Source organism: Callithrix jacchus, chromosome 2, assembly GCF_049354715.1.
Source record: "Callithrix jacchus isolate 240 chromosome 2, calJac240_pri, whole genome shotgun sequence".
NCBI lineage: Eukaryota > Metazoa > Chordata > Mammalia > Primates > Cebidae > Callithrix > Callithrix jacchus.
This window is the reverse complement of record NC_133503.1, coordinates 82,549,865-82,672,913: the sequence shown is the minus strand read 5'-3', so window position 1 is coordinate 82,672,913 and position 123,049 is coordinate 82,549,865. Positions and strand designations below refer to the sequence as shown.

General features: G+C 43.6%; 2 protein-coding genes, 1 non-coding gene and 2 pseudogenes across 14 annotated transcripts; 1 reads left to right on the top strand and 4 right to left on the bottom strand.

Moving 5' to 3' along the window:
* Positions 1-16,173: 16,173 nt before the first annotated feature.
* LOC100401828 (alpha-aminoadipic semialdehyde dehydrogenase) lies at positions 16,174-53,748 on the bottom strand. 10 transcript variants are annotated; one of them, XM_078364964.1, is made up of 12 exons: positions 53,385-53,748; positions 53,088-53,220; positions 51,531-51,575; positions 46,845-46,922; positions 43,726-43,823; positions 37,213-37,254; positions 34,537-34,631; positions 29,691-29,797; positions 27,040-27,156; positions 24,629-24,726; positions 24,362-24,435; positions 16,174-17,906 (listed from the first exon to the last, which is right to left on the bottom strand). In XM_078364964.1, exons 1-8 carry the CDS (start codon positions 53,437-53,439, stop codon positions 29,756-29,758), a joined length of 588 nt encoding a protein of 195 aa, XP_078221090.1. In that variant the 5' UTR covers positions 53,440-53,748; the 3' UTR covers positions 16,174-17,906; positions 24,362-24,435; positions 24,629-24,726; positions 27,040-27,156; positions 29,691-29,755. The 10 variants fall into 10 exon arrangements, with proteins under 10 accessions (XP_078221090.1, XP_078221094.1, XP_078221093.1 ...); XM_078364968.1 differs by lacking the exon at positions 37,213-37,254; XM_078364969.1 differs by lacking the exons at positions 16,174-17,906; positions 24,362-24,435; positions 24,629-24,726; positions 27,040-27,156 and adding an exon at positions 40,696-40,742.
* LOC118151848 (U6 spliceosomal RNA) lies at positions 28,505-28,613 on the bottom strand. The gene has a single exon (XR_004740253.2). It is a non-coding gene; the product is annotated as a U6 spliceosomal RNA (small nuclear RNA).
* A 1,169-nt stretch (positions 53,749-54,917) lies between the features above and the next one.
* On the top strand, positions 54,918-121,662 carry LOC100407491 (interferon regulatory factor 2-binding protein 2-like; annotated as a pseudogene). The gene is made up of 16 exons (XR_013532095.1): positions 54,918-55,127; positions 57,077-57,150; positions 74,011-74,132; positions 77,301-77,392; positions 79,857-80,036; positions 82,282-82,458; positions 82,579-82,836; positions 84,713-84,787; positions 87,771-87,922; positions 88,625-88,671; positions 90,090-90,195; positions 109,004-109,320; positions 109,787-109,927; positions 110,587-110,739; positions 117,268-119,946; positions 121,328-121,662. The product of XR_013532095.1 is annotated as an interferon regulatory factor 2-binding protein 2-like (transcript).
* Positions 61,665-70,289, bottom strand: LOC100391963 (NUT family member 2G-like). The gene is made up of 7 exons (XM_035290972.3): positions 70,168-70,289; positions 67,694-68,378; positions 65,966-66,094; positions 64,855-64,994; positions 64,088-64,422; positions 63,578-63,703; positions 61,665-63,220 (listed from the first exon to the last, which is right to left on the bottom strand). The coding sequence occupies exons 1-7, from the start codon at positions 70,181-70,183 to the stop codon at positions 61,922-61,924; spliced, it is 2,730 nt and encodes a 909-aa protein (XP_035146863.2). The 5' UTR covers positions 70,184-70,289; the 3' UTR covers positions 61,665-61,921.
* LOC103791927 (large ribosomal subunit protein eL6 pseudogene) lies at positions 94,552-100,053 on the bottom strand (annotated as a pseudogene). Its single transcript, XR_013532096.1, has one exon. The product of XR_013532096.1 is annotated as a large ribosomal subunit protein eL6 pseudogene (transcript).
* Positions 121,663-123,049: the final 1,387 nt, after the last annotated feature.

The following is a 123,049-nucleotide window of genomic DNA, read 5'->3' as shown; positions in this document are numbered from 1 at the left end:
AGCCTCAGGGAGCTTAGAATCATGGCTGAAGGTGAAGAGGGAAGAAGTACATGGGGAGAGACGGAGCAAGAGGAGGTGGGGGAAGTACCGCACACTTTTAAACAACCACATCTCACATGAACTCAGAGCCAGAACTCACTCAATACCAACAGGATAGCACCAAGCCATTCATGAGGATCCGCCCCCAAGACCGAACACCTCCCACGAGGCCCCACACCCAGCACCTGGGATCACACTTCAACATGAAATTTGGAGGGGACACACATCCAAACCATATCGAAGTGTTATGAGAAAATGACCCAAGGGTCTTTTTTAGGAGGAGAGTTGGTGGCTTTTGAATACTAGGCTTCATAGCACTAATTTCCAGAGTTCAAAGATCTTTTCTGGTAACTTTCAGTTTCTAACCATGTTTCTAAATATTCCAGACTGCTGTAATTCTACCCTCTAACAAATAGTGTATCTACATACATACCCTCAAACATCTTACATGTTCCATACGTCTTTTTTTTTTTGGAGACGGAATTTTACTCTTGTTACCCAGGCTGGAGTGCAATGGCATGATCTCGACTCACCGCAACCTCCACCTTCAGGGTTCAGGCAATTCTCCTGCCTCATCCTCCTGAGTAGCTGGGATTACAAGGCACGAACCACCATGCCCAGCTAATTTTTTTTGTATTTTTAGTAGAGACGGGGTTTCACCATGTTGACCAGAATGGTCTCGATCTCTTGACCTCGTGATCCACCCGCCTCGGCCTTCCAAAGTGCTGGGATTACAGCTTTGAGCCACCACGCCCGGCCATACGTCTTTTTTTTATTTATATTTTGGGATGGAGTCTCGTTCTGACTCCTAGGCTGGATACAGTGGTGCAATCTCGGCTCACTGCAACCTCCACTTCCCAGGTTCAAGCAATTCTCCTGCCTCAGCCTCCTGAGGAGCTGGGATGACAGACATGCACCACCATGCCAGGCTAATTTTTGTATTTTTAGTAGAAATGAGGTTTTGTCATGTTGGCCAGGCTGATCTAGAACTCCTAGTCTCATGTGATCTGCCTGCCTCGGCCTCCCAAAGTGTTGGGATTACAGGCATGAGCCACCGCGCCCCCAGCCTCCATGCATCTTGCCCATAGATTGTCCTTTCCCCGAAGCAACCTTAAATAACAAAGCGCCATACAGCAGAAATGCAGTGAATTTTGTGAGACCTAAGCAGAAAAGGAAATAGGAAGAAGCAACCCACATTATTTTATGCTCGTTTTGAATACCTTTATGCCACCCCAGATTTCTTTTTAGCCCTGAGGACACGGCCTAGGACTATCTTTATGGTTGCACAATATGCTGGTTATGCCTAATTCAAGATTCATTTATTTATGTACCTCCTTATTTATTTTTTGAGATGGAATCTCGCTCTGTTGCCCAGGCTGGAGTGCAATTGTGTGTTCTTGTCTCACCACCACCTCCGCCTCCTGGGTTCAAACAATTCTCCTTCCTTAGTCTCCTGAGCAGCTGGGATTATAGGCACCAGCCAACACACTTGGCTAATTTTTGTATTTTTAGCAGAGACAGGGTTTCGCCATGTTGGCCAGGCTGGTCTGGAATGCCTTACCTCAAGGAATCCGCCCATGTCGGCCTCCCAAATTGCTGGGATTACAAGTGTGAGCCACCGCACCTGACCCCTATTCTGGATTTATTAAAAGCAAGAACAGTTTTAAACCATCATTGCTACTGAGAATGAAGAAAAATGTTCAATGATGGATACCAGAGCATATTTTGAACCAGTTTCCTTTGATATAAACTTAGTGGTGTGTGTCTAAAGCAGATCATACACCGAGAGCATCTCTGGAGATTAGGAAATATTTGTGGTCCGAAACCAGAGGCAGAGGTCCTTGAAACCACCATGTTACTGGCTCCTGAAATGGCGAGGTACCCAGGGGACCCAAATCCAGCCCATGGGCACTAGATGATGATCAATTTGCTCCCGTTTGTATTGCTTGTGGTTCTTCTACACCTGTGATGAAATTTAAATTGGCTGCATCCACATCAAAGAAATAAATTTCTTGATAGAATTTAAACGTTAAGTGTCCTGAAATGTGTTTTCTTCTGGATCAGAAATGAGAATGTGCTGGGTGCAGTGGCTTATAACTGTAATCCCAGCACTTTGGGAGGCCGAGGCAGGCTGATTACAAGGTCAAGAGATCGAGACCATCCTGGCCAACATGGTGAAACCCCGTCCCTACTAAAAATACAAAAATCAGCTGGGTATGGTGGCATGCGCCTGTAGTCCCAGCTACTTGGGAGGCTGAGGCAAGATCACACCACTGTACTCCAGCCTGGAGAGAGAGAGAGACTCCATCTCAAAAACAATAAAAAGAAGAGATGTGGCTTTACCAGTGTTTCCTGGCTGAGAGTTGGGAATCAAATGCAGGTCTCCTGACAGCCCTGGTGCCATAGACTAAGAATCCACTGAGCCAGAGCATAGCAAATGGAGAAGAGGCCATGCTGAAGGAAACTCATGCCCTCGGCACCAGCCTCCCGCACCCGTTCCACTTCTCCTTTCTCAGCACTATATTTTCCATCCACTCCTTCCATACTGCCTGTTGGCTCCCCACAGTGTTTCCTATCTTTGCCAGTCCTATCTCTAACTGTCTCATTTGTCCAAATTTACCTCTTCTACCTCCTACTCTTTTCCGAACATTTTTTCTGACTGGTTGCCTTTGGGCACTGATGACTTCTATTTCTTACTAAGGAATCAGGGATGGATAGGTATGAGCTCCCAGGAATGGTGGTGGAAACTAAATGCTTTCCTTTTTTTTTTTTTTTTGAGGCAGAGTCTTACTCTGTCGCCAGGCACCAGGCTGGAATACAGTGGCGAGATCTTGGCTCACTACAACCTCCACCGCCTGGGTTCAAACTATTCTCCTGCCTCAGCCTCCTAAGTAGCTGGGACTATAGGCACAAGCCACCACACCCAGCTAATTTTTGTATTTTTAGTAAAGACGGGGTTTCACCATGTTGGCCAGGATGGTCTCGATCTCTTGACCTCATGATCCACCTGCCTCGGCCTCCCAAAGTGTTGGGATTACCAGCGTGAGCCACTACGCCTAGCCCCCTAAATGAATTCTTAACTGGCAACTCTCCGATAGCATAAGAAGATGAAAATGAATGCAACAGAGGATATTCCAGACAGTGGGTGGAAAGGAATGTTTTCACAAATACTGTGGCAGAGGCTGCTAGTTTCCCCCAGTTTCCATTCTGTCCTCTCTCAACATCATAGAACACCCAATTCTTGACATAGTATGTGGCTCCCAACAATAAATGCTTGCTTCTCAACCTCTCTTTTGGTTGTATTAGCTGTGAGGATAAGTGTTTCCAATGTGGAGTGAGTGGAAGCGACGCACCTCTGGGTCACACCCTGAAATGGAAGGGGTGTCCCACCCCTAATGACCAGCTGACACATGGACAGGGTAATGAGCCATCCTTGACTCAGAACAGCAACATAGAAGGAGCTGAATGCCTAGACACCATGGAGTCAAGCTGCACTCATGTTGTTACCTGGGCTCAGTGATACACTATCTTGTTTATTTTTTATTTGTTGGGGGTCTCTGTTAGGGCAGCTAAAATAATATCCTAAACAATACCAGGGCCCTGCCTGCAAGTCTAAGACTGTTTTGTTCTTCTAGGTAGACAGACTGTCCTTAGCCAAGAAGGGATAGTTGTTGGAGGTGTGCCTAATTCATCAGTACCTAAAGGATAAAGCCATTGAATCCTTGAGCTGGAAGAGGCTTGAAATGTAACTTAGCCGGGAGAGAGAAATGTATGAAGTTGGGAAAGATGGTCTGAGCTGTCACCCACCTGGGGCTAATCGGAGTGGACAGTCTCCAACTAAAGAAATTTAAATTTGATTTTTTTGAAAGTTGTCTCCTGGCCTGGTGTGGTGACTAACGCTTGTAATCCTGAAACGTGATAGTTCCCTGAACCCCTTGCAGATGTGTGACAGTGGGGCTCACCACTTCAGCCACTGTGCATTCAAACCCCTTACAGGAGGAGCATGCAGGAGCTGGGGCAAGTGCTTTTGGGCTCCGACCCCACAGTAGCATCCAGAGGGGGTTGCCTGCAACTCCTGAAGCCCCACTGGGCATATTACAGTGCTCTTTTAGCTCAACCATTGCAGGTGGTTTAAGTGTTAACTAGCTCAGTGCCCTCTTGGTATCTGGGTCCTTATCCAGCATCCAGGAAGAATCAGGTCACATGGAAAAACTGAAGGATGATCAATGAGGGGGATTTTATTGCCTGATGGAGGTATCTCTCAGCAGGATAGATGGGGAGCTGGCGAGGGGATGGAGCGGGAAGATGATCTTTCCTTGGAGTTAGGCAGTCCCACAGCTGATCTCCTCTGCGACCATCCCCAGCCAAACTCCTCTCAAAGTTAGGGTACTCCTTCCCTTCTCTCCTTCTCTGCTGCACTGCTCTCATGCTCCTCTGCTCTTCTGCTCATACATAGAACCTGAGGTTTGTGGGCTGGGTGCGGTGGCTCATGCCTATAATCCGAGCACTTTGGGAGGCCAAGGCAGGTGGATCACGAAGTCAAGAGATCGAGACCATACTGGTCAACAAGGCGAAACCCCGTCTCTACTAAAAATACAAAAATTAGCTGGGCATAGTGGTGTACGCCTGTAGTCCCAGCTACTCAGGAGGCTGTGGCAGGAGAATTGCTTGAACCCAGGAGGCAGAGGTTGTGGTGAGCCAAGATCATGCCATTGCACTCCAGCCTGGGTAACAAAAGTGAAACTCCGTCTCAAAAACAACAATAACAACAACAACAACAAAAAACCCTGAGGTTTGTGGTTTACATGAGTATAGGATGCGGGCATGGTGGGCCAAAATGCAACATTTGGGCACAAAAACAGGAATGCTTGTTCACATTTAGGGCCATGGGATTTCAAGCTTGAGGGTGGGGCCTTTGCTAGGGAACTGCCCTCTTCTGTGAAGTACCGCCCTGTCTCCCATCTGTCACTCCCAGCACTTTGGAGGCTGAGGTGGGGGTATTGCTTGAGCTCAGTATTTTGAGACCAGCAGAGGCAACATGACAAAACCCTATCTTTACAAAAAATATATACATAAATTTGGCAGGCATGGTGGCATGTACCTGTGGTATCAGCTACTTGGGAGGTTGAAGTGGGAGGATTGCTTGAGCCCAGCTCAGGCTTCAGTGAGCTATGATCACCACTGCACTCCAACCTAGGCAACAGTGGAAAACCCTGTCTCAAAAAAAAAAAGGAAGGAAGTTGACTCCCAAACAAAATAAGCACTTAGGCCAATTTTGGCCATGCGGCTTCAGTCTTTGATTTCAATTTGGTCCAATTCATTATTAAAAGAGCTGGGGCACAAAGAGATGAAATTCCTTCTCTAAGGTGATTCGGCCCCTTAGAAACAGAACTGTGCCTGGTATGCAGGTGCTCCACCTCCGGGACCTGTGCCCACCCTGCCTATTCCACTCTTCCAAAAACTTAAGTCCAGGTATCTCTCCTTCCTGCCCCTGAACAAGCACATATGGGGCAGTCAAGTACTATTTTGATTCTGACTCAGATTTCTGCAATTAAGGAAAGTTCAGTTCTTTCCTACCTCTTCTCTTCCCAAACAATTCAGCCCTGAAGACATTAGATGGGTAAGAATGGTGCACCCACCTGGAGGAGCTGTGCATGGGTGTCAGAGCCTGAACTAGGTGGTGAGTAAGCCTGACCTCAGTCATGTGAGGTCAAGTCCAGCATGCCCAGGAGCCGGAAAGAGATGAAGAGGGCGTCCTCCAGGGATGGAGGATAAGCGAAACATAGGGAGTGATCTACAAACAAATGCATCAAGGGTAGTGAGGCAGGTTCCTCATCAGAGAGAAGACTTGCAGATACTGAGAAGGAAAAAAATATAGAGGAATGCCGTGGTGTTGTATAGGATTCAGAAGTTTTTATGTGAATTCATGGTTGCCCATATAAACAGATTTAGAAACAAATGGAGATGTACATGTCTGCCTGCTGCAAGGGCCTGGAAGCAGTGACATTCCCAATCAACAGGGATACCTACACCAGATTCTGGCTTTTAAACACAACACTTTACCAAAAACGACCTGGGCTCCTTGAAGAAATGGCTGATTCCAGGGCTCGGGCAGGAAAAGCACAAACTGAGCCTGGAATATCTTGTGCCCAAAAGGAAGAAAATGCTCAGAGAAGGACAGGAACATGTCAAAAGGGCAGTGAAGCCAGCTTGAAGAGAGTCCTGCTGGCCAAATGAGAAATATAAAAATTTATTTTGAGCATCAAAATAAGTAATGTAAGAAATGGATTATAACTCATTAGAGAAAATAGCAAAATTTAAGTATATACAAGTAAGTGATGAAATGGCAAGTTTGATGGAGAGTAGGACATGTACATCGTTTTAAAGTATCTCCCTTCCCAAAGTCCTATTACTTTACAAAGGATAAAAGAGATACTTCAGAGTGGAGAACGCTGGCAGGCACCACCTTAATCAAGAAATGAAAGCTAACATCATTGGTGTGGACAAATGGAAATCACATCACATACCGCGTGATAGGATGCAGATGAGAACACTGTGTGTTGCTTCTGTGATTGTACTGCTTAAGATGCACAATCTGAATCTAATTATGAGGAAATGTCAAAGTTGAGGGACGATCTATGAAATAAGTGGCCTGTCATTTCAAAAGCATGAAGGTCACGAAAGACAAGAGAAGACTAAAAGAGACTAAAGCGATAGGACAACACGGATCCTTTTGCCATATACAGGACAGTACTGGAACAAGGGGCAAAAGCTGAATGAAATCTGAGGATTAGATGTTAGTAATACATTGATATAACTTGGCTCTCTATCTTCACACATACAGAGATTCTTTTCAAGATCTGGTTATTTAAAAGTGCATAGCTTTTCCCCCCTCACTGTCTTCCTCCTGCTCCAGCCACAAGAAGACCATGCCTGCTTCTCTTCACCTTCCACCGTGATTGTAAGTTTCCCGAGGCCTCCCCAGCCAGGCCTCCTTTACGGCCTGTGAAACTGAGTCAATTAAACCTCTTTTCTCATAAATTACTCAGTCACAGGTAGTTCTTTATAGCAGTGTGAGAATAGACTAAGACACACATCAGTCCTAATTTCCTGATTTTTATGGTTGTGTTGTAGTTATGCAGGAAAATGTCATTGTCTGTGGGAAATATACACTAAAGCATTTGGGAATAACGGAATGTTAATCAGATCAACATTCTCAAATAATTTGAAGAAAAAGGTCTATGTCCTTGCAACTTGATTCTTCAAGTTAGTGATTATGTCACAATAAAAGACACTGTAAGAAAAGAAAAGTCAACAATTAAGAGAGTCAGGCAGGGAAGGCAGGCAAATAAGAGTACTGCTATTTCAGGGACACTATTCACATTCATAAGAATACTAACTCTGAGGCCAGGCTACTTGGATTCAAATCTCAGCCTTATGATTTATCAGCTGAGTGATTTGGAGAAGTTACTTAACCTCTCTATGCCTCAGTTTCCAAATCAATAAACTGAAGATCATAATATTTATTTTCTAGGGTTATGAGGATTCTGTGGGTTTATATTTGCCAAGTGCTTTGAAAAGTGCCTGGAACAGAATAAGCATCAGTTAAGTGTAAATAAAACAAATTACCCATGGAGTTGTTCAAAATGGAAAAACCTCACACATATGCTCACTGCAGGGAAAGAAGAATGATGGAAGTTTAAAAAATAAAAATTTTTTATTTAAAGACAGGGTCTCACTATGTTGCCTAGGCTGGTCTTAAATTTCTGGGCTCAAGCAACCCTCCCTCAGCCTCCCCAGATGTTGGGATTACAGAGATGAGCCATCACCCCAGCCACATTTTTAACTTGAAAGATACAAACCTGCAACTATAGGCAGCAGGAAAGGCAAGTTACCAAAGGTGCTGGAAAAGTAAAGCAACTCATAAATGTGGGACATGGTCTGTTGACTGCAAAAACTTTTCCATGGTGACCTCCTGGATACAGTCAACACAACTCACTTCCCTACTAAACTGAGATGTTTGTTTTGACCAACAGTGACACCTGATACCTACAGGCCAACATTGTAAAGACAGTTTAATTATATCTGAATGTGGGCCAGATTTCCAGAACCCTGGAATTGCCAGGCTGTAAGGATTCTCAACAAGCAAACAGCTAACATTGAGTAGTTGTTGGACCTATGTTTCTTTCTTTTTTTTTTTTTTTCCTTTAGGGAGGGAAGGAGGAAGGGAGGAAGGCAGGAAGGGAGGGAAGGAGGAAGGGAGGGAGGAAGGAAGAAATGAAGGAAGAAAGGGAGGAAGGGGGAAGGGGGGAAGGGAGGGAGGGAGGGAGGGAGGGAGGGAGGGAGGGAGGGAGGGAGAGAAGGGAAGGGAAGGAATAAATTCAAGCAATGAGAGAGACATTGCTGACCTGGATCTAGAGGTTTACAAGTTGATTTCTTTTTTTGAGAGAAGAAAAGAAAAAACAAATGAGTAAAGGAGAGAAAGAAAGAGGGAGAGAGAGAGGGAGGGTGAACAGGAATATTGCTTTATTCTAATAAAAAAATGGGTATTAATAATGGCCAATCAATGTTTCATTTAAACCTATGGGTAGGTGTGATGTGGTATTGACCAGAATGTATATTTTACGTGTTTTAAGTGGAGAGCTCTATAAATATTTATTAAGTTTACTTGTTCCGGATCTGAGTTCGAGTCCTTGATATCCTTATTAATTTTCTGTCTCATTGAGTCTAAGTCTCTATGTATCTGGGTGTTAGGATCGTTAGCTCTTATTGTTGCACTGATCCTTTTACCACTATATCTTTGTTGCTTTAAAATCTATTTTATCCGCTACGAGAATTGCAACTCCTGCTTTTTATTTATTTATTTATTTATTTTTGCTCTTTATTTGGTTGGTAAATCTTTCTCCATTCCTTTGTTTTGAGTCTTTGTGTATCCTTGCATGTGAAACAGGTCTGGATGTAACATGCCGTTGGGTTTTGGCTGTGTCTTTTGATTGGGGATTTAGTCGATTTAAATTTAGGATGACTGCCATTTGATGTTAACTGGCTGTTTGATCCATTCATTGATGAAAATTCTTCTTTATGTTGGTGCTCTTTACTTTTTGGTATATTTTTAGTAAGGCTAATACTGGTTGTTTCTTTCTGTGTGTAATGCCTCTTTCAGAAGCTCTTATAAAGCAGGCCTGGTGGTAATAAAATCTCTGAGTACTTGCTTGTTCATAAAAGATTTTATTTTTCCTTCAGTTGTGAAGCTTAGTTTGGCTGGATATAAAATTCTGGGCTGAAGGTTCTGTTCTTTGAGGATGTTGAATATTGGCCCCCACTCTCTTCTGGCTTGTAGGGTTTCTGCCGAGAGATCTGCTGTAAGTCTGATAGGCTTGCCTTTGTGGGTAACCTGACCTTTCTCTCTGGCTGCCCTTAGTATTTTCTCCTTCGTTTCAACCCTGGTGAATCTAACGATTATGTGCCTTGGGGTTGCTCTTCTTGAGGAATATCTTTGTGGTGTTCTCTGTATTACCTGGGGTTGAATATTGACCTGCTTTGCTAGTTCAGGAAAATTTTCCTGAATAATATCCTGAAGGGTATTTTCCAGCTTGGATTCATTCTCTCGGTCAAATTCAGGTACACCTATCAAACGTCAATTTGGTCTCTTCACATAGTCCAACATTTCTTGGAGACTTTGCTCATTCCTTTTTATCCTTTTTTCTCTAATCTTGTCTTCTTGTTTTATTTCATTAAGTTGGACTTTGACCTCTGTTATCCTTTCTTCTGCTTGAACAATTCGAGTGTTTAAACCTGTGCATACTTCTCAAAGTTCCTGTATTGTATTCTTCAGTTCCATTAATTCACTTATATTCCTCTCTAAGTTGTCTGTTCTCAATAGGATTTCATCAAACCTTTTTTCAAAGTTCCTAGTTTCTTTACGTTGGGCTACAACATGTTCTTTTAACTCACAGAAGTTTGTTATTATCCATTCCCTGAAGTGTGATTCTGTTACTGGGATGCGCTCGTTCTCCATCAAGTCTTGTTCCATTGTTGATGGGGAACTGTGATCCTCTTTAGAGGGAGAGGCGTTCTGATTTTGAGTATTCTCAGCCTTTTTACACTGGTTTCTTCCCTTCATTGTAAATTTATCCTCCTGTCATCTTTGAAATTACCAACTTTCAGATTAGGTCTCTTGATTGGACGTCCAAGTTGTTAGTTCCCAGGGCCAGAACGGCGGCGTTAAGACTGATGGTGCTTTTCTGCCCAGGATTCTACTGTCTGGCTCCCTTCTTGTGTCCGTAATGGGCGACTCTGCCTTCCCCGGGCTCCAAACCTCGGTCAGAGGGGAACCAGTCTCGTTTACTCTGCACTGTGGGCTGCCGCGCTGAGGTGCAGCGATCGATCCAAGATGGCCAATTGATAACAGCTCGGGATTGCAGCTCTCAGTCAAAGCACAGAGAACTAGAGGACTCCACACTTTCAGACAAATTCTGGTCAATCACAGAGCAGAAGATCCCCAGTGGAAGAACCACACGGGTCGCCAGCAGACTCTTGTGGCCGGTGCAGCGGTTTTGCCAGCACCTCAGTGCAGCAGCTCTCGGAGCAGAGTAAACAGGGCCGGCTCCCCTTCTGACCGAGGTTAGGAGGACCCACATGGGTCCCCAGCATGACTCCTGAGACTGGCGAAGCGGCTGTGGATCTATGATTCTTTTCTTTTCTTTTTGAGACAGAGCCTCACTCTGTCCCTAGGCTGGAGTTCAGTGGCATGATCTAGGCTCAGTGTAACCTCCACCACTCTGGTTCAAGTGATTCTCCTATCTCAGCCTCCCAAGTAGCTGGGACTACAGGGACCCACCAGCATGCCCCCCTAATTTTTCTATTTTTAGTAAAGACAGGGTTTCACCATGGTGGCCGGGATGGTATTGATCTCTATCCCTCATGATTGATCCACCCACCTCGGCCTCCCAAAGTGCTGGGATTACAGGTGTGAGCCACCGCATCCAGCTCTATGTTTCTATTTTCAAACCTAATCTACCTTGGGGAGCAAATGGTCTCTGCAATAATTTATGCGTAAAGTGGGGAACCCCCTTCACCAGAACAACTGGGCCGGGCACCGTGGCTCATACCTGTAATCCCAGCGCTTTGGGAAGCCAAGGCAGGTAAATCATTTGAGGCTAGGAGTTCAAAACCAGCCTGGCCAACATAGCAAAACCTCGTCTTTACTAAAAATACAATAATTAACCAGGCATGGTGGTGTGCACCTGTAATCCCCAGATACTTGGGAAGCTGAGGCATGAGAATCACTTGAACCCAGGAGGCAGAGGTTGCAGTGAGCCAAGACAGCACCACTGCACTCAAGCCTAAGTGACAGACTCTTAAAATACACACACACACACACACACACAAACACACACACACACACACAGAGACACTGAAAATTTGATGAGACATTGCTTGAAATAAGCTACAGAATTTTGCTAGGAACCATAAAAATTTGACCAAACTACATATTATTGATGCTTTTAAGACCTGAGTAGTATATATTAGTTCTTCCTAACTTATAAGTTTGAGTCCAATAAAAAATTCCAAAGAAATTTCCTTTTTAAAAACCTGAAGAATGTTTCTAAATTTTATTTAGGAAAATAATTAAAATATAAAAGCTGAAAACAAATGTGGAAAACATCTTAATAACAGTAGCCAACATTTACTGAGCCCTTACCAGGTACCTACCAGGCAGTGTTAACTTTTATAATTTTGCTCTTTAATCCAAATAATGGTGTGAGACAGATGTTATTGCCATCTGCATACAGTGAAAATCTACTGTTTAAGCTTAGCAGTGTCTATGTTTCTTACCTGTGATAACAACTCTAATTTCTTTTAGAAGAATTATCTGTCCTTGATTTCAGCATTAGGACTATTAATACAGGTGTTTTGCTCTTCCCTTGCCAAGGTGCAGGTAAATTACCTTAAAAGTAAATGATCCATTCTAGGTGAATTGCCTGGTCCTTTCCTGCAGTTTTAATTTTGAGAAACAAAAAGCCTAAAACCTATTGACGTTCACTCATTCTAGCAGCGGCATTTCTACAAGACAGTTGATTTTTACCTGCCATCTAGCTAGGTCCCCAAAGGTAAGGAGATAAACCCAGGAAATGTCAGCAGAATTCCATCTCTACTTGCAGACTAAAGGATAAAAACAGGAAGTGATGTTAGCAGAATCCACAGAGCCACAGCAGAGGCACCATCTAACAGGAGACGTAGACACAGAAAAAAGAATAAGCTTTCCGGCGAGATGCCTCTAGCAAAGGGTCTCCTTCATGCCTCTCCAGAAGAGAAAACATGAGAAGCTCCTGGTGATGAGCCGATTTCTTCTTCATGGATGTGAAATGACCAGGATGCTACAAAGTCACCATGCTCTTTCACCATGCCTAAAGTTGTGAGTGTTGGCTGCTCTACTCCATCAGCCCAGCCTACAGGACAAGCAAAGCTTACAGAAGAATGTTCCTTAGAGGAAGCAGCACTAAAAGTACCCGGAATCAGAACGAATAGGAAACCATTCCAATAAACACATTTTGGTTACATTTTCAAAAAAAAAAAAAAAAAAAAAACAGTAACTACCATGGGCTGGCAGGGAAGGAGTGGAAAAATTAATACTCTGACTTTTTCTTTCTGCTCTGATTTTCTATCACTGGCCAAACACAATCAGAAGCCAGAGGATAAAGCAAGCCCAGATGACACAGACCACAGAGATCAGCCCCAAGGACACCCTGCAGGCAAATGTGGGACAGTGGATCTGGAGGGGCAAATTAGATCTGGGCTTTCCCATACATCCCATGTCTGCTAAAAACATAATTGGTTTCCACAGCTTGCAACAAAGAAACCAGACTGATACTCTGCAGCTTTCAGCAAAGAAACCAAATTGATACTCCGCAGCTTGCAACAAGGAAACCACACTGATATAACCCACATTACAGACAAGAAAATGAAGTTCAAAGAGATTAGGTTACTTCCTGCAGGTCACATAGATACTAAATGTAGGAGTCTAAAACAATTTAAATAGAAGATATTTAAAAGATCACAAGAATTAAATGTTGTTTTCCCTGGAGTTAGTAATTGCCCTTTTTATTGTTTAATTTGCTTTATGTTTTTTCTCTGATTGCAAAATACAACATAAAACTCACAGTTTTAACCATTTTAAAATGTGCAATCCAGTAGCATTTAGTTAATTTATAGAGCTGTGCAGTGACCACCACTATCTAACGGAATCCTATAGAGCCACAGAAGAGGGGACACCTGACAGATGTAGTCATAGAAAAAGTAATAAGCTTGCCCTCAGTCTGCATGTGGAAATGGCATTCCATCGATCTATATACACACGTACATATGCCAATTACTGAATCAGGATACACAGCTAGAAACAGATCCTGTTATACATAAGAATGCAGTGTATTATAAAAGAGGCATCAGTGCGGAAACGACAACTCAGTTGTCTAATTGGGGTTGAAGAATTATTTCGATTTTTAAAAGGGAAATTAATATAGACAAATCAAAACATATACCCCAAATCCAAATGGATTAAAGACAAAAATGTCAATTAAACGTGTGTGGATCTTTCCAATAGGATAAAAGGAAACTCTAACTGCCTCTAACATTTTAAATCTAGAATCCTAAATTCAATCAATATAAGGATAAAGTTCTTCCCCCTTGGATAAGAGAGGGTTGGCTTTGTGTTCTTTTAATTTCCTCCAAAACAATCATTGGCAGGAAGCTTCTGCAGGAGAGGCTCCAGCAAAAGAAGAGCATACAGCAATAAAGAGAAAACACAGGATCCAGAGAAGAAAAGGCTATAACATAGAAGAGCAATGGGGAGTCCAAGGAGGACACCTGTGCAGCCACCCTAGAGAGCAGCCACATGGGAACAGGGGGACAAAAGGCCCTTGGAGTGTCAATGCCAGGAAAAACAGCAAGCAAAACAAAAATGAAACTGACACCAAGTAACTGGAAAATATTAATGATAGGCATGTGACACAGATAATCCAACTGTTTGGAAATTACTAATACTCTATTTATATAAAATAACAAGAATAGGCAAATCTATAAGCACAGAAAGCAGATTAATGGTGGCTTGGGGCCTGGATGGGGATGGGAATGGAAAATGACTGCTTAATATGTATAAGATTTTTGGGGGGATGACAATGTTTTGGAACTAGACACTGGTGATAGTTGCACACTAGAAATATGGAGGTAAATAAGAGAATATTAGAAAAGTCAACAGTAGAAAAAGTGGTTGTTCTTGTAACAGAAACAGGAGTTGGGTAGAGTGAGAATGTGAGCTGCTAGTTTTTATTATAAGCATTCTAGCCGAATTTGATTACCCCCTCCCACCCCTGCCCCGAGACAGGGTCTTACTTCTTGCCCAGGCTGGAGTAATGGCATAATCATGGCTCACTGCAGCCTTGACCTCCTGGGCTCAAGCAGTCCTCCCACCTCAGCCTCTCAAATAGCTGAGACTATGGGTGATCACCACGCACTCAGCTAATTTTTGTATTTTTTGTAGACAGGGTTTCGCCATGTTGCCCAAGCTGGTCTCAGACTGCTGGACTCAAGCAATCCACCCACTTCAGCCTCTCAAAGTGCTGGGATTACACGTGTGAGCCACTGTTTCTGGCCCTGTTTGAATGTTTAACTGTATGCAAGTATTACTTTGATGTTTAAAAATACACGTCACAATAAAGAAAAAGCTAAGAGATATATTTACAACCTAACTTTCAAAACTTAAATTGGAAAAATTATGAAAGATCAATATATTTTATTACATGAAAAACCTAAAACTCTGGTACATCAAAATGTACCATTTATGAAACTGAAGATGAATGGCATCCACCTGAACCTAATCTCTTCACACCTCCTCTTTTAAGACTTTAAGACCAACACATAGCACAAATAAAATTAAACATGAGTGGTTACGTAGAAGGGGAGGTAAGTGTGGAGAGGGTAGAAACTTCAAAAATTGGCACCACTGCATGTCTCCAGATACCTAAATAAGGGAATCAGGGTAAGCAAGTGAATCATGCCGAATATTTAAAAAAAAAAAAAAAAAATGTGTTGGAGACAACAGGAATTTCATTAAAATTTTGAAACTGAAAACACTTAAACATGTCCAACCAGATTTCCAATTTGCAACCTTTGTTACAATGAAGACAACAGGAAAATTGTCTGAAAATGCCAGAGAAGAGAGAAAAAAAAGAACGCTGAGGCCTCTTGGTCCCTTTATTATGTTCCAAAGGCAAAATGCCACAGAGAATTTTCCAGAGCTGGGCATGGTGGTGCACTCCTGTAATCCCAACAATTCAAGAGGCTGAGACAGGAGCATTGCTTGAGGCCAAGAGTTCAAGATCAGCATGAGCAATGTAGTAAGACCCAATCTCTCCAAAAAATAAATAATTAGCTGGGCACAGTGGCATGCACCTGTATTCCCAGCTACTGGGGAGCATGAAGTGTGAGAACAGATTAAGCCCACGAGTTGAAGGCTGCAGTGAGCCACTATTGCACCACTGCACTCCCGTGTGGGCAAAACTGACACACCAAAAAAATAAAATAAATTTAAAAAAAAAGTGTTCTGTGGTTGCAGAGCAGGAGAGAGAGGGGGCCCAACAGATTCCCACCCTGAAAGAGAAAGCAGAGTATGTAATAGCACTCGATTTCCTTTGAGAAAACTGCCTCCCCTGCGTTCTAAGAAGTCTTTCTCTGGAGGGCCTGCCTCCACACTGCTGCAGCCAGGAGCCAGGTCTTTACCCACTTCCCAGGGAGTCACAAGAGCCTGGCTGCTAGGCTCAACAGACTGGATGCTCTCTCCAAGCACAGCAAGATCTGAAGCAAGTTAAGCTTTAGTGCCATGGCAGAAGCAAGCACTCTAACCACAATTCCCCACGTCTGCAGTGGAGGCTGGGCATTGTCAGCAGTAGCGGCTGGAACACAGGATTTAGGAGGAGGCAGCAGTTATGAAATGCTCAATATAACCAGTAGTGAGCAACACAAGACCCCTCCTTCCCTCAAATATAAGACCAGCAATAACAGCTACAAATGCACATTTTAACTTGTGTGGTTAAAAATACTAACAAGTGATTTATATCAACAAAGACGAACAAACTGAAGATGTATGTTTTAATGAACCAAAAATATTGAGTACTTGGGCAACATATACAAGAAAAATTATAAATTTGTTTCAAAGAAAGCTTTCAGAATCAGTTTTACCTGAAATCTGTAGCTAAGATTAGCACTCCCACCTACCCTCAATCATGATTTCTTATTGCCAACCTTCTCTCAATAGCTGTATCACTAGTATTTGGCTTGATTCATATTCACGATTGACAACAGCATATCTAGTTAAACGCTGCTTGCAGCTGGCCGTGGGACATATTACGAATGCCTTTGCTTCCCTGATACATTTATAATTGTTTAGTTTTTCATTTGCTAACTTCTCTGGGCCATAATTCAACTCCAAATTTTTTGCCATTTGTCCAAAACTCTCCACATCCTGATGGATCAGGTTGTCTACAAATGTCTTCTTCAAAGGCCTCCGCCCAAGTCCAACCTGGCAGGAGTATACAGATGCCAGGCAAAAGGGGAGCAGAGAGTGCCAGGAAGATAGGAGAATAGGGGCCTCTGGACTGAACCAGCCCAAAGGCTCCTGTGCAGCATCCCATTGAGAAGAAGTGAGACTGTCAGCAAGGAGGGAACTCGCCCAGCTCTCTATGACGACTTGCTGCCACACACACTGAGGATTGTGGATTGAGAACAGATCCAAGGGCAACTGGAGAAGCCTAGTAGCTAAAGAAAATTGTCTAGGGTTCTATAAAAAAAATCCAGATTCCCTTTTTTTTTTTTTTTTGAGACAGGATCTTGATATTGACCAGGCTGGAATGCAGTGGTGCAATCTGAAACCTCGGCCTCCTGGCAATTCTCCTGCTGCACCCTCCTGAGTAGCTGGGATTACAGGCACGTTCCACCACACCTGGCTAATTTTTGTATTTTTTGGTAGAGACAGGGTTTCACCATATCAGCCAAGCTGGTCTCAAACTCCTAGCCTCTAGTGATCCACCCGCTTCAGCCTCTCAAAGTGCTGAGATTATAAGCATGAGCCACTGCACCCAGCCTCCAGATACACTTATAATTCTGCACAGGCAGTTTTGGCCTCAAGACTCCTCCAGTAGGTGGCAGACTTCCGCACAGGAACAAAATCTCTACCCCACAAATCTCTCCCAAGTTGGCACAGTCTTCATGAGCAAAAGCCATGACTGTGATGAATGCCTGTTGTCACTTGAAGCTCTGCAACTTATTCCACATGAATACTGAACTATATCTCAAGCATATAAGGGAACGCATCTCCCTTTCATTCACACGACATCCAATACTTGCCACAGGTGGGTAATGTCAAGCAATACTTACCCCCCCGACCCTCTGCTTGCTCAGGAGACACTTGTATCTCCCGCAAAGTCTTTTGTTTTCTCCTCTGGTCAGTATTTTCCCAAATTCCTACCCTGATATGTACTACGTTTTCTAATTACAAAATAATCATTAACTTTAAAGAAAATGTAATAAAAATCCATCCAACCCATCTTTTAGTAAATATGGCTATGTTGTAACAATTTTATTTTGATTTCTTAAAAATGAGTCTCTTGATTTAATCAGGACTTTGGAGTCATGGGGGATTAGTCAATGTCACAGTCATAATGATGTACTTATTCAGGGAAAATTTTAATTTTCTTTGTCTTCTTCAAAAACAGCTGCCAGAACACCTCAAATTAAGCAATGTTCATCGAAAACATCTTTACTGAAACTTGATTCCTTGGGCCAAAGGAAGGTCCTTACTGTAGTTGATAGTACTAGTGGGAAAAAAATGAACAGATTTAATGATGGTACACACATAACAGAAGAGTTTCATGCCCACTTTTAAAATGCAGTCGATCTGTATATACTAATAAGGTGAGATCTCCAAGTTATAACTTGTTAAAGAAAACTCTTTAAGATAAAAGACAATGTTAGTACGGATCTCATTTAATGAAAGAAAAAAAGAGAGAGAGAAACATAAAAATCTGGAAAGACATATCTCACTATTCTGAGAGCTGGTACCTCACTACCCTGCCTGCTAGTCAGGCCTGCAGGGCCCTGCCTGCCTCTGTTTTCTGCTGCTTCTACAGTCTGCAAGAGTACTGAGTGCATCCAAGAAGAAAATGAAAACAACAGCTTCTTCTACTTTCTCCTACTGTTGACCCCACGTGTCCTGCTCCTGGACAGAAACCACCCATGAGACCATTTCATCGTTGGGTGCTGGGCACTACCTGAAGCAGGGCAAGAAGGCTGGAAAAATAGTATCAAATAGATTCAGAGGAGACAGCTGTGGAATGCTGGAAAAAACAAATCAAAGACAGCACAGAAAACAGGAGAGTGTAAAAGCCCATTCCCAAAGGCTTTAAGCCCAAACCTGTCTTCCCAAAGCCTTTTCTTACCAAGTAGACCTTCTCATGTACTGTTTCCAGGCATCACTGCCAGACTCCCTGCCACCACCAGTGTGCTTTCCTCTCCTAGAGAAATACAAAATACTATAGCTTTTGAGCAGTTTCCTTGTGGACTCCTAGTTGCTACTGCTGAAAAAAAGATACCAAAATGACACCGGAGCTACCCAATTATTTACATTCACCCCACAGTATCTCCACTGCAAAAAATAAATGAAAGACAGCGCAAAACAAACAGAAAAAAGGAATTAAGAGGGAAAATAAAATGTAAGGAATTAAGAGGAAATGGAAACATATCAGAAAGAAACCGTAAAAATTAAAACAAAAAAATCCCATTAGACTAAGGTATTAAGAGTAGAGGCTGGGCATGGTGGCTCACACTTATAACCCCAGCACTTTAGGAGGCTGAGGCAGGCAGATTGCTCAAGCTCAGAAGTTTGAGAGCAGCCTGAACAATATGGTGATACCCTATCTCTACAAAAATTAGCTGGGTGTGGTGGCACACAACTGTAGCCCCAACCACTTGAGAGGCTGAGGTGCATGGATCACATGAGCCTGGGGAGGTCGAGGGTGCACAATCCTGGGCCAGAGTAAGACCTTGTCTCAAAAAAAAAAAGAGTAGAAACCTCTAGACAGTGATGAAAATACAGTTTTATTTTATCATTTATGCTTATCTAAATATTCCAATTTTCTATTATTTATATACTATTTTTATAATAATATTTCAATGCTACATTAATATCATTATAGAGGTTTCAAGAAGATAATGATTCCATAAAACAAGGACACTATTTAAAGCTGTACCATTTAGTAAAAAAACAAACAAAACAACAAAAAAAAGAGAATACTCCAGTTCTCTTTTGATTAGTTGAGAGAGAGAGAGAAAACGCAGAGCGCACTGGCTTGCACCTATAATCCAAGCAATTTGGGAGGCAGAGCAGGTGGCTTGCATCTATAATCCAAGCAATTTGGTCCACCTGCTTCTGCCTCCCAAATTGCTTGGATTATAGGTGCAAGCTGAGGTCGGGAGTTCAAGACCAGCCTGGCCAACATGGTCAAACCCCGTTTCTACTAAAAATACAAAAATTAGCCGGGGGTGGTGTTACACACCTGTGATCCCAGCTACTTGGGAGGCTAAGGCAAAAGAATCACTGTAACCTGGGAGGCAGAGGCTGAGGCTGCAGTGAGCCAAGATCATGTCACTGCACTCCAGCCTGGCAATGGAGGGAGACTCCATCTCAAAAAAAAAAAAGTGTGCCACCAGACACGGCCGGCCCTGTGTGGTGGCTCACACCTGTAATCCCAGTACTTTGGGAGGCCAAGGCAGCTGGATTACCTGAGGTTAGGAATTAGACAACAGCCTGGCCAACATGGTAAAACCTTATGTATACTAAAAATACAAAAATTAGCAGGCATGGTGGTGCATGCCTGTAATCCTAGCTACTCAGGAGGCTGAGGCAGGAGAATCACTTGAGCCTGGGAGGTAGAAGGTACCATGAGCCAAGATCCAGCCTGGGCGAGAGAGCAAGACTCCATCTCAAAAAAACAAAAAAAGAAAAAGAAAAAAAAAGAATAATGAGACAAGATAAAATTAGACAATTCTTCAAGACACTACATTAAAATGACAGGAGTTCTAGAAATTAAAATAGAGAGTATAGAAGGGGAAAATCAAAGAAATACTAACAAAATAAAGAAAGCTAACAAAAACCTTCTATAATTAAAAACTAAGAGTCCTCAAACTCTAACTAGGTCAGTCACTGGCCCACTGATTACCCAGCAAAAAAATTTTTTTTGAGATAGAGTCTTGTTCTGCCTCCCAGGCTGTAGTGCAGTAGTGCAATCTTAGCTCATTGCAACTTCTGCCACCTATTTTCAAGCAATTCTCAAGCCTCAGCCTCCTGAGTAGCTGGGACTACAGGCACGTCCACCACAGCCAGCTAAGTTTTGTATTCTTTGTGGAGATGGATTTTCACCATGTTGGCTAGGCTTCTCTCAAACTCCTGACTTCAACTGATCCACCCGCCTCAACCTCCCAAAATGCTAGGATTACAGGCATGAGCCACTGCACCCAGCCCAACGAAAAGTTTTTAAAACAGATCTCCATTGAGGCATATCATTATGAAATTCCAGAACATCAGACATAAACAGTAGACCCAAATATTTCTGAAATAAGAGAAAAAAAGGATCAGAAATAAAAATGGGTTGGACTTTTCAACTGCAGTACTAGAAACAAAAAGAACGAGTAATGGCTTTAAAATTCTGAGGACAAATGATTACTAACTGTGCAAAAAAATCATAAAAGGTACAGTAAGTCTTTACTTAATTTGAATAATAGATTCTTAGAAACTATGACTTGAAATGTAATGACATATCACGAAACCCATTTTACCATTATAAACTAGTGTCAAATTCCTACCGCACATTTCTGGTCACAAAAACATCACACATCTAAATAAAGACCCAAAAGGCTTCTAATACTAAACATTGAAATAAATGTAATCTGTACTTAAGGAAGATTAATAAAAACAAGAAAAATAACTATTTACCCAATTTTTGATGTATCAGTGAGTGAAGGCACTCAGTGACAGTGGTTGGATTAAATCAAGGAATCTGTTTTCATATCAAAACTGTAAGGAGCACCTCCTCCCACAACACAGTTCAAAAACAAAGATTAACGAATCTAGCAGGCTCACTGAGCACTTTCATACAATGCTTATCATTATGAATTTGTACATTACTGTTTACTTTACACATGTATATTTTACAATTATTTGTATTCATTCATTCATTTCTTTTCCAACCTGCTTATTGAGTTCAGGATCATGGGCAGCTGGAATCCATCCCAGCAGCTCAGGTACAAAGCACACACCTCAACACGGTACACTCACACACACCCCACACTCACTCAGACTGGGACCATTTCAACATGCTGATTGACCAAATGTGCACAGCTTTGAGATGTGGGAGGAAACTGGAATACCCAGACTCACACAGACATAGGGAGAACATGCAACTTCCACACTGATAGTGGCCCTGGCTGAGAATCGGTTGTTTTATTTGTTTTTTTCTCATCATTATATAGAGGACCTGCTGTAGAGCAGGCTGCCTTAAGGGTTGCTGGCATCTGGAAATTTGGCTGGTAAACAGCTCTCTACAATAACATAGAACTTTCCTTAAATGGTAAGGGCAGCCCCCTGAGTCTAAATTGTTTTTGCACAAACAATGTGGCTTTTAAAAAAATACCTGCTTTTCTACTGAGAGTCTGGAATTTCGGTAAGTGCTAGGAAGAGGGTGTCTACATGACCAGCCCCCAAGAAAAGCTGTAGGCCCTGAGTCTAATGAGCTTTGCTGGTAGACAACAATTCACATGTGTTGTCACAACTCATTGCTGGAGGAATTCAGCACATCCTGTGTGACTTCCCTGGGAGAACACTCTTGGAATTTGTGCCTGGCTTCCTATGGACCCCACCCCCATGTAATATCATATAGTGGGAGTATATAGGGAAAGAGAAGAGTTTGCAAAGTTTCATTTATCATAATAAAGGGTCAATACATAATGTCTAAAACTGTCAAGGAGATAGCAGTGAAAGCACACTGTTTAGAGAAACTAACAATTCAAAGGTAAATTTACTTTTTTTTTTCTTTTAGAAAAAAGAATCTGTGTGGCCTCTGAGAAAGGAGGAGAAGTATGGGCAAAACTACTTTTTCCATTATAAGACTTTTTCAAAACTTTTATTTATTCAGAGACAGGATCACGTTTTACTCTGTCACCCAGGTTAGAGTGTAGTGGTGGGATCATGGCTCACTGCAGGCTCACACTCCTGGGATTAAGCAAGCCTCGTACCTCAGACTCACAGGTAGCTGGGACTACAGGTGTGCAACCACACCTGGCTAGTTTTTTTTATTTTTTGTAGAGACAGGTCCCTACTATGTTGCGCAGGTTCATCTCAAACTCCCGGGCTTAAACAGTTACAGGAATGAGCCACCAAGCCCAGCCCAAAACATTTTTTCTAGGAAGACAGGGTCTCCTGTCACCCAGGCTTGAATGCAGTGGCACAATCTTGGCTCACTGCAACCTCTGCCTACCAGACCCAAGAGATCCTCCCACCTCAAGCCTCCCAGGTAGCTGGAACTACAAGCACACACCACCATGCTTAGCTAATTTTTGTATTTTTTTGTAGAGATGGGTTTTTGCCATGTTGTTCAGGCTGGTCTCGAACTCCTGAGCTAAAGCAATCTGCCCACCTCTGCCTCCCAAAGTGCTGGGATTTCAGGCATAAACCACTGTGCCGGGCCACCAAAACTTTTAAAATTAACTATGAAAGTTTAAATGAAGGATAGTCAATTGACTGAGTGAAGTCGTTCATGCCTTTACAGGCTTGAGCCAACACTTTTCCCAACACTTTGGGATGCTGAGCCAGGATGATGGCTTGAGCCCAAGAGTTTAAGGCCTGAGCAGCATACTAAGGGCCCGTTTTTACCAAAAACTAAAAAAAAATTAATTAGCTGGGTGTGGAGGCACATGCCTGTAATCTCAGCTATTCAGGAGGCTGAAGCAAGAGAATTGCTTGAGCCTGGGAGTTGGAGTCTGCAGTGAGCTATGATCACGCCACTGCACACTAGCATGAGCAACAGAGTAAGCCCCCAACTCGAAAAAAAAAAAGGAGTAGTCAATTGGAGAGAGCAAGCATGGGTTGGAAACAGGGATTAAATTAGTGCAAGGAGAAGATAGACACTCATGCATTTAGGCAACTGCACAGTGGAGCACAGGGTTAAGAGGTGACTTGAAAACATAGTCTTTTGTCAAAGTCCGTGCACCAAACAGTAATTGTAGTATATGGTCTAAAAATATAACATAATGCCACTAATGATATAAACTTTTACAAGTATTAATGCATGTTTATTTTGCTTCTACACGTTATTTTCATTTTATTTTATTTTTTGAGACAGAGTTTCACTCTTGTTGCCCAGGCTGGAGTGCAATGGCACGATCTTAGCTCACCACAACCTCTGCCTCCCTGGTTCAAGTGATTCTCCTGCCTCAGCCTCCCAAGTAGCTGGCATTACAGGCATGCTTCACCACACCCAGCTAAATTTTTTTTGTATTTTTAGTAGAGATGATGTTTCTCCATATTGGCCAGGCTGGTCTCAAACTCCCAACCTCAGGTGATCCACCCATCTTGACCTCCCAAAGTGCTAAGATTACAGGCATGAGATACCGTGCCTAGCCTGCTTCTTTATTTAAAAAAAAAAACAACAAGCAATCTATTTTATCTTACTTAGGATTATTTTTAATAAGTGATACTTAATATACAATGGTTAGGGAGAGCTTTTTAGGAAAAACTACTACCAAGTTTCAGCAGTAATAATGCATGGCTTATTAAGAGGAGACAGGAGCAGGTCCAGTGAAAGAAAACAATTTAGTATTCTATCTAGTGAAAAAGAGTACGTTTAACATTTATATGCCTACTTTGCAAATAAAAACCAGAACATTTCATGTAAAATTTTCTGGCTTTGAAGCAGGGATTCTTAACCTTTTTTGGGTCTGGAAACTTCTCCCCAGAAAACAAATGCCACCGTTTCAGGGTTCACACCTTTCAGGTTGAGGCCTCTTCTCCAACCTGATGCTGCCTCTGAGGAGATGATGCAAGACTCTATGTGATAACTTTGAATACAGAATGAAAGCTTTCTCAGCATGTTGGGTCACATAAGGTTATTTCAGACTATAAGGACTGTTTCAGTTTCTTGGTCAAACTTTTCTAAAAGCTGTCACTGGATTTTCTTTGCTGCCCAACATGGAAAAGAAGACACTATTCTCTACGTACCAAAGGCACCTCCAATCTCAGCCCCACTTGTTGGAATGTTGACATTTACAATGCCACAGTCTGATCCTTTAGGTCTGGTAAAAAGAAAGGCATGGTAAGAACAATGAACAGGAAATTAAAAACAAACAAAAATAAATTAAAAATCTAAATCTAAGCTCATAGGCTTTCAATACTGAAAAACTGATTTTCAACTATACTGTTGTTTTTTAAGTCCACTCATCACATAAATCAGACTTATATAAATTTTCAAAACAGTCAAAGTTGTACCCGAGCCAGCGGAAGATTCTGCCCAGATCTTTGGTAAAGATGCTACTTGAAAGTCCCTGTTTTACTTCATTATTCCATGCAAAGACCTCTTCTTCATTCTAAAAGGCGAGACATCGGAAGCTGTTAGATGTTACAGTATTCAGGTCAAAGTTCACTGACATTAATCTCATTTCCTGAGATGTACCAGTATAATTTTAGTGTACAAAAGGAAACCAAAGAGTCAACAGTATACTCTTATAATTCAGATCATTGATAATAAGTCAAACCTTTTGGGATTTTTTTTCCCGTAATTATAATTTGAGAAACAAATATTAGCACATTCTTCCTCTCATTCAATCTATTATATATAATAGCTAATATCTAGTGAGCTCTTAGAGAAAATAACTAAATAACTCATCTAAGCACTTAACATGCATTTAGTTATTTAATCCTCATCCTGTAACACAGGTTTTCTACTATCTCCCAATTTACAGATAGGGCAACTGAGGCCTACTTTGCTCAAGAGCTCACGCAGTCTCATAATGTACACAAACACATTACAAAACACAAAATTATATCCTTTAGTCCCCACATGTGAAACAATGACAAGTCATTCAAAGCAAGAAATAAAGAAATGCAATCATGTAATTGCAACAAGATGCTATTCTCACTATTCTTTAACTGCTCATAATGGCACATTCAAATCTTGATTAAATCTCTATAGCGTCAAAATTAATCCTAAATATTTACTGGCAAGGCTAGGGCCTGTCTCAAGCTAGGGAATAAGATCTTTTTTTTTTTTTTTTGAGACGAAGTTTCGCTCTTGTTACCCAGGCTGGAGCACAATGGCGCGATCTCAGCTCACCGCAACCTTCACCTCTTGGGTCAGGCAATTCTCCTGCCTCAGTCTCCTGAGTAGCTGGGATTACAGGCACGTGCCACCATGCCCAGCTAATTTTTTGTATTTTTAGTAGAGACGGGGTTTCACCATGTTGACCAGGATGGTCTTGATCTCTTGACCTTGTGATCCACCCGTCTCGGCCTCCCAAAGTGCTGGGATTACAGGTTTGAGCCACCGTGCCCGGCCTGGGAATGAGATCTTTTAATTCATTCACCTCTGATGGTGTTTGGAGTTTTATTTGTTTGTTTGTTTTATAGATAGGCTCTCATCCCACCTCAGTCTCTCAAGTAGGTAGGATTACAGGCACACACTATCACAACTGGCTAATTTTTTTTTTTTTTTTAAGACACAGTTTCACTCTTGTTGCCTGGGCTGGAGTACAATGGCGTGATCTCGGTTCACTGCAACCTTCGCCTGCTGGGTTCAATAGATTCTCTTGCCTCAGCCTCCCGAGTAGCTGGGATTACAACCATGTGCCACCATGCTTGGTTAATTTGGTATTTTTAGTACAGAAAGGGTTTCTCCATGTTGGTCAGGCTGGTCTCCAACTCCCGACCACAGGTGATCCGCCTGCCTTGGCCTCCCAAAGTGCTGGGATTACAGGCATGAGCCACTGGGCCCGGCCAATTTTTTCATTCTTTATAGAGACCAGGTCTTACTGTGTTGGCCAGGCTGGTCCTGAGCACTTGGCCTCAAGAGATCCTCCTAAAGCACTGAGATTAGAAGCATGAGCCACTGTGTGTGTCCAGTGTCTTAACCTAGTAAAACCTCTACAGTTTAAGACCAAGGTATGAGAACAGGGAAAATAAAATAAAACTCTGCAGCCTGTCTTCTGATGCAGTTTATAAACACAGGTCTTTTTTTTTTTTTCTGAGATGGAGTCTCGCTCTGTCACCTAGGATGGAGTGCAATGGCGCAATCTCGGCTCACCGTAACCTCCCCCTCCCGGGGTCAAGCAATTCTCCTGCCTTGGCCTCCCAGGTAACTGGGATTACAGGCACCCAGCACCACACCTGGCTCATTTTTGTATTTTTTAGTAGAGACAGGGTTTCACCACATTAGCCAGTCTGGTCTCAAACTCCCAACCTCAGGTGATCTGCCCACCTCAGCTTCCCAAAGTGCTGGGATTACAGGTGTGAGTCACCACACCCAGCCCCCACATCTTCTCATTTTGTCTGCTGACATGTTCACAGCACTCAGGCTATCAAACTATCCAGTACCAGGGTTCAGGAGAAGCTGCCTCTATGGCCCACACAGCTCAGGATTAATACGACATAGGAGATAAGGACCACACACTCCATAAACTCCAGTACTAGTCTACTACCCTATCTGATTTCCCTGGTAGCTAACTTGGCATGGGATAGAGTTTTAAAGTGTGTATCTCATATTTTATCCTGAACCTTCATATAGCTATTATTCAGATTACTTTCTGAAACCCTCTTAAAGGCTCATCAAGTGAAATTTAATCCACCATCAATTTCCTCTTATTATTTATTTCAACATTAGACTAGAGAACAGATTGCATTTTTACCTTGAATTTAAAGACATAGAGAATCGGAGCAAAAGTCTCTGTGTGTGCAATGGATGCATCGTGGCCAAGACCCGTCACCATTGTCGGTTCTACATAATTTCCAGGGCGATCCATAACCTAAAACAGAGAATTGAAATAAAAAGAATGGAGGCATTTCATTTTCTAGTACTTGGGGTCAGAGGACACAATCTTTGCCTACACTCACAAAGAAAAAATTAGCATCATTTATAGGTGAATTATTTCTCCAAAATAATTTCCTGTCATGAATGAAGATTCTTTCTTCTTGGTATTGATTCTAACTTAGTTGGTTAGAGAAAAATGTAAATAAGGAGTCAGGCAGGGATGGAGAGCCATGCCATGTGACACAACCAAGTTATCTTGAACAAACACTGTTGCAAGTGGTTATTTTAATATTTACATAATTTAAATATCTATTGTGTGTTATAGATTGAATTGTATTCCCCCCAAAATTGACATGTGGAAGCCCTAATACTCAGTGTGACTGTATTTGGAGATAGGCCCTTGAAGGAGGAAGGTAAAACAAGGTCATATGGGTGGGGTTCTAATCCAACAGGACTAGTGTCCTTTTGTTTTGTTTTCATTTTTTCTTTTTTTTTGAGATAGAGTCTTGCTCTCACCCAGCCTGGAGTGCAGTGGCTTGATCTCAGCTCACTGCAACCTCCATCTCCCGGGTTCAAGCTATGCTCCCACCTAAGCCTCCCAAGTAGCTGGGACTACAGGCACGCACCACCACGTCCATCTAATTTTTTTCTTTTTTTTGTATTTTTGGTAGAGTCCAGGTTTCACCATTTTGGCCAGGCTGGTCTTGAACTCCTAACCTCAAGTGATCTACCTGTCTCAGCTTTCCAGAGTGCTGTGATTACAGGTGTGAGCCACCATGCCTGGCCACAAACAAATCTTTATATGTGTGGGGTTGTTTTTGATTTGGTTTTTTGATTTTTGAGACAGGGTCTTGCTTTATTGCCCACGTTGCGGTACAATGATGTCATCATGACTCATTGCAGCCTCAAGTGATCCTCCCACCTCAGCCTCACAAGTAGTTAGCACTACACGTGCAAGCAACCCCACTTGGCTTTTTTTTTTTTTTTGGTAGAGACAGGGTCTATGATGTCCAGGAGGGTCTTGAACTCCTGGCCTCAAGCAATTCTCCCACTAGAGCCTCCAAATTGCTGAGATTACAGGTGCAAGCTACTGCACCCAGCAATATGTGTTAATTTGTTTTAATACTTACAGTATGTATTTTTTTATTCCTTGCCTTAATGACTTTTTAAGATTACCAATAAATAGATTCTAATTGCTCTGAATACAAAGTCTCCGACTGTGCTATGAAAAGGAATTCTCCTTTCCATACAAATATTTAGGGACCCAATTCAAAAGCAACCATGACTCAGTTTCTTCTATGTCCTTCCAGAAATGTCCCATGCATTTTTTTTCTGTTGTTTTTTTAAATATGGAATGCTTCATGAATTTGCATATCATCCTTGTGCATAGGCCATCTGCTAATCTTCTCTGTAACATTCCAATTTTAGTATATGTGCTGTCAAAGCAAGCACTGTTGTCATTCTTTAACAAATGTATTTCTGGCCAGGTGTGGTGGCTCACGCCTGTAATCCCAGCACTTTGGGAGGCTAAGGCAGGCAGATCATGAGGTGAGGAGTTCCAGACCAGCCTGGCCAACATGGTGAAACCTTGTCTCTACTGAAAAACAAAAATTAGCTGGGTGCGGTGGCAGGAGCCTGTAATCCCAACTACTCGGGAGCCTGAGACAGGAGAATCACCTGAACCCGGGAGGTGGAAGTTGCAGTGAGCCAGGATCACGCCACTGCACTCCAGTCTCGGCAAGACAGTGAGACTCAGTCACGAGAAAAACAAAAACAAAAACATGTACTTCTGGCCAGTCATGGTGGCTCATGCCTATAATCCCAACACTTTGGGAGGCAGAGGTGGGTGAATCACCCGAGTTCAGGAGTTCAAGACCGGCCTGGGCAACATGGCAAAACCCCATCTCTACCAAAAATACAAATAGTAGTCAGGGGTGGTGATGTCACCTGTAGTCCCAGCTACTCAGGAGGCTGAAGAGGGAGGATTGCTTTAGTCCAGGAGGCAGAGGTTGCAGTGATCCAAAATCAGGCACCACTGCACTCAAGCATGGGTGGCAGAGCAAGACCCTGTCACAAAAACAAACAGGGTCATGTGTGGTGGCTCATGCCTGTAATACCAACACATGGGGAGGGCAAGGTGGGTAGAAGATCACTTAAGGCCAGGAGTTGGAGACCAGCCTGGCTAACATGGGAAACCCAATGTCTACCAAAAAATGCAAAAATTAGCTGGGTATGGGGACGTGCGCCTATAATCCAGCCACTTGGGAGGCTGAAGCAGGAGAATCACTTGAACCCGAGAAGCAGAGGTTGCAGTGAGCTGAGATCATGCCACTGAACTCCAGCCTGGGCGACACAGTAACACTGTCTCAAAAGCAAAAACAAAAAAAAACGTGTATTTCCACTTATAATAAAGACAGGAAAAGAAGGATGTCAAATGGGGTCACTTTCCCAATATGCCCAGAGCCTTGCTTGTGTCTAAGGGAAAAGAAGGTTAAAAAGCTGTTAGATTAATCTCAGATCATCCCTTACCTTGCCCCCATAGACCTCTGTGCCACTTTCTTTCTTTGCTTCTTCCACTGCTCCAAGAAACATGCTCACTGCCTGTTTAGTGTGGAGTGGCCCATAGAGAACATTAGCTGGAGAGAGAAAAGGAAGGCTGGCTGATCATTTTGCTCTTTATGACATCACTTTATTATTAGAACAGATTTCTCAATGAATGGACCAATCCCTTCCTATATGCTCCAATTGAGAACATAAGTCAGCATTCTTTTTCCATAAAGAACCAGATGGTAAATATTTTATGCTTTGGAGGACGTATGTGGTCTTCATCACAATACTCAACTGTGTCATTGTAGTGCAAAAGCAGCCACAAATTACATGCAAATAAGTAGGTATGGCTATGTGCCATGAAACCTGCTTTACAGAAACAGGCAGGACCAAGTCTGTTTGACAACCTCTAGTTTAAAGGAATGGATGTCAATTAATCAAAGCACTGCACTCAAAAATATAGGATCAGTTTACTCATTACAGTGTGACCATTCTCTAAGGAACCATCACAGTCAGCAGTTGGTGCATAATTCAAGGGGGAAGAGAATGATGCTGTCCTATGTTATGGCTGCTGGAGACTAGAGCACTGACAGTGACCCAGTGACAGAGGAAGAAGGAAGCTGTAGGTAGGCCTCTATGAGGAGGAGGCATGTTAGAAAAGCCATTCCCACCCTGGGTGAAGAATGTTTCCAGGAGGCAGCACAGCGCAGCAGGACAGAGCCTGGCACGGCTGGAACACTGAAAGGAGGTTGGAGAGGATGGAACTCTGAAAGCAAGAGGGAAAATGGACACGCTGGTGAGAAGGCAAGCAGGGCAGGAGGCAGACAGCAGACCATCAGGGATGGGGAGCCTGAGAAAAAGAAGGAATCAAGAGGACTCCAGGTTTTCATTTAAAAGCAGGCCTGGCTCAATGGCTCACACCTGTAATCCTAGCACTTTGGGAGGCGGAGGCAGGCAGATCATTTCAGGTCACGAGTCTGAGACCAGCCTGATCAACAAAGTGAAATGCTGTCTCTACTAAAAATACAAAAGTCAGTCGGGCATGGTGACACACACCTGTGATCACAGCTACTCAGGAGGCTGAGGCAAGAGAATTGCTTGAACCCAGGAGACAGAGGTTGCAGTGAGCCGAGATCACACCACTGCATTCCAGCTTGAGCAACAGAGTAAAACCATGTCTCAAAAAAAAGAAAAGAAAAGAAAAGAAAACTAAAAGCAATGAGAAGTATTTTATGCAGGAGAGTGAATTATCTAAAAATCACTCTGTAGGAATACATGCAGAAGGGTCAGTTAGGGGACTCTTAAAGCCATCCACAAGAGGGATAGGGTTGGCTTGGACAAGGGTAATAGTAATGAGAGAGAAGCTCACTAAATCTCATCCCATCTAAATAACCTCTCCTAGTCTCACCCACCAGCCCACATCAAGCACCCAGGGTCAATACCTAGGAGCAGACACGATACCCCAAAGCCTAATAATCTGCTCCATGTGCCTTCAGGCCTCTCAGGGAAGGGAAAGAAACTCCAAAACTCAGATCAGAAACATTTGTAAACAACAGCTATCAAAAACGGATCCTTGGAAAACAGAAGGAGATACTCATAGTCCCACGGGTTCCCAACTCGGATCTGTGTACAGGCCTTTTTAAGTCTGTTTCGACCTCATCATGGATGCTTTCATGCACAAACTAAGCAAAAAAAGAGGTATTTGAGGGCATAGTACGATGAATGTACACAATTTTAAACAATGAATAATATTATTGAAAGTTATTGAAATATGGTAATCTCTAAAAACATAAGCAAATCAAAGCACATTTTATTTATAATTGTATTATTTCTCATTTTAATATTAACTATATGAAGTTTAAAATTTCCTTTTAGGTAGATGTTAGAATAAAATCATAAGCCATGTTTTGTTTTTGTGTATTTTTTTTGAGACAGAGTCTCATTCTGTCACCCAAGCTAAAGAAGTGCAGCGGTGCAATCTCACCTCATTGCAACCTCCACCTCCCAGGTTCAAGTGATTCTCATACCTCAGCCTCCCAAGTGGCTGGGATTACAGGCACCCACTACCATGCCTGGCTAATTTTTTGTATTTTTAGTAGAGATGGGCTTTCGCCATGTCGGCCAGGTTGGTCTGGAACTCCTGACCTCAGTGATCCACCCACCTCGGCCTCCCAAAGTGCTGGGATTATAGGCATAAGCCACTGCACCCTGTCCACAGCCATGTCTTTATCAAGTTTCCAAGGATGTATTTGGCTAAACTTCGCAAATACATTAAAGAAGGCCTCAAGTACATCTGTCCCATACTGTAACTCTAAGTCTCAGTGAATGCAGAGCACAGTGGTAACTAACTGTGCTTGGCAACTATAAACACTTAGCTCCAGGCCACAAAGGTCTCTAGAAGAGGCCTTAATTAGGTGAGGATAACCCTTGCACCCTCTGGGTAGTTGTGAGGTCCATGCTATGCTCCTAGTGGCAGAGTTGAACTTGCCAAACCATCTATTCTCTGAGATAGTCTCCATGTGATGAATGAATTGACATTTCGAGAACTAGTCATGAAGCAGCCGATGTATTGGAATTTTTATATATATGTATACACACACACACACACACACACACGCTGCTAACTCTAAGGAAATCTATTTGAACAATGGCTAGTATTATCTATTAATATTTAACACTAATATAAAGGATATCTATGAATATTTGCTCCAAAACACACAAAAATAATAAAAATTGGCTGAAAAGTGAAATATTTGGCTTTCATGTCCTTTCATATTTTACCATGTAATGAAGGGTATAACCATCTGGAGTACATCGTTTTCTCTTAGCTTTAATGTAATCTTTAATGGCAATTTAATGTGTATGATGAACAAATTTAATAAACTGTAACGTTACAAATATAGTATCAGATTTTTTGAGAATGTCAGCTACATAAAAATAAAGATTTATTTTCATTTGTGCAAAACACCTGAAAAAAGTATAAAAACTGTGAGAGGCTGGGCACGGTGGCTGACACCTATAATCCCAGCACTTTGGGAGGCCAAGGCAGGCAGATTACCTGGGGTCAGGAGTTTGAGACCAGCCTGGTAAACATGGCAAAACCCTGTCTCTTCTAAAAATACACAAATTAGCTAGGCATGGTGGTGGGCACCTGGAGTCCCAGCTACGTGGGAGGCTGAGGCAGGAGAATCACTTGAACCTGGGAGGTGGAGGTTTTGGTGAGCTGAGATCATGCCATTGCACTGTACCCTTGCCAACAGAGCAAGATTCCATCTCGTGAAAAAAGAAAAAAGTGTGAGAAAGGTAATCTTAAATTTCATATATCTTTTAGCTTATTCTAATTAATTTAGATGTCAGTCTTATAAAGAATTTGTTCACACTCATTGTGAATCAGAGCAAAAGCCCAAAGCCAATTTCTTAATAATTCAACTGAAGGCCTTTTTTATTACAAAAGGAAAATTCAACAATAAAAAATGGCTCAAGTTCAAAAGAGCTAAAAGTAATTTTTTTTAAATGGTAAATGCAGCCAAATTTCGTACCTAACTAAAACTTGCTCAGAACGGGATATGGCAGCTCCTGCCTATAATCCCAGCACTCTGGGAGGCCAAGGTGGGTTGAAAGATGAGGTGGTGAAACCTCATCTCTGCTAAAAATACAAAAATTAGCCAGGCATGGTGGTACACACCTATTATCCCAGCTACTCAGGAGACTGAGGCAGGAGAATTACTTGAACCCAGGAGGTGGAGGTTACAGTGAGCAATATCGCACCACTACACTCCAGCCTGGTGATAGAGCAAAACTCTGTCTCAAAAAACAAAAAAAAACTTGCTCAGTTATTGTATAGTCTTTTCGTACCATAAAGTCATGAAAATCAAAGTTGTAACACATACTAAACTGAAATCCAGCTCAATCTTAAGTATAGAGATTAAACTTCCCAAATCCCACACTGAAGCTAAACCATATCTCCCCTTATATACACTGAATGTTAATCTGTCGTCTCTATATATATGTATGCAGACTACATATGTATATAGAGAAGTCTCGGGTATACAGAATCATATGCTTTTCAATGAATCATGTCATTTCAAGTCAAAGCTAAGACTAGACTTCAGGCTAAAAATTAAAATGTTTATTGATTGATTGGTTGAGACAGGATGTTGGCCTGTTTCCAGGGCTGGAGAACAGTGGTGCAGTCACGGCTCATTGCAGCCTCCTTGTCCGGGGTCTACCAGTCCCCCTGCCTCAGCCTCCCAAGTATATGTGGCTGGGACTACAAGCATAAGCCATCATGCCTGGCTAATGTTTTTTAACTTTTTGTAGAGACAGGGTATCGCTATGTTGCCCAAGCTGGTCTCGAACTACTGGGCTCAAGCAATCATCCTGCCTTGGCCTCCCAAAATGCTGGAATTATGTGTTTGAGCCACCGTGCCCAGCCTAAAATGCTTTACTACTTAAAATGTTTTTACAAAAGAGCAAGACTCTATTTTTAGCTAATAGTTTAATAATTTTTAACATTTTTACCTTGTTTTATTCTCTAAGTTACATTGGACTTTTTCCACATTGTTCTAGGAATAGGACTGAAAATAGTTCTCATCTCCTAGTCCAACTCCAATCAACTGGTGGTGGAACCCCTATTAGCTTGGGGTAGAAAAAAGCCAAAGTCCCTGATTGACTAACAACATCTGCCAACTGGGCCACATATTTGTCAGCCGCATCTAGAGAGCACGTTGTTATAGCAGTATTGCTGACACCTCCCTAACAGCAGACCTCATTAACAAGTAGTGTTTAAGAGCAAGACAAGCTCACGGGCCTATGCAGACATACTCACCAGTCGCCTCGCAGTGGTACACCTCTGGCCAGCTGTTCCCACAGCAGCGAAGAGAGCTGATGGAACAACTAAGTTGAGGTCTGCATCTTCAAAGGCTTAGAAAAGCACAAACACATCCATCAGTGAAGTAAAACAGGTAGACAGGTATTTGTTAGCTGGTATAAAACAATGTGGGTTTGCTTTCTTTTTTTTTTAAGATCGAGTTTCACTCTTGTCACCCAGGCTGGAGTGCAATGGTGTGATCTTAGCTCACCACAACCTCCCACTCCCAGATGCAAGCAATTCTCCTGCTTCAGCCTCCTGAGTGGCTAAGAATACAGGCATGTGCCACTATGCTCAGCTAATTTTTGTAATTTTAGTAGAAATGGGGTTTCACCATGTTGGTCAGGTCAGTCTCAAACTCCTGACCCCAAGCGATCTACCCACGTTGGCCTCCCAACGTGCTGGGATTACAGGCATGAGCCACAACGCCCAGCCAACAATGTTTCTATAAAGTGCAGTAAGAGAACGTCAAAACTATGGTTGTACAGTAAGCATATTAATGTCACAGAGACATATACACACATCAGGGGGAAAGGCACACTCTTTTTCCAAGGAAGACTATGAGCTCTGTAATCTTTACCCAGCTATAGAGGGGTAAATTGAGGTTCCCACTCCTTTGGCCTCTTCATCTTTTATTTCTCAGGGGGGTTTATGTCTATTCTTTTTTTCTTTTTTTTTTTTGAGATGGGGTCTCATTCTGTCACCCAGGCAGATGGGGTCTCACTCTGTCGCCCAGGCTGGAGAGAGTGGCACTGCAGCCTTGACCTTGTGGGCTCAGTCAATCTTCCCACGTCAGCCTCCCAGTGGCTAGGACTATAGGTGCGCACCACCACACCCAGGTAATTTTTGTATTTTTTCTAGGGATTGGGTTTCACCATGTTGTCCAGGCTGGTCTCAAATTCATTCTCCTTGGCCTTCCAAAGTGCTGGGATTACAGGTGTGAGCCACCACACCCAGCCTATTTTAACTTTTGAAGTCTCGGTTTCCTCATCTAAAAAATGGGCAATAATGCCTAGGGTCATAATGGATGGTAGTAGGCAGTTAAGGAAGAGCTGTGCTCTGAGGTCTGGCTGCCGAGATACAAGTAGTAGCATTTGTCATTTGCTATCCTGTTACTTCAGGTATGTAATCATTTTAAGTCTCAGAATACAACCTTCAAATTAGATTAACAGCAGTATTTACTTCATAGGATTGTTGTAGGGATTAAATAAAATAATGCATATAAAACAGCTGAACACAGTACCTGGCAGACACTAGTGCTCACTAAATGCAAACTTTGTTTTTTACTGAAGTCTCTCTTTAAAAGTTCATCCAGAGGCTGGGCACAGTGGCTCACACCTGTAATCCAAGCACTTTGGGAGGCCAAGGCAGGTGGATCACCTAAGGTCAGGAGTTCGAGACCAGCCTGGTCAGCTTGGTGAAACACCATCTCTACTAAAAATACAAAAATTACCCAGGTGTGGTGGCGTGTGCCTGTAATCCAAGCTACTTGGGAGGCTGAGGCAGGAGAATAACTTGAACCTGGGAGGTAGAGGTTGCAGTGAGCCGAGATCATGCCATTGCACTTCAGCCTGGGTGATAGAGTCAGACTCCAACTCAAAAAAAAAAAAAGTTTATTCAGAACAAACCCTTCACCATCTATTTCTTTTTTTTTTTTTTGAGGCAGAGTCTTGCTCTGTCAACAGGCACCAGGCTGGAGTGCAGTGGTGCAGTCTCGGCTCACTGCAACCTCTGCCTCCCGCGTTCAAGCAATTCACCTGCCTCAGCCTCCCGAGCAGCTGGGACTACAGGCATGCACCACCACGCCCAGCTAATTTTTTTGTATTTTTAGTAAAGATGGGGTTTCACTATGTTGGCCAGGATGGTCTCAATCTCTTGACCTCGTGATCCACCCATCTTGGCCTCCCAAAGTGCTGGGATTACAGGCGTGAGCCACTGCGCCCAGCCCACCATCTACTTCTTATATCTTACAAATACTTCTTATGTGTGTCATCTACAAATATCTAAGCATTTTCGTGACAAATTCAGACAGCTGAAAAAGAGCATTAAGTAATCTCTAAGCCTATAGGTGATTTTTAAAAAATGCCTTAAGGACATGTTTCTTCCCAATATAAAAGCACTCAGTATTACACTAAGGACAAAATAATGTTTGGAAATCTAAAGAAATGATCAAGTCACATATAGGTGATGGGGAGGAAGGCAGCAAATCACACTGCCACATGTGTACCTATGCAACTATCTTGCATGTTCTTCACATGTACCCCAAAACCTAAAATGCAATTTAAAAAAAAGAATTACTTAAGTTATTCTACAGAAATATAGCCAGTTTTCAGCCAATAGAAGAAAAAACAAGAAATAATGCCACACTCCAATGGCAATGGAAGCCTTATTCACAGGTTCTAGATCCCAGGTAACATGTTCTAAACATAATACCTTTCCTTCCTAGTTACCTCTGCCTTCAAACAAAGCTTGTATCCTATCTCCCCAGTAAAATTCCTAAACACAGGACCTAGGTCTCAGGCATAAACAACATGGAAGAAATGAGATCCTAAATGAGACAAGTTCCACATATTCAGGATGGCGATTGTAGAAACTATGAACAGAAAACAAACAAAAACGAAAGGGCAGCCTTACCAATAATAGCATTATTTCCTCCAACTTCCAACAAACTTCTCCCTTTAAAAAAATTACACATACAAATGAATGGCTCGTTCTGTATTTACTACACACTGCTGTATAGCCTAATCCCAACTGTTAAATTATACAGCCTGTCCAATTAATATTTTATAGAGCCTATCCCAATCATAAAGCTATCTCAATTACACCCTATCCCAATTATTTTTCAACTTATTTTCTCACTTTAAAGTAGCATTTCTATTGTATCAATATCAAATGTCCTGATTTTGGTAACTACTGTGGTTATGCAAGAGAAAGTGCACAATCTTAGGAAATACACCAAAATATTTAGTAATAAAGGGAAGCAACATCTTCAACTTACTCTAAACAGTTCAACAATAATATGCACTCACAGAATGTGTGTGTGTGTCTGTGTGTGTGTGTGTGTGTGTGTGTGAATAGATATTGCTGAAGTGTATGCATAGATGTTGCTGGAGAGAGAGAAAATGATCAGTCAAATGGAACAAAATGTACGCAATTAGGGTACACGGGAATTCCTTAGGTTGGTCTTATAATTTTAGGTTTGAAACTGTACAAGAAAGTCTACAGGCAAACCAAACCACCCTGAATGCATCCAATCTTGTCTGAAACTATTCAAGAAAAAAAAGTAAAATGGGGCAGTCACTATAGAAAACGGCATGGCAATGATCCCCCCAAAATTAAACAGAACCTAGCAAACATGGTAAGACCCTGTCTCTACAAAAATTAAAACAAATTAGCTGGGCATGGTAGTGCCTGCCTGTAGTCCCAGCTACTCGGGAGGCTGAAGCCCAGGAATTTGAGACAACAGTGAGCCGTGATCGTACCACTGCACTCCAGCCTGGGCCAACAGAACGAGACTGTCTCAAATAAACGAGTGAATTAATTACTACATGATCAAGCAATTTCATTTCTGCATATAAGCAGGGACTCCATATTTATTTGTACACCAATATTCATAGTAGCATTATTCACAATAGCTGTAAGGTGACAGCAACCCAAGTGTGCATCAGCTGATGAATTAGTCAAGTAAATGTGGTATATAAATATAATAGAGAAAATATCATGCAGCCTTATTTCATTTTATTAATTTTTTATTTTTTTTCTGAGACAGGGTCTGACTCTGCTGCCCAGGCTGCGGTTTGGTGGCATGATCATGGCTTACTGCAACCTCAACCTCCTAGGCTCAAGCAGTTCCCCCACCTCAGCCTCCCAAGTAGCTGGACCACCATGCCCAACTCATTCTTGTACTTTTTTTGGCAGAGACAGGGTCTTGCCATGTTGCCCATGCTGGGCTCAAACTGCTGGGCTCACACTCCTGGGCTCAGATCCCTCCTGCCCTGGCCTCCCAAAGTGCTAGGATTACAGGCATGAGCCACCATGCCCAGCTTATTATGTAGCCTTAAAAATGAAATCCTATTACATGCTACAAGATGGTTGTACTTTGTTCACATTATGGTAAGTGAAATAAGGTAGTTCCTAAAGGATGAATACTTATGATTCCACTCACATGGAAGATGTCAAAATCAATGAAACGGAGAGAAGGGTAGCTACCAAGTGCTGGCTATAGGAGAAGAAGGGATTAGTGTTTATAGGGTACAGAGTTTCAGTTTTGCAAGATGAAAAAGTTCTAAAGATAGGCTCTACAATAATGTGAATGTACTTGACACTACTGAACTATGTACCATCTTAACTATTTTTAAGTAAATTTTATGTTGTGTGGATTTCTCACAATAAGAAAAAGAGGAAAAAAGGAAGAAAATATGAAAGAAAGAAAGAAGGGAGAGAGGGAGGGATGAAGGAAGGAAGGGAAGGAAGAAAAGAAAGAAGAAAAGAAGGAAGGAAGGGTGGACAGAAGGAAGGAGGGAAAGAGAGAGGGAGGAAGAAGAAAAAGGAGGAGGAAGAGGAGGAAAAAAGGAGGAAGTGAGAGAGGGAGGGAGGAAGGAAGGAAGGAAGGGAGGGAGCAGACAGGCAACCTATGGCCCATAAGGCCACGACAAAACTCCCTCTTTAAATTTGATAGTGTCTTCTAATCTTTTCTCTGTGCATTTATATTTAGTTGAGATTATGTTATTTCATTTGCCTTTATTTTCTGATGTCTTACACCTTTCTCCTAAGTTCTGAAAAGAAAAATCACTCCATAGTATTCCATCATAATGATATACCAAATTTTATTTAGCTATTTCTCCAGTGTTGAATGTATTTGTTGATTATCTAGTTAGGTCAGGACTCTTGAGGGACACACACGTCTGAAGTCAGACCCCACTACTACATCTGCTATGCAAAGACTTGCAAAATGTATCAAAGACCTAAATGTAAGAGCGAAAACTATAAAACCCTTAGAAGAAAACATAGGAATAAGCTTTCATGACCTTAGGTTAGGCGATGGTTTCTTAGAAACAACAACTAAAGCACAAGCAACAACAATTAAAAGGCAAATTAGATTTTATCAAAATTAGAGCCTTTTGTGCTTCAAAGGACATCAGGAAAAAGTGAAAACAACCTACAGAATGGCAGAAAATGTTTGGAAGTCATTGGATAAGGAACTTGTATATGGAATACGCAAAGAACTCTTAAAATTTAAGAATATAAAAGACAACCCAATTAAAAACGGGCTCTGGATTTGAATAGATATCTTAAATGGCCAATTAGAAATGAAGAGATTCTCAATATCATTAGTCCCTAGCAGATTTTGTCTTCTCTGCTTTCTCCCTTTTTCCTTCCTCAAGGCAGTAGTTAGTTCTTAGCTAAATAGTAGCAGTAGAATTATAATTTTTAAAATATATCTGCCAGTCTTAACTTATAGCTGCTTTTCTTGGGAGAGTTGGTGGTTAGGAGTGCAGTTAGAGAGCACCTGATGGAGAGATGTAGAAAGTATAGATCTCTCCTCTTCTGCCAAACATCACTTGCAGCCAGGCAGGAGAAGCGGACATCAGGCATAAAAGCTTCTGTTTCCTTCCTTTTCTTCTTTACACCTAGCATAGTGCTATGCTGTAGCCAGCAAGATGTCGTTAATTCAATGATTGCAGCAGAGACTAGAGTTGGTGTAGCATTTGCTGGGTTTTGGTAATAACAGCCACATGTCTTCATAATGAATATTCACTTGAGGCCAGGCACAGTGGTTCATGCCTGTAATACTAGCACTTTGGGAGGCCGAGGTGGGTGGATCACAAGGTCAGGAGTTTGAGACCAGCCTGGCCAAAAAGGTGTAACCCCTTCTCTACTAAAAATACAAAAATTACGCAGGTGTGGTGGTACACACCTGTCGTCCCAGCTACTCAGGAGGCTGAAGCAGAAGAATTGCTTGAACCCAGGAGTCAGAGGTTGCAGTGAACCAAGATTGTGCCAGTGCCCTCCAGCCTGAGCAACAGAGCAAGACTCAGTCTCAAAAAAATAAAAAAATATATATATATACACACACACACATGCATACATATACACATATATTCACTTGATACTTACCTGTTTCCGAGCAATGAGAACATACTCTCCTGTTGTCACATATGCTCCTGATATCACAAATGAATAAAAGTTATTCACATGGAAGCTGATTTTAAAGTACACTTAAGGAAATGTATAATCAAAAGATCAGTAATAAACATATGTCTAAGGCCAGGCACAGTAGCTCATGCCTGTAATCCCAGCACTTTGGGAGGCTGAGGCGGGCAAATCAGCAGAGGTAAGAAGTTCGAGACAAGCCGGGCCAATGTGGTGAGACCTCATCTCTACTAAAAACACAAAAATGAGTTGGGTGTGGTGGTGCACACCTGTAGTCCCAGCTACTTGGGAAGTTGAGGCAGGAGAATCACTTGAACCCAGGAGGCAGAGGTTGCAGTGAGCAGAGATTGCGCCACTCAACTCCAGCCTGCGTGACAGAGCAAGACTGTCTCAAAAAAAAAAAAAAAAAGAATGGTATTCATGGCCTGCTATATAACTTTTCTAGAATATAAGTTGGTAATGTCTATCAAGAGTCCTGACCTAAGTAGATAATCAACAAATATATTCAACACTGAAGAAACAGCTAAATAAAATTTGATCATCATGATGGAATACTACAGAGTAATTTTTCTTTTCATGACTCTTAATAACTTAGGGGAAAGGTATTAAGACACCAGAAAATAAAATAAAATGGAAATAATATAATCTCAACTAAATATAAATGCCCAGAGAAAAGACTACAAATTTGATAGAAGACATTATCAAATTGTAAGGAGGGATTTTTGTGGTGGCCTTATGGGCCATAGGTTTCTTTCTTTCTCTCTTTTTAATTGTGGCGGGAAATCCACACAACATAAAATTTACTTAAAAATAGTTAAGATGGGGGCCAGGCACAGTGGCTCATGCCTATAATCCTGGCACTTGGGGAGGCTGAAGCAGGTTGATCATGAGGTCAAGAGATTGAAACGATCCTGGTCAACATAGTGAAACCACGTCTCTACTAAAAAAAATACAAAAAATTAGCTGGGCATGGTGGTGTGTGCCTGTAATCCCAGCTACTCAGGAGGCTGAGGCAGGAAAATTGCCTGAACCCAGGAGGTGGATGTTGTGGTGAGCCGAGATCCCGCCATTGCACTCCAGCCTGGGTAACAAGAGCGAAACTCCGTCTCAAAAAAAAAAATAGTTAAGATGGTACACAGTTCAGTGTCAAGTACATTCACATTATTGTACAGCCTATCTTTAGAACTTTTGCATCTTGCAAAACTGAAACTCCATACTCTATAAACACTAATCCCTCCTTCCCCTACACCCAGCCCTTGGTTGCCACCCTGCTCTCTATTTCATTGATTTTGACAAGTTTCATATGAGTGGAGTCATAAGTACTCACCCTTTAGGGACTACCTTATTTCACCTACCATAATGTGTACAAAGTACAACCATCTTGTAGCATGTAATAGAATTTTTTTTTAAGGCTGCATAATAAGCCGGGCTTGGTGGCTCATGCCTGAAATCCTAGCACTTTGGGAGGCCAAGGCGGGAAGATCTGAGCCCAGGAGATTGAGCCCAGCATGGGCAACATGGCAAGACCCTGTCTCTAACAAAAAAAGTACAAAAATGAGCTGGGCATGATGGACCATCTAAATGGAAGACTGAGGTGTGGGAACTGCTTGAGCCCAGGAGGTTGAGGTTGTAGTGAGCCATAATCATGCCCACTACACCCCAGCTGGACAGCAGAGTCAGACCATGTCTCAGAAAAATAAATAAATAAACATTAATAAAATAAAGATTTTAAAAGGCTGCATGATATTTCATTTTGAAAAGTCTACTCTTTCCCCATTGAAATATCTTGTCACCCTTGACACAACTGACCATAAATGCAAGGATTTATTTCTGGACCTTCAATTCTACTCCATTGATCTTTATGTCTATCCTTATGCTGGTGCCACACAGGCTTGATTACCACAGTTTTGCAGTAAACACAAAAACTTTTTACTGAGAAGTGAGAGTCCTTCCATTTTTTTCTTTTTCAAGATTGTTTTGGCTTTTTAGGGTCCTTCGCATTATCATATGAATTTTAGGATTAACTTGTCAATTGTTACAAAACAAAAACCTGGAATTTTTACAGGACCTGCATTGAATCTGTAGATCACATGGGCTACACTGGTTATCTTAACAATATTCAATCTTCTAAAAAACGAAAAGGGAATATCTATTCATTTATTTAGGTCAGCTTTAATTTATTTTGATGATGATTTGCAGTGCTCTGTGCGACAGACTTACACTTCCTTTGTTCAATGTATCCCCAAGTGTTTATTCCTTTTGATGTTACTATAAATTGAATTGCTTTCAGAATTTCATTTTTGGATTGTTCATTGCTAAAGCATAGAAAAACAATTGATTTTTCTACATCAATCTTGTGCTCTACAACCTTGCTGACCTGTTTTATTAGGTCAGCAAGGTTGTAGAGCACAAGATTGATGTACAAAAATCTATGTTGCCAATGCCTACATAGTTAAATGGTTGAAGTCTCATCTTATGCTGGGGTTAAAGTCTAAAATTCAGCCAACAGCCAAAAATTTATAACCAATATTATCCTTGAAAACCTTGGAAGTCATCCATAAAGCACAGTACAGTATACGAAGCTATGTCTATACAGCCTTTTTCAACCATGTATCCATGAAATATGCATGAGAGAAGAGCGGATTTAAGCCTTTTATTCCATACTCACTGTAAGTTCTATATTCAGTGCTCCTGTTTAAATGATGACATTTTTCTTCTTTAATTTGCCAAACAGGACCAGTAGAATTTGATAAATATTTTACTATACCCATTTACAGAGAAAATGATTTCCTTTAATAAATTTTAATATGTAAATTTAGGACCTCCCTAACATTCAAATGCTAATAACTGTACCCTTTTCTTTTACTTAGACATTTAAATAAACATGACCACTGTCTCCATGGACAAGGTTGAGGGGAAAACAAAAACTCAACTTTTAGATTTCGCCTCCATATTTGAGAGAATTAAAATCCTCATCAGAAAACCAACACTTACCAAACCTCTCCTGCACCATCAGGGCCACCTGTTTTCCCACCGGAGTGCTCCCAGTGAAGGACAGCAGGTTCACTCGTTCATCTTTGGCCATTGCTGTGCTGCAGGGGAACAGACATGGTCAGTCACCCAAGCAGAGAACCCAGGAATGGCAACAAATGGTACCCAGCACTGAAGTTCCCTTGGAAAAGCAGTCCCTCAAAGCTAAAGGAAAGTCTATCCCAGGGGAGCAATGGAAGGTCTTCAATGAAAAGGGACAGCTGGGTGCGGTGGCTCATGCATATAATCCCAGCATTTTGGGAGGCCGTGGCTGGTGGCTCACAAGGTCAAGAGATCGAGACCATCCTGGTCAACATGGTGAAACCCCATCTCTACTTAAAAAATACAAAAATTAGCGGGGCATGGTGGCGCAGCCTGTAGTCCCAGCTACTCGGGAGGTTGAGGCAGGAGAATTGCTTGAACCCAGGAGGCGGAGATTCTGGTGAGCCGAGATCACACCATTGCACTCCAGCCTAGAAAACAAGAGTGAAACTCCAGCTCAAAAATGAAAGATAAAACAAAAGGGACAAAAAGTTTTTCATAAATAAGGCAGAACAGGCTAACCTGCTGTGAGCGTTTGAATAGAAATCACCTAGAGGAAGCTATTAGAGGAGAAAGTCTTTCCTGCTATGATCTTAGCATTTCCTTGCTGAGCATTCCAGTTTTACAGACTTTTAACTGCTGTATAATCCTTTTAAGAACTAAAACTTGGGCAGGACAAGCCTGGGCAACATGGTGAAACCTCGTCTCTACTAAAAAATACTAAAATTAGCCAGGTATGGAGGCATGCGCCTGTAGTCCCAGCTACTTGGGAGGCTGCTTGGAGGCTGAGATGGGAGGATCACTTGAACCTGGGAGGCAGAGATTTCAGTGAGCCTAGATCGTGCCACTGTACCCCAGCCTAGGTGACAAGAGACCTTGTCTCAAAAAAATAAAATAATTAAATAATTAAAAATTAAAACTTGGCCAGGTGCAGTGGCTCATACCTGTAATCCCAGCACTTGGGGAGGCCAAGGCAGGTGGATCAACGGAGGTCAGGAGTTTGAGACCAGACTCACCAAAATGGTGAAAGCCCATCTCTACTAAATATAAAAAATTAGCCAGGTATGGATATAGGTGCCTGTAGTCCCAGCTACTTGGGAGGCTGAAGCAGGAGAATCGCTTGAACCCGGGAGGCAGAGGTCACAGCAACCCAAGATTGTGCCATTCCAATCCAGCCTGGACAACAAGAGTGAAACTATGTCTCAAAAAAAAAGATGCTAAAATTAAATTTAAAATTAAGACTTAAAAGCCTGTAGGGAAATATCCTAAAGCAGGGGATCCCCAAGCCCCAGGACACCCACCAGTACTAGTCTGTGGCCTATTAGGAACCAGGTTGCACAGCAGAAGGTGAGCAAGTCGGTGGGCCAGTAGACATTACTGCCTGAGCTCCACCTCCTGTCAGATCAGCAGCAGCATTACATTTTCATAGGAGGCTGAACCCTATTGTCAACTGCGCATGCAAGGGATCTGGATTGCGGGCTCCTGACGAGAATCTAATGCCTGATGATCTAAGGTGGGATGATTTCATCCTAAAACCATCCCCTTGCCGTGGGCCATGGAAAAATTGTCTTCCACAAAACCAGTCCCAGTACCTGGTGCCAAAAAGGTTGGGGACTTCTATCTTAAAGTATTCCTCATGGAAGCTGACTTATAAAGGCTATACTAGGATGTCCAGTTGCTTCTAAGGAATGCAGATCAGACGCTATTGATTTGATCTTCTTTGTTCCAAGTTCAGTGCTTCAAAGGGTCCAATGTGAGCCAAGTAGGGCAGCCACAGTATCAGTCCAATGTAGGGCTGAACAGCTTGGCTCAATTACCTAGGTCAGTCTTCCCAGGTTCAACCCAGCAAGCATGAGCACTAATACTCAAAGTGGCTGCTACTTAACATGCTCCTGTACATACTACCATAATTATCTGAGCAATTGCAAGGTCAACATGAAGGACTAGACACCCAGAATGCAAAAATACAGTCAAAGGCCAAAAGACTCATGTTTTACATGACACTTAGATAATATTTCACTCTGCATTGCACACGTAAGAGTTGTATTTTCTAAAATGTTCTCATCAATATGAAAAATAGAGTAATGTATTGCTCCTTTTTGAGACTGCCAGGAAGTACAATAGTACGTTAAAAGTGTTGGAAGAAGAGACTAACACTTTAGCCACACCAGTGTGGGTTGTAAGACTTGACTCCTAAAAAACTCACCTAACGAAAGTCTAAGCTGGTAAGAACAACCTCAGCTTTCATCCCTGTTCAGAGCAATTATAGTCCATGTCATCTTAATATCATGCCAAGTAAAAGCAGCAAGACATAAAAGGCCGCATATTGTATGACTACATTTATACAAAGTGTCTCAAATAGGCAAATCCGTACAGACAGAAAAGTCTTTAGTAGCTGTCAGGGCATGAGGGGAGGGGGAATGGGAAGAGATGGCCAATGGATATCGGATTTCTTTCTAGGCTGATCAAAATGTTCTGGAATAAGATAATGGTGACAGCAGCGCAATACTCTGAATATTGTAAAAACCACTACATTGTACACTTGAAAAAAGAAATGTTATGGTATGTGCATTGTGAATTATATGGCAACTAAAAAGGAAAAACACAATTTTATTAAAAAGAAGCTGTGTTCCTAGGGTTCCCTTTTTCTGTCAGCTGAGAAACTCAGACAGTAGGCTAGGTTCTTGGCGGGCAGTGAGACCCCAGAGTACAATTCCATAGCTTTCTCTGTAAGTAAACACCTTGATAAACCAAGTGTCAGGAAGTCACAGGCTGCCCACCATTATAGCAGTTTGTTATTTCAGGATATAAACACCTTATAGATAGTACGTCTAGGCAATTAGAAAGACAATTCATATTCATCCTCCAATAGAGCTTAGATATTAAGAAAATAAGAACCCAACAAAGTTTTAATAATGATGACTTCAGAAAACCATTCTCATATCCTTGGTTAAAGTGAGTTTCTTATTCTAGTAAAGATGATTCTAGTTGGTCAACCTGAGGTCCTTCAACAGAAGGATGCTCTCAGCCTAGTAACCTACCCAATATCTGCTCCACCACAAGTCAAGGAACAAATTGCCCCAGGCAGCCTGTTGTCCTCCAAAACCTTGGCTATTATCCTAGAAAGGAAAAAAACAATTATTGAAGCAATCATTTGATTTAAGTCATTTTTTAAAAAACAAGAATAAATTCCAACCACTTGACTCTCCTTTTTTCAACGTTCTCTCACATCCCTCAAACATACTACTCTCTTGCTTTTTCAGCCCCCTTTTCAATTGCTAAGTCACTGTTCCTAAATGGCCTTCTAACATTAAGAATCCTCTTATACCAGACTCTGCCCTCAAACATTCAGAGGTGGATTTCTCCTCACATATTGAAAATGATGCTTTTAAAAAACTATTAGAATTATTATTATTATTTTGTCCTAAAAGAATCTTGAGGCCAGGTTTGGTGGCTCATACCTGGTAATCCTAGTCCTTTGGGAGGCCGAGGCAAGTGGATTAGTTGAGCTCCAGAGTTCGAGACCAGCCTGGCCAACATGGTGAAACCCCATCTCTATTAAAAATATAAAAATTAGCTGGGCATGATGGTGGGAGCCTGTAATTTCACCTACTCAGGAGGCTGAGATAGGAGAATTGCTTAAACCCAGGAGGGGAAGGTGGCAGGGAGTTGGAGGTTGCAGTGAAGCAAGATCATGCCACTGCACTCTGGTCTGGGAGAAAGAGCCAGATTCCATCTCAAAAAAAAAAAAAAAAAAAAAAAAAAAATCTTGAGAAGAAGAAAAAAACATAAAACATAAATAGAAGACATAAAGCATTTTTCATGTAGCTCAACTTATCATTGTTTTCAAGTATTTTCTGCCAAACTATGAGAATACATCTGGTTCAAGACAGCAGATTCATCATCACTGGGCCTTTTTTTTTTGTCTTTCACAAATCTATTAAAACAATGATTAAAAAGGAAAATAGAAAGGAAATGAAAAAAATTGCAAAAAAAAAGAGAACAAAAAAAGAAAGGAAATGAAAATGATAAAGGAAATTAGAGGTAGTCCCCACCAGCAAATATATTTAAACACATCTCTGCAAAGCAGAGTTAGAGAAGTTGTAAACTACAAACTGGGAAAGGGGAAAGGATCCTCAAAACCTAAATAAATCCACAGACACAAAAGAGGGAGCTGCGGCCACCACGTAGAACCTTGAAGAAGCTTGGGGCTAGTTCCCACCAAACCACATCAGTCAGAAAATATCAGTACCTTACAGGCTAAAGAATTGTGGACAAGCAGAGTTTGTTCCCCTGTTAAAATAAGAAATACAGGCTGGGCGCGGTGGCTCAAGCCTGTAATCCCAGCACTTTGGGAGGCCGAGGCGGGTGGATCACGCGGTCAAGAGATCGAGACCATCCTGGTCAACGTAGTAAAACCCCGTCTCTACTAAAAATATAAAAAATTAGCTGGGCATGGTGGGCGTGCCTGTAATCCCAGCTACTCAGGAGGCTAAGGCAGGAGAATTGTCTGAACCCAGGAGGCGGAGGTTGCGGTGAGCTGAGATCGCGTCATTGCACTCCAGCATGGATAACAAGAGCAAAATTCCGTCTGAATAAATAAATAAGTAAATAAATACAGTTACATGCTACTTAAATCTGATTTTGAGTTGTCAAAAAAAAAAAAAGACTAAAATAATTCTGGTTTCTCTGAAATAGAATTCCATTCATTTTGAGTTTCCAGAGGACCAATAGAGCAAAGGTTCTTTTCAGCAATCATCTCGACTTACTGGCTACTTTCCAATTTGTTTAAATTTCAAAAAGACCCAAATTCCATACTCCCTCTCATAGAAAAGATACCATTATCACACCTAAGTAAGTTCCCCCAAAATACCCTTTACAGCTGTTTTCTTTCTTCCCTCCAATGCAGTATCCAATCAATGATCCTTGATTGCCTCCTGGACTGCGGCTCTCATGTTCACGACCAGGTTTCAGGCTGCACAATTCTTTCCAGAGACTTTGGGTATATATATTGTCTGCACAAGTAGGCTGTACACTCTTTAAGGGCAAGGCTTTTGTTTTGTGCCTATAGGTAAAGGTTAACAAGCCTCTGTCCCTAAGGCATGAGAATCTAACTCTAGGTTAAACTCTAACTCTGTTATCCAAATTACCTGATAAGTGTCAGCGTGCCATCAATGTTTCTTAGACAACCAGCCTATGGTCAAAATGACCCTTGCCTGGTCACTTGCATCTGAACTGGGATAACTACCAGTGAGCTATTAATGGGAATACCATGCTTTTTGGCTTTTCCTGAGTGCAGTGACACTTGTAACTCCATGGCCCTGTGGCCCCAGAAAGCTACAATTGTTACAAGAGATTTTGGTTTCTGCGGAGCATTAGGCTTTAAGCCAGGGTAATCCTACACCTGTCCAATGTGGCTCTCACTTCCTTGTACCTGTGTGACTGTGACGAGAACACTGATTGAAGAGGAATACCTGATGCCATACCGCTCACAAGCTATGTTCCTGTCCTACATCCTTCTGAATACACAGAGGAACCATATGTGGGCTGTGCTCATCTTAGGAATCTGAACATTCAGTTACATTTATGAAGACCTCCTTGTGGCACTGCATCACCCTTGGTTAATTCCAGCAAAATTTGACATCATTTACTTATCTTCCATTGCAAAAGCAGATAACATTTTCAATGCTGTGAAAACTATCAACCAGCATATATTAAACTCCTATATGAATGTTTCAAACCATTTAAAGCAAAAAAAAAAAAGGCTCAAACAAAACTACTAACACAATGAACAGTATTTTAGCCAGCTACTTCCTAACAATTGTTAAGTCAATTTTACTACTTCCACATTAATTATTCTACTGTTTTTCAAAAAACAAATGTTTATTTTTAGGCCCGGGCAGTGACTCACGGGCACTTCCAGCACTGTGGAAGGCCAAGGCAGGCAGATGACTTGAGGCCAGTAGTTCAAGACCAGGATGGACAACATGGTGAAAACCCATGTCTATAAAAGTTAGCCAGCTATGGTAGCATGCACCTGTAATCCCAGCTACTCAGGAGGTTGAGGCAGGAGAATCGCCTGAACTGGGAGGCAGAGGTTGGAGTGAGCTGAGATTGTGCCACTGCATTCCAGCCTGGGTGACAGAGCAAGACTCTGCCTTAAAAAAAAAAAAAAAAAATTAGCCAGGAGTGGTGGCACATGCCTGGAACCCCAGCTACTCAGTAGGCTGAGGAACAAGAATCCTTGAACCCAGGAGTAAGAAGCTGCGGTAAGCTGAGATGGCCCAACTGCACTCCAGCCTGGGTGACAGAGACTGTGTCTCAAAATTAAAAATTTAAAAATTAATACATACTACCCTTGCTCTTTTCCAGCCCATTTTCCAATTCCTAAGGCACTATTCTAGATAATCTTCTAGGCTGGGGAGGAGGGGTGGCTCACACCTGTAATCCAAGGGAGGATTTGGGAGGCTGAGGCAGATGGATCACGAAATCAGGAGATTAAGACCATCCTGGCCAACATGGTGAAACCTCATATTTACTACAAATACAAAAATTTGCTGGGTGTGGTGGCTCACGCCTGTAATCCTAGCTACTCAGGAGACTGAGGCAGGAGTATCACCTGAATCAGGGAGTCGGAGGTTGTAGTGAGCCAAGATCACACCACTGCACTCCAGCCTGGTTACAGAGTGAAACTCTGTTAAAAAATAATAATAATCTTCTAATATGAAGAGCCCTCTTACCCACAAACTCCACCCCAATCTCTCTACTAATAACTCTGAAATCAAAATGCAGACCATGCACACAATGCAACATCAAAGGTACATCCTATTCCTACATGGGGAGGCATCCTAACTCTATACATCCTCCAAATTCCAGAATAATAAATCAGTCTCATTGCTTTGATGACTTAATCAGAGCTACCAGGTTCTCAAATATAAGTAAGTAAAACACTGATAATTTTTTAACCAAAAGATAAACATTTTAGTGTTAGATGAATCAGGAGATAAGTATAATAATCAGCTTCATTAACACTCTATTAAGCAAAAGCAATAAAAGTATTAGCTGGATAGAAATCTATTCTTAGCCAGGCACGGTGGCTCACGCCTGTAATCCCAGCACTCGGGAAGGCCAAGGCAGGAGGATCACCTGAGGTCAGCAGTTCGAGACCAGCCTGGCCAACATGGTGAAACCCCATTACTACTAAAGGTACACAAATTAGCCAGGCATGATGGTATGCGCCTGTGATCCCAGGTACCCAGGGGGCTGAGGCAGGAGAATCACTGGAACCCAGGAGACAGAGGCTGCAGTGAGCCAAGATTGAGCCACTGAACTCCAGCCTGGGTGACAGAGCAAGACTCCATCTCAAAAAAAAAAAATCTCTTCTCAAAACCATTACCATGTTGAATACTGAGAAAATATGGCTTCTAAATTGCAAAAATATTTCCTTCCCACTGAAGATGGTTTTATTTTCCAAGTGACAAAACAATGTCTGTAGAGTTCAATAAATACGTCAATATCCGGCATGTTTCCAAAGAGTTAAATTAAATGACATGGCACTGAAAGCACTCTATATAAAAATGATACTACAAGCAAAGGAAAAAGAGGTTATCCAAATTCCATGCTTAAATAAATGTGATTCTTTGACCTCAGATTAAAAAGTCAGGGCCTATCAATCACCCTTTCAATATTATTTCATATTCAAGAAAAAGAAAGCCACACATACTTACTTTATGACAGCCACACTAATCAGGGAAGTTGTTGGAGTTTCGTTCCTTAAAAAGGTTAAAAAAAAAATTTATTTGATGGAAACCATAAATATCTTTTATTTTTTTATTTATTTATTTTGAGACGAAGTTTCGCTCTTGTTACCCAGGCTGGAGTGCAATGGCGCGATCTTGGCTCACCACAACCTCCGCCTCCTGGATTCAGGCAATTCTCCTGCCTCAGCCTCCCGAGTAGCTGGGATTTCTGGCATGCACCACCATGCCCAGCTAATTTTTGGTACTTTTAGTAGAGATGGGGTTTCACCATATTGACCAGGATGGTCTCGATCTCTTGACCTCGTGATCCACCCGCCTCGGCCTCCCAAAGTGCTGGGATTACAGGCTTGAGCCACCGCGCACGGCCAATATCTTTTATTATCAAACAGAAGCAAAAGTGTTTGTGAGAAAAAGCTCTGTCCAGTTAGACAACCGACAAGTGAGTCTAGTAACTGAAACAGAAATCTGTCCTTCACCTTGGTGTCTTTGAGACCTACAGAACAAACCTTTCATAACATAAAATAGCACGAAGCAATTCTGAATCAGCTGCCTGCACTGATCACAGGAATCATTAGGTTAACCTCAGCTAATTATGGGAACTGAGTAAAGCAGAAATCTACCAACGTGCTGCATTAACTAAACTTACCTTGGAAAATTCAAAGAGCTGAGGAAAACTATGCAATGAGCCTTTTTGGATTAGAGGATCAGAGACATAATGAACATCATTATGCTGGAAAACAGGGTTTCCCTTCACAACATGGTGCAAAATTATTAGTCCTCTCAAATATGTCCTATTATACAGTTAGTTTTTGGATACATTCAACTGAGTACCACACATTTAAAATGAATTAATAATTAGTGGAACAGATGCACGCAAAATGAGCCAAAGACAACTGTCCTGATTTTTCTTATCTCATTTCTTCCACAGAACACAAAAGCAAAAAACAAGTAACTGTTTGCCATCTATAATATACAGACATTTTTACTATCAAATATTTTGTAGAATTGAAAAATTTAAGACATCAACAGGAACACTGACCAAGTGCCTGGAATTACTTGGGAGTTCACTCTCAAAGTTTTATTAGCCAGGCGCAGTGGCTCAGGCCTATAATCCCAACACTTTGGGAGGCCGAGATGTGTGATCACCTGAGATCAGGAGTTTGAAACCAGCCTGGCCAACATGGTGAAACCCTGTTTCTACTAAAAATACAAAAACACAAAAAATTAGCCGAGCATGGTGGTGCATACCTGTAATCCCAGCTACCCAGGAGGCTGAGGCAGGAAAATTGCTTGAACCCGGGAGGTGGAGGTTGCAGTGAGCTAATACTGTGCCATTACACTCCAGTGCAATGGGTGACAAGAGTGAACCTTCATCTCAAAAAAAATTTTTTTTAATTAAGTTTTATCGAAGAAGGCAGGTGATGCACACCTATAATCCCAGTTACTCAAGAGGTTGAGGTAGTAGTAGCTAGAAATGGCTATTTTTATCACTCACTACTAGATAGGAAAGTGAGCGGGTCTTACCAGAGGCAGACATTTCCACTGATCAAGGCGATGGCGTTGTTCCAGCCATACACTGCCACAGGGAAATTGAATGCCGTGATGATTCCAACCAGGCCTACAGGATTCCACTGCTCGATCAGGGCGTGACCAGGTCCTGAGGACAGGAAAAAGATGGAACATGCCAAAGCATGTTAATTTAATGCCCATCAAGTTAATAAGAACAAATGTACAGCAGATCAGAGAAGATTCCAGACGCCTTATAGTGCGATATTGGTACATTAACAAATGTAGAACTAAAGTGGTTATTACTGCAACTACCTTGTAAATCACAATGATATTCATTATGCCTCTGATCCTCGTAGGAACTCTGCATAGATCAGAGCAGTATAAGTGCACCTGAGAGACAAGGACACTTTCCAGGGTTGATGGGTGCCCTAGGTGGTATGATCACAAAGGGCAGAACATGACCAGGGCACAGGGGCATAGGCCCATGTTCGTTCTTTGCTTTGTTTTGTTCTGAGTCAGTCTCACTGTGTTGCCCAGGCTGGAGTAGAGTGGGGCGATCTCAGCTCACTTCAACGGGCATCTCCCAAGTTCAAGCAATTATGGAGCCCCAGCCTTCTGGGTAGCTGAAATTACAGGCATGCGCCACCACACGCCCCTGCTTTTTGTATTTTTAGTAGAGAAGGGGTTTTCCATGTTGGCCAGGCTGATCTCAAACTCCTGATCTCAAGTGATCCGCCTGCCTTGGCCTCCCAAAGTGCTGGGATTACAGGATTCGCCTGCGATCATGGGAATTTTTGGCTCTTAACCTTGAGAGTAGAGCTGGGTGAGTTCCATTTGTGGTGGGGGTCTGGAAACAGGTTTCTGGTCTTCCAGAGCCACATCCCATCCCCACACAGCCTAGGCCAGGCCAGGTGTTTGTAGGTGAGGCTCCGGGGCTCCAGCTAACCTGAGCTACCTGGGCAGGGCTTTGTGCTGGGAGGCAGCAAGCTGGGTGAGCGGGCGACGACGCAGGCCTCTACGCAGTGCGGTAGTGAAGACGTCTCTTCCAGGGAGTCACAGGAAGCAAATTCATCCTTTTAAAGGTCTCGCGTCTCGCGGCCCTGAATCGGCGCGTTGGAGGAGAGCTGCAGCCTTCCCCGAGGTTCAGGGTTCACAAGGCTTGCAGCCCAGCCCTGTCATCCAGCTTCCTCAGTATTCGCGGTGCACTACCCAGGACGACTTGCGGCTTACGTCCCAGGACAAAGGGGGCTTGTCCTTTCTTTCTTTCTTTCTTTTGGGGGGCGAGGAACGGAGTTTCGCTCTTGTTACCCAGGCTGGAGTGCAATGGCGCTATCTCAGCTCACCGCACCCTCCGCCTTCTGAGTTCAGGCAATTCTCCTGTCTCAGCCTCCTGAGTAGCTGGGATTACAGGCATGCGCCACCACGCCCAGCTAATTTTTTGTATTTTTAGTAGAGACGGTGTTTCACCTTGTTGACCAGGATGGTCTCGATCTCTTGACCTCCTGATCCATTCGCCTCGGCCTCCCAAAGTGCTGGGATTACAGGCGTGAGCCACCGCGCCCGGCCCTGTCCTTTCATGTAAGTACTACCGCGCGAAAACGAAGTCCTTCTCTGGTTGCCTGCCTTCCTGTAGAAGTAGCGCCCCGTCGGGCTGCAGGGCTCGGAACGCCTGCCGATGCCCATTCTCGGCGCGCACCCGGAAGTCCGGAGCTCCGGCCCCGTCTTAGCCACCGCCTCCATCGCCGCGCCCCGCCCCGCTCCACCGCCCCACCTACCCGCTCCACCGCGCCTGCGTAATGGGCCGTCGGCGCCCGGCGCCTGGGCGTCTGTTGCAGTTGGTCTGGCGCAGTTGGTCTGGCGCAGTGCGCCGGCGCGTCTGTTGCACTTGGTCTGGTGCAGTGGGCGGCTCCCCTGGGTGCTGGGGAGCCTGTGGCGTACGCGGCGAGGGAGCGGGGGCCGGGAGGTGCCTTCTGGCTCCGGCTGGGGCCGGCGAGAGCGCGAACGAGCGACGGCGGAAACCGCGGGCTTGTGGACGGCGGCATCAGCGGCTAGTAGGTAAGGTTCGTGCGGGGCGACTGTGGGTCGTGCAGGCCCCTGAGGGGGTGCGGGTTGCGGGTGGGCCAGGGGCGCAGGTGAGCGTGGCCCACGCGGGGCCCGGTGCAGCATTGTCCGTCGAGCGGCGCCCACACTGCGCCCCGTGCCGGCGGGCCGCGGGGGGGACCCGGGTGGGGCGGGCCTGGGCCTCGGGGCGGGCACGCGCTCGTTGTTCGCCGTCCGGTAGTCCTCCCTCACTCCATCTCCGCCGCCCCGCGCCAACATGGCCGTCATTCTCCAGTCCCCACTTTCTGGCCGCTGCCGGCCCCTTAGCGCGCGCTTTGTTTGAAGCACAGCTGGGAGGCCAGCGGGCGGGGAGGGGGAGAGTTGCGTAATCCCGGGGCGGCGGGAGGGGCGGGATGGGTCAACCCGGGGACGCGGGCCTGCCCTCGGGCCACCCTTCCTAGGCCCGGGGGATGGCCGTTGTCCTTGCAAGCTGTGGGTTGCCGGAACGCCCACCGGCCGGTCCTCCCGCCAGCGCTGCCCCCTTCCTGATGCGCGCGGCGAAACTTGCGTCCTCTAGAGAGAGCCACGCACTTTTTTTCTCCTTAGTGAGTGCCCTTGGATGTATTGGTCTAGGAATGAATGTGTTGAAATTTGCAATGCGGGACTTCGCATCCCCTCCGGTTTGGCTTTCTCCAACATCTTACTGCATTGATTGTGCATTCTCGATTTTATAGAGGTTTCTTTTGAGTAATGGCTTCAGTAATGTCAACCCATACACATTGCAAAGTTTGTTTATGCAATTGTTTTTACATTTCTCTTTTTATTTGTAATTTTTGAATTACATTTTGTGTTTTTGGAGAGATTTTCCGTTCCTGGTGGAAGTGTTTTTAATCTTGGTAAATACGGATTATCACGTTCATCAGAAAGCAATACCAGGATCATTTAAATGTTTTAAAGGCTTTCCCTCCAGTGACTTGTGCGAAAGACGACGTTCATACTAAAACGGGAATACCTGTCTTTTTTTCTATTGGAATTTTCTGGAAGGAATTCTGTGCAATCTGAAAAGATTGGTGGAGGGTACAGTAATTGCTTTCTACACCGCTTTTGTTAAGCAGTGAAAATTAGACGAACTTGGAGATTGATCCCAGGGCATACTGAGATTTTGAACACTCCTGAAGTGAAATTTTGGAAAGGGCAGGTGAAATGAGGCTTCTTCCAACTTCCCCTTCCCCACCTCAGCTTGGTTAACAGGCAAACAGCAAAATGTTGTAATAGCTGGTAATTTACAGAACGTTGGTTATCAGATTTTATCATTATATATTAAGGTTGTACGATATGTGTATGTCAGAGTTATAGGTAATAGGTCATAGAGTCTTATGAAAAATACAGTTTCTTTATAATCTTCTGAGTAGCGAAATGGTAACTGTTACAATGGTTATGAATTGTCAAGGCAATAGGGCCAGTATATGTCTTCAGTCATGTTTTTATGTCTGAAATCCAGGAAACAGTGTAAATGGATGTTTCCTGAAATAGCCATTGCAATGCCATTTGTTTGTTGGTCATTGGTGTCCTTGTTTTTTTTTTTTTTTTGAGGCCGAGTTTCGCTCTTGTTACCCAGGCTGGAGTGCAATGGCACAATCTCGGCTCACAACGCAACCTCCGCCTCCTGGGTTCAGGCAATTCTCCTGCCTCAGCCTCCTGAGTAGCTGGGATTACAGGCACGCTCCACCATGCCCAGCTAACTTTTTGTATTTTTAGTAGAGACAGGGTTTCACCATGTTGACCAGGATGGTCTCAATCTCTTGACCTCGTGATCCACCCGCCTCGGCCTCCCAAAGTGCTGGATTACAGGCTTGAGCCACTGTGCCCGGCCCTTAGATATACATTCTTTTGGTTTATCATTTAAAATAATGTTTACTGAGAAAGCATTTAAATCTTAACACTGTATTTGTTTATATTTATAGGATGCTTCATTAAATGTGTTTCCTTTTCCTGAATGAAAAGAAATTGGAAGAAGAGAATCAACTATTTTGTGCAGGTATTTTGTTCAGTTTAGAAGACATGGTATTGTGAAAACAGTGTAGTCTCTGGAGTTGGACCTGGAGTCAGAATGTATATCTAACATACTAGAAAAAAGATGCTTGGAAGAATGGCCTTCCAAGTCAGAAGCATCTGGGTTGAAATTGAGCTCCACTTCATACTGGGCCAAAGCCGCGTACCTGATTCATCATGCAGCCTTTTTTTTTTTTTTTTTTAAGGAAAAAAAAATTTTTTTTAAATGTTACTCAAATATGTCGGTTTTATTGTTTCCATATACACACATTTGTTACTAAAAATTGCAAAAATAGCACATTGAAAGTCCTTATTGGAGTTCAAACTTTCGAAAACAAGACAATTTAATTATACTGTAGCCAAACTACCCAATGTTTTCTTTACATTCTTGCCCCACAAGTCGGTTTACTCCAATTCTTGTTGTTGGGCTTCATCTCACTAACTTCAGGCTTCTGACACACATGGGAATCTTAGGACCTACTGGCTCTTTGGGTAACGTCAGAGAGGAGAGCTAAAGTATGTTGAAGTTACTCAAACACATTCAAGCTGCATAGGTCTCATAAATTACTGGTATCAAGGTAGAAAGGGAAAGATAACAGAAAAGACATCACAGAACTCTTTATCAAGATGATTGGTATATAGGCTGTCCTAGTGTAGAGTAGCTTTCTCAACCTGGTACGTAAAATTACCAGCAAGAAAAGTACAAGAATAATAGTTAGTGGTTGAACTGGCTTGGTGTCATGATTCCCTGTTCTAGCAGTCTCAGGCTATGATCCACACAGAAACTGCAGCCACCTTTGAATGGTTCTCTTCTTGATGGGTTTTGAACTCCCATTAGGCCAGTGTCTACTAGTTCTTTTTCAAGCCAAGGAAATCTGTTGAGGAACAGGTATCTCAGTTTTACCCTGTTTTCTTTCTGCATAGATAGCAGTGTTCTTACTTCGCCTACTCCTAAGGCAAGCCATCTCTGATGTCCTGGAAGATTCTCTTCTATCCAGTTGTTGGAATGAATCTTCTGGTAGAAGGCAAGGGGGGAATTTGGTACTAGGGTTGAAAGTCATGTTACTGAGGTTCTGTATTGACATCTCTGAGCAGAAGAGAGGCCCCGGAGCGATCTCAGCTCACTGCAACCTCCACCTCCTGAATTGAAGCCCTCTCCTGCTTCAGCCTCCCGAGTAGCTGTGATTACAGGCATGTGCCACCACACCCAGCTAATATTTTGTATTTTTAGTAGAGATTGGGTTTCACCGTGATGGCCAGACTAGTCTTGACCTCCTTACCTCAGGTGATCCACCCCTCTCGGCCTGGAAAATTTTCTTCAGTGAGCATTTAGGAAGACTCTGAGGTCAAGGTTGGGTTAAACTTTTGTGGTGGGTCCATCACATTTTAAAAATGTGAGGTTAGTTGAATCCACAGAAGTGGAGTCAAGGGATAAGAGGGCCCAGGGCTTACTGTATTACAGGGAAAATGTAGCATTTAGTAAGAAAAACAAGTTGTGTAACTGTATGTTCTCACTTATGTTGAGATGTTATATATCCGTTTTAAGCCTTTGCATAGAAGTACATTGCTAAATTCCTAGCAGTCGTTTCCTTTTATTACTGTATACTATTTTACATCTTTGTGGGATACATATGATGAATACTTGTTTTTGTTTGTTTTTTATTTGAGACAGAGTTTTGCTCTTGTTTGCCATGCTGGAGTATAATGACACGGTATCAGTTCACTGCAACCTCCACCTCCCGGATTGAAGCCCTCTCCTGCTTCAGCCTCCCGAGTAGCTGTGATTACAGGCATGTGCCACCACACCCAGCTAATATTTTGTATTTTTAGTAGAGATTGGGTTTCACCATGATGGCCAGACTAGTCTTGACCTCCTGACCTCAGGTGATCCACCCCTCTCGGCCTCCCACAGAGCTGGGATTATAGGCGGGAGTCACCGTGCCCGGCCTCATGTGAATACTTGTTACATGCATAGGATGTGTAATGATCAAGTCAGGGTACCTAGAGTATTCATCACCTTGAGTATTTATCTTTTTTTTTTTTTAAGACAGAGTCTTGCTCTGTTTTCCAGGCTGGAGTGCAGTGGTGCAATCTCGGCTTGCTGTAACCGCTGCCTTCCTAGTTCAAGCAGTTCTCCCGCCTCAGCCTTTGGAGTAAGCTGGGATTGAGGCATGCACCACTATGCTGGGCTAATTTTTGTATTTTTAGTAGAGACAGGGTTTCACCATGTTGGCCAGATCACCTCAGGTGATCTGCCTGCCTCAGCCTCCCAAAGTTCTGGGATTACAGACGTGAGCTACGGTGCCTGGCCGAGATTTACCATCTCTGTGTGCTGGTAACATTTCTAGCCTTCTCTTTTAGCTACTTTGAAATACACAATAGGTATTTGCTAACATACTGCAAATAAGTCGCGCCGTTGCGCTCCAGCCTAACTATGGTGACGGTAGTCTGCTATAGAACAATAGAATTTACTGTCCTGTAAACTGTACTGTTTCTAACTGTACGTTTGTACCCATTAACCAACCTCTCTTCCTCACCCCCATCCCTTCCCAGCCTCTGATACCTGTCATTGTATTCTCTGTTTCCATGAAGTCAACTTTTTTTTGTTGTCGTTGTTGTTTTTAACTCCCACATGTCTGTGAGAATGTGTGATGTTTTTCTTTCTATGGCTGACCTGGCTTATTTCACTTAACATAATGACCTCCAGCTTCATCCATGTTGCTGCAAACAACGTGCTTTGGTGTTTTTTTCTGGCTGAATAGCATTCCATTTGTATATATGCCACGTTTTCCTTTTCTGCTCATTGGTGGATACTTGGGTTGCTTCCTTTGCTGTTGTCAGTAGTGCTGTGATAACCATGTGAGTGTATATTGATATACTGATTTCTTTTATGTTGGTTAAATAGCCAGTGGTGCGATTGCTGGATCATGTAGTAGTTTCGTTTTTAGTGTTTTGAGAAATCTCCATAGTGGTTTTCATAACAACGTTACTAATTTCCAGTCCCACCTAAGTGGGTAAGAGTTCCCTTTTCTCTGCATCATGTCAGCATCTGCTGTTTGTATTTTTAAGAATAGTCATCCTAACTGTGGTAAGGTGGTAGGCATCTCGTAGTTTTGATTTGCACCTGGTGATTACTGATGTGAGCATTTTTTTATCAGTTGGCCATTTGCATGTTTCTGATGTCATTCGCTCATTTTTTAATGGGATTATTTGTTGTTATTGATTGTTGGTTATTTGAGCTCATTACGTGTTCTGGATTTTAGTCCTTCGTCATGAATAGTTTGCACACATCATTTCCCATTCAACATGTTGTCTCTTTGCTCTGTTGTTTATTTCCTCTGCTGTGCAGAAGCTGATTGAAAGAGATGTATTGAGCATGGTGGCTCACGCCTGTAATCCCAGCACTTTGGGAGGCTGAGGTGGGTGGATTGCCCGAGATCGGGAGTTGTGAGACCAGCCCGGCCAATGTAGTGAAACCCCATGTTTACAAATAATACAGAAAAATTAGCTGGGTGGGATGGTGGCCATCTCCCGGGTTCAGGCAATTCTCCTGCCTCAGCCTCCCAAGTAGCTAGGACTACAGGAGCATGCCACTGTGCCTGGATAATTATTTTTTTCTTTTTTTTGGTAGGAGTTTTGCTCTTTCCGCCCAGGCTGGAGTGCAATGGCTCCATCTTGGCTCACCACAACCTCCGCCTCCCGGGTTCAAGTGATTATCCTGCCTCAACCTCTGGAGCAGCTGGGATTAGCCCAGCTAATTTATTTTTATTTTTATTTTTGAGGTGGAGTTTTGCTCTTGTTGCTTAGGGTGGAGTACAATGGTGCTATCACGGCTCACTGCAACATCCACATCTTGGGTTCAAATCTGTGTCTGCATCAGTTCCTCACAAGAGTTCACTAATCATATAGGAAGGGAATCGTAGCTGTGGGGGGCTCCATGCAGGACCCCAAGTGCCCCTGAGGCCAGTCCCTGTGGCCACCGCAAGGAGCATCTGCTTCCGCCAGTTGGACAAGAGTCTTTCCTGTCTAGAAACCAGCAGAAGGACTCCCCCTGCTCCCTACCCACCGTCGTATCCCAAACACACCCATGTGGATGGATGCCTCGACATCTCCCCTCAGCCCAGGGCCTGAGCTCTTCCTGATGAGGATTAAGCAAGAGTGACCGCCTCTCCCCGTGTCCATGTTGCGGGCAGCTGCCTTCTCCTCAGCTCCCACGGGGCAGAACAAGAGCCAGCCAGCTCTCAACATCCCAGGATTTTCCAGGGATGCTGATAACTAAAGCAGTCGGGGCCTTGTGAGTGAGTGGTGGGAGGGATGAGGGTTTCCTCAGCATCTGTCAGTTCCTGGAACATCTGAAGGGGCAACCTACACCTGGAGGAACCAGTGGGGCTGGCCCCCGTGGGTCCCCAGTGCCTGGCATCTCCCGGTTCCTCTGCACTCCTTCACAGACCCCCTCCACTGAGCAGCAGAGCCCTGAGGACAGAGGCAGCAGCCCGGAGAGCATTTCCAACACAACTATGTTTATTCAGATTTACACAGGAGACCCCCAAGGTATTGCTCCCCACCCCCTACCCCTAGGCCCTCCCTTCCAGTTCAGCCTCCCTCCCACCCTTTCCTTTCCCACCATCCCCCATCAAGCTAAGGCCCAGCAAGGTCAGCACTGGGGGAGAAGTCTTTGATCAGGGGCACCTGATGCCCTGAGGGCCGGAGAGTTGAGAGCCCCACCGTGGGGATCAGCACCAGAGTCTGCCCTGACTCTACTGGCTCCGATGCTGCTTTTTCTTCCTCTTAGGGAGCAAGGGGTCACCCTTTCTCTTTCCAGACTGTGAGGGGTTACCCAGCCCCCAAGCCAGGGATTGTGCCCCAGAGATTCTGAGCCCAGGTCTTAGGTGGGGCATCTGAACAGCAGAGGATGGGTCTCTGAAGAGAGCTCGCTTCTTGGACTTGGTGGCGGGAGCGGGTGCTGGGCTCAGGCCTCTTCCCTTTACAGATTGGGACCGAAGAGCTTCCTGGGGTTTCCACCCTTCTGTACTGAGACGGCCCGAGGCAGGGACAGGGCTCTGGGACAGCTTCCAGGGCCGCAGCCTATAGTTGGTACCCACGACAGTAACCATACCAGGGATTTTCTTCTCTTCCTCACTTGACCCCTTGGGCGTCTGAACAGCAGAGGATGGGCCTCTGAAGAGAGCTCGCTTCTTGGACTTGGTGGCGGGAGCGGGTGCTGGGCTCAGGCCTCTTCCCTTTACAGATTGGGACTGAAGAGCTCCCTGGGGTTTCCGCCCTTCTGTACTGAGACGGCCCGAGGCAGGGACAGGGCTCTGGGACAGCTTCCAGGGCCGCAGCCTGTAGTTGGTACCCACGACAGTAACCATACCAGGGATTTTCCTCTCCTCCTCACTTGACCCCTTGGGCATCTGAACAGCAGGGGATGGGCCTCTGAAGAGAGCTCGCTTCTTGGACTTGGTGGTGGGAGCCAGTGCTGGGCTCAGGCCTCTTCTCTTCACAGATTGGGACTGAAGAGCTCCCTGGGGTTTCCGCCCTTCTGGACTGAGAAGGCCCGAGGCAGGGACAGGGCTCTGGGACAGCTTCCAGGGCCTCAGCCTGTAGTTGGTCCCCACAACGGTAACCATACCAGGGATTTTCCTCTCCTCCTCACTTGACCCCTTACACAGCCTGCGTGACTCCTTGACAGGAGAGGCCCCAGGGAGACCCCAGGTGTCCTGGGTCCCCACAGCTGGGCAGGTGGGTCTCTGGTCCTGGGGAGGAGAGTCTGTCTGGGCAGCCCTCAGCCTGCCAGAATCCAGCCTCTCCAAGAGCACCACAGGGTTTTTGGCCACCCCAATGCACACTCTGCCTTGTCCCTGAGGGTCCTGGGCAGCCGTCTGGGTTGGGCAGGTTTCCATGCTGACCCCTTGTTGGAGGCCAGGGACATCTCTCTCTGCTCCTTGGCCCGCTGCAGACTTAGAAGAGATTGAGTCCAGCTGGATGGTGACATGATTAGGGGCTACCCTCTCACACCGTTCCTCCTTTGAGGATTGGAGGCGCTTCTCTGCTACCTGTGGGAGGAAACAGGGCATTTTCTGGCACTGCCCCAAGTGTGAACAGGGTCCGGGGTGGTGGAGACCAAGGCACTTGGGAGGCAGGCAGGGAAGGCTGAGGCAGCTGGGCTTCCTGTCAAAGACAGAGGGTGTGGCTCTGCTGGGCATCTTGCTGGGCCTCACTGCAGTTTGCATCCTGATTCCCCTCCCTGGCTCCTCTCCATCCTGCTCTGCCTGAACCTGCACCTCCCCACCTCAGAGTGGCCCCCCAAGAAGCCGAGCATCCCCCCGTAGGGTCGGGTAAGCAGTCAGGTGGGGCTTGTGTGCCGGTTCCCTCCTGCCCCCAGTGTACCTGGGTTCCCCTCCTTGCTCTACCTGGGCAAAGGTAAGTCCTTCGTCCTGCTCCAGCTCCTGGCTTACGGCCAAGAAGTCCATCTGTGGATCTGGGGAAAGCAGTTCTTCCAGGAATTGGATCAGGGAGTAAGGTGGAGCCAAGCACACCTGGAGGAGATGCAGAAAGCAGTGAGCGCCCCGTCTTCACCCTTCTGAAGCTGTCTCACGTCCTGGCGACCACCAGCTCCACACACAGACCACAGACCTCGTAGCATACACACATGCTGACAGAGACACACAAACAGACCCACATATGACACAGGAAACTAGACACAAGTAACATACACCCTCACACTCACACCCACACCAACACAGAGTAACCAGTCACAGATACAAAGACACAGACATAATCACATACACAAACCCTCAAATCGACAGCGACACAGACACCCATCTACTGCGGAGTAGCTAAGAAACAGAGCTTAATTCCAAGGACCTGCGAGTACCACGCCCCTGGAATTCTGCAGACCCCAGCACTTCAGGCCAGCCCACCTTGGTGACGAAGTCTTTCTGGGAACACAGATCGTTGACGTAGCTCAGGATGCCTGGGTCTAGAAGCATCCCGTCCCCTTCCTGCTCCACTTCGCCCTCTTTCCTCTGTCCCTGGAGCTCCCTAGTGGCCCCAGCGGGAGGCCCCATCAGCTCCTCCATGATGTCCACACACTCCTGTACCATTTCAGGGGGTATCTCCTCAGGGGCCTTGGTCTCCGCTGGCTGCTGGGTCCTGGGTGGTGGCAGGTGGGCCTTGGTCTCCACTGGCTGCTGGGGACTGGGTGGTGGCAGGCAGGCAGGCGGGGCCTTGGGGCCGGCCTTGCTGGGAAGGTACACTGAGGCAGGGAGGGAGGAGGATGGGCATGGTGAGGGCTGCTCCTCCTGCCTGCATCACACAGGGGAGGGCAGGGCTCAGCCACCTGAACCACAGCACCCCTGAAAGAGACGCCATAGGAGGGGCGTTTGTGAGACAGCATCATTTTGGAGGAAGCTGGAAGTCACTGATATGCTGAGTACTCTACCCGCTCATCCCTGCTTCCTGGGCAGATTGTTGAGTTTTGGAATGGCGAGGGGAGAGAGTAGTTAGGAAACGTGACCAGGTGAATACCCACTTCATGACCACAGGCCTCCCAGCCCCCCGGCTCCCCTGAGCTGTCTTGTTGGAACAAATCCCTCTCTTGAAGGGAGGCATGGGGTGTGGGGACAGTGGCCTCCCTTGACCCCTGTGGACTTTGCTGTGGCTCCTGTGGAAATGTGGGAAGCCGTACCTGGCTCCTTAGCCACCCCAGGTGCTGAGGGTCCCTGAGGTTCAAGCCTTGGTAGGGCTGGAGAAGGCAGGCACTGGGGCCCCTTCATCCACTGCGACTTCTGAATCTGCATCTCCTCCTCAGCCTCAAACTCCAGGAACCTGGGGTGAAGAAGATGCAGGCCGTGCTGAGAGGGTCCAGACCCCTTCCCCCAGGGCCAGGCAGCAGCCGATGGCAGAGATGGGATGGCGTGCCTCGGGCGTGCTGTCCAGGCCCTCCCTGGGGCCCATCCCCCAGTCCCAGAGGGAACTGCTCCCAGAGTTCTGGGCTCTCCCTCCCTCACCCGGCCCCTACAGAGCCCATGGCATCCACAGGGCTTTCTGAGTTAAGTGAGGGCTACAAGGCCCAGGAGGGCACCACGGGTGCCCCCACTCCAGCCTTCAGCTGTCCAGGGGTGGGGTTTCTCATAGAAGGCGTCCATGATGTTGCCCAGACGCAGGAGTCCTGAGGTTGGGACTGTGGATCGCTGAAGGATAACCCAGGAAGATGAGGCCTGGGAGACCCCTGGTCAGGAGGAAGCAAAAGCTGGGCCCAAAAGACAGGGCCCCTTTTTCCTAAGGCTGCTGTCTTTCTGTCTTAAAGGAGGGGACTACGAGGAGCGAAAGCAGGCAGGCCAGAGATGGATCTCATGGTGTCCTGGACTCAGGTCTCCCCTGACCCAGCGCAGGTTTCTTCACTCCTGGCTAGGATGGGTGAAAACCGACTTCTGGCCACTGCTGTCAGGAGAGTGCAGCCCGCTCTGTCTATAGTTGCCAGCGCCCCTTCTCCCCATCCTCACAGCTGTCGGTGATCTCCTTTGGGCTGTGGTGCTGGCTGCTCCCTCCCTGACCCTTAGTGTCAGGCAGGGGTTGGCCTCAGGCCAGGCAGGGTCTGGCTTCCCACCAGGGCAGGATAGAGACCCCAGAGCACTCTAGGACGGAGGAGCAGCTTCCTAAAGGAGCCCGGGGCCCAGGAGGGCCTGTGTTTGTCCACACCCTTCTCATGCTTCACGCTGAGAAGTCACCACGGCCACCGGGCCTCTCACCCTCTCTCCCCCTGCCATGTGGGCTCGGTCCCTACACCTTAGACTCACTTTCTCGCCATCTCATAGTAGATCATCCGGTCCAAGTTGCTCGTGTACTGCCATTCCCGCATGGCCCACCGCAGTCCCTCCTCCAGGGTCATGCTGGGCTCCTGCTGGGCCAGGGATCTGAGAACTGGGCTGTAAGGCAGTGCAGTCAGTCCCAGTCCGTAAGCCCACCCTCCATCCCAAGCCCACCTGGTCCCAACACCCGGTCCGTCCCCCCCATACCTTTCCTGCCATCTGTCCCTGTCCTGTTCTCCCCCACGTGGGTGGGATATGCCCCCAAGATCAATCATCAACACAAGCCACAGGCTGGCCTCTGCAACTGCCCCTCCAGTCCTCAGTGTTACAGTGTTGACAAGTGAACTCAGTACTATGGGTAGAACGTGAGTGTCCCCAGCATTCTTGTGCTGAAGCCCTAAGCCCCGGTATTTCAGTTCTTGGAGTTCATCAGGGTTAGAGCAGGTCATGAGGGTGGGTTCCCATCATGGCATCTGAGCCCCGATAAGGGCAGGAGGAGACACCAGGGCTCTCCCTCTCAGCCGCAAGAGGACATAGCCAGAGGCAACCCTGTCCAGCTAGGACACCAGTCTGCTGTCCCCTTGTTCTGGGACTTCCGGTCTCTGGAACTGGGAGACGTGAATGTGTCCTGATAAAGCACCCAGTCTATAGGATTTGTTATGGTAGAGCTCGAACTGGCTGAGACAGCGTACACACAGAATGACTGCGGAGGGAGGGTTAATGTGCAGGTTCCAGGGCCCCGGGAGTGAGCATTTAACCAGCTTCCTGAGGACTCTGGAGCAAGGCAGCCCTTGGGGATGCAGCCTCAGGGTTCTGGAGAGGAGCAGAAACCAGAACCAAAGCAGAGCGGCCTCGAAGCCCAGTCCACGCCAAGCCTGTGAGCCTGTGGCGACTGCACTGTGAGAATCAGGGTCCCCAGTGCACCGGGACTGAGCTCCAAGGGAGAATGCAACCAGTTCCAGGATGCAGGGCGGCAAGATTTTTTGGGACAAAGATGGGGCCTCCTTACACCTACACTCTGGGCTCTGGGCAGGGGACTTGCCTAGGGGAGTTGCCAGTGTGTTGCCTGGTGGATGTGTTCAAGCTCCCGTGGAGTACGGGTTTGCTCATCGCCGGGGGGTGGGGGGGGGGACGACACGGGGTCACAGAGGCACTGCAGGATGGAGAGAGGCAGGACGGGACTGAATCAACAAACTCTCAGATGCTGGCATTGCTGCCTCAGTCACCACAGTTTACGGCCCTGGGCTGCTGGAGCCGGTGGCTTTGGAGAGTGTTGTCCTAGATAGCCTAGTTCTGATAATGATAGCAGTGGGGGTGGTAATCATAACAGCTGTCATGTAATGTGTCACAGCATGTTGTGCTGGGCACTGTGCTACATGCGTCATATGTGAGCTCAAGTCACCTCTTCACCATCCTCTGAATGAAGCATCATTGTCCCTTTTTCTAGAAGGGATCGAGGGCAAAGCTTCAAATACCTGCCCTGTAAGGATTGGCTGGACTCATGGGACAGTGAGGGGCAGGTGAGGTGAGGCCCCTGAGAGTCTGTCCTGAGCGGCAGCCAGATTAATGTTGCTGAAAATGTGCCCTTCCGTAGCTCAACCCATCGCCTTCCAGACCGCCCCACAAGATCCCCTGAACAGCGTGATCTCCCGTCCATCCGGCAGCCTCTTTATGGGTGAGCTGCAGGATGAGCTCCGGTGCCCCGATGACACTCACATGAAGAAACAGGAAAGCGCTTCCGTGTCCGGACTGTGGGGAAGGTGCCTCCGGGCCAGGGGCTTGTAGCGCTGCCAGAGTTGGAAGTCGTCATACACACTCTTGGGGTTGCAGGAGTGGTCCGGTTGGGCGTTGGCCTGGGAGGGGGCCTGGCTGCCCTCTCCATGAGCCCCTTGTGGCCATGGACAAGCATTCCCTGGGGCCATGGTGGGGGCCAGCTGGGGAGCCGGTGGTGGTGCTGGAGGAGGAAGGCCCTGGGACCAGCCTCCCTCACAGGCCTGGGTGCCCCCAATGATGTGGGCAGCCATAGCGGGCACCACAGGGGCAGCTGCCAGGGGTCGGGCTGGTGGACATGCGACGCCCTCACAGACGGCACCTGGAGCCTGCCAGACGAGGGGGGCCTGAGTTTGGACCGAGGTCTGTGCCTGAGGGGCCTTCACAGGCCCCATTTCTGTCGTTATCTGGCCAAAGACGTTGGAAGCCCCAGTCCAATGTGGGCCGCGGCCATCCTGTCCTGCCACCAGAGGGGTCCTGGGGAAGGCAGGCAGCACTGGAGGAACCACTGTAGTCACGAGGGGCGGCCCGTGTGCTGGGCCGGGAGCAGGTGTGGCGCAGGACAGAGCCGTGAACACTGGCAAGGAGGCGCCAGGGTTCTCTGTCACAGCTGGTTCCAGCACTGGGCATGCTGTGGAGACAAAGGTAAGAGGTGGATGAGCTGGGGTCTCCAGGTCCGCCCTAGTCACTGGGGAATCAGAGGGGTGTCCTACAGCTGAGGGTGTGTGACAGGGAATCTGCAGCTTGCAAGTGTCCCTGAGTGTGCATCGCATGCTCTGTTCCTCCTCCACAGGAGGGTCGCTTCACTAGAGGGCCTGGCAGTTAGCCAAGATTGCACCACTGAGTTCTGGCGTGGTGACAGAGGAAGACTCCATCTTAAAAAAGAAACAGTGAAAGAAAACCAGTGGACAGAAATCTCTCCCAAGCCAGCACCCTGTGAACCCTGAAGATAACCCATACGCATCACACCCAGTGTGCAAGTGATTGTGCTGGCACCATGCCCAGCAAGTGCCAAACATGGGTCAGAGTCAGACTATACTTTCCTCAGTGCTCGGTGGTCCTGGCTGCCACTCAGGAAGCTCTGTTCCCAGGGAGCAGGTCTGAGAAGCAGTGGTGGAGTTCCCTGAGATACTGTCATTTGGTAGTCAGCAACAGCGGCACACGATTAGAGCACAGCCAGCAAGCGGTGAGCAGTGGGGCTGTCAGGGGAGGTGTCCAGGGATTTTCACAACTGCTGGTCATGTTACAGTAGGTCATGGGACAACGAGCCCATCTCTGGTCCTTTTCCTTTGAGCTCCCAGTAACTAAATATAGTAACCAACCAAGAACCAGAGGTTCTTGGGCCACAGGCCAGGTGTGGCAAAGTTGTCTGGAGCTCATCCCTGTTCACTAGGACCTCATGCAGTCTCCAGTCAAGGGGGATAGGGATACAGCACATGCACCTCATCAGTCAGGACACACATCCTAATTGAACAGTAATAATAATAAGAGGACCCTCTTCCTATTTCTGCACTACTCTCCTTTCTCCACTGAAAAGGAAACTAGTCTTTCCAGACCCTTCCACCGAGGACCAGCAAGAGTCCACACCTGTCCCGTGTTCGTGAGGTAGTAGACATGGAATAGAAGTAAATTCTTCCTCTCTACAGTAACACAAAGTGCAGAGGACAGGCCATGAGCTGGCAGGCAAGAGGAAGTGGGTCTGAAGACCTGAGTTTCCACTAAAGGACAAACAATTCAGAACATCCTGGGAAGCCCAGGCCGTGTTGCCTGAACTTCCCCAACTGCCGCCATTCCTGTTAAAGCCAACAGCTTACCTGAACTGACAGAGAAGCCACCTCTAGGGAGGGAGCTGAGAGGCTTCGGCAGTTACAGTAGCCCCAGCCTCACCCACCCGGAGGCTGTCAGTGCGTGCTCTGTCACAGCCAACACACCCAACGGTTTTCTGGCTGAGACCACTTCTCCCCACTCCTCCCTAAGATCCAGAAAACTCCAGTCCAAATCCCCCTGAACACTGTGGAAGGGCACGTTCAAGGTGCCTGAAGACACAACACAGGGCTCACAGGCTTGCTTGTCATCCTCCCTGGGCCACCAGCACAGCACGATCCCACCACTCTCTACAAACAAATGGTGACGTGTCCTGTCGCCCTCTAGAAAGAATCAATACGTCCACTCCATCCTTTCCCCTATGTGGTGTATTCCCCCAGGCATCTTGGTCCACCTCCAAGTTGCCATCCTCCCTAACTGCAGACTCAGGGTGGCACGGCCCTCCCCAGGTGTGGTGTCTTTGGGGACATCCAGATCTCCCTCCCTCCTCGACACCAGCCCTACCAACTGTCCCCTGGGGCTGTGTGAAACTTGAATTCCCAAGGATTTGAAACATGGCAGAGACTTGGATGAAGCCCTTGTCCCTACATACTTACCTTCATCTGAAGCCATTTCCTCAGGCTGGGTGCTGTTCACCGATATCTGACGGTTTCCACAATGAGAAAAATCAAGAGCAGGACTCAGAGAGTGACCTGCCTCAACAGATTCTGCTGAGTTCAGGTGGATCAGTTAGAATTTGAAAGTAAATAGGTTTAGAACATAGGACCCCAGACATTCTGCAGAGGGGGAGGGGCAGTGCAGCAGTTAGTGGTAGGGGTGGGGGACACTCTGTGAAGGGCTCCAGCCAGTAGGGAAGAACTGAGGTTCCCTTCCAGCCGGAGGGCAGCAGCACAGACTGTGTGCGCCTCTTTAGGCAACTTTTAAGTTGTCCCTCTGGCTCACAGCACAAAGCTTCAACCTGATGTCCCCTTTACTTCCATTTTTTGTCAACAGACCTACTTTTGTGTTTCTCAACCCATGCTCCTTCCCACTTGGGCTCTTTCCCACTCTTGATGAATCTCAACGTTTAGGGGCTATACGTCCTAAACACAATTTAGAACACTTCCTAAGAACCCTTGTGTTTGTCAGATGATCCACATATGGATCCTCTGCCTGGTTCAGGCAGAAACCCTTTACTAGCAAGCCTCAGTCTGGGAAAGAGTGGCAATGCGGCCAGAAAGCCTTTCATTTTGTTTTCCAGCATATTGTGCTGGTATTAAATGTTTATTTTTTATCTTTTAAATGATTTTAATTTAATCAAGCAATTCTTTTGCATGGTTCCAAATTCAAATTGTACACAGTGGTATAGGCAGTGACCAGTCTTCCTCCCACTTTTTTCCTGTCCACAACATTTTCTTTCCTGTAACAAACGAGTGTTCTGATTGTTTTTCATCTTTCCAGAGATATATTATACAAACAAAAGGATAATGAAGCTATTTTTGATGTCTGCAAATGCTTTCTGGTTTTTTTGGGTGAAAGTTAATATATTAGTATGTTCCAGTATTCTGATATTTGCAGTGACTGTGTTTGTCTCAGTAGTAATGTGGTTCCTGTCTTTATTTCTGTAGGTAAATTGCTAGAATGAGATGTTGTACTGTTTTTTAAAATTAAAACTGCATGGAAGAAGAGTGGCCCGATATAGCAAATATGAATAGGGAATGCCAAGTGGAATTTGAATTCAAGATAAACAGTAGATTAGTTTTTATTGCAATTGGGATTCATATGATAATTAGAGTATGCTTTTACAGAAAACCCCTTTGTCCTTTATCTGTATTATTCACCGCTCACTGGGATCTTGAACTTTATCTAGTAACTCTTCCCAAAAAAGTGTAGCATATTAAGTCATTATTGTTAACTTTCCCGTGAGAGTGAGAACCTGCAGTAAGGAGACTGAAGTGTGAATCTTGGCTTCACCACCAAACACAACCGTTGCAAAAAAAAGAAATAGTCTGATTTCATGTCGTGAAGTCAGGAGTCACCATTATACCCTTCTCAGCTTCCAGGTTTAGTAGCAGTAGGCGCAGATGTAAGGGACAGGAGGACAGAACACCATCTTTTTCTTTCCTAACATATAGCGGCCTGCAATTCCTAGAGCTCTGGTTTCTCCAGGAGTTAGGAATCTACTACCCACATCCATTCTGAGACAAGCCGGGATGCTCTCCACCCATGTCCCATCCCCATGCCCATGCACCCCTGTGCATGTCAAAATCCTGGCTGGCCTCTCAGCTCACTGCTGGCCTCATCTTCACCATACATCCTTGCTCTTTGGAATTCAGTGTCATCACACGTGGTTCTCAGCATGGGAATTTTTGTAGCCTGTCTTTAAAAAAAAAAAAACTTGCTTCATTCTCGCTTTCACACTGCGAGTCACTGACCATGTATCAGCATTCAAATGGCAGGAAAGAGCACTCGCGTTCTGTGCTGTGCACAGGAGGAGTGTTAGGAAACTGGTCAGAGGAGATGAGGAGTACTCAGAGCACAGCAACAAAATCTCCACACACACACACACACACACACGTCACTCCCTGCTGGGCTGCAGTAATTCTGCACTGATGGGAGGGGCTTCGGGAAGGGAAGACGCTTTCAGATGGACGGGTACACACTGATGATTTCCTGAAACACTTTCTGTTGGCTCTTATGAAGCATTTGCCCCTTCTGAAGACAATTGGACATGCAGGCAGAGATGCAAGACAACGTAACCGGGGCCACACTGCAGGGAAGGCGGTGGATTGCAGTCTCAAGCCCAGGGTTCTCCCCTCATTGCTCCAGTTGTGTGAGAAACTAGTTTTCTAACTCCTGTCCAATATCCCTCATGAGTTCTTGGTTTGATCTCAATTCAAAATGTGAACAGTCCTTGAGCATTTCTATGAAATCCCTCCACAATGGCCACTGGGAGGGGAGCGACCTCCCCGCAGTGCCTGCCTGTGTGGATGCTCCCAGGCCTTTTGTCCTCTGAAACAGAGCTGACTTCTTAGGCGCCGCCCTCTTCCACCATGCAGCTCACGTCGACCTCAGCTAAGAAGATTGATAGCAATTCAAGCAAAATCATGGTAAACTTAACAAAACCACGTCCCCAGTAGTGGGGATTACAGGTGTGTACCACCACATGCAGGTAATTTTTGTGTTTTTAGTAAAAGACGGGGTTTCACCATGTTGGCCAGGCTGGTCTCGAACTCCTGACCTCAGGTGATCTGCGTGCCTCGGTCTCCCAAAGTGCTGGGATTATAGACACGAAGCACTGTGACTGGCCTGTTAGCACTAACTTCTAAATTACTCCTTCCCATTTCCTCTTTTGTATTTCTATTGGCAGATGCTTTGTATCCTTCTTTCAAGGTCATCTGTGATATTGACTGACTTAATTGGCATCTTCCTTTTGTTTTACAAGTGATGGCCAAAAAATGAGCCAATGGACAAAGAGTTATCCAGATCTAGTTTTCATTATCCAGAAGTGTGGTGCTGATGCCCTCAGTACAAAGCAGTGCTTTGCCTTGTGTGTATTTATAGTTTTTCATGTAAGCGTCTCCTATACTATTAGTCAGAATTCTTAGATTTGGTTTATAGTTAGGTTTTTAACAACACGTCTCTGTTATAATTATGTGTTATGTTGGTATGCTTGTTGATCTTCAACTCCCCAAATAGTTTTCTAGATAATAAAGGCATTTTTAAATCTAGAGGTCTGTTTGGGGAAGAGGACCTCTGTTGGGTGTTGTGGGGCTGTCCAAGTCCTCCCCAGGCTAGATGCGAATTGCCTCTGCCTTACTTCCTTTCTAGGTTCCCTGTCTTGTTGGTATTCAAATTCTCTTTCATCATTTATTTTAGTTTTGTACCTACAGAGCCATGTCAGATATATCTATGCTGGAGCTAATATATCTGTGCTAGAACCTGCTTGTGCTGCTGCCAGAGAAACAAAGCAGGGCATGAGTTTTGTGTGTGGAGCAGGGACTTAAGATCAAGGAGGATTTTGCAAAGGGTGGGATAGAACATTCTGGGTAACACGAACAGCTTTAGTATGGCGGTTACTTCTCAGTACTCATTTTCAGTTTGCGGACAATCATTCAGTCCTAGACAGTTTTACTGTCCTTCCTTCCTGAGGTTTAAAGTAACTAAACCGTGGGCTTTCTGACAAGGTTGTAGAATATCTCTCAATTCTTAATTACTATTGTTCGGTGCAGAGAAGTAATGTTTTCCTAAACTCTCTTCGGTTCACTCAAAAACATAATTGAGGACCTAATGTCCTACGTTGGTGCTTATCTTGAAAATATTGCTGAAAATCAGAAATTCACATTGCCAGCGGGCTTTGGGATTTTTGTTTTTGGTTTTGTTTAAGTGATTTAAAAAGTTTATTTCCCTATAGTAGCTTACCCCAATGTGCAAGTGTTTAACTGATTGTTCCTTCCTAGGAAGAAGAAATAGAATTTCTCTACAGTGAGAACACGGTTAGAAAAAGCCCTAACATTACAGACCAGTGGGATCTTGTCCTTCATGCAGTCTCTCATTGGCTTCTTTCAGACTGAAATGGCAGGTGAGTCTCTCTTGGTCTGTCCTCCCAGAACTACTCTCTTTGTAACTGCCCTTTTGGTATGATCTGTCTATAAACATAGTGGAAAGATTGAAAGATACAGAAAATTAAATAATTACTTTCTTTCACCTCTCAAATGTAGTTTTGTTAAGGCTTGTTAATTGTTGGGATCTCTTTGTTTCAAGGCCCTGGGGAATTCAGACCTGGCTTGTGGCTCACACCTGTGTAATCCCCAGCATTTTGGGAGGTTGAGTCAGATCACCTGAGTTTAGGAATTCCAGACTAGCCTGTCGAACATTGGTGAAATCCCGTCTCTACTAAAAATATTTTAAAGAAAAAGTTAGCTTCCCATGTAGGTGGGCATGTGTAGTCCCAGCTACTCAGGAGGCTGAGGCATAAGAATCACTTGAACCTGGGAGGCAGAGGCTGCAGTGACTCGAGATTGCACCACTGCCTGGGTGACAAGATTGAAACTTCATCTTTTAGAAAAAAAAAAAAGCCCTGAGCAGTTCTTTCTTTAGCGGGTATCCTGGCGAGCTCAACCCTCCACAGAAGAGCTTTGGAGTTTGATAGCTGTGGATTCGGAGTCCAGCTGTACCACTTGTTCCCAATGCAGAGAGTTGCCTAAAGTCTGACCATAGATTGCTTTTTTTTCTTTCTTTCTTTTTTTTTTTTTTTTTTAATTTTTATGGGTACATATATATATATATATTTATGGGGTATATAAGATATTTTTAGACAGGCATACAATGTGTAATAATCACATCAGGGTAAACGTGGTATCCATCACCCCAAGCATTTATTGTATCTTTAAACATCCCAAGTATACTTTTTTAATTGTTTTTAAACGTACAAGAAATTATTGACTGTAATCACCCCATTGTGCCAGCGGATGCTACCCATTCATTCTATCTTGACCTTCAGTGTCTTTATCTGCAAAATGCCCAGTACTCTTTGTAAGGCTTAAGTAGAGATGATTTACATAAAGTACCTGGCAGATAATAGGTACTTATGACAGTTATAACTTATTTTTAGGTCTATTACTGAATAATCCCCATCTTTTCCAGAAAACTTAGAAAAGTCAGAAGAGGAATACTGAAATGGACATATTGCTATATTTCTATTAAATAATAACAGTAAGTTTGTTATTACAGAGATTGAAAACTACATTGAGTTCCTCAGGGTTTTAGATAGTTACAACCATAGGTCCAGGTGAGACATCTGGGACACCTCAGAAAATCAGTTAAAGTGGTCAGGCAGAGGCCCTGGGTCACAGTGAGGACGAAAGAGGGCAAGGCAAATCCATCTTCATGGGACCCTGCAGATCCTGCTGCTGCTGGGCAGAGCAGCAGCTGCCACATACCTGGGATTCACCATTAGCCTATATACTGGCACACGCCACTCCCTGAGAAAGGCAGTACTGCCCCGTGTAGCACAGAAAGACTGTTAATTAGTCGCCCTAAAGTATTTGTTCACCTTGTTAAAAATGTAGAAGGATCATGACAGTCCAGCTGTTGCTCAGATGGACATGGATGAAGATGGAAGTGAGTGTGAGGCTGATTTTTGCCCTGAGGAGGGCAGCACTGGGAGTCCAGCACACTCTGCTTAGACTGCTCGCTGCTGTGTCTGCTTTTCCCTCCCGAGTGACACGAGTGGGTGGGAAATGTGGGGATTGTTGCTTGGAGTAGCTGCCATAACCTGGTGAAGCTGGGTCTGGAGAGTGTGCCCCCTGACTGGAGCCTCATCTGCCTGGAAACAAGAGATCAGCAGCCACGTTGTGTGGGTCATATTTAAGTCCTCTGCTCTACCAGTCTGTCAGCTTCATGCCCTCCACTCCCTCAGCAGCACTGTGGGTGTGAGAGGACCTGGCTCACAGGGTGGCGGTGGCCAGGGTAGTGGCTGCTGCTACTGCTGCTGCCACCCCGGTATGTTGTAAGTTCATTCATTGCATGTGCAGATCATTATTCCCTTAGAGTTCAAACCAGAATATAGAAAACCTGAGCTTCCTGGAAGGTAGAAAGTGGCATGAACCCTAGAAATGATTTAGACAGACCTAAGTCACTGAAATCACCTGTCGAGGAAAGTGTGACCAGCTAAAGACTCTGGCCTGGGGCTCAGCCCACTGGCACCCGAGTTCTGGTCTTTGTGAACAGCAGCAGAGAGCAGCTCTGCCCGTTGCAAATCTCATCTCTTTAGCTTAGACCAGAAGCCTCATGAAAACTCCCTGGATTCTTTTCATGATCATAAATTGTGTTTGTTTCTAAGTGCTGGTCTTTTGGTGTTTGTTTTTATTCAACAGAGTATCAATTTAAAGGGGAGGTGAATGAGAATCCTTAAAATAAGCCTTGCCTCAGACAGGACTGGCTAAACACCCTTTCTTTCCTGTCTGACCTCTGAGTTTTTCAGGGAACCCTTCAAATCCTCCTAATTCTCAAGACTTTCACTACCCCTTTTGCTGTTTTTACTTGACCGTTTTAATACTTAGAAAGCAAGTTATATTTTATTCATATCCTATGCCAGTTTTTCAACAGCAGCACTATGGACACTTTGGGCCAGATCATCCTCTGTGGTGGGGCTGTGCTGTGCATTTTAAGATGTTGAGCACCATCTCTGGGGTCTACTCATTAGATTCCAGTAGCACTGTTCTACCCACCAAGTTGTGGCAAGCAAACTGTTTCTTAAAACGTTGACCCATGTTCCTCGAAGAGCAAAGTTGCTTTTGTTTGAGAATCACTGGCCTATGCTATGGCTTTTAGCATCTGCTTTGAGTTTTCGTATGTCTTTTAGTTGCAGTCGAATATACTGCAATAGAAGGGAGTAGGGCAATGTTTATGCTGTCAAATTGCACACCTCCCTGTAAACGGTATTTTCTACATTTATGTAGTGAGCAGCCTTGGACTTTGATCCACACATCTTGGAGTTTTTGGCTTTTTTCACTGACCAGTTGGAATTCTCATGTGGCTCACAGGATGGTTTTTTGTGTGCATCTTGAAACATCTTGACTGCCATGTAGCACATCCTCGACAAATGGTCGTTACATGATTGCTTCATTTTGGTTCTTAGTAAGTGGAGGCCCTTGGATACAAGACGTGGGCCCGTTCTTTGTTATATCCAGCCCTCTCCCCGCCAGGTGCCTGGTACTCATTTGCTGCCTGATTGACTTATTTTTAGCTCATAGGCGTTACACTGGGGTGCCTCGCTTTGTGGAGTTTGTACATATTCTCGCCAATTGGTACATTAGAATGAACCGCAGAAGATAAAAGGTAAGTGCAGACTGCTGTTGAGAAAAGCAAAAAGCACATGAAGTTTGACAATAGAAGAAGTATGAGAATAGCCCAAAGGGAAAGGAACATTTTCAGATGCTGTCAGCTTTTGAAGCTGTGTTTTTCTTCTTTCACATTGCATTTTAACTATATTTGTCGTTTGAGGCATAGGGATTTATAAGTTCTAAAAGTCATTTAGCATTTTTTTTTTCACAACACAATTACATACATATATTGGAGGGAGAATGTCAGGGCACAAACAGGACCAAACTGAGCAGACCTCTTAACATTTTAAATAAAACCATGCAAATATTTTATAAAAATATTGGCAGGTATGGCTTTAATATTGAGAGGAATACCACCTTCCTTTTACCACAAGGGAGTTGGTTATTTGGCTGTGGACAGAACTATGTAGCCGTTGTGGGTTTAGGATGAACAAAGCATAGGTCCTGGTCTCAGGGCTTCAGCAAGGTACACAAATAACAATGATGTATAACAGGGAGAGTGAAGTCTCTTTACCATAGGCCCAGTAAAAGCTCCCACCACCCGTTAGTCATGTCTTTTTTTTCTTTTTGAGACAGACTTTCACTCTTGTGACCCAGGCTGGAGTGCAATGGCAGGATCTCAATGCACTGCAACCTCTACCTCCCAGGTTCAAATGATTCTCCTGCCTCAGTCCCCTGAGGAGCTGAGATTACAAGTGTGTGCCACCACGCCCAGCTAATTTTTGTATTTTTAGTAGAGACAGGTTTCACCATGTTGGCTAGGGTGGCCTTGAACTCCTGACTTTATGTGATCCACCTACTTCAGCCTCTCAAAGCACTGGTATTACAGACGTGAGCTGCCGCACCCAGCCAGTCATGGCTTAAAATGCATTAATAGAACCCTGCAACACAAGTGTAATTTCATTTTTGGCAGGTGTATCTCACATACACATATCCAGGAAGTGTGCTAAGATGTGTACAGTAGTTATCTCTGGATAAGTTATTCATGGTTGAAATTTTTTCATTATCTTCATTTTTCCTACAATGAATTCATTTTTTTTAATACACAGTACATAACTTTTTTAACATAAAACATCTTATTTAAAGGCACTTTAAAGTTTTCAGTTAGCAGCTTTTTCTGTCTGTTGTGGGTAGATCCATTCTGCCCTCAGCCTTTTTCAGTCCTACAGTTAGGCTTTACTTTCCTATCAGCTCGCCTCACTCAGGTGGGGATAGAGGGACAGCAGCTGCACATCCTGGCCAGGCTTCCTGCACTGCCTTGCAGGGCCACCCTAGTCAGCCTGTGGTCTTGACCCTTTCTTCCTACTCTGCCTCGTTCCCTGTCTGTGTACTGCATGCTCTTCGAGGGTTGCCTCTTTTTAATCAACTGTTTTTTTTAAATGATAAACACTTATTTTAGCAGTTTAAAATTTATGTCTCCTTTTTATTCTTTATGGTGAAAATGGGAAAGAAGATTGTGTCATGGCCCTAGAAACCTTGTTTAATGTTCTGCTTTCTCTTTGTAGACTTATGGTAAGATGGGTGGCTTCTTTCTAGTACCCTTTGGCCTGTGTGCTGCCTTCGGTACCCACTTGCTGCAGCCTCCTTTTTTTCTATCTATTCTCTGTTATTCCACCAAAAAGAGAAGTAGACGTTTTATAACAGCTTATAGCTGTAGTTTCTTTTCAGAAATCTTATACATGTTAAGTAAGGACTAAGAAATCCTGGATTTTTTTCTTCCAATCTCTGGTAGTCTAGTATATGTCAGGGCCCTTGGCTCGAGGAGGAGGATCTACAGTGCAACGTAAGACATATCTCATCTTAATGTGGATTCGCCTAATTGCAAACAATGGGGATGTTCTTTAGCTTATACGTGTCCTAGCAAATATTTCATTAAAAATACTTTGACTTAGCGTTGAGAGGAAAACATGCAAGTAGTTGTTTGATATATGTTTTTATCAGTTCAAATATTAGTTAAATAATATAAAAGTGGAAAGCCTTCAACTTTTTTTTTATCCTGTTTCTGCTACTCTCTATAAGGCTCCCATTTACTCCTTAACTGAAGGAAAATGTGCTTTGTAGAAGGTCCTGTGCCTGATCCTCTCCAGACCTGATCTCATCTCCTTCATCCCGTGAAGGAGAGCGTGTTTTCCCCAGTTTACAGATGAGGTTTCTGAGGTTTAGGGCAGTCAGTCCTCTGTGCATCTTGACTTGGCTGATATTTCATTAGGTGCTCCTGTTTCCGTTTTAGACATCCTTCAGAATTCTAGAGATGCTTTGGGTTTTTCTGTCTATAGTCCTACAGCTTATGCTTCAGGGCTGTGAGGCCATTTCTCATTCAGGGGGTGTGTTTCGTAACCTCATGCCCATTTCAGTGCATGTTACTGTGTTGCTAACATGTTTAGTTGTTTCTCAGTATAAATGAGGTCAGTTGTTGATGACTGCATATGACTGACATGATGTCCTGTGTCTTTATACAGGCTCCCTACGTGCCTTTTCTCACTGAATTATGTACCAGAATCTAAAGGTGCTTATTGACCCTGTTTCTTTTCAAGACAAAGACACTCTCAGCATCCACTACCTCATGCTGCCCCGTGGTTATTCATCAAGATCCAGAAGCTCTTAGAGATATCACATCTTTGGAGAAGTCTGTCATTGAGGTAAGATGGAAGACTTATCTGTTTTGGGTACAAATAGACTCCCCTTGAGAACATTATTATGATGAATAATCTTTAATAAAGTACACATTGACTATATAATTTATTTTTATTAGTATATTCATAACAAATTTAACAATATGTGATATTTTACACTGTTTTTGGAATCAACATAAACTTGATGTAATTCTTTTAAAAATGTTTCAGGATTAATGAATTTTTTTTTTTACCTATCACCTAGCATCTTCATTCATATCTTTTCCCTGAAGTACTTTTCTTTTCTATTTTGAGGCAGAGTCTCACACTCTGTCAACCAGGCTGGAGTGCAGTGGTGCATTATCACAACCCCCACCTCCTAGGTTCAAGCGATTCTTTTGCCTCAGTCTCCCGAGTAGCTGAGATTACAGGCATGTGCCACCACACCCAGCTAATATTTTGGATTTTTAGTAGAGGTGTTGTTTCACCATGTTGGCCAGGCTGGTCTTAAACTCCTGACCTCAGGTGATCTGCCTACCTTTGCCTCCCAAAGTGCTGCGATTACAGGCATGAGCCCCACTTCGCCTGGCCTTCTGAAGTACTTTTTGATAACTACCAAAGAAAAATTATTCCTCCAAATTATACAAGTGACGAGTGCCCTCGCATTGGTTATAAATAGTCAAGGCACTAGCGTAGTGAGTGTCTTTCCACTCAGTCTCTTCTGGAGTCTCACTTCCTGGCTGCTTCATGATTTATATAATTATCCTCCTGTTGTTTGAAATTTAGGTTTCCAATTACAAACAAAAGCTATGTATATTCATATATGCATATATCACTGTATGGATATTGGGTAGATACCAGAAGTGGAGTTTTGGGGTCAAAGTTGAAATAACAGTGTCAGTTGTCTTCCTAAACATCTTTATTGCATTATTTTTAAAAAACAAATAACATTTTACCTCATCTTCTTTATGATTATAGAAAGCAAATTTTTTTTTATTTTATTGTTTATTCTTGTCACAGGTAATATTTAAAATCATTATTATAGAAAATACTAATTTCTGTATTTGGTTTTCATTGCTTGAGAATTCCAGAGAAATGTTAGAAACTGAAAGTTAGATTGTAAATTCTGAAATTAGTGCCTGTGGTTATGCATAAAATAGGATTTTTTTTTTTTTTTGAGACAGGGTCTCATTCTGTCACCCAGGCTGGAGTGCAGTGATGTGATCTTGGCTCACTACAACCTCCATCTCCTGGGCTCAGGCACACCTCCCACTTCAGTCTCCCAAATAGCTGAGATTAGGCATAGTAGTACAGGCTTTTGTACAGATGGGGTTTTACCATGTTACTCGGGGCAGTCTCTAACTCCTGAACTCAAGGAGTTTTCCTACCTCGGCCTCCTGAAGTGCTGGGATTACAGGTGTGTGCCATTGAAAACATTTTAAATAAATTACTTCAGTCACTTGAAATGAGATTAATGTAGCTAAATATCATGGCAAAAGTAAACATTCCATAGTATTTGCTTCAAACTATTCTCATGAGATGTCATTTTTCCATCTACTGTACCATCACCATGCCTGCTGCATCAGTAATCCTCAGTAGCATGACTGAAGCATGAAGGGTTCTGTTTAACTGATTCATCTGCTTGGTTGATAGTTACCCTCGTGGTACTATGAAATGGGTTGCACAAAGGTTACCTCTGACGGATGAAGTTTATATTTCTCGTTCTGGGGTCCTTTTTCTGTTACGCTCAACTGTCTTAGTAGATCTTCGTAAGAAACTTCTTTTTCTTACCATACAAGTCACTGGTTTTTAAGCATATTTATAGAATTGTACAACCATCACCACAGTTTTAGAACATTTTCATCATCCCAGGAAGATTACCCAGTATTCATTAGCATTCACACACCATTTTCCCCTCGATACCTGACCACTTCCCGGCATCCACGAACCTATTTGCTGTCTCTGGGTTTGCCTTCTCTGGACATTTCATATTAGTGGAATTGTACAATTTGTAACTTTTATGTCTGGCATATTTCAGCTAGCATAATGTTTTACATTAATTTATGTTGTAGCATGTATGAGTGCTTCAGTCCTTCATATTGCTAAATATTTCATTGCATGCGTCTACAGTATTATGTTGTTTATTCATGTGATGGACACTTGAACTGTTCTTACCTTCTGGCTGATGGGAATAGTGTTACTGTGGACATATGTTTTTATGAACATAAGTTTTCATTTCTCATTTTTGTTTCCTCTTGTGCACTAAGTATAGGAATTGAATGTTCAAAAAGTACACTGTCTGCAGATAAAAACAAGAACGGCATTCAGCTAAGGGCAGAACCAGATCACATGGTCCTGGGGAAGCGTCTGAAGGGAGCCTTTAAGACAGTGATGATGACGTCCATCAAGCAGCTGAGCAGTGAGGAGCTGGAGCAGTTCCTAAAGACTGGTAGGTGTCTACACAGACAAGGGCGCACCGTTCATGTCCTCAGGCTGAGGGATATTTTGTATTTACGTTATTGTTTGACTTTAAAATTACATCATTTGCTTTTGTTTTCTTTTTTTTTAGGACGAAATCTCACTCTGTCACCCAGCCTGGAGTACAGTGGCACAGTCTTGGCTCACTGCAACCTCTGCCTCCCAGATTCAAGCGATTTTCCTGCCTCAGCCTCCCGAGTAGCTGGAATTACAGGCATGTGCCACCACACCTAGCTAATTTTTGTATTTTCAGTGAAGATGGGATTTTGCCATGTAGACCAGGCTGGTCTCCAACTCCTGATGTTAGGGGATCTGTCTGCCTCAGCCTCCCAAAGTGCTGGGATTACAGGTATGAACCACCACACCCGGCCATCATTTTCTTAAATAAAACTTTTTCCTGTTTATAAAAATATTTACTATTATTATTATTATTTTCCTTGTGATGGAGTCTCACACTGTTGCCGGGTGTGACAGTGGCATGACCTCTGCTCACTGCAACCTCTACCTCCCAGGTTCAAGCGATTCTTCTTGCCTCAGCCTCCCAAGTAGCTGGGATTACAAGGCACCTGCCACCTTGCCCAGCTATTTTTTTTTTTTTTGTATTTTTTTAGTAGAGGCAGGGTTTCACTATGTTGGCCAGGCTGGTCTTGAACTCCTGATCTTATGATCTGCCTTCCTCAGCCTTCCAGAGTTCTGGGATTACAGGTGTGAGCCACTGCACCTGGCCATAAATAATTTTTCAATTTAGAAACAAAATAGCTGGGTACAGTGGCTCACACCTGTAATCCCAGCACTTTGGGAGGCCCATGTGGGCAGGTTCCTTGAGATCATACAGCAGATAGTCGGGTGTGGTGATATGCACCTGCTATCCCAGTTACTCTGAGAGGCTGAGGTGGGAGGATACCTGCAGCCTAGGATAAATTTTGTACTTACTCTCATGATGCTCGCTGACATTAAAGATTTGGGACAATAAGTATGGTTTTGATAAATGCTATAAAGGGAAATATAGGGTAATATAAAAACATGTATTGGGGTACCTAACCAAATGATGGGATTAGGAAAGTGAAATTAGCCCCATCTCACCACCCCTCTACAGAGCATTTCAGGGTGCCCAAAAATTTGCAGCTCTGCTAAGATTAGAATCATACATGGTTTGAGTGTGGCTGTCTGACATCCTGTGGCTATCTGGGGCACAAGCTGTTTATTATTAGGACTTCCCCTGAAGTTGAAGATCATAAGCTGGGAGATACCATAGAAGAGAGATTTAAGGATTCATAAATCAGATGAGTGGCTAAGGAAATTGGGGGAAATGTCCCTAAGATTCCCCAAATATTTAGATGTAATAAAAACATAATACAGTAGCAGCTAGAACTCAAGTTATTCCTAATTACTAATCAACTCAAAATATTAAAATAGAAAACTTACACACCTTGAAGTCACAAATCTAAATTGTTTCACCAGATAGACATAGCATCAAAAATTCCTGAAATCAACCTTATTTGAAATTGAAAGCCTAGTTTCTAAATTTTAGTTTCTAAGTAAACTGTTTTGCACTGATGAAAACAAAATCGTTTTTTGGAACACAGTGATGAAGTAAACATAAACATAACACCCTAGTGCTCAGAGCCCAAAAACGTCATTATCGATGACAACAGTGGGCCTCCCTGTTGCCGGGGAGTGCTCAGAGCCCAAAAATGTCACTATCGATGACAACAGTGGGCCTCCCTGTCGCCGGGGTGTTGTCAGCCGCTGTGCACATTTCTGCCTCCCCTGAGCAGGCATGATGCTCAGTACCAGCCTGTCTCGTTTTAGCCTCACCATACCTTGCTCAGCATGTCATGCAACCAGCTAATGGTGGACCTATGTTCGCTTTCTCTCTAAAGACTGTGTTTTCTTTATTACATCCTTCTGCTTTGTGTTTGTGGTGAGCATTTGTTGCCTCTAGTTGCCTTCCCTTAGCCTTGTTATTTCTGTGGATGTGAGAGTTTATATAAAACTAGATATTGGTGATGATTTAACTGTCTTCAAGGTAGTGTAGTGTAGTCCAAAGAAAGTTTGTCATATCTTGGCTAAAACCATGACATGAGTCAGAGGGAAATGTTCTTTTGAAACTACTGTGGCTTTGCTGTTGTGAAATTTTCATGAAGAAGGAGCATAATACACGGGTAGTGGCGCAGCTTGAAGAAGAAGGGAAGCTGATTAACAGTGTATCTGCTTCTCCATAGGGACCATTGTTGTGGAAGGCCATGAATTACATGATGAAGACATCCGTCTCATGTACACCTTTGATCAGGCCACAGGTGGGACTGCACAATTCGGAGCACACTCATGCGCAGGCATTTTTCTGCTTCCGAAAACATTTCTTTACCAAGAGATGAGAGCATAAGAGGAGAAGGCATTTGCCTATGCCTTTCCTGATAATGTTGACAGTTTGCCTCAGGGTAAAATAAACCAGTTACTTGGTTTAGATTGGCTTTGTCAAACTAATATATCATTATGCCTTTAACATATGCATTTGTTTAATGAATACATAAGTATCTTGTGATTTCTACATGTAATTGTCTCAAGTGTGGGGTTGCACAAAAATGAACCCTTCACGCTGGGCGCAGTGACTCACACCTGTACTTCCAGCCCTTTGGGAGGCCGAGGCAGGCAGATCACCAGGTGAGGAGATCAAGACCAGCCTGGCTAACATGATGAAACCCAGTCTGTACTAAAAATAGAAAAAATTAGCCAGGCATGGTGGCACATGCCTATAGTCCCAGCTACTCAGGAGGCTGAGGCAGGAGAATCACTTGAACCCAGGAGGCCGGGATTGCAGTGAGCCAAGATTGCACCACTGCACTCCGGCCTGGGCAACAGAGTGAGACTCCGTCTTAAAAAAAAAAAAGTGAACCCTTCAAGGAGTTAATCAAGAATATATGAAATTAAGCCATTGCTTAGTATTCTACCTGATATAAGTTATCTGGTAGAAATAAGTACACAGAGAGCTTTTATCCAAAAATTGGCATAGAGGTGAAAGTGGTCAGGAAGCACTCCTTGAAGAGAATTTACAGGCTGTTTTTGATTCTGGTGTCAATATTTTTTGCCATGATAGAAAAGACACTAACTCCTTGCAATGTTGACCGGACCTGTCCCCCAGTCGGCATAGTTGTAAGATCTCTCGTGTGGGATTGGGGATATCTGTGCTTAGCATACCATTTGCAGGGGGAAGGTAGAGCAGCACCTCTATGAAAGAAGGTCGACCTCCTTAGTTTTTTATCCAGGTGCTTATGTTAGATGTGTACAGCACTCCCCGTGGGCAGACAGTGGCAAGGAGTCAGAGGTATCAAAGCTGGGAAAGAATGCAAGGGAAGGCAGGGAGGAGGTTTGTAAACACTTGACAGTGGGCAGTTCTTCCTCGTTACAACAGATGTTAGGGGCCTGAAAAGTTGTCCACACTTAGAAAAGTGTCATCACGTGATGCTTCTGAGTTTCTTGACATGTCTTAGATGTTTTAGGGGGCTTGGTGGCCCTCCACTGACTGGAGTTATGAGTTTATCATTCATTTCATTGTCTCTGATGCCTTTGTGAAGTAAGTCATTTCTTAACTTCCCTTTTTGCTCAAAGGTAAATGAGATGATACCTGATTTACAAGTCATTTGTGGAGTGTATTCTACTCTGCAGTGTGCTGTGTAACAGAAGTGATGGTGTCATTATTGCTACATCATAATCAACAACCTTCAGAGTAAATAGAATCATTAACCTTAGCAAAAATATGGCAGTTTATATTAAGTCAAAAAGTTTTGTGGTTCATTGTAGAATTAGTCTTCAGTCATTCTGACAAACCTACAGATCACAGGGGTCATGGTATAAGAAAGTCACTTGGAGTTGACTGCTGTGAGGCCTTCGATCCACCTGTTGTGGCCTGAAAAGCTGTGCTGCTCTAAGGGCTTCATGATTATTGATCTTATTTATTAGAAGAGTTAATATTACCTGTTAGATGGCCGAAAAGCAGTCATGTGAGGGACGCAAGAGGTGGTTTCAGGGCATCTCCTGTGAGCAGCACCCTACAAAAAAAAGAAGAAACAAAAAGCTGTACACCTTTCTGCAGAGATAGAGGACTGGCGGGTTATGAAGAAGTACCTGAACAATAAACTAGATTAATTTTATTGCTTTTGCTGGTTTGTGTGAACAAACAGTGCTGCATTAAAGAGTCTCCAGATTAAGTTTTAAAGGGCATTTCGCTGAAGTGGGAAGAAATGTTTCTCCTTATTTGATTGTCATGGTTTGGTGTGCACTGTTCATTCCCACAGCCTTTGTTCGTCTTAGATGTCACTCCTGACCAGTCAATGGTGGATGAAGGAATGGCTCGAGAAGTCATTAGTCACATACAGAAACTTCGCAGGAAGGCTAGTTTGTCAGTTAACAATATGCTGCTGTTTTGGCATTTTGGTTGTTGGGGGAAGATAGGAGAGGCAGGTAATATAAACCGTAGTGATCAGTGCATGACAGTCACTGATCTACAGTGTATTTGGATTCTATTCTGCAGGAAAGTCACTCCTCTTCCCCTCCCCACATGTTCACTCCCAAGCTGTAGCTTTCAGCCAGACTGTGCCTTTTCCCATCCTTTTTTTTTTTTTTTTTTTTTTAGCTCCATTGGGCTTCTATAAAATAGCCTCTGTGATTGAGGCAGAAGGTAATCAGAGATGATAGTGTCTTTGCAAAAGGGCAAAGCTGCAGTCAGCATCGACAGGCATCTAGCTTAGGGGAGGTTCCTGGGTCTGGATAGAGCGGGGTAGTTTTTCCTCATTAGAGAACTGAGGAATACACACAGAGCTCATCCTGGAGAGCCGAGGGGCTGCCAAGCCCCTGCCAGTGAGAGAATCAGGAAATTCTTGCCCTGCAGAGGGCAGTGACAGCTGCTGCACATCTTGCTTCCCCGGGCTGTTCAGGGTCTGAGGAGGCTGTTCCAGCAGATAACAGGGTGCTTGTGACCTCTGCATCAGTTCAGAACTGTGTTAAGTGGGTTCTGGGTTATTTCTTGGTTTCAACATTCATGAGGCACTGATTGTGTCAGGAAAAGAAACATGCCCTATCCCCAATGAGTCGAGGAAAGGACACAAAGGTAATCCTGTGCTGCAGTGCCGTTAGTCTCATAGATCACCCAGCAGGGAGGGATGGGTGACTGCTCTTCTGTGATGATTCAGCATGGGATCCGTAGCCCTTGTTGAACAGTACGTTCTTTAAGTTCTGATTAATAGAATGTAGTTTCCTTTTAAACTTTTCTGTGTGTACTTTCAGTGCCATCTGGTCCAACTGATGAAATCATAGTGAAGATATCTGAATAATGTTTTGAAAGCCACACAGAGTACATATTTGCCACCATAAAGGCTTCCTCAAAACAATATCCAGCTCCTCCATCAGATAAAATCCTTATTCAAGAAAAAACACAGGTGAGTGCTGAGTTCCACTGAAGTGCTAAAAGTTTTCAGATTAGGTTTACCTTACGTACTTGTTGATATGTACTTACTTACCTACTTACCTTATGTACTTACTTACTTCCCACAGTAGAGATTGGCACAGCACTCAATCTTGAGGTAATTGCTCTGGACAGTAGTGGGTAGAGCTAGAGAGTGGAAGCTGAGAAAAGATGGAGTGGGGATAGAGGGCAGAACTGTTCTCACAACAGTTCTCTTGAGGAAGATAGCCAGGAGAGTAGTTGAGCTTTGCCCAGAAATGAAATGGCTATGTGGGCCTGTTTTTTTAAAACTGGCAAAGTCAGTGTGTGGATTCTGGTAATTATTAAAAGTAAACAGCAATTGTCTTGAAAAACATTTAACTCTTCTCGTAGTGGGTTCTCCATAAAATTACACTACCAAAAAAGAAAAATCACTATTGCATTTTCTGTTGCTATATCTAGGAATTTTAGATATACTTACGAAAGTCTGATATTAAGGTAGGGAAGATATCAGCTTGTGGGAGGATCATTTGAACATGGGAGGTGGGGGCTCCAATGAGCCAAGATCACGTCACTGCCTGGGCAACAGAGCAAGACCGTGTCTCAAAAAAAAAAAAAGAAGTAGATCATTAAAAATATGTCTCAGTCACTTATTTAATTAATTTTTCCTGCCTCATTCTTTCTATGGGACAAGTAGAGCAAGACAAGAAGGGGCTGACCATGGCTGTTTATCTTTTCAGTGAGGTGAGTTGTAGTGTGGTTTCATTTTCTGTTTTGCATATTTTGTAAATTTTTAAATTTTTTTTAAGTGAGCATTTATTTTTTAGAGAGTAGAATAAAAGGAGAAAAAATGGGATATAAATTATAGCATTTGACTTTTCAAGTAATGAGATTGAATATGTTCTCAGTTGTATACTGTAGGGCTGAGGGCCCCACAGGATCATGGGGTGTGCCTTATGCCATACTGAGGCGCAGGATTCAAGAAATAAGGAGACAGGACACAGAAGTACAAGGAAATTGCAGCTGGGTTCAGGGAGCCACGCCTCCTGTAAGCGGAGTCAGGCGAGGACCCAAATGTCCAGAAGCATGAGTATTTATTGTGTATAGGTTAGGGGGCAGGGCAGTGAGTGAAACCATCTTTAAGGATAGTGATGGGGTCGTGAGCAATAAAACACGGAGTCCACCCCCATTAGGGCACCTAGGCCAGGAGGAGGACAGTGTGCAGCAAGGGGCCCATTCCCATGAAGGCAAGGGCCGTGTGCAGTAATGGGTCCACCCCATTAGATCACCGAGGCTTGAAGGAGGGCTGTGCGCAGTGAAGAGGGTGCAGTGTGCAATACTTCTATGGGCAGACTACTTCTAAGAAGATTTATAGGAGGATGCTTTAAGTCATAGTTTCAGTTGTCAAGGTTACCGCCACCTCCTGGCAGCTTCCAATGGGTTCTATGGGAAGATGCTTTTCAAGCAGCACAGTAGCAAGAGCTGATAAAGTTCACAGTCACCAAGGTGGATTGCCGGTCTGAGGGCAGCCTTCCACAAGAACTGGAGCAAGGTCCTACAACTCCTTTGTCAGGAGGAGTGGCTCTCGCCCCAAGCTTGCCATACAGTGGGTATCTTTACGATACTGAACGCTGCCGCTTGAGCCATGGATTCTTGTCCTGGTATAACTGTTTTTTCCCTTAAATCATGCTCTGCACTGTGTCTGCTCTAGGCTTTTCTCCGATTATAAACTGCTTATTCCTTAATTCGTGCTCTGTACTGTGTCCACTTGAGGCATTCCTCCGATTATGAACTAAGATATAATTATAGGTATATCTGTAGGGAAACATTCTTTAGTCACTCATACTATCAACTATTATATGATTATATAAGGAGGATTATATAAAGGGATTCTTCAAGCCCTAATTTTATAAACTAATATACAATTATGTAAAGGATTATATAAAAGGAAATCGCTGAGTAGTAACACTATAAAGTGAGATATTCCTGAAGCCCGAACTGTGCCAGGGTTCTGCTTAGCTCTCATTCCTCAGTGCCTATATATGGGGGTTACCCACAGTTATACAGCCTTTGTTGTTACCAAGTAGTCACTGTGTTACATGATGGTGTGGCACATTGCAGTCAGGTGCCGCAGTTACTCAGCCATATGTTCTCGTGCTCAGTTGAAGGGATCTGAACTGGAAATTACACTTACCAGAGGATCTTCCCTTCCTGGTTCTGCTTGTGTGTACATCAATCTTAACATTTGTGTAAATGGCAATGAACAAGGTAAGAGTAAATCCCATGATTTGTATGACTGTTTTTTAGTTAAACTTACGGATATGAAAAAACAACCAAAAAAACTTACGGATGTTTTTAAGGGAATTGGAAGGATTATTTAATAGATAACTTTTTCTCTTAATTGTCATCAAAATGAGTTCACTAGGTGCGATGCAATGGCTCATGCCAATAATCCTATCACTTTTGGAAGCCAAGGCGAGAGGATTACTTGAGGCCAAGAGGTAAAGACTAACCTAGCCAACACGATAAGTCCCTGCCTCAATTTTTAAAAAAAGGCCGAGTGCAGTGGCTCATGCCTATAATCCCAGCACTTTGGGAGGTCAAGGCAGGTGGATTACTTGAGGTCATGGGTTTGAGACTGTTGAGTACCAGCCCCAGCCCCATTTGTTGGTGCCCTTAGTCCTGGTGGTTGGCCCCGAGCTCTGGGCTCCAAACACTTTTATTATGTGCATAATTCATTGATGTTGTGGGCATGCAAGAGGAGGGTGAAGGGGTAGGTAAGATGGTGGGGAGTACTTGAGATGCTTCTAAGACATGCTAAACTAGTTATCAGGGTGCAGCTGCATCAGAAGTCTGGCACGAGGAGCCACCCTGTCCCCATCCAATGCATCAAAGGGCTTTTATCTCCCGAGCATTGAGGGCACAGAGCAATTAAAACCATTTCATATTCCGAGAACCTAGGCAGAGCCTGAGGAGTTCCATGTTCTCTGCCCTGCAAGGCTTTTCTCCTCCTTGCCAGCTCCCATCTACAAAGACCCTCCCAGATCTTGTGAGCAGAGGTCACCTTTCTTCTCAGAGATCTTTGTATAAGTCCTCTTTACCAGACCCTCATACATTCTCCATGTTGAGAAGGCATTTGTAGGACTCGAGCAGTATTGCCTGCTCTGCAACCACCCTGCGTTGTTTCCCGGTGTTCCTTCGCTCTCAGGTGGTCCTTACGTTAGGCCTCCTGTTGCCGCTTGATTGCTAATTAACTGCACCAATAATATAGTTTAGTTTGGTGCATAAACTTCCTTACCTTAGGCCTCCTGTTGCCGCTTGATTGCTAATTAACTGCACCAATAATATAGTTTGGTGCATAAACTTAAGTGTACTTTGAACCCAACAAGCTTATAATTATTTAGCTAGAATTAACATAGGTCTCCCCCTGGCCATCTTGACCCACAGAGACCAGCGTGACCAACATGGTAAAACCCCATCTGTACTAAAAATACAAATATTAGGTGTGGTGCCGGGCACCTGTAATCCCAACTACTCGGGAGTCTGAGGCATGGGAATTGCTTGAATCTGGGAGGTGGAGGTCACAGTGCGCCAAGATATTTTTTGTCAATAACTGCACTACTCTAGTCGGACACCATAGAAAAATCTATGGTCCCATCACCACCCATACCAGCAAAGGCCAAGTAAGTAACCTGGACTTCACCCTTGCTAAGCTGAAGACCCCCCTGTCACAGGGGTATCAGAGAAGGCCAAGTAGGGAGTTGGGACTTTCATCCTAGTGGGGCAGTAATGAGTCCCTCGGCCCAGCGGTATCAGTGGAGGCCACATGGGAAGCCTGGATAAATGTAGAAACCTTACCTATCTTCTTTGGGCAGTAACAAGGCATCTCTCCCATTCACAAATGCATGGCAGCAGTGAGGCCACATAATACCAGCACTTCCTCTGCAGTGTCAGTAAAGGTATGCGTGAAACCCAAACAGGATAAACCCAAAAGAATCCACATCAACATGTATCATAATCAAACTTCTGAAAACGGAAGGCAAAAAAATGTTTTGTATGCAGTGAAAGATGTAACACCTAACTTAGAGGAGAAGAACAATTCAAATGATACTGGATTTATCATTAGGAACTACAGAGGCCAGAAGATGAAAAGGCAGCATTTTTGAAGTGCTGAAAGATAATTATTGTCTGCCAAGAATTCTGTATCAATCAGAGATATCCTTCAGGATGATGGGAAAATCAAGACATTCTCAAATGAAAGAAAACTAAAAGAATTTGTTGCCAGCTGAAGGAAGTTCTTAACACAGAAAGGTAATAATAAAAGGGGGAATCCAGAAACATCAGGAAGGAAAAGTGGAAAATCAAAATAGAGGGTAATTCAATTGACTCATTCCTCTCATGGGTGCAACAAGCACTGTATCACTGTTTGATGTGGTTCTCTGTGTATGTACACTGAGGCCTGAACATCATCAGTGGGTTCTTGGGTCCTGCAACTTTAAGTGAAAGGATGTTCTGTGTGCCGTGGGAACTTCTGTGGTAAAGTTGGTTTATTATACAGTACATCATTCTGCTTAAAGTCACAATTTCCAAGAACCTACCAGCAACATTAAGTAAGGACTTACTGAACAAGTAATAGTTAAGACAGTTACAAAGGAGACCAGGTTTCTACATTTATCGCAAACTGGTAAAATACTGACACCACTGAACCTTAAGAAGTTACGTTTATATTAGGTACTACTCGGAGTCACCAGTAAGAAAAGACTATACCACAGGATACGTATAAAACCCTAGAAAAATAAAAAATGGAATTCTGAAATACGTTTAAGTAACTGTGGTAGTCCATTTTTCATTGCTATAGAGGAATACCTGAGGCTGGATAGTTTGTAAAGAAAAAATTAATTTGGCTCACAGCTCTGCAGGCTATACAAGAAGCGCGGCACCAGCATCTGCTTCTGGTGGGGGCCTCAAGAAGCTATTACTCTGCTTTACAGAAGGTAAAGTGGGAACAAGTGTATCACATGATGAGAGAGGGAGTAAGATAGAAGCCAGGCTCTTTTAAACAACCAGCTATCACATGAACAGAGTGAGAACTCATTGCTGCAGCATGGCTACCAAGCCATTAATGAGGGATCTGCCCCAGTGACCCAAACACCTCCTACTAAGCGCCACTTTTCAACATTGAGGATCACATTTCAACATGAGATTTGGAGGGAGCAAACATCCAAACTATATTAGTAACCCACAAGAAGCTAGAAGAGAAAACAATCAGAACAAGTATGCCAGGTGCAGTGGCTTATGCCTGTAATCCCAGCACTTTGGGAGGCCAAGACGGGCAGATCACCTGAGGTCAGGAGTTCGAGACCAGCCTGGCCAGCATGATGAAACCCCACCTCTACTAAAAATGCAAAAATGAGCAGGCATGGTGGCAGGTACCTGTAGACCCAGCTACTCAGGAGGCTGAGGTAGGAGAGTTGCTTGAACCGGAGAGGCAGAGGTTGTAGTGAGCCAAGATCACACCACTGCACTCCAGACTAGGTGACAGAGTGAGACTGTGTCTCAAAACAAGCAAACAAAAAAGAACAAAAGATAGGCAGAATTATTAAAAGCACATTAGCCAAATATGTGCTGTCTATAAGAAACTTAAAAATACAATGATACAGGTGAGTTTAAAGTAAAAGGGTAGAAAAATATATACTATGCAAACATGAATCAAAAGAAGCAGGAATGGTCATGTTTGTATTAGATGAAACAGACTTCAGAGCAGAGAAAATTACCAGGGGCATTAAATAATGATAGACATGTCAATACGCAAAGAAAACAGATTGATCCTAAATTTATATGCATCTAAGAAAGGAACTACAAAATACGTGAAATAAAAAGATGCAGACATTAAAGAAGAAATAGACAAATCCACAACTTTAGTTGGAGACTTTGGCATACGTTTTTCAGTAATCGATAGACCACTTAGAACACCTCACCCCAAAATTGCAGAATATAAATTATTTTCGAGCTCTCACGGAACTTAAGATACATTATAACCTGGGCCGTAAAATAAACCTCCACCAATTAGTAGAGCTGAAATCAGAGTGTGCTGTCTGATCACAGTAGAATCAATTAATTAGTAGTAGAACAATAAAAGGAAAATCTCCACACTCTGAGAAATAAACAACATACTTTGAAATTATCCGTGATTAGGGAAGAAGTCTCGAGGAAGAAAACAGAACTGAGTGAAAAGGAAAATACGACATCAAAATATGTGGCTAAAGCAGTCCTGAGAGGGAAATGTATTGCACTAAAACCTGAAAGAAACATGGTTTTAAACTATAATAAGGTCTAAACTCAAGAAACTAGATAGGAAAAACAAAATAAAATAAATGCAAAGTAAGAGAAGAAATCAGTGCAATTGAAAATAGGAAAATCAGAAAATATGATACAAAAATCTGGTTCTTACCAAAAAATTCAGCAAAATTAATCTCTAGTGAGACTAATAAAAAGCAAGAAAACACAGTTGCATATCAGGAATAAAAAGAATTATCAATACAGACTGCAGAAATCAAAAAGATACACAAATACTATGAATAAATCTCCATATGTAAGTCTGACAACTTCGATGAAGTGAACCGATTTTTGTTTTCTTTGAGACAGGGTCTCACTCTCTCTCCCAGTCTGGCGTGCAGTGGTGCGATCTCAGCTCACTGCCACTTCCACCTCCTGGTTCAAGCAATTCTCGTGCCTCAGTCTCCTGAGTAGCTGAAATTATAGGTGTGCAACACCACGCCTGGTTAATTTTTGTATTTTTTGTAGAGATGGGGTTTCACCTTTTTGGTCAGGGTAGTCTCAAACTCCTGGCCTCAAGTGATCTGCCCTCCTTGGCCTCCCAAAGTGCTGGGATTATAGGCGTGAGCCACTGCGCCTGGCCTGACAGCAACCCTCTTTCTAAAAAGCACAAACTACCACAATTCACCTGATATGAAATAGATTATTTTAATAGCCCTATAATTGTTACAGAGACTGAATTCATAATTTAAAATCTCTAAACTAATCTCCAGGCCCAGTTTCACTGGAGAATTCTTACCAGAATTAACACCAGTTCTACACAGATTCATCCAGAAAATATAAGTGGAGGGAACATGTTACTCATTTTATGTGATTATTACCCTGCTATCAAAACCAGATAAAGACAGTATTAAGAAAAAAGATAGGTTGAGCACCATGGCTCATGCCTGTGATCCCACACTCTGGGAGGCCAAGGTGGGTGGATCACCTGCGGCCGTGAGTTCAAGAGCAGCCTGAGCAACATGGTGAAACCTCGTCTTTACTAAAAATACAAAAATTAGCAGGGCATGGTGGAGGGGGCATGCCTGTAATCTCAGGTACTTGGGACGCTGAGGCAGGAGAATTGCTGGAACCCAGGATGGAGAGGTTGCAGTGAGCCAAGATTGTGCCATTGGACTCCAGCCCAGGCCGACAACAGTGAGATTCCATCTCAAGAAAAAAGAAAAAAAAACAGAAACTCCTCATGAATATAAATATAAAATTCTTACCAATAAATTATTAAATAGAATTCAGCTATATGTACAAAGAAGTATGCATCATGAACAAGTAGGATTTATTCCAGAGATGCAAGGCTGCTTCAGTATTTAAAAATCAATGTAATTATTGTGTTATCAGACTAAAAGATTACATGACTACAGCAGCTGATTCAGAGAAAGCATTTGAAGAAATTCAGCACCCATTCATGATGAAAATCCTCACAGAAAAAGGAAGAGAGGAGACCTTTGTAGATGGGATAAATGAGCATTTTACAGAAATCCTACAGTTACCATTATACCTAATGGGGAAAGCCTGAATTCTTTCTACCTAAAATCAGGAATAAGGCAATCACAACTCACATTCGACATTGTGGAAGTTCTAGCCAGTGGACCAAGGCAAGAAAAGGAACTAATAGGCATATAGATAAAGAAAGGAATAAAGGTGCCCCTATGGGAAATCATAAGGCATCTACATACAGACACCCAAATAAATAGGCCCAGCACGGTGGCTCACGCCTGTAATCCTAGCACTTTGGGAGCAGAGGTGGGGGCAGATCACCTGAGGTCGGGAGTTCAAGACCAGCCTGGCCAAGATGGTGAAACCCCCGTCTTTACTAAAAATACAAAAAATTAGGCGTGGTGGTGGGCACCTGCAGTCACAGCTACTCGGGAGGCTGAGGTGGGAGAATCTCTTGAACCTGGGAGGTGGAGGTTGCAGTGAGCCAAGATTGCGCCACCGCACTCTAGCAACAAAACAAAACTCCAATTTAAAAAAAAAAAAAAAAACAAAAATAAGGTTTTGCAGTCAATAGGAGCTTTTATTTTTTTATTTTTTATTTTTTTTTAGGTTTTTGTTGTTTTTCTTGAACAGATGAGGACTGGGATCACCATATTGATCTTCCGATGCCAGCTGCTCCCATGGTGGTTATGTGTTTATTTAGACCTGTGATGATGTCTCAGACAGTACATGGTTCCCTGTACTTCTGTGCAATTTCAGTGATGTTGTATGGCATTGAGCTGGTTTATCACTGTCAACATCCTGGCTGTCTCAGGTGGCCCTGTAGAAGGAATCAGTGAGATAGTCCTCGAGTGTGCGTTAGTAATGTAAACAAGGCCAGTATTCTAGTCACAGAGAGCCAGCAGCATGATGATCAGAGAGGTAGGGCCCATTCTTCCATCTGCCGACTCCAGGACTGCCCATTCCTGGGTCAGTTGACCAGATACCTGGGAAGACGAGTTCCCAACTGCAAGATTATTTTCCTAGGAATGGCTTTAAATGCAGCCACAGCTTGATCCTCTGCCTTAATATGATTTGATTTGTTTTGCAATTTACTATCCTGCTGAAAACATTCATATTATGTGGGAAAACTACAAATCATCTTTAAATCTGTTATTTTTAAATGTTTGGCCTTTTTCTGTACACTTTGGGTCCAAGCATTAATTAGGTTTCCAAAGTAATTGAATATAAGTGATATTGCTTATAAAAAAGCAAGAACTTAGAGTCACAGGATATAAGATAAACATATAAAAATGATTATTTCATAGTAGCAATCTATACTAGCAGTGAACAAGTGGACAGTGAAATTTAAAATATGGTTTCATTTACAGTCACTTAAAAAAGATGTTCATGTTTGTATTCCCAGCACTTTAGAAGGCTTAGGCGGGAGGATTACTTTAACCCAGGAGTTCAAGACTAGCCTGGGCAACAAAGTGAGACTCCATCTCTACAAGAAATAAAAAACTAGCCAAGTGTGGTGGTGGTTACCTTTAGTCTCAGCTGCTTGGGAGGCTGAGGTGGGAGGATCACTTGAGCCTGGGAGATAGAGGCGACAGTGAGCCATGATCATGCCACTGTACTCCAGCCTGGGCCACATAGTGAGACCTTGTCTCCAAAAAAAAAATAAAGATATTCAGATGTAAACCTAATAAAACGTGTTAGGATTTGTATACCAAAAACTATAAAATAGTGATGAAAAAAAATCAGACAAAATCTAAGTAAGTGGAGGGACATGTTTATGGTTTGGAAGATTCAATATAGTAAAAATGTCTCTTCTATCCTGCTGTGGTTTGAGTATCCCCTCCAAAACTCAGGTTGAAATGTCATTGCCATTGTGACAGCATTATGAATTAGTTAATTACTTCACTAGGGTTTTGGGAATTCTTACCCAGTCCAGTGGTGTGATCTTAACATAAACCTGTACTTGTCAGAGTCCTTTCCATTGCGTGTCCTGAAAGATGAAACACTTCAGATTCATAGTTGCTTACAATGACTTTCAGGAAAATATCAAGAGTAAAACAACTATCTGTGGATGACAAGATTTTTAAATGGCCATGGTTAAATATCTGATAAGAGTTTACTATAGTAACATTGCAATTGACAAACAAGTTTAGTTATTTCTGTGGTATATAGCATTTTAAGGTAACTAGAATTGTGACTGATAACATTAGACCTGTCAGATTTCTATGAATTTCACAGTTTCTGGAACACATTATTAGTAATACATCTGTACAAATATAACTCAAAGAAGGTTAAGCATCATTTCGTATTTGACAGTGCTTCCCATGCAGCTCTAACATAATCAAATAAGTGTAACTCATTTATTGTTTCTCTTCATGATGAAAGAAAATTGTTTTGAGATATTTCAGGGGCCCTATGGAAGCTCCCAAAGTTAGCTCGAGGACAGAAAGACAAGTTTAGAGTTTGATTTTGGGAATTTAGTGAAAAACTCAAAGATTTTTTATATTAAGATTCATTATTTTGATAACTTCTAAATTCATTTAGATCTTCGCTTCACCACACATAAAATTCCTCTTCGAAGATTTCTCTTCCACAAGCCTACTACAACTTTCTTATATCCATTCTATTTTGGATTAAATTCTTCCTTCCTCTTATTGTGAAACAAGTCATTCTACTTTAGGATAAAAACTAGTCCTTTTCTCTTAATGAACACACATTCTTCACATGTAATAGGCTTACCTTACCACAAAACCATGTCGTTTCCTCACATATAGAGTCATTTTTTTTTCTAGTTTTAACTGTCACATCAGTATTCTATAGATTGACAACTCTATGAATCAAATTAGTAGAAACATAAGCTTCTTCATAGTATAATTTATGTTCAGCTATTAATGCTTCAGCATTTTCTCTTATATCGGAAATATCGACATATCCAACTAATAGTCAACATCTAAATGAGCAAAACCTCAAGGGTGTAAATTTACCAATGGGGAACTGTTTTTGAGTAGACATAACAAAACAAAGCTAGCTATCATCATTTCTCTGTTAGCTACTTTTACAGCATGTACATGTTCAACAGTCTTTACAAAAACAAGAATCCTAAAAAGATAAATAGATGAGGTTTTTTGTTTTATCGCTGTGCTCAATAAACATAAAGTAATGGATACTGCCGTCCATGTGCACATTTGTTCATAGGTTGAACTCACGGTTCTGTAATCATAAACATCTACTGGAGGTGACATAAACTTATTTGATAGTAAACCCTGGTAGGATTTAAAAGTTGTATATCTACACTATATATTCTTACCCAAGTCACATGAACTTGAAAATCATTTCTATTAGTTTCTATATGGCTGAGAAAATACTTAATTTATATTGTGCTTATTTTTCTTTAAACCAATTAAATAGAAATATTTCATTAATTTTTTTTAAGGTAATCAGTTATTTAATTAGATTATTAGGACATTTAAAACACCAATTTGTGAGGATAAATTCCATTTGTCAGGGCAAACACAGATCGCAGATAGCCCTGGAGCTGAGGAATAGCTTTGATTTTTGGTAAAACTTGTGAGTCCACAGCTTTCTGATCAATCTTGCGCTGCTCTGTTATCTCGTATTTCTCTTTTTCTGTGTCGAAGATCTCACCTTCCTGGTGTCTGGGCTTCCGCAGCTGCTTCTTCTTAAAATAAGCATCAGTAAGATGTTTTGGGATTTTTACATTGCTGATATCAATTTTGGTTGAGGTGGCAATGACAAATTTCTGGTGCGTTCTTCGTAGAGGAACTCGATTGAGGACCAGAGGTCCAGTCACAAGTAACAAGCCACTAGCCAGCTGCTTCAGGAAAACCACCCTCTTGCGCCTGTGGCGACCAGTGAGGATGATCAGAATGGTCCTGGGGGTAATGCTGGCTCGCAGTTTTCTCACGTGCTGACTAAAGGGTTTTTTGCCGTGGCTCAACAGCTTTCGAGGCACATCTTCAGTAGGATAATACCTAGGCATTTTGCGAAGTTTAACCACCCGGATGCCGCCGTTTTTGTCACCACCAATGGGTTTTGTAACAGTTGCAAGAACCTTCTCTTTCTTTTTCTTTTCAACCTTGGATTTAGCCGCTGAGTACTTCCTCTTGTACAAGGCTTTTCTGGAATACATGGCAGATCGGGAATACCTGCCAATTCCTCTGACAAGAACAGGATTGCGGCTGCAATGGGGCTTCCCCTTCTTGGGCTTTTTTTTAGCCTTGAGGCTAGCCTTTTTCACTTTGCTACCAGCATCAGCCTTCTTGGCTTCAGGTTTCTTCTCTTTAGTATCCGGCTTCTCAACTTTTTCACCAGCCATCTTGCAAGATGGGAAAGAGCTATTTCATTAATTTTTGACAGTGCCATCTCGAAGTAGAAAAATAACACATAGGTAACATACCTACATGCACAGGCATATATAAACACACAGATAAGCAGACTTCATAGCTTTCATTTGAAAACTGTAGCCATGTATCAGGTACTATAATATAAAACACACTAGTTTATGAAACAATAGCTGGATCAAAAGTATGTTTCTAGCAGATGGAATAAATTAAGGTTGCTCGCTTCGGTGGCCAAAGTGGTCTACTAGTATTTTTGGAGAAGTCTTAAGATTTTTCCATTTCAACATTAAACAAAGAGTTTTAAAGCCTGATACAAAAGCACTGACCTTAAAAGGGAAGTGATATGTGGAACTAAATGAAAATTTAGGTTTTGCTTTGAACATCCTGTAAAAGGATGAAAAACAAGCTATAGACTGGGAGAAAATCTTTATAAACGATATATTTGACAAAGGACATATCTAGAATATATAAAGATCTCTTAAATCTCAACAGTGAAGAAAAATCAAATTTGAAAATAGAGATAAGAACAGACATTTACCTTAGGGAATATATAAATGACAGAAATGTCCATGACAATATTTAATGTCATTAGCCATTAGGAAAATGCAAGTTGAAATCACACTGTGATCTTACTAGACACCCCAGAATGACTAAAAAGTAGAGACAGCATCTCATACATTGCTAATGGGAATATAGAACAGTGTGGCCGCTCTGGAAGATAGTTTGACATTGTCAGGAAACTAAATATATGTTTTCTAAATGACTCAACGGTTGCACTTCTATGTGTTTATCCCAGAGAACTGAAAACTTATGTTCACCGCTACATGAGTGTATATAGTACTTGTATTCTTATTGGCCCCAAAATGTAGACAACACAGAAGTTCTTCAGCAGATAAATGGTTAAACAAACTGGTACAGCCATATCATAGAACATAACACAGTAATAATAAAAAGGAACAACTATCAATTAGCACAGCAACTTAATCTGTAGAAATTGATGCCAGATGAGGCCAGGCACAGTCACTCATGCCTGTAATCCCAGCACTTTGGGAGGCTAAGGCAGACACATCATCTAGGTCAGGAGTTTGAGACCAGCCTGGCCAACATGGTGAAACCCTGTCACTACTGAAAAAAAATACAAAAATTTGCCAGGTGTGTGGGTGGGTGCCTGTAATCCCAGCTACTTGGGAGGCCAAGACATGAGAATTGCTTGAATCCGGGAGGCGGAGGTTTCAGTGAGCCAAGATTGCACTACCACACTCCAGCCTGGGTGACAGAGCTAAACTCCATCGCAAAAAGAAAAGAAATTGATGCCAACTGAAAAAAGTCACAAAACATTCCATACTTTATGATCGCATTTATATAACATGTTTTAAATGATAAAATTATGGAAATGGAGACTGTTATTTGCCAGGGGTTAAGGAGGGAATGGGCCTGGAAGGGAATTGGGTGTGGATATTAAAAGGCAACACAAGGATTCTTGTGGCTGCAGAACTGAGGCAGCTCTGTATCTTATTGATGGTGATGGGTACAGGATTTTATACGAGTGATAAGATTACATAGAACTAAACATACCTACATGTACACGTTCCCCAGTGAGTAAAAGTAAAACTGAGGTGATCTGAATAGGATTGGTGGATTGCATCAATGTCAGTGTGCTATTTGTGATATATACTGTAGTTTTGTAAAATGTCACCATTGGGGGAAACTGGGCAAAGGGCCCCATGGTATCTCTGTACGTGCATTTGGCTCCACAATTAAAATGTCCAAACATATTAATAAAGTAAATATCTGTACATGAATCTAAGGTGCAGAACAAATGGACTTCAGGGGCCAGATAGTATTTTTAACCAACCTGAGCCATGGGGAATTTACAGTTGGCACAAAATGAAAAATGAGAATCATAAATACAAAGATTTGTACTTAGAAAAAGACAAGAACAGATTGCCTGGTCAAGTTCTATGCTTGGACCATATCAACCAAGGATGCCAAAACACCTAGGATGGAGGTAGATATATAGATATCTCTATCTATATATCTAGATTGATGTATAGATAGATATCGATAGATAGAGTGTATTTTGGGGGAAAAGGAAAAAAATTAGGGCTTGAACCCTTTTGTATCCCTTTTGCTCCAAATTTAACATTTTAGTTTTACTTGTCTGATGTGTTATTTTTGTGACTTTTTAGGCGGAGTATTGCTCCTGGAAGATCCAAAAGGTGATAATAGGTTGGACCTTTAAAAACTGAAGAGTGTTGTCATTAGCGTTTTTGGTGCGAAAAATGCAGACCTGGCTGTCTTCCATAATGAAACAGATATGTGGAAAGTGAGAGGAGCCTGTGTTTTGACTTGAGGTGAAGGTCTTAATTTGCTGTCATTTGTACTGCACACCTTTTGCATTTTTTCTAATCTTGAGTCAGGGCCCAGCTCTTCAGCAGTGCCTGCCTGCAGCGTCTGTTCATGCCTCCTCATAGTGTGATGTGACTAAAAATCCCGGACTTAATGGCTCTAATTCTCCCCTTCACCTGTTTACCAACTGGTGGACTTCAGGCTTCAGAGTCCTTCCTGGTGAGGTTGTTTTTGCTTTTGAGACAGGGTGTCACTCTGTCACCCATGCTGCAGGACAGTGATGCAATCATAGCTCACTGCAGCCTCGATCTCCTGGGCTCAAGTAATCCTCCTGCTTTGACCTCCCAAGTAACTGGAATTACAAGCATGCACCACCATGCCCAGCTAATTTTACTTAATTTTTTGGGGGGTTGGGGGGGAGACTAAGTCACACTGTGTTGCCCAGTCTGGTCTTGAACCCAGGGCCTTAAGCAATACCCCTGCCTTGGCCTCCCAAAGTGCTAGGATTCCAGGTATGAACTACCACGCCCAACCTGAGTTTTAACTTTATTAAATATAATGCCTGGATCTCACTACATTTGGATTCTTGACAAAGCAAACCTGAAAAGTATTTTAAAGAATTATAGATGCATTCTCCCACTGTTACATACTGAATTGTGACCTCTGACAAAAAAGATATATGTTATAACAGCTTGTACCTCTGAATGTGGCCTTTGGAAATAGGATTATTGCAGATGTAATTCGTTAGGGTGAGGTCATATTGGAGTAGTGTGGGCCTCTAATCCAGTATGACTGTTGTCCTTATAAGAAGGTGGCTATGTGAAGACATAGAGACACACAGAGAAAGTGCCCTGTGGTGACAAAGGCAGAGATTGGAGTTATACACAGCTACAAGCCAAGAAACAGCAAAGATTGTCAGGAGCCTCCAGAAGCTAGAAAGAGGCAAAAAAAGATTTGCCTACAGGTTTCGGAGGAAGCACATCTAACCACACTTTGATTTCAGACTTTTGACCTCTAGAATTTTGAGACAGTAAATTTCTTTTATTTTTATTCCCTGGTTCCTCCCACTCCCCACATCCCCAGTTTGTGGGACTTTATTATGACAGCCTCAGAAAACTAATACTCACTTTACAAATCTGGATGCTCATTTTCAGAAACTTAAAAAAAATTTTTTTTTGAAACAGTCTTGCTCTGGTGCTCAGGCTGGAGTGCAGTGATGCAATCTTGGCTCACTGCAACCTCTGCCTCCCAGGTTCAAGTGATTCTCCTGCCTCAGCCTACGAAGTAGCTGGGATTACAGGCATGCTTTACCATGTGTGGCTAATTTTGTATTTTAGTAGAGATGAGGTTTCTCCGTGCTGATCAGGCTGGTCTCAAACTTCTGACCTTAGGTGATCTGCCCACCTTGGCCTCCCAAAGTGCTGGGATTACAGGCGGGAGCCACCACGCCCGGCCCAAAAACTTTTAAATAACTTAAAAGAAGAAATGCAGGAGATTAGATCCAAGATGGCCGACCAACAGCTTGGGATTGTAGCTCCCAGTGAAAGCTCAGAGAACAAGACGACGCCACACTTTTAGACGAATTTTTGTCACTCACCGATCAGCCGATTCCCAGTGGAGGAGCCCCACGGGTCGCCAGCGCGACTCTTGTGGCCGCCGCAGCGGTTTTGCCGGTGCCTTGGCGCAGCAGCTCTTCATGCAGAGAAAACGGGACCGCTTCCCCTACTGACCGGAGTTTGGAGCTCCGGGAAGTTAGAGCCTCTTGTTGTGGACAAGAGGGAAGCCAGACCAGAGATTCCTGGGCAGAAGAGCACCATCAGTCTTATCGCTGCTATTTAGGCTGCCACAGTGGGTTGCTCGGATCCCAGCACTGGGAATCAATAAATCGGACGTCGACTCAGAAACCTAATTAGAAAGGCGGTTCATCTACAATGAAGGGAAAAAAACAGCCTAAGAAGGCCGAGTATACTCAAAATCAGAATTCATCAGCAACGGAACAAGCCCTGATGGAAAAGAACTCATCAGTAATGGAGCAAGCCCTGATTGAAAAGGACTGTGTTCCAGCATCTGAAGTAGGCTTTAAAAGGTGGATGATAAGAAACTTCTGGGAGTTAAAGGAACTTGCTCTAACCCAATGTAAAGAAACTAAGAACATGGAAAAAAGGTTCGATGAAATGATGAAAAGAATAGACAATATAGAGAGGAATACAAATGAACTAATGGAGTTGAAAAATACAACAAGAGAACTTAGTGAAATATGTACAAGCTTAAACAGTCGAATGGATCAAGCAGAAGAAAGGACATCAGAGGTCCAAGACCAACTTAATGAAATAAAACGACAAGACAAGAATAGAGAAAAAAGGATAAAAAGGAATGAGCAAAGTCTCCAAGCAATATGGGACTATGTGAAAAGACCTAATTTACGTTTGATTGGTGTACCTGAATGTGATGGAGAGAATGAATTTAAGCTGGAAAATACTCTCCAGGACATTATCCAGGAAAATTTTCCCAATTTAGCAAAGCAGGACACTATTCAACCACAGGCAATACAGAGAACACCACAAAGATATTCCTCAAGAAGACCAACCCCAAGGCACATAATCGTTAGATTCACCAAGATCGAAACAAAGGAGAAAATACTAAGGGCAGCCAGAGAGAAAGATCAAGTTACCCATAAAGGTAAGCCTATTAGGCTTACAGCAGATCTCTCAACGGAAACCCTACAAGCTAGAAGAGAGTGGGGGCCAATATTCAATATACTTAAAGAACAGAACTTTCAGCCCAGAATTTCATATCCTGCCAATTTAAGCTTTACAATTGAAGAAAAAATAAAATCTTTTAGGAACAAGCAAGTACTCAGAGATTTTATTACCACCAGGCCTGCTTTACAAGAACTTCTAAAAGAAGCATTATACATAGAAAGGAACAGCCAGTTTGAGCCTTTCTAAAAATACACCTAAAAGTACAGAGCACTAACATAAAGAAGAATTTACATCAACGAAAGGACAAAATAGCCATTTAATATCAAATGGCAGCAACCCTAAATTTAAATCGACCAAATCTCCCAATCAAAAGATACAGACAAAATCTAACGGTATATCCAAAGATACACATAGACTCAAAATAAAGGGTTGGGAAAAAAAAACTTACCAACCAAATGGAGAGCAAAAATAAATAAAAAGCAGGAGTTGCAATTTTCACATTTGACAAAATAGATTTCAAAGGTACAAGGATACAAGGGTAAAAGGTTTAATGTAATAATAAGAGATCTTAACACCCAGATACATAAGACCTATAATGAGATTTAGATTCAATGAGACAGAAAATTGATAACGATATTCGGGACTTGAACTAAGATCCAGAACAAATAAATTCAATAGAACTCCCCATTTTAAACACACAAAATATACATTGTCCACAAAATCTAACGGTATACCTAAAGATATACAAAGACTCAAAACAAGGGGTTGGAAAAAAACTCACCAATTAAATGGAGAGCAAAAATAAATAAATAAAAAGCAGGAGTTGCAATTCTCACACTTAATAAAATAGATTTCAAAGCTATAAGGATACAAGGGTAAAAGGATTAATGTAACAATAAGAGATCTTAACACCCAGATACATAAGACACATAACGAGATTTAGATTCAACGAGACAAAAAAATTGATAATGATATCCAGGACTTGAACTCAGAGCCAGAACAAATAAACACAATAGAGCTCTCCATTTTAAACACACAAAATATGCATTAACCACTTTAAACACACAAAATATTGATCGGCCATTATTGAAACCCATTTTAGGAATGAAGTAATATTCCTTTTTCCCTCTTTTCCTCTTTTTCCCGCTTTAAAAAAAAAAATCCCAATGGAAAAAATATTAGTTCTGAACTGTCATATATTAAATATATACTGACAAGCAATGCAGCTACCTTAAAAATTACATAAATATAAGACTTATATTACCTTTAATTCAGCCTTTTACTTTCCGCGGTTTGAGAAAAGAATCAGTTTGAGGAAATGGAATCACTATTTATAAAAAAAAAAAAAAAAAAAAAGAATTATTTCAGTATTTTCCAGACTTCTCTCCTCCTGCTTCTTTTTTTGACCTCTTTAAGTTTCTTCTCAATGTGGCAATGTGAGCATCTTGCAAAGAGGTAAATCAAGTCATGTCATCCTTTTGTTCAAACTCTTCATTGGATTCTCATCTCACAAAGCCAGGGCCTAGAAGGTCCTAGAAGGTATTCGTCCCTCTCTTCCACCCGCGACTTGTCTGATTGCATACCCTTCTCATCTCCTCTAATTCATTCCTTCCCAGCCACACTGGCTTCCTTGCAAAAAAAAAAGAAGAAATGCAAATGGCCAACTAAGGAACAACTGGTGTATCTGAACGGTAATCAAGAACTTGCAAGATTGTACCACGGTGAGGTACTACTAACTGCCACCAGATTGGCAAAAACTAGAAGAATCTGACAGAATCAAATGTTGTCAGGGATAGTACATAATAGGAACTCTCATTGACTGCTGGCTTATGAATTGTTGGAGCCACTGGAAAACTATTTGCTATTGTATCCATTAAAGTTGGGCTAGGAGACGCAAAAGCAATGTGGGAGAAACTGAGTAAAGGTCTACAAAAAGAGCAAGTGGAAGTCAGAAATATCTCTAACCGGGTTCCACCAAGGTGGTGGGTGAGTCAGCGGAAGCTAGGTCACTGCCTTAGCCTAAGTCGCTGTAGGATAAGAAGTAGCAAAAAGCAAAAACAGGCTGGAGTGCACATCTGTCTAACCGCATCTGACACTGACAGGCAGGTGTCTTACAGAAGAAACTGCTGGTACTCTTTGCCAGAGAGTTGCACACATTCCTGGCCTGGAAGTTGGAAGAGTAGAGGCAGGAATGTGGGCTGTGCACTGTCCCACTTAACCCAACAAGTTGGCAGATCCACAGCAACCTGAGAAAGCCAAGGGGTGCCAGGCCCCATATTAGCCTGTGAGCATGATGGCTATTAATAAACCTCTGCCTTCTAAATCCTATGTAGATTTCTCTGTGATGAAGCTGTTACCCAGAACCAGGCCAGACAGAGAACCTAGGAAGTAGTTTTAGCTTAGCTGCATTGACACAGGATGAAACCACCATAGTTCACCCCATTGTGATCTTGACATCTATACATAGCTCTTTAAACCATATTTAACTTCCAAACAAAGACCCTAGTACATTAAAAATCATGCTTTTAACTCTTATATAACTTCAAAGATGCCAGCTTCATTAGCCAAAACAAGATAGAAAGTTACCTTATCCTTCTTTGGGTAATGTTGATTTTTCTTCTAGCTGAGTCATACCTCTTCCCTTTTCTATTCTTTAACTTTACTGAGATATAAGGTTAACCTGTTAAAATATTTTGTTATATGGTACGGAAGTAAGAGAGTGGAAAAATAAGAACTAATATATAGTGATACATAATGCCACACTTGTTTGCTAAAAAAATGAGTTCTCTGGTTAGAAGCAATGCTAGGCTGGGGCATTTGCTCAAGGAGCAAATTGAGCAAATGAGACATTCTCTATGTCCATGGATAGTGGGTTTGGGTTATGGGTGACAGTGGCAAATTCTTGTCCAAAGGGAGTGTGTGTTCCAGTAAGACCAAAGCACTGCCTTTTCCCATGATGCACATAGTCAAGTACAACCAAGCTGCCATCAGAGGTCTGGCTCCTCTTTCCTGGCAGTAACACTATTGAAAGCCCAATAATGGTTCCTGCTGTTGGTAAGTGGAATGCACAGTAGCAGCTGTAGCAAAATCAGCCTTGGGGAGTGGAAGTAATGTTGCTGAGCCCATGGTTATTCTTCCTCCCAACCTGGTGGCCCCTTTGTTCATCAATTCACTGGAAAGAAGGGCAGAAGTGGCCAGCAACTGAACAGGTCATGTCCACCGATTTTATTTATTTATTTATTTATTTATTTTTGAGACAGGGTCTCACTCTGTTGCTCAATCCAGAGTATAGTAGCTTAGTCATTGCCCAGTGTAACCTCAAACTTCTGGGCTCAAGCAGTCCTCCCGCCTCAGCCTTCAAACTAGCTAGGACTACAGATACACACCACCATGCCTGGCTAATTCTTTTCTTCTTTGTAGAGAGGAGGTGTTGCTGTGTTGCCCAGGCTGGTCTCAATCTCTTGGCCTCAAGGAATCCTCCCCTTTCTGCCTTCCAGAGTGCTGGGATTAAAGGTGTGAGCCACTGTGCCCAGCCCCACTCATTTTTAGACACTAATTCATAGTCTGCCCATTTGTAGAGATCTGTCCACATACCTCTTGCCCTAACTTCCATGTCACCGGTTTTCTAATTCTCTTGAGGCCCTGGCTGTTCTTGTTTAGTCCAGCTATTGGCCAGTGTCCACGAATCAGTGTAGATCTACTCCTAGCTATTTCTACTTCTGAGCAAAATGACCAGCCAGCCGCACTGAATGAAGTTGTTCCCATTGGGAGGATTTCCACCCATCACTATTCTTCAGTCAGAACAGGGCTATAAGACTGTAATTGTCTGCTTCGGATGGCACAGCGTGTTAAGCCCTACACAGCAAGCCCTAAAATGTTTTCTTTCTCTGTCAGCCAGACCTGGAAGACTTCCTACAAGGCCACTTCCTGTGGTTGAGAGAAGAGACCCTGTGGGCCTAAGCTGCGCATGAGCATCTAGCCACTGGTGCAGCAAGTTCCTCGTTCCTTGAGCAAATGCCCCAGCCTAGTCTCATACCTGCCATTTCTGCTCAGGAGTTGGAGTCCGTCCTGTATCACAGCCATTACCAGTCATCTACATGAACCTGCATCCCCAGGCAACATGTAGTGTTCTCTAAATGAGATTGTACTGCGCGTGTTCTGTGCATCTTGCTTGTTTCCACATCTGTTCCTGAGTCATATAACATCTGACTGTAATTATCATTTCTTAATATAAGCTTTTCATGGTGAAGCTTGAGATTCTGATATAGGAGGAAATTTTAAGAGGAGCTGTATTATAAAGAGAAAATACTAAAATAGAAAAAACAATTAGCCCTATATTTGAGATTATGAATATTAATGATGTTTATTCTGCAACGTTAAGATTTCCTACCATTAACGTGTCATTAAAGGCTGGTTTTATAGAAAAGGCAGTATCTTTTGATAGAAATTAAGGGGAAAGCATTGTTGTAAAAAGATATGTGATAGTTTATAGTTAAATAGGAAAAATTAAATGACTTCAGTTTTGAACTGTCATTAACGCTGAAAGAATTGTCATTATTTTTTAGAAGTATAAAACCAAACCAACTTACTGAGTCTTAGTGGAAAAGCACAATTAAATGACTTCAGTTTTGAACTGTCATTAACCCTGAAAGAATTGTTGTTGTTGTTATTTTTTAGAAATACAAAACCAAACCGAGTCACTGGGTCTTAGTGGAAAAGCACTTTGTGTGACTGCAGGATCGGCTCCCTCTCCGATCAACAGTTCCAGTACTCTTTGTCAGTATGTCAACCTGCAGCTCCTGAATGCAGAGCCACAAGGTATGTGCCTCCTCACAGCAGGCAGAGTGTGCGGTGCTGGGCATTAAGGTTCTGTGTATACGTGTATGTTTCTAGTCAGCTTCAAAGTATTGCTTTAAAGTGTAGGCTCCCACGCTGCTTTAGGGAGCATCCACAGACTTTTCTTTTGGTGTGTTTTCTTAGACACCCTCAATTATCTGGCATGGTTAGGAAATGAAAAAATTGGTGAGGCAGAAATTACAACTAAATTGTTTAAGTGCCAAAACATTTTAATTTCTAATTTTACTTTCTTTCTGGGGGAAAATGTTCTGAAAACTTGTATACCTCCATGCCTGAGTCAACAGACTAGATTTTAGCGATTTTTTTCCTGATAGTTTAGGATCTACATTGTGCACATTTGCACTGAAGTCTTTGGGGTCTTCACTTGACTATGTACTAAATATCTGTTCCCCAAGCTTCTGGGCTTTTATATAAGGTTTTTTTTTCTTTTTCCCCTTTCCCTTCACCTCTGAAATCTTCAAGGCTGTTTCTGCAAGGACTGCATCTCCCGTGGTCACGCTTATGCTTCTGGATCCACTGCTGGTCTCAGCACTGCCTGTTAGAGCTGTCCACCGTGGCCTCCTGTGTTGGAGATAGAGGGTGAACTCGAGATTTAATTCAGTTTGTTCTTTCTTCCATAGAGTGTTTAATGGGGACAGTAGGTACTCTCCTGCTTGAAAACCCACTTGGGCAGAATGGACTTAACCACCAAGGTCTTCTATATGAAGCAGCCAATGTGTTTGGCCTTCAGAGCAGGAAGCTAAAGCTATTTCTGAATGAAACCCAAATGCAAGGTAAGGGGATTATGGACCATAAGTTTTTTTAGTTTTGTTGAAAGTAGATTTTGATGTTATTAACCATTTGTAGCATACATGTGTAAGATAGTACTGTTGTTATTCTTTTTTGTTATTCCTTCCCCAGAAATTTACCATAACATAATTTTGTTTTTTGTTGTTGTTTTTGTTTTTGAGACGGAGTTTTGCTCTTGTTCCCCAGGCTGGAGTGCAATGGCATGATCTCGGCTCACTGCAACCTCCGCCTCCTGGGTTCAAGCAATTCTCCTGCCTCAGCCTCCCGAGTAGCTGGGACTACAGGCACGCACCACCATGCCCAGCTAATTTTTGTATTTTTAGTAGAGACGGTGTTTCACCTTGTTGACCAGGATGGTCTCGATCTCTTGACCTTGTGATCTTCCCGCCTCAGCTTCCTAAAGTGCTGGGATTATAGGCGTGAGCCACCACGCCTGGCCTTTTTTTTTTTTTTTGTTAAGGTGGAATCTTGTTCTGTCTTCCAGGTTGGAATGCAGTGGCACAATCTGGGCTCACTGCAACCTCCACTGCCTCCTGGTGGGTCCAAGTGATTCTCCTACCACAGCCTCCTGAGTAGCTGGGAATACAGGCCCCCAACATCATGCCCAGCTCATTTTTGTATTTTTAGTAGAGATGGGGTTTAATGGGTTTTAACCATTTTGGTCAGGCTGGTCTTAAAACTTCTGATCTCAGATAATCAGCCCACCTCGGCATCCCAAAGTGCTGGGATTACAGGCATGAGCTATTGCACCAGGCCAAAATACAATTTTTAAATAGCAATTAAAAGAATAATTACTTCTTGAGAAATCTAAAAACTACATTGGTATGTTATTAAAAATACATGCTTCTAGGTAAATTAGCATATCTGCTGACCCTAAAATTGTTTTCTTCCCCAAAAGTCAAAATTATCACAGAGTTGTAAAATAATAACTCATTCCTTGAAGGAAACTCACAGCTGCTCTGATACTTCCCTTTACAGTTTATAAAACATGCTTACCTGCATGTTTCTCCTTGAGACACGTAACACTGTGAAGAGCTAGGTCATCAGTTGACATATTCCACATTCTATCATCTAATATTGCAGCTGCAATTTAGAATTAGATCATTTCCCCGGACAGCTTCACTTTGTGAGATCTGTTTTTTCTATTTATAGCTATTCTAGACATCCCAACTCAAAACTTTTACCATCCCATCCTTTTATTTGTAACACCTGATAGCCTGGGGTTTATTGGGCTTTCTGCATCAGTATTTCTGTTTGTGTGTGTGTGAGAGAGAGAGAGAGAGAGAGAGAAATTGGGTCTTGCTCTGTCACACAGGCTGGATTGCAGTGACTCAATTACAGCTCACTGCAGCCTCAAGCTCCTGGGCTTCAGTGTTCCTCCCACTTCAGCTTCCCTAATTTTAAAATTTTTTGTCGAGACAGTGGCTCACAAAGAGGTCCAGGCTGGTCTTGAACTCCTGACCTCAAGTGATCTTCTCACCTTGGGCCCCCAAAGTGTTGGGATTATAAGCAGGAGCCACCACACTCTGCCTGATTTCTACCATTTTTCTTCTCCTCTTTCTTTCTTTTTCTTATTTTTTTTTTTTTTTTCTCTTTGAGACAGAGTTTCACTTTTATCACCCAGGCTGGAGTACAGTGGCACGATCTCAGCTCACTGCAACCTCTGCCTCCTGGGTTCGAGTGATTCTCCTGCCTCAGCCTCCTGAATAGCTGGAATTACAGGTGCCCACCACCATGCCCAGCTAATTTTTGTTTTTTTTAGTAGAGACAGAGTTTCACCATGTTGCCCAGGCTGGTCTCTAACTCCTGACCTCAGGTGATCCACCTACCTTGGCCTCCCAAAGTGTTGGGATTAAAGGTGTGAGCCACTGCACCTGGTCCACTGTATTCTTTCTTGGAGTTTCCATCTTTCTGTTTACGTTGCCCATCTGCTCTGTTTGTTTTCTATGTTTCGTTGAAGCCCAGTTTTAAGAAGTATATGTCTAGATCCTTAGACACTGTAAACCCAGACCCACTTTAAGCTCAATTATTTTGGACCGTAGTTAAGAAAACTGTGACTGGCCAGACTCAGTGGCTCACACGTATAATCCAAGTACTTTGGGAGGTTGAGGTGGGACGATCCCCTGAGGTTAGGAGACCAGCCTGGCCTATATGGTGAAACCCCATCTCTACTAAAATTAGCTGGGCATTGTGTTGGATGCCTATAATTCCAGCTACTTGGAAGGCTGAGGCAGGAGAATCGCTTGTACCTGGGAGGTGGAGGTTGCAGCGAGCTGAGATTACACCACTCCAGCCTGGGCAACAAGTGAAACTCTGTCTCAAAAAAAAAGCTATGACTTTCCCAGTCATACACAAAGGCCAGGGGTTGTAACAGAGACAGAATCTGTCTATCCCTACTCCAAAACAAAGCTAAGTGAGGTGATTCTTTCTGTATTGGTTTTTGTGACTGCTGCAACAGATTTCACAATGGGGTTGCTCAGGTCAACAGGTTTATTCTCTCACAGCTCTGGAGGCCAGACATCTGAAATTAGGGTGTCAGCAAGGCTGCAGTCTCTCTGAAGGCTCTATGGGAGAATTCCTTGTTTACTTCTTCCAGCTGCTGGAGGTGCCCAGCATCCCTTGACTTGTGGCCGCATCACTTCAGTCTCTGGCTCGGTGATCACTTTGCCTCCTCCTCTGTCTGTTTCCTCTTTTTCCAAATAAAGTTACAGTCACAGCTCCTGGGAATCTAGAACCTGGGCATATCTTTGGAAGGCCATTATTAACCCATTACATTATCTTCACTTTATTTGATGTGGTGAAGGAACTTACTCAAATTAACCGTTTTGCTCCAGGTTTCTTATTTGAAGTTCCAGTTTCTTCAGCAGTTTTGTTGGACTTCCCAGGTTGTATAGACCAGAGGCTTTTCTTTCCCTGCTTTCAGAGTGCTTTAGAGCCAAAAGCAATAAGTCCCCAGACCCCATGGAGTCATTATGTTTGGCCTCCCATTTTCTTGCTGTCCAGCTATTTTTTTTAAAAATTTGGTTGCATATCATACTTTTAAATTTCCTGTCATAATGTTAAACACCAAAGCTTTATTTCTGCATAGGCTTCTCCTTCCCTATCTGGGTTTCTTTTTAGTGACTCTCCTTTGTCTTTTTCCCTCCCATCTAGTTGGGCCTCATCATCCATGAAAGTCACCAGTCTGCAGACTGTACACTTCATGTACATTCCTGCCTTGATGTTTTTCCCCAGCTTAGAGCCCCCAAGGCTCCCATTCTCTTACATTTCAGAATCTTTACTTTCACACAAGATCCTTCCTGTTCTGGGCCTTGCCTGTCTTTCTGATTCTGTCCCTGATTCTTTCACTCTGTTGAAGGCTTTTTTCACTCTCCTTCCAACACACTTGGCTCTTTCATTGTGGTATGGTAGTAAAGACAATCTATAAATGTAGCTTCCTATTTTGATAAGCTTATATAAAACTTTAGTGATATTCTTAACTCTTTTCTACTCCCTCAAATCCATTGGTCACCAAGTTGTGCAGTGGAGCTGAAGATGACATTTATCTCTTGCTTGTTCTGTGCAAATATATGCGGTGCCATGATTGAAGCTGGTCAGGGTAGAATCGTGTCTGTGTGAATTACGTATTTATAATACTACCTGCAGTTCACATAACTAGTTAACCTATGTTGCCTTCCTATAGTCTCTTTATTCTGTGATGTTAGCTAAGCAAAAGTTTAGTAGGTGAGAGCTTTTTCTTTTTTGAGACAAGAGTTTCGCTCTTTGTTGCCCAGGCTGAAGTGCAGTGGCACGATCTTGGCTCACTGCAACCTCCACCTCCTGGGTTCAAGTGATTCTTCTGTCTCAGCCTCTTAAGTAATTGGGATTACAGGTGCCCGCCAGCATGCCCAGCTAATTTTTTTATTTTTAGCAGAGATAGGGTTTCGCCGTGTAAGCCAGGCTGATCTTGAACTCCTAACCTCAGGTGATTGACCCGCCTCAGCTTCCCAAAGTGCTAGGTTTACAGGCATGAGCCATGGGGCCCAGTTGAGAGCTTTTAAAGATTTAGTGATTTACCTAAGATTATCACATAGTCGCGACTTTTTCTAATTTACTATCGTTCCAGTCTAGTATCTGTAGCTTTCTTTTCATTATGCTTTTTCTCTCAGAATTCTTTCATAAAGTATCAAGAACTTAATAAATGAGAAGAGCCACAAAATATTGACCATTTTAGAAACTCCCAGATGTGGCTGGGCACAGTGACGCATGCCTGTAATCCCAGCACTTTGGGAGGCCAAGGCAGGTGATCACTTGAGGTCAGGAGTTCCTGACCAGCCTGGCCAACGTGGCAAAATCCCGTCTCTACTAAAAATACAAAAATTAGCTGGGCATGATGGCAGGCATCTGTAATCCCAGCTACTTGGGAGACTAGGGCAGGAGAGTCACTTGAACCTAGGAGGCAGAGGTTGCAGTGAGCCGAGATGATACCACTGTACTCCAGCCTGGGTGAGAGAGCAAGGTTCTGTCTCCCCTCAAGAAAAACTCGTAGATGTCTTCTTTCATGCTCCTCTAAACCCTAAACATCATCTCCAGGTCTTGTGATTATCTATTAAGGAAGTAGCTTTAAGAGTATTTTCACGGCCGGGCGCGGTGGCTCACGCCTATAATCCCAGCACTTTGGGAGGCCGAGGCGGGTGGATCACGAGGTCAAGAGATCGAGACCATCCTGGTCAACAAGGTGAAACCCCATCTCTACCAAAAATACAAAAATTAGCTGGGCATGGTGGCACGTGCCTGTAATCCCAGCTACTCAGGAGGCTGAGGCAGGAGAATTGCCTGAACCCAGGAGGCGGAGGTTGCGGTAAGCCAAGATCTCGCCATTGCACTCCAGTCTGGTAACAAGAGCGAAACTTTGTCTCAAAAAAAAAAAGAGTATTTTCACATCTAGGATTGCCTGCTAGGACAAGAGCTTTTTTTTTTTGAGACTGAGTTTCGTTCTTGTTGCCCAGGGCAATCACTTAACCTTAGGTCACCGTGACCTCCACATCGGGGTTCAAGCAGTTCTCCTGCCTCAGCCTCCTGGGTGCTGGTATTACAGGCACATGCCACCATGCCCGGCTAATTTTGTGTTTTTAGTAGAGATGGGGTTTCTTCATTTTGGTCTGGCTGGTCTTGAACTCTCTACCTCAGGTGTTCTGCCTGACAAGAGCTATTTGTAAAGAAAGTTCATCTGTTTAAATTCAGATCTGACAGGAAGCAAAATGTTCCACAGTAGATGGATAACTTTAATTTTTTTTCTTTTTGAGTTGTATATTCAATACATTTTAATGAATTACATTTGTGTGATACTTTTGGATGCTCAGAGTTTTCATCATTGTCCATATTGAATCCTGTGTTCTTTAACATGATCCTTTGTCTTTGGAAATTCTTGCTTTTTCACATAGCAACATATCCTTGGCTTATTATATACTCTTATTTCTCCAGACCTAGAAAATAGCTGTTCTTCAAAGTATAGAGAAGCATATTTTGAAACCACGTGTCTGGGATACCGAGTTGGCACAGCTTCTAGTCCTTTTTTGTAGACACAGGAAATACCTGTTTATGAGGAAAAATAACCATCTTGGTAGTATCCGGAGTTAGCCAAACTGTGAAGTGATGGCATAGTCCTCCAGAAGTCTCCAGGAGTCTGTCCAAAATCTAACTCCACCTGCAAGGAGTTAGGCCTCTACTATGAACTCAGGAAAGAGTCCACACAAGACCCCCATCACTGCTGGCACGAACTGCAAGTTCCAGGTGTTTTCCTAGACCACCGTTAGGTTCAGTAACCTGCTGAGAGGACTGACTCACTGAAAGGTATTATACTCACGGTTTCATGTACTATAGGGAAAGGATACACATTAGAACCAGTGAGAGAGAGAGAGAGAGCACACACATCTACATATATATGTATGCTCCGTAAGTGAATTCCTTAGGCAATTGCCTTTACTAGGCAATTCAGTATATTAGATGATTGATTGATTGATTAGAATCCCAGAGGGATGCAAATAAGGATCACCAGGTCATCTCTCCCTGGAGTCATGGATAATGTTTCCTCCTCCCATCCCTTACATCTGACAACACAGGGACTGTATTACCAGCCAGGGAAGCTCACTTGAGCCTTGCTGTCCAGTTTTTATTGAGGTTTCATTCTATAGATATGATTGTTACCTTTCTCAGCTAATACCATGTTACCCAAAGTCCCCATTCTAAATCATATACTTGGTCTTTCTGTCGTGGCCAGCATTACCTTGAATCATCTCATGAGCAACAACTGTCAGTTTTGGTGAACATGCTGACCATGAGAAACAAAGACTCTCCTACTAGGAAATTCCAAGGATTTAGAGATTCCCCTCAGGAGCTTGGACAGAGAGCAGAACTCAGGATAGGGCCAACTTCCTTACTACACAAGCAGTTAACATTTTTAAAAATATTCACCCACAATAGGTAAAATACTGATTTTCATTTCAACCTTTTCTTTTTTTTTTTTTTTTTAGATGGAGTTTCGATCTTGTTACCCAGGCTGGAGTGCAATGGCGCGATCTCAGCTCACCGCAGCCTCCGCCTCCTGAGTTCAAGCAATTCTCCTGCCTCAGCCTCCTGAGTAGCTGGGACTGCAGGCGCGCGCCACCATGCCCAGCTAATTTTTGTATTTTTTAGTAGAGCTGGGGTTTCACCATGTTGACCAGGATGGTCTCGATCTCTTGACCTCGTGATCAACCCATCTCTGCCTCCCAAAGTGCTGGGATTAAAGGCATGAGCCACCGCGCCGGCCCTCAACTATTTCTTTTCATTCTAGAAATTACAGAGGACATCCCCATGAAGACTTTGAATATGAAGACTGTGTATGTTTCTGTATTACCAACAATAGCAGACTTCTAGCATGCACTTATCAATGTTGTTCAGTCAGCCTTTCCCTGACTTACATCCATCCCCTGTATATAATGTGCACATAGACACACTCACGTGAACACACTGAAGATTTTTTTTTCAGGTACCTGTACAATATGCTGCTTGGATTGAAATTCAAATGAAATTGATCAGTCAAGTAACTTGAGGCCTCACAATAATCTTCACACTTAAGCTTAGACACCTATGCAGTCATGTTAGGAGGAGGTTACAGTGTTACTTCAGCACCACAGTTTATTTCTATACTTAAGTACAGAAGGTAGAAGCAATTTAAATGGTATAGCATATATATCATTTTCCGGCCTTTTAAAATTTGAGTGGAGCAGCTGCGGCACCAGCAGCAGCAGTGATGGTGGCAGCAGCAGAGCTGAGGAGGGCTGACGCTAGCACTGGAGAGCGGTGGAGCGACCCAGGGCTGGGCTGCCACCACAGCTCCGGCTGAGCCGCCCGCGCCCCTGCCCCCCATGCATGTCACCCCTTGCCTGCCACCCCTCATGCACTGGGGGTGCTGCACGGGCACCGAGCCTTCATGGGCTTTGTCGCTGCCGCTGGTGAGGGAGATGTGGGGTTGGGGGCTGGAGGGCGCACATGGTGCCCCCTCTTCCGCCACCTTTTCTGGCTCGGCAGGCCCCTTGGACACGGGCGGCCTGGCAGCATTCGTGCTACCTGTGTAACCTGCCCCGCGTGATCTGGGACTTCACCGAACCCGTGTGCCTTGGCTGCGTCAACTACGAAGGCGCCAACCGCGTTCAGTTTATCATTGAGACTGCGCAGCAGCCAGAGCGGGTGCACGGCTGGTTCCCGGAGGGTCACTCCCTGCCCAGCATCACAGCCCTGACTGCCACCAAACCGCTGCTGCTCTTTGCCAAGGACACACTCCTGCAGCAGCAACAGCTCGGCCAGGGTGGCCCTGCGCGTGCCGCAGGCCCTGGAGCACTACCCTCTGGCGGCCCCTGCGCCTTGGCTCGGACTTCGGTGGCAGCCGTCCGGCAGCGAGCCTGGCCCAGCCACCAATGCCGCAGCCGCAGACCGTGAACGGCATCTTGGTGCCCAATGGCTTCTCCAAGCTGGAGGAGCCGCCAGAGCCCAAACCCGTGGCGTGGCCACACGGTGCCGCCCACCCTGGTGCCTGGTGCCTGGTGCCCACCGCGCTCAGCCTCGGCAGCCGCACTACCAACTACTTAGCCACGGTGTCCGGAGCCTGACCCACCGACCTGGGTGCCCACAAGCGGTCGGCCTCCGTGACCAGCAGCGTGGCAGTGGACCACAAGGAGTACGAGGTGGCAGCCAAAGCAAAGCAACCGCCGCCACCGGCCCACCAGGGCCCAGCCAACAGCTTGTCCACCGTGGCTGGCGCCGCCGAGCTGAGCGCTGAAGGTGCGGGCAAGAGCCGTGACTCTGGAGAGCAGGCCTGGGTCAACAGGCCCAAGACCATGAGTGCCACGCTGTTGGTGCTGCACCAGCACGGCCACTCGGGCCCCTTCGAGAGCAAGTTTAAGAAGGAGCCGGCCCTGACTGCAGGCAGGCTGTTGGGTTTCCAGGCCAACTGGTCTAAAGCAGTTGCAAGAACAGCAAGGAAAAGGAAGCCCTCTCCAGAACCAGAAGGTGAAGTCGGCCCCCTCAAATCAATGGAGAGGCCCAGCCGTGGCTGTCCACATCCACAGAAGGGCTCAAGATCCCCATGACTCCTACATCTTCTGTGTCTCCACTGCCACCCACTGCCTCACCTCATTCCAACCAGACTACACTGCCTGAAGCGGCCCAGAATGGCCAGTCCCCCATGGCAGCCCTGATCTTAGTAGCAGACAATGCAGCGGGCAGTCGTGTCTCAAAAGATGCCAAGCAGCTTCACTCCACTACCAGAAGGAATAGCAACAGTCCGCCCTCTCCGTCCTCTATGAACCAAAGAAGGCTGGGCCCCAGAGAGGTGGAGGGCCCAGGGAGCAGGCAACGCAGGAGGACTGGAGCCAGTGCACGCTGCCAGCCTCCCGGACTCCTCTCTGATAGCCGGTGCCCCCCTGTGCTGCACCCTCTGCCACTAGTGGCTGGAGGACACCCATTTTGTGCGGTGCCCGTCTGTCCCATCGCACAAGTTCTGCTTCCCTTGCTCCAGACAAAGCATCAAACAGCAGGGAGCTAGTGGAGAGGTCTATTGTCCCAGTGGGGAAAAATGCCCTCTTATGGACTCCAATGTCCTCTGGGTCTTTATGCAAGGGGAAATTGCAACCATCCTTGCTGGAGATGTGAAAGTGAAAAAAGAGAGACTCGTAAGTTTCCGTTTTCAGAAAAACCCAATGATTACTCTTAAATAAAACTGCTTGAATTGTATGTATGTGTGTGTGTGTATATTCCCTTGTCACGTACCTCCAAGACAAGGAAATGAAATATAGACTTCATAAACATGGCTGTATAATTTTGATTTTTTTTTTTTTTTTTTTTTTGAGACGGAGTTTTGATCTTGTTACCCAGGCTGGAGTGCAATGGCACAATCTCGGCTCATCACAACCTCCGCCTCCTGGGTTCAGGCAATTCTCCTGCCTCAGCCTCCTGAGTAGCTGGGATTACAGGCACGTGCCACCATGCCCAGCTAATTTTTTGTATTTTTAGTAGAGACGGGGTTTCACCTTGTTGACCAGGATGGTCTCGATCTCTTGACCTCGTGATCCACCCGCCTCAGCCTCCCGAAGTGCTGGGATTACAGGCTTGAGACACCACGCCCGTCCTAATTTTGATTTTTTTAAATACATTGTATTTATATTTTTTTGACGATAAAAGTTATGTACTTATAAAGGCATTTTTCTCTTTTGTTAATGTTATTAGCATATCTTTGTGCTTTATTATCCTGGTGACAGTTACCATTCTATGTAGGCTGTGACTTCTATGTAGGCTGTGACTTGCACTGCTTTTTTAGAGCACTTGGCAAATCAGAAATGCTTCTCGCTGTATTTGTATGCACTTACTTTAAAAAGAAAAAAAAAAGCCAAATACATTTTCTGACATTGTAAGATTGCCTTACTGTCTGTCATTCCTTATTGCTGGCCCCTTTCTCAGGCCGGAGGCCAAGTGGTGGAGAAGGAAAAGAAATGAGTGAGCGGGCATGCAGTCAAGTGGGCATGCCACTGGGAAATACCACCAGTTTACCCTGAAACATGGTCCTCAGAGGAGTAGGAAAGTAGATTTTGAATCTCTATTTTTTTCTTAAAAGTTGGGTTCCTGAGATACTGATGACTGAGAGTGCTGCTGGGAAATTTTCAGGATTGTGTGGTCTTTTGGGGTTTTTTGTTTGTTTTTAAGACAAAGTTGACCGCTGTTCACTGTCCACATGATTGGTTGTAAGATTACAATGCTGCATGCTAGTTGGTTACATAAACAATTCCAGTGATGGAAGGCGGTTATAATGGATGGTGGTGTGTACAAGATGGCACTGCCATCTTTGAGCAGAGCCTGGCTCTGCAGCGCCACTGCATCTTTTTAAACACCCTAGAGGTCTGTTTGTTGTTGCTGTTGTCCTTGATTTTGAAAGAGTTGCAAGAGAAGTTAGAGTCCAGGTGAACTTGGAGATTATGGGATTGGTTTTGTTTCTGTTTTGTTTATCATTTACCTGTAGTGCTATTGCTGTTGATACTATCACCTATACCCTGTTTCTAGTGAGTGCTGAATACGGATGGTACAATGACAGTAACAGCCGCGTGATGCTGCCAGGACTGCCCTTGAGCATATCAGTGACAGCCCAAATGTGAGTTGAGGAAACCTGTAATTTCCTTCTTACATGTGTTTGAAATACCAAGTGAATAATACTGTTCTGGAAAAAAAATGATAAACTAGTGGAAATTTAAGAAATTAAGGGTTTTATATAGTAGACAGGCCCCACCTCTCAAAATATTTTTAGAAGTCTTTTTGTAAACTAATTTCTTTTGATCACTATTTTGTGTCAGTAAAATGATTTTTTTAAAACCAATAAATCATCAATTATTAGAAAAAAATTTGAGACCTTTTGATGAAATGAACATATTATATATTTCTGCCACCCTGAGTTTCCTGGGTAATTTGATGGAATATTTTAAGTCTCAGTAAATCAACATTAAACTCAGATATAAATGTGTTGAAAGTAATTCATTCTTCCACAGTTAAATGAAACTTGAAATGTGTAATCTTTGAAGGACATAAAAACATGGTGGTTTCTGTATTAAAACGGTGGACTAAACATCTGATAAAACTTTTTTCCAAAATCCTGGATGATAATTTGAGTCCTCAAAGAAGCAAATGACATGACAAAATTAGATGTGCAAGAATTTATTAGAGGAAACATAAATGAAGGACAAACGGATGGACCAAGCATAGGTTGAGAGAGCCTCAGACTGTGATGTAGATCTGACACTGTAAAAAGAGAAAACGAAGATTGATTAGCAAAAACAGACTGCACTGCAACTCTGAGATGAAGTCTTGGTCAGGCCAATGGAGAGTTCCCAGGCAAGGATTCCTTTTAGTAGAGTTCATAGTTGGGCAGAAATAGCCTGGCTTTGTGCCTGACTTGCTGAAGTCAGTGTATGGGAGGAGGCCAAGGGGAGGATGTCTTGGCACAAATGCCTTGATGGATCTGAAAGTACCAGTTACAGTCCTCACATCAGATCCTTTGGAAGGGAGATCTGAATGGTAGATCTTCATGGCTGCTACAGAAGATGCATTGACACAAAAACCCTCAGGTTATTTCCAAAATAGAGGAAACAACCAGAATTTGGGGAATTGGAAAGCAGATAAACAGTGTTAACTAACTTGGTAGACCCAAGAAACCCCAGTTCTAAATGGAGAAACTAATAAACTTAGAGAATTCACAGCCCATTACCTCTGGGATGAAGGGTAGAAGAGGTACAGAAAGAGGGAAGATGGCATGAATACTGGGAAGCCTTTTGGTGTCTCCCATTTCTACATTGCTGAGCAGCTCTCTTTATTCCCCCCCACCCACCCACAGCTGGCATCTGGAAGGTAAAAAGTAACTGGTAGAAGTCAGACTGAATGGAAGACAAGAATACTTGCAAGTCTGGAGGAGTCCTAATACCAACCCTCTGGTTAGATAATTTGCTGGAAAGACTCACAGAACTCAAAGAAAACTATTGTATTCATGGTTACAGTTATTACTGTAGGGAAATGTTAAAGATCAAAATCAGCCAGAGGAAGAGATGGAGAGGGCAGAGCTCAGAAGTACGAAACACAGCTCTTGTCCTTTCTCCATGGAGTCAGAAAGCATTATTCTACTGGCATCGATGTGTGACAGTGTGCACAGAGTATTGCCAGCCAGGGAAGCTCATCCAAGCGTAGGAACCCAGTGTTTATTGGGGCTGCTTTACATATGCATGATTAATTGTCCATGTG

Bases quoted from the DNA above. Each gene is read 5' to 3' on its own strand.
- LOC100391963 (XM_035290972.3), bottom strand. The intron at 64,995-65,965 runs GTGAGTCTAAGG...TCTTCACCCCAG, and splicing joins TACTATGAGATGGCGAGAAA to GTTCCTGGAGTTTGAGGCTG. The intron at 64,423-64,854 runs GTACGGCTTCCC...TCCCTGCCTCAG, and splicing joins TGGGGTGGCTAAGGAGCCAG to TGTACCTTCCCAGCAAGGCC.
- LOC100401828 (XM_078364962.1), bottom strand. From the start codon at position 53,439: ATGCAGAGTTCCTACGAGGATCAGAGGCATAATGAATATCATTGTGAT. The intron at 51,576-53,087 runs GTAAGACCCGCT...AACCTTTTTAAG, and splicing joins AGTGGAAATGTCTGCCTCTG to GAACGAAACTCCAACAACTT. The intron at 40,743-43,725 runs GTAAGTGTTGGT...TTGTGATATCAG, and splicing joins GATGGTGCAGGAGAGGTTTG to GAGCATATGTGACAACAGGA.